General features: G+C 36.5%; 1 protein-coding gene across 1 annotated transcript; it reads right to left on the bottom strand.

Annotated features, from left to right (window-relative positions):
• Positions 1–29,567: 29,567 nt before the first annotated feature.
• On the bottom strand, positions 29,568–127,166 carry Vegfc (vascular endothelial growth factor C). The gene is made up of 7 exons (XM_070016448.1): positions 126,619–127,166; positions 64,479–64,692; positions 62,908–63,098; positions 50,961–51,112; positions 34,652–34,758; positions 33,874–34,207; positions 29,568–30,078 (listed from the first exon to the last, which is right to left on the bottom strand). Exons 1-7 carry the CDS (start codon positions 126,763–126,765, stop codon positions 29,964–29,966), a joined length of 1,260 nt encoding a protein of 419 aa, XP_069872549.1. The 5' UTR covers positions 126,766–127,166; the 3' UTR covers positions 29,568–29,963.
• Between the last annotated feature and the right edge of the window lie 17,013 nt (positions 127,167–144,179).

Raw genomic sequence — 144,179 nt, 5'->3', positions numbered from 1 at the left:
TGAGACAAGAAATAGAGAGGCATATGCTGCTTTCCATTTACAGCAGAAGTGGTAGAATCTAAGAAGAGACAAAAGCAAAAGGCTTACTACTTTACATACATTGCTGAAGATATTTAGAACTATTTAGAAAGAAAATTCATCATTAAAATGTCTCTGCTGAAGAATTTCATATCTTTTCTATTATTAACATCTTGCCTATAATAATATGAAATGATATGTAGTGATAAATCTATTTCAGCATAAAATGATTAAGTCTTCCAATATTCAATTTCAGGATAAATAGGCACACTTCACTCCTAATGAACATTTTCCTTTTATTTCAATATTCTTATTGTTTTTAACTGCTCATTTATCAGTTCAAAAATCATAATTCTAATCTCTTATCACAGTTTTTCTTCTGAGTGTATCCAAATTCTACATGACATCTATTAGCTAGGCAAAATTTATTCCTATGGATTTTCAATTGGTTTTGAAAAAAATGTCAAACTCTCATTCCATTCCTGCTATGTGGGTTTGGAATGATAGTCTCAGGTTGAAGAATTGGGAACAGAAATGGAGAAGGTAATAGGCAAGAGCATCTTAAATTCTAACAAAATAATGAAGGTATAAATATGTTTGTTTTTTACATAGTTTACATAGCAATTTTAAAGATCTCAAATAGCCTATTCTCACTGGATGTAAACTGAAGCATGCTCTTGTTCTATGACTACCCTGATCAGAAATGACCTAAAAGTCCTTTCACTAAGGACTCATGTAAATGCAATGCTCTGATGCATTCATACAGTGGTTTACAAGTTCAAATCATTGACTCACTGAGAGCAAATATACACATATAAATCTTTTCAAAAAGTGATTAGGCATGATGATAACATGTCTGTAATCCCAGTATTTGAGAATCAGAGGTAAGAGGTTAAAGAGTTTAAAGCACTCTACACTACACTGACAGACTCTATCTCAAAGCAGAAAGTGACATATCTTATTTGTGTTATGGTTTTTACTATCTTCTTTGAAGGTACTGCCAATAGGATAAAATTAATAAGTAAAAAATATAGCTGGTTTGCTGGGGATGAAATATTGCCACATTAAAGTGTTTGTAATGTTGTTTATAGGAAAAGCAAAGTGATATGATATATTAATATTTTTACATAAGTTTTTTATTGTGAAAATACTGTACAGAGGGGTTACAGTTACATGAGCAAAGCAATGAGTACATTTCTTATCCAGCCTTGTTGCCTCCTTCTTTGTTTTTCCCCTACCATCTCGTCCCTCCCATCCTCCCACCTCCTTAACTCCCCGCCTAAATTGTAAAGTTTGTTTTTCGACATAGCATATTGTACATCTCATTGTGGCAATGGGTCAATCTGTATCCTTATTTAAACATTTTGTTTTTTCCCTTCCCCTCCCCAAATTATAACAACATCAAATACAGTGAAAACAGGGGTTATACCATGGGGGAGGGACATACAAAGCAACAACAACAAAAAATCACATGGTACTTTATAAATATGTTAGAAACAAAAGGAAGAAAAAAACCACTTGTGTCCCTATCTTGGGGTTCATTTTGCTTATCATCATCTTATCTGAGCTTTTCTGCTTGTCTCAGACATATATTAGTTACTGCAAATAAGGAAAACCATGGGACCTATGTTTCTTTGGGCCCGGCTGACTTTTTAAAAGCTAAATTATGACTGAAAATTTTAATTGACAGAAGACTAAATCTATTCAAAAGAATTCCAAATAAAGCTAAAAAGTCTATAGCAGTTTCTTTGTATTATAGCTAATTCTGAAATTTTTAAAAATAAAATTGATTGTATAGAATAGATTTTTCTCTGGAGCTACTTAGAATTATTGATACCTTTTCTTCTGAGATAAGGCCTGGACTCAAGATCCATGTGCCTTTGTTTCCCGACAGCTGGGATTACTGGCATATACCACCATGAGAAAAATTTTGAAACCCATCCTCCAGATTCAGTATTAATATGGCATTAATTATACAGCCACAATGGGAATAATACTAGTTTTGCCACAAACGAAACTACCCTTTTTAAATTGCTAGTAATCATAATGTAGAAATATAAAATATAAAAGTGTGTACTGAAATCTATGAAAAGTCGTAATTATTATGACATCTTTAACAGATTGACATTCTCCACTTCTACCCTCCATGACTGTGTGATTGAAATAGGAGGGAAGATTGTTACAGGTGGGATAGGGGTTCAGGGAACTGGTAAATACATAAAGATTAAGGAAGCTAAGACAATTGATGTTCCTTGGGTGGGAAAGGTGGCTCAGTGGTAGAGCACTTGCCTTGCATGCATGAGGCCCTGGGTTCAATTCCTCAGCACCACATAAGCAGAAAAAGCCAGAAGTTTCACTGTGGCTCAAGTGGTAGAGCACTAGCCTTGAGTGGAAGAACAGAGTGACAGTGTCCAGGCCCAGAGTTCGGGCCCCACGACCGGCAAAATAAATAAATGAATAAACTAATTAATTAATGTTCCTTATCCATGGTGAATTCAATTGTTTCTGTATCTGAGTACACAAACGTCTCCCATTTCAGTTTCACTAATCCAGACATCATTCTTGCAAACAGTTACCTATAATGTCACTTATCTGTTATCCTGGCAATAAAAACAAACAATTTTTATTCCCAAATTGAGGCAGAGATCACACAGCTCAGTCTTCCAAAAAGGTCTTTAAGTATATTAATCTTGTATGTGACAAATTCTTCTCCCAAGGCACTTGACAAGAACATATAGAATGCTTTGGAATAATTCCTTCTTTGCACATCCTAATTTAAACACCACAGTCAGTTTCTTGAATTGAGTCAGGAATTGTACATACACCATTGAAGCTTCATGTCCAAAAGATTCCCAAGCCCTTCTTCAACGTGGGTCCGTCCATTACTCAAATTTCAGACATGCTGTGGATGTGCTTGCAGAGATTTTCCCATGTAGAGAAAGTCATATCTTTGATGTTTGGCATATCTCCTCCACTCCTTTTGTCATATGGATCATTTTAAAGATATATTAAATTTTTTTAGAGAAGCACTTCTTTCTCTGAGATTATTTCTTTTTCTGATTCTGATTCAATTTATGCTAACAAATCTTTGTTCTAGAGTCTTTTCTGATTTAAATGTTTAAATATATGATTTGGTTATTTACATGGCAAGTTTAGTCCTCTAGTTTTCTTTCCTTCATTTCTTCCTTCATTCCTTCCTTTGTTCCTTTGTTCCTTCCTTTGTTCTTTCTTTCTTTCTTTCTTTCTTTCTTTCTTTCTTTCTTTCTTTCTTTCTTTCTTTCTTCTTTCTCTTCTTTCTCTCTTCCTTTCTTTCTACCTTTCTTCCTTTCTTTCCTTATTTTTGATGGCTTGAACTCAGTACCTGGATGCTGTCTCTGAGCTTCTTTGTGTTCAAGGCTAGCGCTTTACAAGTTGATGGCTTGAACTCAGGGTCTGGGTGCTGTCTCTGAGCCTCTTTGTACTCAAGGCTAGCACTTTACAAGTTGAGCCACAGCCAGTCTTCCAGCTTTTTTCTGAGTAATATATTGGAGACAAGCATCTCACAGACTTTCCTGCACTGGCTGGCTTCCATTGATTAAAGTGAATTTAAAACTTTATTACTATATTTACTTATTTCTTGATTGTTATAAGGAGGCTATATTTGCTTTACTATCTAGCTTGAAGCAGAAACAATTAGAAAATTTGGCATAAAATATCAGAATTGAGAAAGAATGGACTGGTTGCTGTAAAACAAAAATGACATTGCGAAAGCACAGTGCTGGGGAAAGAGAAGGGATATGCAAGGGAAATTGAGAGTCCAGTCCCCACTCACCAAACCCAGAGAGCAGTGGGAAAAATCCTGTGGGGATTTCTATAGTTAAAGGGAAAATTCTTTTTTTTTTTTTGCCAGTCGTGGGGCCTGAACTCATCCTGGGCGCTATCCCTCAGCTCTTCAGCTCAAGGTTAGCACTCTACCATTTGAGCCACAGCGCCACTTCCAGCTTTTTCTGCTTATGTGGTGCTGTGGAATCGAACCCAGGGCCTCATGCATGCAAGGCAAGCGCTCTACCACTGAGCCACCTTCCCAGCCCCTTAAAGGGAAAATTCTGCTGTGAATTAGAAAGTAACATTGTGATAGAGAAAATAATGCCATAGCATTTCAGATGTTCAGTTTAAAATACACTGAAAAGTGAAGGAGAAAAGAGTAGATGAAACCAGACAAGGTTGCTTGCTTCATTCTCTCTCGACTAAGGGATATTTGATATGCACGAACCCACCAGTGAGTTAGAGCAGCTTTTATAGACTGTAGAAGACGAATCATTTTTTAAAGTAAGTCTATGGTCCTTGAACCAAAGAACCCCGTTTCTTTGTTAGACTCTACTTGCCAAGGAGTTTCTACAGATCTTCCTTACTCCTTCCTTACTAACTTTGAGAACTATCAAAACACTTAAGAATGATCAAAGAGGTAGCACTGATCAAGATTCACTGCACACGTGAATTGACAGGTTGAATAGAAACTCCTGTGTACAAGTACTTAAAGACTATTAGCAGAAGAAAACACTCATATTTAACTTTTTTTTTGATGAGTCCTGGGGCTTAAACTCTGAGCCTGGCACTGTCCCTCATCTCATCAGCTCAAGGCAAGCACTCTACCATTTGATCCACAGCACTATTTCCAGTTTTCTGGTGGTTTATTGGTGATGAGAGTCTCAAGGACTTTCCTGTCTGGCCTGGCTTTGAACCATGATCCTCAGATCTCATCCTCCTGAGTAGCTAGGATTACAGGTGTGAGCCACCAGTACCAGGCTCATCTCTTTAACTTTAATTATGAAAGTATTTTTGTGCCTGGCACTTTATATTACTAGAGATTTGACATTGGAAATATAGCTCTCAGCCCACAGAAGTGGTAGACAGCATAAGAGTTTTTACTGGAAATACACAAAGCAATGAGTGAAGACTTAAAGAGAATCTGGAGAAAATAACCAAAGGTAAAAGCATAATTTTGTATTGCTTTAGTTTTAATTATGTCTCTACTACTATATCTTAATGTGTCTCTTCAGTCTATCAAATGAACATTACTAATTTAAATTCTTTCATAGTTGAACTCACTTGTATTTCTAAAAGAATATATCCAAGATTAAAAGAAATTTCAACTGGGGAATAAAACTTTAGAGTTCTTCTCTATAATGTATTTCCAAAACCTTTCCTTTTACTTTTTGAAACTTCAATGACAAAGGCTAGTTCTATAATCCTGAATTTTTTGGATTAAGTACAGAAGAGTCTATATAAATACCAAGTTGGTGACTTTTGATACTTGCTGGTACATTTGAAGCCATTTATAGGAGAAATTTGTCCTTTCTTCCTTTGTTTTTATGAGGAAAATGTGCTCAAGCAAAGTAAGTTTTTCTTAGGATTGTTTTTCAGTATCAAAGAAAAAAATCCATCCAAACTCAGTGACATCAGTTTTCCTTCAATTCTTTCCATGTCATTTTCTCAACTATTGTTAACAACGAATTGCAAAGTGCATTTTCTAGGTTGTTATCTGAAGATGAACAAGAATAAATGTGCTTGGTGATATGATGTTTCTAAACTTATCAGATATGTGCTTTGGATTGGCAAGCATTTTCAGCTCTTAACAAACATAACAGGTTGACTTGGCTGTTTGAGTCTGGCTTGTATTTACTTATATCAACAAGTTGTCTCCAAACAGATGCTGGTAGGAATGTTTGAACAAGGAAGAGATGATCCTAAAGGCAGCATTAGGACTCTATTCAGCCAGGGGAAGCAGTATCCTAAAATCTCCATGGTCTTTTAAAAATCACTTTCTACTATAAAAGCTATTTAAATCCATTTCAAATTTCATCTGCAAGATAATTTTAAGTAGATGTGTCTAACTTATTAGAATTATCTGTACTTTGACAAAAATAATTTACATGATAAATTAATAGTGCCAAAAGAATCTTAGAAGACAACCAGTAAAGAGACATTGATTAAAAAGTGTAGAAAATTTAAGGTAGTAAGTGTTAAATGAAACATTGTCTTACAACAGCAAGAAATCAAGTCTACCAATAAAGTGAATGAGTTTAGAAGATTTACACTGAAAACTTACAACAGTCCAGTACAGCCTACATCATGAAGAGATTTGTAACAGGAAGTAGAGAAATCAGCTTTCTGAAACCCCAGTGTTTCCAAGCCACTTTAGAGTGTTGTTTTAGGTTGTTCAATTTCTGTGTCATTTATTATACTATAACAGACGAGTAAAATGTTGTATTAAGGTAAAAAACCCTGAACCCATAGGTTAGTATTTTGATTACTTGGATAATTAGATGTTTGTGATTGTTATTTGTTAGGAGATTTCTTTGACTGTAAGTCTTGTTTTTCTTTCTTCAAGCAAGATTTCCTTAAATTGACTCTGTCAGTTTTTAGACATTAGAATTTTGCCTAATTTCTTTAGTGTAAAGAAAATTTCCCGTATATGCAAATCCTAGACCATATTTTTAAGTAAGCGATGCAAAGTCTTAGTGGAAGTAAAGTGTTGTCTACAAAATGTGTGTGTTTGTGAAATAAATAACTTATCAAAAAACTGTTTTGTGCACTGTCAAGAATTAAAAATGCTTTGAGTCCTCTGGCCACTATCTGGCAACTGTTTCTATAAAGTCTTGTTTTCATTAAAATGGCTTGGGCTGAACCTTTTCTTGATAATTTAAAATTCCTTTCCATTCTCCCCACTCTTTCCTGCCTTCAACTCCCATGCCTAAAACATTGCTGGTATTTTGGCAAATCAGACAAACTTAAAAACAAACTACTTGCTTGTATTTGCTCAAGAATCTGCTTAACAATCACACAAAAACCACCTGATAGGCATGTTTTCTTTGTGCTCCTTTTGTGTGTGTATTGGATTCTGCCCTCAAGAGCTGTTTATAACACAGAGAGCATTCACGGTCTCATTATCCCTTTCCAGGAGTTTTCTATCCCATAAAAAGTCTAATTATGGAACTGTTCTGGGCAAATAAAAAATAAAATTTGGAATATAGGTGGTTGTTTACTTGTCTAATTTTATGTTTCAGTCACTTCCTCAGTCAGTTTTGTACTCTTTCATCTCGCCTTGTTCTGTCTGGTTAGTAGGGCTAAATAACAAGTCATTCTAAACTCACCATTGTAAAACTGCAACCAGCAGTGTGCTACACTCATTGAATCTGTGGGTCAGGAATTTGGGTAAGACATAGCAAGGATGACTTATGTCTGTCCCATAATGTCTGGCTTCTCAATTTAGGGCGCTTTGAATATCTGAGGGTTGAAATCATCTTCAGGGTACCTCCCTCCAATTTCCTGTGTCTGAGTTGGCATGACTTAAATAAGGGCCAGATTTAGCTGAGGATGTTCACTGGAGCACCTACTCATAGCTTGTCTTCATGGCTTACCATACTCTGAGCACAGTGTGTAGGACCCGTAAGAGAAGTCACCAAGAGGAAATGTCGAAAGTGTGAAACCATAAAAACCAGTCTGGTATTTATGACCTAATTATTTCAAAATCATATGGCAGCACTGTACTTTGTGTAATTAGTTGAAACAACAGTTTTCAGATTTAAGGGAAGATGACTTTGATTAACCTTCAAGATGGGAGAAGAGCACATTTTTTAAAATATTTAATTTATCCCTTTTTTATCCACCCTCCTACCAACTTACCCACAATCCATCCATATATCACTTAACCAGCTAGCCACCTCTTCCTCAGAACCCATTCATTCATATATCCACTCACCCACTCACTTATCCATCCATTATTTACCCTCCAACCAGGCAGTTGGCCACCAATCCATTTATCAATCTATCCATCCATTTACCTATCCACCTCTTCATCTATCCATTAATTACACACTCATCCATGTGAAAAGCACATTTTTTTTAGGTGGCATATTCTTAGTGACCATCTTTAGAACATACAGAATATTACAATATTTCCTTTGGCCACCACAATTTCTATAAATAAAGCAGGCAAATAAAGCCTATCCTCCCACTACCCCTAAAATCTCATTCAATTTGTACCTCTAGTTAACACTCAAGATCCAGAATCTTGTCATTTAACTTGGTGAAGTATAAAATAAATACCTTGAATGTAGTTCCTTAAGTATGGTTTCTCTCAACCTGACTTTAGAATGTGATATTCCCTAAACATCAAACATACCATAGTCAAATAGATATAGATGGTCATTCCCCCTTCAAATATAGCAATGCTGTCTTTTTTTAGCAATTCTGAAATCTGATTATTTTAATTATATAATATTACCCATTGCATAATTAAAGTGTAAATAAACAACCCAAGACATTCTTTGTGTCTCCTGCAGTTATTCTGACTTCTTTGCTTCACTTTCTATGCAGTCTTCATTATTTTATTAGCCTATGTCTACAACTGAGATGGCTTACCTCGGTTTGTTTATTTTTATCTGTATCCAGCCTATAGAAAGAAGATCAAATCATCTTTTCATTGGGTAGCAAATCTATCCATTCCAGTCATAATTGATGTAAGTGACCTCTCTTTCTCAAAATAGAAGTTATCACTTGCATCAACTGTGTGTGTTACTTGTATGTAAATTTAGAAATTTAATAATTTGAACAAATCTCTTAAAGATCATTCTAGTTCTACTTTGGGCCCCGATAGAAGTTCTGTGGAATAATTGTCAGAAATTCTGTTTTACCTGGAAGGCAATTTTCTTTTTTGTTCTACTCCACATATCTACTGGGCACATGCATAAATCTTTCAGAGATGTTCATAATGGTGTTGGATTCACACTTCAAGTTTTATGTTAATGTTCTCTGCTAGCAATCTGAACTTCTTATTTGAACCCAGGGCCCTTTCTTGTTTAGGGAGGTTTTTGGTATGCCAATACATGTCTAAATACTCTGTAGTTGTTTTTTGGAAATGAATAACTTGTTTAGTTAATCTCTGCTCTTATTTTCTAGAATTAGACATACACACTTCAGTTCCCCTTTCAGAATCATCCTTAACTTTACTATTGACCTGATTAGTACATTCCTTACTTTCCACATTTCTGTGGGGATCTGTGGTATCATGCTTTCCTACCATTATATGTGCTAATTTCATTTCCTCTACATTCCAACAGTGGCCTCCACCTCTCTCAAACCTTCCAGCCTTTTTGAGGATGTGCGATTTTTCTATGGCTGCTAAAACATATGGCAATGAATTGGGAAGTTTAACATAACAGAAATCATGTGCTCATAGTTTTCCAGAACTATGCCTCTTATCTCTGTGTTCATCAAATTTTCCTCTGCCATAATCTTGTACAGATGTTTGTGATGACATTAAAGTTCCATTTGGATAATTCAGGATAATCTCTCCATCACAAAATACCTAAATAAATCATATCTGCAAAATCCATTAGCTTTGTGGACACGTTTCCAGGGATTATATCTTTTGAAGGGCAAGTACCCACAAGATCTTTTGGATACCTACTCAACATAATTTCCAAAACAACTTCCAGTTCATTTTTGTTTATATATATATAGTGTCTAGGTGTGCAATTCTAGCTAACTTGCCATTTCACTCATGGATTCTGTGATTCATAAATGTGGGTAGATGTAAAAAATAAAGCTAGATCCTTACATATCACCCTCCACCAGAATCAACTCCAAATGGATCGAAGATCTCAAAGTAAAAGCAGACAGCATGCAAATATTACAGGAAGGAATAGGAGAAACTTTAAAGCTACTCCTTCACACAGGCTGAAATTTTCTTAATAAAATCCCAGAAACACAACAAAGGAAGATTGGGCAAATGGGACTGCATGAAATTGCAGAACTTCTGGATGGCAAAGGACATAGCTAGCAAGATCAATAGAAAGACCACAGATTGGGAGACGATTTTCACTAGCCATACAATGGACAAGGGGCTCATATCTAAAATATACTTAGAACTCAAAAAAACTAAATCCCCTCAAAACAAATCCTCAAAGAAACAACCATCCCACTAATAAATAAGTGTGCTAAAACATAAAGACTTAAAAACTTAAAGAGAAACTTCTGTGAAGAGGAAATAAGAATGGCCAATAGACACATGAAGAAATGCTCAACTTCTCTAGCCATAAAAGAAATGCAGGGAGAGTTCTGGGAATATGGCGGAGGAGAAGCTGGAATCTGAACAAGCTCTCGCATAGAAAACAATTTTAGAATTCTAGTGAACAGTCCTAAGCCAGAGAATCACACCAAGTGTGCCATCACAGGACAGAGAGTTAGACAAGAGAGGGGAAGCCAAGGAAACATATCAGGTGCCGCTACGGCGGCAGGGTCGCGGCGGCGACCACCGCCACGGGGTCATACCTGAGACACAGAGAGTCCGGGACGAAGGAGCCAGACGCAGCAGACGAGCGGATTCTACTCAACACCAACAAGAACCGACAAGGAGCGAAAATCTTCATCCTGCTGTTTGCAGACCAGAGACGACCCAGGATCCAAGACTTGGCGTGAGTACAAGCCCGACATCCTCACTCCTTCCCAGGAAGCAGAGGAGGGAAGGCCACCCCTCCCCCCCCAGCACCGGTGATCTCCATCTTGGATACCAACAAAGCTCGGAGGAGCTGCTAGCTCCAGCTCAGGCCTTGGAATACAACGAGTCATTTAGCAAGTCACAAGAACTTAACGGCGAAGTGACCCGCCAGACTCAGCACCATCCAGGGAAAAGTCACGCAGCTCAGGCGTCAGCCATTGGAGTGCCTTGCCTCACTGGGTAACCAGAGCCAGAGGCTGCCCCTCCCTCTAGCAGCCACCACAATCAATTGAAAAACAGAAACCCTGAGAATGGCTCCAGGCTGGGCGCTGTGAGCTTTATCACAAAATAGCCCCAGGGAAAAGCTACTGTTTGTTGAAAGGCCTCAACTCTACCCAGAACCTAGCCCCATCACCACATCCCCCTCTTTCGTGACTCTCAAAGCAGATCACCCTCCCAGAAAACTAACCTGGGAGGGGGATCTCAAAATCTTGGGTAAAGCAGAGCATTTTTCTGCCTCTTCCAACCAACCGACTTAAGAAACCAATCAAGCCACAGGACCTCAAGCTGACCAGAGACTCCAACAAGAGACTGGTTAGAGACAAAAGGGAGATACAGGATTCTTCCCACTCCTCCCCCCCCCAAAAAAAAATCAAAAGACTTTTTTTTTTCTTTTTTCTTTTTTTTTCTTCTTCTTTTCTTTTTTTGCTTGTTTTTTGTTTTTTGCTACCTTATATATATATTTTTTCCCTTCTAAAACTTTTATTAATCTTTAATTTTTGCCTCTTCTGAAAAAATAATTGTTTTCCAGTAACTTTTTTTTTTTTCCTCATCTTATAATTTTTATTTTAGGAATATGTGAATGAGTGTTTTCCTTTCTTTTCTTGTCTTCTTTCTCTTTTTCTTTCTTTCTTAATTATCTTTTTGTTTTTTGTCTAGCTCTACTGAACTTCTGATCTTTTGTTCTCCCTTTCCCATCCTTGAAGCTTTTCACATCTCCTCTATGTCCCTCCCCTTCTTGGAACATATTCACATTCCTCTCTAAATAGACGGTCTTTTAACTTCTATAATAACATTAATTTTTACGTTTCTATTTTTTTTTCTGGTCTCTCTCTCTCTCTCTACTTGCATCCTACCCAACCCATTTCCTGCATTGTGATTAGGACATAGTTAACTCTCCCTGTGCCTCCCCACACCAATCTATTCCTATTTTTTACCCACATCTCTCCCTAATCCTAATAATTTCTGGTTTTCCAAATTCTTTTCTGCAGTTCGAAGTCCTTTAACATATAGTTGTTTGATGTTGAATAGAGGTATCTGTTGAACTAGATTGTATCTGTAGACTATTGACTGTACAAACGCAAACTTTGGTTGATGGTTGCCTTAAGATACTTTTCTAGCATAAAACTGGTGCAATCTTCATCTCAAATGGGCCGAGTAAGCCGGAAAAACACAAGAAAAATGGCAAATTCGGGTATCTCAATTCCCAATCTTGATAATCAGGGATTAGATCAGATAAAGAATAATCCAGAGGAGAGTTCCCAAATAGCTCTACAAACACTAATAGCAAACATGATAAATGAGAAGTTTGACAATGTACAAAGGACTCTGTATGAGCGTGATAGGGAGAGAGAGGAGGCATCCCAGAAGTTTATACAGGAATATCATAAGCGTGAGGAAGCTACTCAAAAACTGATACAGGATTTGCGTGAACAACTTGAGAATGCTCAAAGAGAAAGGGAGGAATGGCGTGAGCAGGCAGAGAACACTCAAAGAGAACTGCAGGATTCCCACGAACGGGAAGAAAGAGAACTGCAAGAATCCCACAGACGGGAAGAAGCTAATCAAAGAGTAATTCAGGAATTGAGAGACCAGGTAGAGAATACACAAAGATCACTAAAGGCATTCATGGAATCCATTAACAAAGAGCTGAAGGAAGTCAGGGAGACCACAAAGGGAATGCTGAATGGAACCCAACAGAAGGAATGGGAGTCCAAAGAAACCATAACCAATCAACTAAGTGATTTGAGAACAAACACTGAACACCAAATTAAGGAAGTAAAGAAGTTCATACAAGACCTAAAACAGAGCTTCAACAAAGAACTTGAAGCCATCAAAGCTGACCAATTAGAAGGAAAAGAGATAAAAAACAAAGTAGAGAGTCTTGACAGCAGGTTAGACCATGCAGAAGATCGAATCTCAGGGATTGAAGACAGCCTAGATATTATAGAGAAAGAACATACAACCATCCAAGACAAGTCCAAGAAATATGATAGGTCTATCCAACACCTGGAAGACACCATCAGAAGGCCCAATCTAAGGATAATGGGCGTAGAGGAGCACCTAGAAACAGAAGTTAATGGTCTAGGAAATTTGTTTAACAGGATCCTAGCAGAGAACTTCCCAAACATACAAAAAGATAGGCCTATTCAGATACAAGAAGCTTTTAGAACCCCAAATAGACCAGACCAGAATAGGACATCCCACTGTCACATTATAATCCACACAGGATCAACCCAGACCAAGGAAAAGATCCTTAAAGCTGTCAGGGAGAAAAGGGTAATCACCTACAAAGGGAAACCAATTAGAATTACCTCAGATTTCTCAGCAGAGACAATCAAAGCAAGAAGAGCCTGGAATGACGTATGCCATGCCCTAAAAACAAATAATTATCAACCAAGAATACTGTACCCAGCTAAACTCTCCTTCATAACTGAAGGCCAAATAAAAACCTTCCATAGCAAAGAAAAATTGAAACAATACATCTCCACCAAACCAGCCCTACAAAAGATTCTTAAAGATGTCCTACACATAGAAAACCAACAAGACCGCAACAAAGGCCAAGAAACTGCACCCAAACTGAGAATCCAAGAACCTTAGGAAGAACCCAGTTTCCGCAGCCCCCAAGAAGGTGGATAACATGGCAGGAACTCCCAAATACCTCTCAGTCCTATCTCTTAACGTTAACGGACTGAACTCTCCAATTAAGCGACATAGACTGTCTAGTTGGATTAAAAAACAAGACCCTTCTATCTGCTGCCTGCAGGAGTCACATCTTGCCCGTAAAAACAAACATATTTTCAAAGTTAAAGGCTGGAACAAAATCTACCAAGCAAACGGCCCTCATAAACAGGCGGGAGTTGCAATCCTAATATCAGATAAAATAGACTTCAAACTAAAATTCGTGAGAAGAGATAAAGAAGGTCGCTACATACTAATTAAAGGATCTCTCCTTCAGGAGGATATTACAATTCTAAATATCTATTCGCCAAACAATGGAGCACCCAAATTTATCAAAGAAACACTACTTTCCCTCAAATCCCATATAGATCCAAAGACATCAATTGTTGGGGATTTTAACACACCACTCTCCCCACTAGATAGATCAACTCGGCAAAAACTCAACAGAGAAACCGCAGTTCTAAACAGCTGCATAGATCAACTACACTTAACAGACATTTACCGAACATTTCACCCAGCAGCATCAGAATACACGTTCTTCTCAGCAGCACATGGAACGTTTTCTAAAATAGACCACATTTTAGGCCACAAAGCAAACTTGTCTAAATTCAGAAACATTGAAGTTATACCTTGCATTCTCTCTGACCACAAGGGAATAAAATTAGAACTCAACACCAAAAGCCACCAAAGAAAGTCCAGTATCACATGGAGGCTGAACAACACACTGCTGAATCATGAGTGGGTCATGGAAGAGATTAGAAAGGAAATTCAAATGTTCATGCTATTCAACAAAAATGAACACACAAATTACCAGCTCCTCTGGGACACAGCAAAGGCAGTACTCAGAGGCAAGTTTATAGCTCTGAGCTCCTACATCAACAAATTGGAGAGATCAGAAACTAACAATTTAATGACACATCTAAACCTCCTTGAAAAAGAGCAGCAAGATAAACCCCAATCCAGTAGACGGAAAGAAATAATCAAAATTAAATCAGAATTAAATGAATTAGAATCCAAAAAAACTATAGAAAGAATCAACAAAACAAAGAGTTGGTTCTTCGAAAAACTTAACAAAATTGACAGACCCTTAGCAAATCTAATCAGAAAAAGGAGAGAACACACCCAAATTAATAAACTCAGAGATGAGAATGGAAACATCACCACAGAAACAACCAAGATTCAGAACATTATAAGGGAATACTTCTCAAAACTTTATGCTAATAAGTTTGAGAACTTGACAGAAATGGACCTTTTCCTAGCAAATATTGACATGCCAAAACTAAACCAAGATGAGTTAAACCAGCTTAACAGGCCCATATCAAGCACTGAAATAGAAACAGCAATAAGAGACCTCCCAGCTAAGAAAAGTCCAGGACCAGATGGTTTTACAGCGGAATTTTACAAGGCCTTCAAAGCAGAGCTCACACCAATACTCCTCCAACTCTTCAATGAAATTGAAAGAGAAAGCTCACTACCGAACACATTCTATGAAGCCATCATAACCTTCATCCCAAAACCAGGCAAGGACTCATCAAAGAAAGAGAACTATAGACCCATTTCTTTGATGAACATTGATGCAAAACTTCTCAACAAAATTTTGGCCAATCGACTTCAACAATTCATCCAAAAAATCATACACCATGATCAAACAGGATTCATTTCAGGGATGCAAAGCTGGTTCAATATATGCAAATCAATTAATATTATTCATCACATCAACAGGAGCAAGAATAAGAACCACATGGTTATCTCAATAGATGCAGAAAAAGCATTTGACAAGATCCAACACCCCTTTATGATGAAGGTTCTGGAAAAATTAGGAATCCATGGAACATTCCTCTATACAATAAAGGCTGTATATGACAAACCTACAGCCAGCATTATACTCAATGGTGAAAAACTAAAGCCATTTCCTCTTAACTCAGGAACGAGACAAGGATGCCCTCTCTCTCCACTTCTCTTCAATCTAGTATTAGAATGCCTAGCTACAGCAATAAGACAAGATGCAGACATAAAGGGGATCCAAATAGGGAAAGAAGAAATAAAACTCTCCCTCTTTGCAGATGACATGATCTTGTATTTAAAGAATCCCATGGACTCCACTCCCAAATTACTCAAGCTGATTCAAAACTTTGGCAAAGTAGCAGGTTATAAAATTAACCCCCAAAAATCAATGGCTTTTCTATATGCCAACAATGAGAAAAGTGTGGCTGAAATTCGGAAAGCAACTCCATTTGTAAAAGCCCCACAAAAAATAAAATACCTAGGAATTAACTTAACCAAAGAAGTGAAGGACCTCTATGATGAAAACTTTAAAATCTTGAAAAAGGAAATCAACACACAACTTAAAAAAATGGCAAAACCTCCCATGCTCCTGGACTGGCAAGATTAACATCGTGAAAATGGCAATACTTCCCAAGGCTATCTACAAATTCAACGCGATACCTATCAAAATTCCACCCTCATTCTTCAAGGAAATATAGGAGGCAATCCAAAAATTCATATGGAACAATAAAAGACCCCGAATAGCAAAAACGCTCCTCAACGGAAAGAACACTGCTGGAGGAATATCAATACCAAATTTCAAACTCTACTATAAAGCCATAGTAATCAAAACAGCTTGGTATTGGCATAAGAACAGACCTCAGGACCAATGGAATAGAATTGAAAACCCAGAAATGAACCTACAGACCTATAGCCATCTAATCTTCGATAAGGAAGCTAAAACAATAGAATGGAAGAAAGACAGCCTCTTCAGTAAATGGTGCTGGCAAAATTGGTTAACTACATGTAGAAAACTAAAGCTAGATCCTTATATATCACCCTGCACCAGAATCAACTCCAAATGGATCAAAGACCTTGAACTCAAAGCAGACACTCTGAAAACATTACAGGATGGAATAGGAGAAACCTTAGGTCTCCTTGGCTCAGGCTGAAATTTTCTGAATAGAGACCCGGAAGCACAACAAATCAAAGAAAGGTTGGACAAATGGGATTGCATAAGGTTGCAGAGCTTCTGCAGGGCAAATGACATAGCTAGCAAGATCAATAGAAAGCCCACCGATTGGGAGAAGATCTTTACTAGCCATACAACGGACAAGGGTCTCATATCTAAAATATACTTGGAACTCAAAAAATTAAACCACCCAACAACAAATCCTCAAAGAAACAACTGCCCAATAAATAAGTGGGTGAAAGACTTAAAGAGAAGCTTCTCTGAAGAAGAAAGAAGGATGGCCAATAGACACATGAAGAAATGTTCAACATCCCTAGCCATAAAAGAAATGCAAATCAAAACAACATTGAGATATCACCTCACTCCAGTTAGAACAGCAAAATTCAAGAACTCTAACAACAACAGATGCTGGAGGGGATGTGGACAGAAAGGAACCTTACTTCATTGTTGGTGGGAATGTAAACTTGTTCAACCACTTGGAAAGCAGTATGGAGGTTCCTCAAAAGACTTCACATAGATCTCCCCTATGATCCAGCAATCCCACTTTTGGGCATTTACCCAAATGTTTACAAACAAGACCACACTAAAGCTACCAGCACAACTATGTTTATTGCAGCATTATTTACCATAGCTAAGATATGGAACCAACCCAGATGCCCCTCAGTAGATGAATGGATCAAGAAAATGTGGTATATATACACAATGGAATTCTATGCCTCCATCAGAAAGAATGACATTTCCCCATTTGTTAGGAAATGGAAAGGCTTGGAAAAAATTATATTAAGTGAAGTAAGCCAGGCCCAAAGAAGCATAGGTCCCATGGTTTCCCTTATTTGCAATATCTAGTATAGGTATGAGTCAAGCAGAAAAGGTCAGATAATGTGATGTTAGGAAAATGAACCCTTAAATATGTATTTTAATGTTTTCGTTTCTTTCATGCATATGTTTCTAACGCATTTATAAGATTATTTCTTTGTTGCTTTGTATGTCCCTCCCCCACAGTGTAACCCCCGCTTTCACTATATTTGATGTCAGTATAACATGTGGAGGAGATGGGGGCAAACAAGTCGTTTAAGGATTCAGGTGGACCTGTTGCAACAATGAGAAGTACAAAATGTCATGTCAAAACCAGCTTTACAATGTCGGTGGGGGGGGAGGGGGGTATAATTGGGTGGGGGGAAGGGGGAGGCTGGGAAGGGAGGTGAAGGGTAAACAAAGGAGGAGGCTGCAATGCTTGGTAAGAAATGTATGCATTATCCTGCCCATGTAATTGTAGCCCCTCTGTACAGTATGTTCTCAAATAATATAAAATAATATTAAAAAAAAAAAGAAATGCAAATCACAAAACAACACCACCTGGTCCCAGTTAGAATGGCTATAGTAAAGAAATTCAATAACAACAGATGCTGGAGGGGATGTGGCCAAAAGGAACCCTACTGCATTGTTGGTGGGAGTGTAAACTTGTTCAACCACTTTGGAAAGCAGTATGGAGGTTCCTCAAAAGACTCCACATAGAGCTCCCCTATGACCCAGCAATCCCACTTTGGGGCATGTACCCAAATGATCACAAACAAAGCCATACTAAAGCTACCAGCACAACTATGTTTATCAAAGCATTATTCACCATAGCTAAGATATGGAACCAACCCAGATGCCCCTCAGTAGAAGAATGGATCAAGCCAGACCCAAAGAAACATCGGTCTCATGGTTTTCCTTATTTGCAATAACTAGTGTAAGTCTAGGATAATCTTACCACAAAGCAGAAAAGATAAAAAGTTATGTACATATGACCATGTAAGATGATGCTAAGCGAAATGAACCCCAAGGTAGGGACTCAAGAGGTTTTATCTACAATAAAATAAAATAAAAAAAAATGAGGCCTTATCTTTGTTGCTGTTGTTTTTAATGTTCTTTTAATGTACTATGTGATTTTTGGGGATTTCTTTTGTATGTTCTTCCCCCATGGTATAACCCCTGTTTCAGTGTATTTGGTTCCATCTTTTATATACATTTTCTAATTTGGGGAAGAGAAGGGAAGTAACAAAATGCTGAAAAAAGGATACAGGTTGACCCATTGTAACAATGAGATGTACAAGACACTATGTTAAAAATGAAATTTACACCTTCGGTGGGGGGGAGGGTTGGGGAGGTGGGAAGGGGAGGGGAAAAACAAAGGAGGAGGTAAAAATGCTTGATAGGAAATGTACTCATTACCTTACTCATGTAACTGTACAGTATCCTTACTATGAAAAAATATATTAAAAAATTAAAAAAGAAATTTGTGTAGAAACCAGCAAGGTGTCAGGTCACTTTTTCAAGAGTTTGCTGAGATTGATTTGAACTATAGTTATTTGAGGTCACATGGAGGTTTCTTCCTGAGTATGTCTGGTACCTGGGCTGTGGTGACTTCAAGCCTGTGCTGCATAGGAAATCCCAACGAGAGCATTCACATATAGCTTCTCTCTGTAGCCTGTGATACTCCCAGCATGCAGTGGGAGAATCCCGAGCTAGTGATTGGAGAGTTTATCCACTCTGTATTTCTTTTTTTTGGTTGGAATTTTCAAAGCCCTCCCAGGTGCAAAAGGATGAGATTTCACATGGAATGAGTGCAAAGAGCATACTCATACTTCAAAGTGTCATGAGTAATAGTACTTTACACACACACACACACACACACAGCTTTTATATTTTCAGGTTTTTATCCTAATATATATTATCTGTCTTTAAGGTAACTGTTGTCAAAGCATCAAGCACTACTGGCTCACACCTGTAATCCTACCTACTTAAGCGGCTAAGCTCAGAGGATTCTGGACTGGGACTTGAATTTGGGGCCTCATACTCTTTTTTTTTTTGTCGGTTATGAGGCTTGAACTCTGGGCCTGAGCCCTGTCCTTCAGCTCTTCAGCTCAAGCCTAACACTCTACCACTTGAGCCACAGCACTACTTCCGGTTTTTCTGGTAGTTTATTGGAGAAAAGAGTTTCACAGATTTTCCTGCCCGGGCTGGCGGCTTTGAACCATGATCTGAGCTCAGATTTCAGCCTCTTGAGTAGCTAGGATTACAGGCCTGATCCACCGGCGCCCAGCTAGGACCTCATACTCTTTATTTTTTATTTTTTATTTTTTGTGAACATACTGTACAGAGGGGTTACAATTACATGGGCAAGATAATGAGTACATTTCTTATCAAGCATTGTAGCCTCCTCCTTTGTTTACCCTTCACTTCCCTTCCCAGCAGCCTCATACTCTTGATTAGCTCTTTCCTTTATAACTGGTACTTTACAATACTTGCACCATATCTCTAACCTTCACTTCTTGCTTTTTGCTGGTTAACTGGATAAAAATGTCTCATGGATTTGTCTTCTTGAGTAGACCTTGAGAAGCGATTCTCAGATCTCAGACTCCTGAGTAGACAGGTTGATAAGCAAGAACCACCAGTTCAGGCTAATTCATTTATAAAATGGAGATAGTATTTATTATAGTATTATAGCATTTGTTTTAGAATTATATTAAGATTAATATGAAAAGAATAGAAAGCAAATACAAAAGAAATACAAAAAGTCAAAAAGTAGCATATATTATCAATCTATTTTTCAATCTACCTCTCTACTAAATGGATAATTTTACACACACACACAGACACACACAGACACACACACACACACACACACACACACACACACATCTTTCTCAATTCATATATCTGAAACTATGAATCAATGCCTTAAAAAAAAACTGAGAAAAATCCTGATGCTGTCTGAAATGTTGGAGGAATGAAAATTTTTAAAAGCATTATTTACACAAAATTTAAATATAACTAAGGGAAAAGAAACATTGTTATAATACCCAGGCCACACTTTTTCTTTTTCTAATTACTAATTCTGTGGCAGTCTTGTGTTTTGGGAGCTATGAACAACTTCTCAAGGTACTTGGGAAAATTTTTCACTATACCATTCCTTCCTCTGAATCAGATATTTTTTCATATTGAATAATAGAAGTACCTCAGCTACATCTTTTGAATGATGATATTTAACGGGGATTTGAGTAGTGTACTAGCTAGCATTTCCCATTTGCCTGTGGAAAATATGTTGACATTTTTCCAGGAGAGAGAGGAGTACATTCTACTATTAATAGATGGCAATTAGAGTTACTTGGCTTATCTATTCCTTATTAAAGAAAAGAACAAGGTAGGAAACACCAGAAATGGTAAATCACAGAATTTCCAAACAGAAGAACTGACTCCCCAGATAGATTAAATTTTCCCTTTGTAGAAATTATTCTCAACTCTTTTTTTTTAAATATTGATTTGGAAGTGGAAAGTCTGGGCTAAGTAATTAAAGGGTCTACCATCACTTCTCACCACAGAAGTCTAGTTTAATGAGACCCCAGCACCTTTAACAAGAAACACCAATATCCTTGATCTTCTTTAAAGGACAGATTGCCCCTTCCATCACATCACCTCTCCCCTGCTACTGATGTTAATATGTCTTTCAGTTTTCCCATGGAGACCATTGGCTCATCCTGTCACCTGGTAAAGGTATGCTTGCAACTCTCCAACTGAAACAGTTGAGATTGTGGCCAACAGTAACTTGAAAACTGATTATTATTATCTCCTCATGTTGGATGACAGGAATCCTGAAGCTGTGAGGGGTCTGTGCACCCCTGTTTCAGTTGCAATGGCTTCACAAAGGGCTGCTTTCTAGGCAGTCATCTGTGTGTGTTCGTTTGCAGGATACTCTCCGCAGACATCTTGGTTTTATCTTCCTTTGTTGACAGGTCTGAGCATTGGTAGAGCCATACTTTTATTTGGTGGTATAGGACCCTTAAAATATTCTTCATGTTCTTTACAGTCACAACTGTGTGGGGCTGAAACTGAATATTGTTTTCTGCAACTTATAACAACATGGGAGAGAGATTAGTTAGATCTCTCTCATATTTATTCAGGATTTGGTAGATTCTTGAGCCAGATTTTAAGTGATTAGAAGGGGGAAAAGAAAGTTCCTTTTGAACAAAATACTGCTTCATTATCTTGATTTTATAGTACTTTTGCACTCAGGGCAGCTAAAAAATGTGAAAATAAGGATGTAGTCACCACTTTTGAAGTATTAAAAAAAAAATCTCTCATATCCAAAGAGAATTTCACTTGCTGCCTGACACAAACCCTAACTCTAATCCTAACTCTTAGGCCTTCCTATTAAACCTATGATGATTTTTCTGTTTCTAAATTTACAGTATTTTTTTCAGAATGGCTATAAAAGAATTTGTTCATGCCACAAATATTCTCCTTATCATTCCAGGAAACTTTGATTTCTTGGTCTCTCTACTTTGATTTTTTTTTTAACCCAAATCCAAGAGTTAGGCATGAATGGTATCTCCATCTTACTGAAAAAACCTGAGAAAGGTGAAGCAACCAACATTCCTCAAATCTCTAAGCGGAAATGACTATTATAAAAATTGTTAGCCTTGGCCAGCACTGATGGCTCACACCTTTAATCCTACCTACTCAGGAGGTTGAGATGAGGATTGTGTTTCGAAACTAGCCTGGGCAAGAAAGTCTGTGAGACACTTATCGCCAATAAAGTACTCACAAAAAGCCGGAAGTGGTACTGAGATTCAAGTGGCAGCATGCTAGCCTTGAGCCAAAGAAGCCCAGGAACAGCAAATAAAGAAAGAAAAAAATAAAATTTTAGTATTAAAGTAAACTGATGAAAAGCACTTGATCATGTATACTATCAAGATCACCTGATTAAGAAAATAATAATAGCATCTAGAAACAACTCAATTGAGGTGAAATAAAAACTTCCTTGAATCAGTATGGTTATATTTCATGTAAAATAGACCTTGGGTTCTTGATCTTCAGTTTTACAAAGTAAATTTCTTTCTTAAAATCTAGAATTTGTGGCTTTCTTTCTTCCTTTCTGCTTCCCCTCTCTAGCATGCACTGAGTGATTCTAAAATAAAATACCATTTGGCACATTAAATAAACCTTTCTGCAAATAAGGAAACAAATATAAAGATAAAGAAATAGGTTATCTCCTTATATTTAATTCCAAAATATGAATTGAATATTTCATGAATATATATTGAACATCACTTACATGTAAATAAGTTGTGGTTGTTACGTTATATTCACTGTTACATAGAATCTTTACATCAGTAGTGATCTCAATAGAGATTAAAGAGCTGGTATTTAGAGAAGGTCAGTGGTTTCATAGCTAAGGAAGAGGGTCAGGATTTACAATGGGCTCTTTTAAACAAGTTAAATAGACTTCTGCTAGAATGGCTGATTTGGGTTGGTTCATTCTTTTTCATTCTATGTTGACAATATGATAAATGTCTAAGTGGGAATTAAACATATATAAAGTACTGATAATGCCACAGGCAGATATGTTTCCAAAATGTCACAGTTGCTTACAGGTGTATATACGCAGTGATCTTCAAGCTTTGAAATATGACCTGCAAGGTGATTTTATGTGTGTGTGTGTGTGTGTGTGTGTGTGTGAGAGAGAGAGAGAGAGAGAGAGAGAGAGAGAGAGAGAGAGAGAGAGAGAGAGAGAGAGAGAGATTTCCTAATTAAAAGACCAGTTCATTTCCCTAATGTATTTAGAATGACTAATTACAGAAGAGTGTTACATGCTTATAAAAACACAAATCTGCAACTAAAAAGAAATCTTATGATAGTATTTAATGTTTCTTGGGATTCATAAGACATGGAAGATGTATTTATTAAAGACTTGTTTTGTTTATGATTTTGTCTGTTAGTGTTTTCAAATTACTCTCTGGTTTGGAGACTTTTTTGGGGGGGGGGTCCGGTCATGGGGCCTGAATTCTGGGCCTGGGCGCTGTCCCTCAGCTCTTCAGCTCAAGGCTAGCGCTCTACCACTTGAGCCACAGCACCACTTCCGGCTTTTTTCTTTTTGCTTATGTGGTGCTGAGGAATTGAACCCAAGGCCTCATGCATGCAAGGTAAGTGCTCTATCACTGAGCCAACTTCCCAGCCCCCTGGTTTGGAGACTTTTACAATACAGTTATATTACTTTTTTTTCTTTTTAAAAACATTTTATTGTGAGGGTATACAGAGCGGTTACAGTTACATCAGTCAGGTAATGACTACATTTCTTTTTTTCTTTTTTTTCATTTTTTTTAAATTTTATTTTATTTTATTTGTGAACATACTGTACAGAGGGGTTACAATTACATGGGCAGGATAATGCATACATTTCTTACCAAGCATTGCAGTCTCCTCCTTTGTTTACCCTTCACATCCCTTCCCAGCCTCCCCCCTCCCCCCCTAATCCTTCCCCCCCCCCCCCCCCCCCGCACCGACGTTGTAAAGCTCGTTTTGGACATGACAACTTGTACTTCTCATTGTTGCAACAGGTCCACCTGTATCCTTAAACGACTTGTTTTCCCCCGTCTCCTTCCCAAGTTATACTGACATCAAACATAGTGAAAGCAGGGGTTATACTGTGGGGGAGGGACATACAAAGCAACAAAGAAATAATCTTATAAATGCGTTAGAAACACATGCATGAAAGAAAAAAATTAAAATACATATCTAAGGGTTCATTTTCCTAACATCACATTATCTGACCTTTTCCACTTGACTCATACATATACTAGATATTGCAAATATGGGAAACCATGGGACCTATGTTTCTTTGGGCCTGGTTTACTTCACTTAATATAATTTTTTCCAAGTTTTTCCATTTCCTAACAAATGGGGCAATGTCATTCTTTCTGATGGAGGCATAGAATTCCATTGTGTATATATACCACATTTTCTTGATCCATTCACCTACGGAGGGGCATCTGGGTTGGTTCCATATCTTAGCTATGGTAAATAATGCTGCAATAAACATAGTTGTGCTGGTAGCTTTAGTGTGCTCTTGTTTGTAAACATTTGGGTAAATGCCCAAAAGTGGGATTGCTGGGTCATAGGGGAGCTCTATGTGGAGTCTTCTGAGGAACCTGCAACTACTTTCCAAAGTGGTTGAACAAGTTTACACTCCCACGAACAATATAGTAAAGTTCCCTTCTTTCCACATCCCCTCCAGCATCTGTTGTTAGAGTTCTTGATTATAGCCATTCTAACTGGAGCAAAGTGGTATCTCAATGTTGTTTTGATTTGCATTTCTTTTATGCCTAGGGAGGTTGAGCATTTCTTCATATGTCTATTGGCCATCCTTCTTTCCTCTTCAGAGACGTTTCTCTTTAAGTCTTTAGCCCACTTATCTATTGGGCAGTTGAAACTCTACTACAAAGCCATAGTAATCAAAACAGGTTGGTACTGGCATAAGAACAGACCTCAGGACCAATGGAATAGAATTGAAAACCCAGAGATGAACCTAAAGACCTATAACCATCCAATCTTCGATGATGGAGCTAAAAAAATAGAATGGAAGAAAGACAGCCTCTTCAATAAATGGTTAACTACTTGTAGAAAACTAAAGCTAGATCCTTATATATCACCCTGCACCAGAATCAACTCCAAATGGATCAAAGACCTCGGAGTCAAAGCAGACACGCTGAAAACATTACAGGATGGAATAGGAGGAACCCTAGGTTTCCTTGGCTCAGGCCAAAATTTTCTTAATAGAGACCCAGAAATACAACAAATCAAAGAAAGGTTGGACAAATGGGATTGCATGAAGTTGCAGAGCTTCTGCATGGCAAAGGCCATAGCTCGTAAGATCAATAAAAAGCCCATGGATTGGGAGAAGATAGATCTTCACTAGCCATACAACGGACAAGGGTTTCATATCTAAAGTATACCGGGAACTCAGAAAATTACAGTTATATTTCTAAAATAAATACTTCTCCTCCCCCAATGTCTCACAGTTCTACATTTTAATCCGTAACCCCTGATAATCAGCTGTGCTTTGAATTGCATTGATTGAGCCTTCTGTTCTTTATATTAAAAAAAAAAAAGCTATGCTGGATTTCAGGGGACATCTGTAAATTTGTTTTTCTTAAAGAAAGAATAAAAATTAAGTTCAAGTATGCTATAAATGGATGAGAATTACCAGCATAGCCATTCTGAGCTATCATATCTTTTTAAACAGTAGTGTGGTGTAATAATTACAGCTAACTTTATTAGCAAGCTATATGTTATGAAATTAGTGGTGCTTATTCTAAGTTCAGTGTGAAGCTTAGGAACTTTAAGGGACATTTTCCATGCCAGTTCCCTCACTGCCAATATTTTAAACACTCAGATTTAAACTGAATAAGGTATTGATAAATTTTATCTTAGCAACTAGAAGTATTTCTGTTTAAGATATAATTATTCTCTTTCATGTGGAGTCACTCATTATTTAAAAGGCCTTAAAGATTTTAATGGTGACTCAGAGTTTTATTTTTTTAATCAGAAGAGGCATCCCTGTCTGTTGACAGCCATGTCTCAAGCCCAGTGGTTCAGCCTGTAGCAGCAGCATTGGAACATTCTTAAGTTTCCTGGTGATGCAGGCCCAGTCCTAAAAATATTCTCCCCAAAAGAATCAATTTCTGCTTCATAGTCTTTTTCTGGATTGAATGCCAGTGTACATGCATCTGATTGAGGTTTAGAAGTAATTAACAAGAAATAAGACATATATATGTAATATATATAATATATATAATTTTATGAAATTTGTATGGGTTTGTTTTTTTCCCCAAGTTTTTACAAAGAAAATTTTCAGCCTTCATGTATTACCTTTGATCTGAAGGAATCAAGAAAAATGACATCTTGAGCTTTATCTGTATTTTTTAGAATTAAAGTAAAAATTAGAATAACACTAGAATGAAGAAATTTTTTATTGCTGTTGTTGTTTATAGTTTCTTACATGGAAAAAATTTTTAAGTAAATAGTTCCTTAAGAGGGTCACCAGTCTTAATTTCCATAAAGTCCTTAAAGATATTTTGGTTTTGATTTCCCTCCAGATAGTTTAGTATAAACTTGGTAACATCAGAAACAAAACTGTATCCATAATCTTAATCCAGCTCTTTCCCTTCACAAATAAATATGCTGAGACTCTAGTGGCTGGGTGACTTGCTCAGGATACCATTAGCGGAGAAGTCAACATTAAAAACTTGCTTTATGATTTCAAATCTCAATTGGAGTGGAATTTTCTATTGTAATATACATATATTATATAATACACATATATGCATATATTTCTTTAAGCAATGAGTTGAACAATATAGAATGAAAAGATGTGACAAAGTTTAGTTTATAGTTGAGTAAGTTAACAGCTAGTTACTCCCAGTTAAAAAAAAATTCCAAGGTAGCAAAAATTCAAACACATTGACAGATAAGTTTGCTAATTATAATGTAATTTTACAGCAATTTTATAATTTGTCAGATGTCTTATGAATTTTCAGATTATATAGTTACCTGAGAATAGTACTTTAAGTAATACTACTTAAAAGTACAAGTACTTAGTACTTAAGTACTTTTAAAGTACTAAGTACTACTAAGTACTAAATACTACTACTTAAAAGTAATACTACTTTTAGAATGTACACCTAAGTAAAAATAGTACTTTTTTTCAGAACCTTCTGGAATTCAACTATCTTACAGTTGACTACCTTTGAAATATCTCCCAATGAAAACTCAAACCTTGGGGAGAGTATAGAAGTATGAGCCAAGAGAACATTGTTTGTTGTTACCTTGTAGTTTCTATACAGACAAAATAAAAAAGGGAACTTAAACAACTAAGGAGTTTAATTGGAAGGTTTGACATAATGTCCTAACAACAGCAGTAGGAACCAGCTCAGCTCATGTCTCTTCTTCTGTCCAATGAGTGAAATGTCTTCAAGAACATGCTACAGATAAACTCTAACATACATGCCTATAACTTCCTGACCCTTTGTGTCTCCCTGAAAGTTCTCTCTGGATGAATATGCATGTCCTTCAAACTGTTCAGTAGTGTACACATGGAGGATGAAGGTCATTTTTAGAAATTCTAATAGTAGAAGCAGTTTCCACTCAAGCTCTTAGTAAAAGTCAAAAGTCTCATACACACACACACACACACACACACACACACACACACACACACACACACACACATAAAGCTAAATTTTATAGAATTGTTTACCAAAACATTTTAGACCTCAGCCTTTTAAGTTGCAAGTTGCACACTATTAAGTTTCTGGACATAGAATTTTGTTTGTACAATTTCCAAGTTTTTGGGTCTGGGAAGGTGGCTCAGTGGTAGAGTGCATGCCTTGCATGCATGAGGCCTGGGTTCGATTCCTAGGACCTATATAAGCAGAAAAGACTGGAAGTGGCGCTGTGGCTCAAGTGGTAGAGTGGTAGTGTTGCGCTGAAGAGCTGAGGGACAGCGCCCAGACCCAGAGTTCAGGCCCCACGACTGACCAAAAAAATAAAAATAAAAATAAATTCAAGTTTTGGATCTATTAATTGCTGCTGGAATCTCCCAGTGTTTTCTTCACTTTATCCTTTGGCTGACTATTGGTATCTTGGGAGACTTTTGCAAAGTTTATCTACATTCTTATGGACTTGTTTAGCTTTTTGGTGGTTCACATTTGCTTATATTCAAAACTTAGCTTTCTTTCTATTCAATTTTAATTGGTGATTCAATGTCACACTCATTACAATGAATTGAAGTGGGATTTTGTGGCCAATGTAAGACTGTTTGCAACTAACTCCTGTAATGTATTATCATTGTCTGTGCTACTCTTGATTTCTGGCATGCTATGGCTTTATTTATTTTTGTCTGGCACTCCCTCTAACTTTCTCTGTCTTTCTCACATTCTGTCTGTTGGTATCTATTTTGTTGGCAAACTGATGAGAATTAGTATTTAATGTATCAGTATTTAGTTGCTAATTTAGTTTTTAATATCTTTTACATGGACTGGTGTGGCTTATCGAAATTTAGCTTTTTGTCTGAATTAGCTGAAGAATTAATAGAGCTCCAGCGTATGGAGCCCAAAAATGACTTGCCAGAATGATACTAACAGATAGCATAATATCTGTTTGCTTTCAATTTTGGATTGTATGAAAAGATTTTACTGAATTTAAAAAATCAGTGCTCATTTTATGAAATAGAACTATACCTCCCCAACGGATGGAAGAGGTTTTTTTTTTCTTCCAATTTCATTCTGTAATCACCACTGAATTTGTTCTTTTTGCAGAAATTAAAAAATAATTTGTCAAATTTACTATGTTTTCTTCTTTTCTTCCCTTCCATTTCTTCCCTCAAGACAGTATCCAATATATTGGATTTATACTGCATATGCTGCTCTACATATGTTAGAGGCTTTAGAGTAATTTTTCTTTAAAAATTAGAAAATATTATTTAAACATATACTGAGAAAAATCTTGAAAGACCACTTTCTTTTTATTTTCTTAGACATGAAAAGGTATGACATCATGAATTGGATGCTAATACCGTGTAGATGGAACACATAGTTGGAAATAGAAGATGTTATTCTTAAAAGCTGTTTTTGAGGGAAAAGGGATAGAAAAGAGTAGCAGTGGTGCTCACTGGACACTGATGAAAGGGAACTATACAAAGAGTGAATGGGGAAGGGAGGGAAGGATTGGAAGAGTGGGGTTGATAGAGATACTCTATAGAAGGAAATGTACTCATTACGTGATTTATGTAATTGTAATCCCCCTGTACATCACCTTTATAATAATAATAAAGTTAAAAAGTCATGAGACTCAGTATAGTGGCTCATCTCAAAATTCTAATTCCTTGGGAGGCTAAGGAGCATCACAATTCAATGCCAGCCTGAGCAAAAAGGTCTTTCACAAAAATGAAACCAACAAAACTGGTGTCATATGGCCTGTTATGTCCATTACATGGGAATTCTAAATAAGTAGACGGGTCCAGAAAGCTTGGGCAAAAACATAAAACATATTTTCTTCAAAGAAAATATGTCCAGTGATGAAGTGTTTTAGTTACAAAATTGAAAGTATCCTGTGCACAAATGTTTGTAATTGTGAAATGTTGAGATGAAATTAAGCAAAATGTTGTGACTTATGACTCTCCTCCATAAAGCTTCCATTTACATGTTTTCAGAGCAATAAAAACACTGGTTTGGAACTGGTTGGAAAACCAGGAGGAAATCATGTTTTCATGGTGTATGTATGTTTCTGTGTTGGCTTACACTATAGGAATGGTAAGGGACCAAACTGACAAGCTTATAATACAATTTTCATTTTATTTTGAACATATTTTGCATGTTATAAAAATATTGATCACAGTGAGCTTTACCAATTGTTATTGCTATAAAAATGAATGCAGGAACAATATTTTTAGTGGAAATAAATTATATAGTCATTATTTTTTCTTTTCTTTTTCCTTTTAAATCACAAGAGAAACGCCTTAGATGTTTGGTCACTGGCAGAAAACCAGTCTTTGAAGGAGGCCTTTTGCAGACAAGCTCCGGTCCATTTCTGTAAAGTTATCCACACGGATTGGAAACAGACTGTTAGTCTTTGTGATCACAGCCCCGCAGGCTCTCTCTGTTCATAGACAGTTCTCCATGGCAACAGTTTTTCATGATGGAAAAATGAAGAATAGAAAACAGTACAATCTTAGTTCATATGTGGTCTTTTCCAATATGAGGGGACACAGCGACAGACTTCTTCACTAAATGAAAGTCCCGGCTCACAATGCTTCATTCGATTTGTACATGGTCGCCTGTAACAACTAGGGAAACAGAAGCACATATGTTAAAGACCAAGACACTGACTTCATTAGGCTACTTTGCTACATCTAGCATATTTTCCTGAATTTATATTAGAACAAAAATGACTAATTTTATCACAAAAGTGTTGCAGGATCATAAATAGGTTTAAGTTTGCGAACAGAGTTACAAAATTTCGGAGTAATGGAAAAGCCTTTCAGAACATGTCTTGCTTGCTCATAGAACAAATGGAAGGATGGGCTATTGTTAAGCATTCGTTCTTTTGAAGTGCTTTTGTGTTTCATGGATGAAAGTGAACATAAAACAGAAATTTTGAAAAAAATAAATATTTAAGGTCTGCTGAGTTACTGTGATCACATAAGCATGGCAGGATTCACAAAAGTCTGGAATTTGTATGGGACCCAGACTTTCAGGCAATTAAACACAGCCATCTTGGCAGCATCTCAGTGGTCCTTGTTGAGCAGCCCTGCCTACAACTCTTGTGTTTCTACTTAGCAGCTTGTTGTATGATGGTGGCTAAGTCTCCTTTCTCCACCTGGGTTCCATGTGAAATGCATTCATCTGTAGCAAAGGAAGACAGAAGACAACACTCATCACTGGGACTTCCTGTCCCTCAATACTAGACTCTCAATTTCTAGTGTTGTTGAAAGGGCAAATTACCAGCTAATCTGTTGGCAGCTTAAAAGTTCCAGTGAATTGTCTTTCTTCTAAGAACTTTTCCGAGTATGAATATGCCCAACATGTAGAATGAGGGTACAGGAAAAAAAATGCAGGATGGCTAAGGTGGAAGTTTAGAAGTGTGCTACAATGAAAACTCTACATCTTAGTTTTGAATTTTATCTTTTACTCTAGAAAAGAAAGCATATCTACTCAGTGTTTTAAAGCAATTCTTAAATACAAATCTATTGTCATATTATGAATGTAATTCCTCTACTTAAAAAGGATACAGCTCTCAATGGTCAATAAAAGTTGCTGATTAACATGGCATTCACACTTTTGGAATGAATATTACAAGAGGATGAGATGTAATAAAAAACAAGTAAATACATAATACTAAAATTCTCTTTTGCTCCATTTGCCATCACAAACCTGGGAATTACACACTTAGAAAAACTGAACATGAAAAAAGTTGCAGTAAATTGAAAGTCTTGGTACAGGGGATGAAGCTCAGAGTTTACTGATTTAACACTAGATTAGAATACATGCAATTGTGGATTCAATCCTCAGTATGGCAAATGAAACAAAACACAATAGTGTGTTTCTGGATGTAATAATGTAGTTTGTGTTGAGTGTTGATGGCTCATGCCTGTAATCCTAGCTACTCAGAAGGCTGAGATTTGATGACTGCAGTTGGAAGCCAGCCCACAAGATAATCTGTGAGGATTATCTCTAGTTAACAACCAGAAAACTGCAAATGGTGCTTTGGCTAAGAGTGTTAGAAGAGCACTTTCCTTGAGAGCAAAAGCTCAGGGACAGCAACCAGGTATAGAGTTCAAGCCCCAGGACCAACAACAACAATAAAAATAATGCAGTTTGTAACGCCATATTGGTCATCAAAGTAGAAATATGTAAATAATTTAAAATGTAATTATTGCTTGAAGTATTTTAAAAAGGAAAATTGAGGTATTAAGATTCTCTAGGACATAAGGAGAGGAAAAAAAATATAAGCAGTAAGATCCATAGGTTCACCGAAGTCTGTGTGGTACCTAAAGTGACAGGTCGTAGAAATAAAAATTGTATGGAATCAGTTCAAATGTCTCACAATGAATGAATGGAGCATGAAAATGTGGTATAAATATACAACAAAATTTTACTCCTCCATTACAAAGAATAATATTTCATCATTTGCAAAGAAATGAATCTGCAAAGCCTTAGAAAGAAGTGTTAAGCCTAGAGAGACAAAGGATTCATGCTTTTTTTCCCTCAGAAGTTAGAAATAGTTTATAAATATATAAGTAAATACTTTGGTATGCAAATGAATGCAAATTAACGGAAACATGGCAATCAGAACAGGACTCAGTGTAATTCCTTAAAAAGGCTGAATTATAGTACAATAAAATAAACATCAGGAAATAGGTACTTGAAAAGGTACTTGAAAGTCAATGCATATCCTATACAATTTAAAAAAGAGGGAAAAGTTGGGTTGGCAGGGATGAATGAGAACTTTAAAAGGAGTGATACTGACCAAGAAGCATTATATTCATAAACTGTTGGCAACTTCTTTGTAAAACTACTTAAAAGAAAATAGAAAATACAATAGAATAAATAAAAACAAAATGAAAGTACAAAACTCCTGAAAATAAAAAGACAGGCTTTACTCCTATGGAAGAAAAAGTAATAGTGAACATTAACACAAACTAAAGCACATATACATGATATTTCAGTTTTATCCGTTGAAATGTCATCTTCTATTCATACTTTAGAGAGTTGATGGGAGGAGAGAATCCAGTGAAAGTCACTTACAGTAAATGATCTGAAAATCTAATGGACAGCTAGGAAACTACCTCATATCAGACTAAAAAGAACTGATCTTAAAGGAAGGGCATCAGAAATGACAAAGTAGATCAATACAAAATTCTCCACTAGCTCTGGTGCCTTGGAAGCTAGCCATAGCTGAATTAGGACTTTTACACAGAGGCCATAAACCAAACTATAGGCTACGGGGTAAATGGGAGATGAAGAAGAGGTAAAGCTCAAAAACACCTGCTTAGAGCCCGGCACCGGTGGCTCACATCTGTAATCCTAGCTACTCAGGAGGCTCAGATCTGAAGATCGTGGTTCAAAGCCAGCCTGGTCAGAAAAGTCTCTGAGAGACTCTTATCTCCAATTAACAACTCAAAAACCAGAAGTAGGGCTGTGGCTTAAAGTGGTAGAGCACTAGCCTTGAGCAAAAGAGCTCAGAGACAGTACCTAAACCTTGAGTTGAAGTTCCACAACTGACAAACAAAAACACTGGCTTACTTTCTGAGAAGGTCTGAAGAAGACAGAATAGGATTGCTCAGTATCAGAGTAAAATAATACTATTAGACAGGAATAATAATAATAATAATAATATAGAGAGGAATGTCTATAAATTAAGGGAAAAGGAATATAGAACTAGAGACATTAAAATTTCTCATGTGAGAAGGTATGAGTGCTAGAAAACCGTTGAAGGATTATGGGAGAAGATGTGAAAACACAGGTCTAGTTAAATAGCAGTTTACCTTACTCTGAGTTTATAAAGGTATAACTTCATAGATTAATATTGAAGGTCAGTGGATCCAATAACATCATATTTTTCCATGATGAAAAATGGGGAAAAAGCCAAGACTTAAGTAATGAGGTTTGAGTAAATTTAAACAATGTATTAATATATCTCACTAAGTCCATTAAATTCTTTAACATAAATGTTTTCATTTCTAGATAACATTCTACAGTGAGAATTGCCATTTACACAAATTATTTGTAATTTTTACATTAAAATTTATTTAGAACAGTTTGTCCTACATTACATCTGAATGTATTGGTTTTTTTTTTTCTGTGAGTATAAGTGTAGATTGCTTGGCTATATTGTGAATATAACTAACAATCTCTGTGATTCATACCACACACCACTTGCATGATTCTCTGAGACAAGAATTCATGTCAACATTCATGTCTAGCTCTTTATTTTTTTGGGGGAGGAGTGAATTCAATGTCATGAAAGCTCAGCATTCATTCATGGAAGTTCTAATGAGCTTGGTTAAGAAAACTGTTTTTGGTTGAGAATGTTTGATTTTCAGCAAGAGGAACTGATGCTATTCATGGAGATAGCTTACCTGCAAGTTTGATGTTGGAACTTCTTCCCTTTTAGGAAGCATTTCTGTGGATTTTCTGTGCATTCACATGTACATTTTCCAGGATTTAGGGGTTGATTTCTTGGGCAGGTTCTTTTACATACACACTGGCACGTATTTTCATCAAATTCTCTGTTGGCCCCACATGAGTTGGGGAAGAGTTTGTTTTTACAGACACACTGGCATGAGTCTCTGTCTAGTTCTTTGTGAGGTCCACAGCTGGAAGCACGAAGTCCCCCTTTGCAGACACACTGGCACGTCTCTTCATCCAACTCTTTGTTGGGGCCACAGATATCATGGAATCCATTTGTCGTGTCTAGACAAAACACACACACACACACACACACACACACACACACACACACACACACACACACACACACACACACACACACACACACACACACACACACACACACACACACACACACACACACACACACACCAAAACAAAACAGAAAAAAAAAACAAAAACCCAGTACATTTTTCATTGTACCTTACTGGAGTCTAAGTATGCAAAAACAATTCAGTGTATTTAAACACATTTTCCTTGTGTTTTTCCTTAAAACAGACTGTACCAAGATGGGCAAGTTCCTTTACAAAGAAGTTAAAAATAATTACACTATGATGTAGGAAATGTCCTGTTTTGTGGTAACTTATTTCAAAGAATGACTATCGGATTTTACAAGAAGGTTAAGTAGGAAAGTGTATCTTAATTGAAATATAGCCTAGATATGGAACAAAATATAATTCCACTTACCATCTTCAGTATTTGAAGAAAACATGAAATCTTGCTGAGCTAGGCATCTGCAGAGGTGATTATTCCAAATGTAATTCATGGGGCAAGTCTTGTTGGTTGCCTGACACCTTAGGAAGAGACAGGTAGGGTTAAACAATAGTATAGTTGGAAGACAGGATACATCAATTATTTCTGTGTGTATTATAAGTCAATGCAAGATAGGATAAATAAATTCTGTGTATTACAGGTCAATACATACTGATAAAAGTTTTAACATAATAAGAATATATGGATGAAACATGACACCCAAACATCTACCTAATGTTAAATTCTAATTCCAGAATTAGTTGTATGGTCTTACATGTATGATTAATCATATATGTATGAGTAATCGTATACATGTATGAGTAATCATATAGATTTAATTTATAAGATGTGATAAAGCCTTGTATAGCACTATAAAACCCCTCTTATATATCTTAGGCATCTTCATATGCTATTTAATGAAGTTAGTGATTGGGATGATATTCTCCAAAGGATTTACCATTATGTATTAATCTATCAAGAAAACATTATGTATTTCATTTATTTGGCTTTCTCAAATAATTCTAGGTAACATCCAAATACATACCTCATTACTAATTTCTTTCTTTCTTTTTTCTTTTTTTGGTCCGCTCGTAGGGCCTGAACTCTGGGCCTGGGGCGCTGTCCCTCAGCTCTTCAACTCAAGGCTAGCACTCTACCACTTGAGCCACAGTGCCACTTCCGGCTTTTTTTTCCTGCTTATGTAGTGCTGAGGAATTGAACCCAGGGCCTCGTGCATGCAAGGCAAGCGCTCTACCACTGAGCCAACTTCCTAGCCCTACTAATTTATTTCTGAAGTATAGTTTTCCAAAGTTGCAAAGTCTCTGCAATGGGAAAGTTCTGCTCTACTTTCTACCAATAAGAGATCAAAGTGTATGTTTTCAATTTGCTTTGTTCTGGCCAACTTCTTTCTTCTCCCTTTCTTCTTCACACTTCCTCCTTTACTTCTTTATGTCTTTTCATCTTCATTACTGGTATTAGTAAACTTTATGAATTTCAATCAAGCTTACGTTTTCAAGTACTCCTTTGGTGCTCTAATTGCCGGCTAAGAAGAACCTCTTTCATGGTGTATGTATGCCAAGAACCTTTTACTTAGCCAGGTTGTCTGCCCTCTGCAAGAACAAATGTTGGCAGCTAATCTTGCCTATCATTCCTTTGAGAGGCCATTTGATTTTGGAAAATGACATTTAGAAGTAGCTATCATTTTGTACCAAGTGTGTCTAACACCATTAGATTACAGGAATAATTTAATGTTGTTTTTATAGACACATTAGCACAAGCTTCTCTCTAGCTCTTTGTGGAGACAGAGCTAGAAAAGGCAGCTATTGTCATAGACTGTTTCTTTAGCTAATGTTTATTCAGAAGAGACATGTGGCTTTTCATCTCCTAACTTACAAAGAATATATAAACCTCTCACTATGTGATTTATCAGCAAATGTTTGTGTAGACATCAAATGGAAATATTTATTTATAGCTCCTGCATCTTCCATCTCAATACAAAATTGTAAACAGCAGTATGTGGTAAAAGAAGGTTGAGTTGCAGCCTAAATTGGTGGAATATAAGAATCATATGTAGATATCTAAAAAAGTACACCAAGTATAAACAAACAGGCATGTGCTTTGACTGTTTTGAAGAAATATTTTAGAGATTTGATCAATATGATGATATGCTTCTTTAAAAATACCCTGAAATGTCTTATAACACCACAGAAAGGCATTTTTGAAAGAAGCAAATCCTTCCTTCCTTTTTTCCTTCTTCTTACTTTTCTTTTCTTTCTTTCCTTCCTTCCTTTCTTTCTTTTTCCTTCCTTCCTTCCTTCCTTCCTTTCTTTTCTTTCTTTCCCACTCTCCCTCCTTCCTTTCCTTGCTCCCTTTCTCCCTCCCTTTCCTTTTCTTTCTTTCCTGAATAGCCTTGAACTCTTGATGCTCCTTGTCATGGATACTTAGGTACTGGGAATACAGGCATGCATCACCATACTCGCAAATTTGTGTTATGTAATCATTTCTGCCCTCAGTTTGAATAATACCTCTAGGATTTATAAAGGTTTTCCTTTCTATTTGTCTCAGTACAGGTTGAACAGAAAAATCTCTATTCCTTCCTCTCAGTATAACAGTTTGCCTAAAATTACCAGTTCATTCTTAATTCACACTTCATCTTCAGCAAAGAGTATGATTGCTATAATCCTTATCCATTCTTCCCTTGTTGACTTCTTTAGAAGTCATTTCTCCTTTAGCTTGGAGAAAGGTTTATTATTGAATATTGCCTTAAATTTATTTTAATTTTGACTTTCTGCTATGTGATTTTTACTATGCTCTATCATAGCCTACAACTTCTTGTACTGGCTACTAATGTCCGTGTAAAGAAAGCAACTGTGTTTTTAACAATATTGATGGATGATAGTCTATAATGTATTTTTCCTATGTAAAATAATAAACATATATGCAAAGTATGTTTTTGAGAGAGATTATTGCAATAAGCAATTTTTGTACATCCTTTTAGGCAAAAAAGTCCAGCTGTTATTTCAAAATGCAATTTAATATTATTTAGATTTTAACTGTACACTTTAACTTCATGCTAACAAATTCTTCTAAAATCTTGGCTCTTAATAATCTTTACATAAATAGTTGTTTGCTTTTACCCTGAACATATGTGCTTTTTGTAGTTTTTAATTTCAGTCTTGGAAATACAAAATATATATGTGATTAGCAGACTTAAAATACTCAAAGAAGTTTACTCTGGTCTAAAACAACACTATGTTGTTTCTTCCTTAGTGTTTTAGCTTATGTCTTCAGAATTTTCTTTTCTTTGCAAATAGAGGTACAGAGGTGTGTGTGTGTGTGTGTGTGTGTGTGTGTGTGTGTGTGTGTGTGTGTGTGTGTGTGTGTTCTGTCAATTGTTTTCAGCAAAAATAATATTTTAAACTTTACTTAATATTACTTAATATTTCCGTAGCATATTAGACCTTTGTAACAATTTCAGATAACCTTAAGGGAAAGTCTCTAGTAATTATATGATTTTTGTCATTATTTTCAGAGTAAATCATGAATTTTGGATCAATTTCCATAGTACTTATCAAATTTCTATACCAACTGATTTATTATTTGTATCCTATCTAAACTTTAACATTCCTCCATCAAATGATAATAGTAGCTTCATTACCCTCATCACCATTGAAGTTCAATTATGCTTTTACAAATATTAAAATTTGTGGCCCTGTTGCTTTAGTGTGTACCTGTACATGGATTAAATGGCACATTGTCACATTTGCTGTAGGTAGGCAAAGTAATGTTGCAGAAATCAGAGAAAGATGTTTTTCTTCTTGCTAGTATGTAATTTATGTTATTATTGCCTCTGCCAATGCTATTCTGGCTGTTAGATGCAGCCCATAATGAATCAGGAAATCAATTATATGAGACAGAAAAAAATTCTAATGGAACATAATGGCCTATAATAAAATACAGACTACTAGAATGTGTGCTAGATATTTTTTGCTGCAATTTTAATGGTGTTACACATAAGTGTGTCATATAAACACACACAGATATGTGTATGAAATGCCTTATACTACATACTTGGAATCAGACATATATACAATGCATGAGCTCCACCACTTAAGACACATTCCCAACCCTTTTGTTTGTATTTTGTTATTGAGATAGGGTCTCACTAAAATTTCTATGCTGTCCTTGAACTTCTATTGTTTTGTCTCAACTTCCCAAGCAACAGAGATTACATATGTATACCAAGTCTGCTTCATGGTCTTTTATCTTTTCATTATTATCTTTAAGTGGTTATACAAAGGAGTTGCCATGTAAAAAACGCAATTTATGAAGCCAGGTACTGGTGGCTCATGCCTATAATCCTAGCTACTCAGGAAGCCAAGATCTGAGGATCATGGTTCAAAGCCAGCCTGGGAAGGAAACTCCGTGAGACTGTTATCTCCAATTAACCACAGAAAACCAGAAGTGGTGCTGTGGCTCAAGTTGTAGAGAGCTCTCCTTGAGCTGAAGAGCTCAGGGACAGCGTTGTGGCCCAGAGTTCAAGCCACATGATCGACAAAAGATATAAAAGGCAATTTATGAATTCATAATCTTGAAATCTAAAGTAAATTTCTTTGAAATATGTGACACCAGAACTGTATCTCATTAGTATGAATGCATTTTAATGTTGAAATTTAAAATCCTGCGAGATATTCCTGTATTATTTTTAAAAAACCCTTTATTTGGAGTAATGCACACACATATTTCCTAAATGAAGTTATCTGCTCAAAAGTGAGTAGTAAGTTCTTAGCACTTAAAATATGTTAAAAATTAAAGGGTGGAGTGAACAAAATTTCTAGAATATTGTTATTTAAGAATGAGAGGAAATGTTGTCATGGCAAGTCAAATGGATAGTACAATGTGCTTATCACCTTCCTGTTTTAATCTGTGAAGCATTTTTGTACTATTGGAATTATTGTTCAAGAGAAATATTAATGGGTGTGTGCCTCCTACAGTTTAATAAGTTGTTTCATATATGGCTTTTGTAAAGACTATTGCATCAAATGCATATTTCTGTACAAAGTGGAGGGTTGCACAATGATTTCAAACTACTTCTATGTTGAGAATCAGGTAAGCATGAGTTTTCCTCCACCCAAACAACTTTAACTATGATACAGGATAAAGGTACTTTTATGATTTGAAACCTCAGCTGACTGGCTTGGTAGCTATTTTAATTTGCTTGTATAAATTCCATGATTTTGGATTTGATTTCATGTACCAATATGATCATGCAATATTTGTATTTCTGTATCTAGTTATTTCACATAGCATACTACCTTTCCGGTAAATGCAGATTGTTAAAAATGTCAGGACCTTTATAAAACATTTCTGATTGAAAAAAAATTAACAATACTTTGTTAAACCACTTATTTATCAATTTCACTAAGTCTCCCTTTAACCTATTTCCCAGATCATTCAAAATCAGTAAGAACTTTATAAAATTCAAGCTGTAGCACTTTCAAGAAACAACTTGTTCCTATGGCTAAAAACTATCAGATTAATCAACTACACTTATGGCAGCAGTTTTAATGTAGTAGTTTCACAACAACCCAACAGATTAAAATTATATTGATCAGATGTTATCTATAATCTAGTTATGTTACTCTAGAAGCTATCCTACATGCTGACTCTTTTTTAAATAAGTTTTTTATTGTGTAAATACCATATAGAGGGGTTACAATTACATGAGCAAGGTAATGAGTGCATTTCTTATCAAGCATTGTTGCCTCAGGAGAAGCCAACCCTGACTCTTGTGGGATCTAGTCTATGATCCAATCTATTGGTAAAACTCTTATCTGAGAGCAGGCACTTAGAGCTAGCTCTCATCTCCTCCTTTACAGGGTCTCCATAGCAACTCAAAGGGATATCTTACATGATACCCTCTATTCCACCAAGAAAACAAGTAGGAAAATTTTGACTCTATCAACAATTCTGATAAGTACCCAAATCGGATTTCCTAAATGCCAACAGTTTGCATTTATGTGGACATCAAACTTGTTATTACATCATTTTAGATTGTGGACTTAGACCCTTCTTGCTCAAGATTGCTATCTGATAGTAGCAAGAAGAGTGGCTACATTCTTTCATTGCTTTGACAATTTTGTTCATTTTGATTTATTAAGCATGGTCCTTGAATACCTGTGTCTATATACATATATATACTGATATTTGTAACAGTGTTAACAGAGGATGTAAAGAGGGTGAGTAAAGATGAGGTTTAGGCTATCATATTTAAGTGGTTGAATGTGCTTTACCTGTGTTAGGCTCTGGGTTGAATCCCCATCATATTCTCGCTCCTCTCCCTGTCTGTCTGTCTCTCTCTCTCACACACACACACATACATACACTATAACTTAAATATCATTAAATAACTGCTTCAGATATAAGTAAATAAATAAGAAATCATTCACTTTAAGATACTATTATATAAATGGCAAATAGAAAGGCATATGCTTAGTATGCCTAAATAAAATGCATATAATTATACTTCCTTCTATCAAATTTAAGGAGTATCTCATGGTTAGTGCCTGTGCTTTTTTATGCTACTGTTTGCCTATAGTTTATTAGTCTGTTGACAAGAAGAATGCTGAAGAGTTGGAGTCTGTTAGGATCTAAATGCCAGAGATGTTAATTAATGATTTTTAACAATGTTGTCAACCTCTGTATTTGCAAGACTAATGATATAGTTGCATTAGTTTAAGAATGGGTGGACATAATATGTCTGTTTAGAAAGTTCATTCCGACACTATGATGAAAATGAATTTTACATCTTGGGGGGGGAGGGAGAAGTTGGGGAAGTAGGGAGGAAGGGATAGTAGGGGAAAAACAAAGGAGGGGGGTGACAATACTCCATAAGAAATGTTCTCCACCAGGCACCAGTGGCTCACGCCTGTAATCCTAGCTACTCAGGAGGCTGAGATCTGAGGATCATGGTTCAAAAGCCAGCCCGGGCAGGAAACTCCATGAAACTCATCTCCAATAAACCATCAGAAAACCGGAAGTGGTGCTGTAGCTCAAGTGGTAAAGCGCTTGCCTTGAGCTGAAGACCTGGGGGACAGCGCCCAAAGCCCAGGGTTCAAGCCCCACAACTGACCAAAAAAAAAGAAAGAAAGAAAGAAAGAAAGGTACTCATTACCTTATTCATGTAACTGTACAGTATCCCACGTTTGGGCAAACGGCCACAAAGAAGGCCACACCAAAACTACCAGAACAACTATGTTTATCACAGCATTATTTACCATAGCTAAGATATGAAACCAACCCAGATGCCCCTCAGTAAATGAATGGATCAAGAAAATGTGGTATGTATGCACAATTCTATGCCTCCATCAGAAAGAATGACATTGTCCCATTTGTTAGGAAATGGAAAGACTTGGAAAAAATTACATTAAGTGAAGTAAGCCAGGCCCAAAGAAACATAGGTCTCATGGTTTCCTTTATTTGCAATAACTAGTACATGTGTAGGACAAGCAGAAAAGCTCAAAATCTATGTATATATGACCATATAAGATGATGTTAAGCGAAATGAACCCCAAGATAGGGACATAAATATTTTTTCTTGCTTGCTATTGTTTCTAATGTATTAATAATGTACCATGTGATTTTTTTGTTTCTTTGTATGTTCCTCTCCCATGGTATAACCCCTGTTTTCACTGTATTTGATGTCAGTCTCCTGCATCTTGTATATACACTTCTCTAATTCGGGGAGGGGAAGGGAATAAAACAAAATGCTTAAATAAGGATACAGGTTGACCCATTGTAACAATGAGATGTACAAAACACTATGCTGAAAACGAACTTTACAACTTCGGCAGGGTGGGGGGGTAGTTGTAGAGGTGGGAGGGAAGGGATGGTAGGGGGAAAACAAAGGAGGAGGCACCAATGCTCAATAGGAAATGTACGCATTACCTTGCTCATGTAACTGTAACCCCTCTGTACAGCATTTTTACAATAAAAATGTGTATACATATAAAGATATATAAATAGCTTACTTTTAATAAATATTTATTGATTTATGATATAAGTAAAAATAAGAAAATATAGGTTAGTTTTGAAATATAAAAAGTTCATTCACTATCTGAGATGTGGATATAAAATATGAGTCATGCTACATGGTCACTCATTGGTTTTCTAAATATTGGGCTGCTTGATTTTTTTTAATTGAATGGCCACTCAACCTGGGCCATGGGAGAACTAGTCCTGTAGGAAAAGTACCAATTTTTTTTAAATCTGTTTAGACATACTAAGGGTATGGGAGAAGGAAAAATGAACAGGTGGAACATGAAATTTTTAGTACAGCAAAGTTCTACTTACGGGCACTATAATGCTAAGTATTTGTTCGATACTTGTGGTTATATATTAGTCAAAAGCTATGGCATGCATAGCAGAGAGGTGAATTGTAATATAAACTACAGGCTTTAGTTAATTATGTCAATAAAGGCTGATATGTACCATACTCATACATAAGATGTTACTTAGTAATTAATTTTCCTGCTCAAAAACTAAAGTTTCTTAACATTTGTTAGAAAATGATGGGTAGAACTGGTCTAACAAAATATTATTACATGTACATAATATTTTTTGGGGGGGTCTGGTCATGGGGCCTGAACTCTGGGCCTGGGCACTGTCCCTCAGCTCTTCAGCTCAAGGCTAGCGCTCTACCACTTGAGCCACAGCGCCACTTCCAGCTTTTTTCTTTTTGCTTATGTGGTGCTGAGGAATTGAACCCAGGGCCTCATGCATGCAAGGCAAGCTCTCTACCATTGAGCCACCTTCCCAGCCCCATAATGGATATTTTTACCAGGATCTTTGCTCTATGAGTCTCTACCTCTGTGAAACATCACAAACACAGTATCGATGACTAAGTGGGAACTCTTCAGCCAAATATATTTTTTCTGGTATTTTTCATCAAACAGTAAGCCACAGGACTCTATGCTTTGAGTACTTGTTTGGAGGGGACTAACAATATTTATATAATGAGCTTTGTAGAAAAGACTTAATAGATACATAAATTAAGATAAAAATAATTGCACATGATTATAAGGATATTAAACTTGAAAAGAGTATTTTTTAGAGTAGAAAAAATATTTTACAGAATTTCTTCATCAATTGGTATAAGGTTACGTGCTGACTTAGTGTACATCTATGATATGTCTATATTTATGTTTTGATATGTTATTGAGTTAACTTTATCATGTTTTTCTGTTTATATTTTAAGAAAAGCAACACTGTATGATATTCAAATTAAAAAGGAAAGAATAGAGCATTAAAATGGTAAGGGAAAAAAAAACTCAGACATTTAAGCTCTTAAGCATTTTGACTGAGAATCTGTTACACATCAAGAGTCCAAAGATAGTCAATCAAGTTCCAAAGAAAAGATTGTCAGGAATATAAATCTACTGTCTTCTTTGAAACAGTGATGAGTCTTTAGAAAAATGGTATTTCCCTTAAGTGTCAGTAAGTGTAACTCTTTTAAATATAGTGTCAAAATTTTTATTAAATATGAAAATAATAAGCCATAAAAATCAGCCCTAGAGCTACATTGATTTATTTTTCTCATCTTGCTAAACTCCTTCTTTCTCTTCTCACCAATTTGACTCAAAGACTGGCATGGCCTTTTGTCAGGTTGAAATAATCTATTTTTATATTTTAAATCAATTCAAGGTACTTTGACTATGATGCACTTTTTCTTCACATTCATTTACCCACAAAACTTCCTATAGTACCCTAATTTCTGTTACAGAAAAACAAAAAAGCAAAACCCCAGGCTGGAAGCATGCACAGCCTTAGTCTTTTCCATTTATACCCTATTCATTCCACATAGTAAACCTCAAATATAACTCACTATTTTCTGATCTAGCAATCATATGCAGAGTGATCTATTTTCTTACATCTATATGGTCATTGTTCATATTAACCAATTAAACCAACAACTTTACCACTATTAACTTCAATTTATCTCTACCTGATCTTCCCTCCCTTTAATCGTTTAATTGTGCCCTTTCTTTTGATAGTTTATATACCTTACAGTTTGCTTTCATAGGAAAATATAAAAAGATATTATTGGCCAAATGGAATTTGACATATACAAATGATGTCTACATATAGCAGTATGATTACAGCTCTAAAACACAAAACAAAAGTAGAGTAAATGTAAACATTTAAAGACCTAGATCATAATCTCATTTCTCTTCTATATGGCTAATATAGCGATGTATACCACCAAGGCAGAAATGCAAGAATGAATATAATACAGTTTCATAGTGGTCACTTTGAGAATGGAGGATGCAGACTGATGACTGAGCTGAAGGTAATAACTTAAGTAATTAAACTTAAATAATGTGAAAATGTTTTCGAATTCAAATTGATATGATACATCCACTTTATTACAGGTTGATCATTTAAAAATTAAAATTGCTTCAGTGATTATACCTATAGAAGAGTAGATTATATTTAAATAATTTTAGTTGCCATTTCTGCTTTGCTGCTTTTTGAGTTGGTCAATATTGGGGTAATTTACTTCCTTAGATTCAGCTCCTCATAGGCAAAGGGCAATCAGTCTTTTTATTCTCTTGGTTTCTTTCCCTCTTTCTTTTTTTGTTTTCTTTTTTATTGCCAAGGTGATGTACAGAGGGGTTACAGTTACATAAATAAGGTAATAAGTACATTTCTTGTCATACTTGCTGTCCCTTAATGTTTTCCATATCTGTGTCTGGTGTATGGTCAGGTATTAGTAAACATTCTGTCCAATTCAGGCCCTTTAGCTAAGGGAATTAGGTCTAGTCACCATTGAACTCTTCTAATATTTTACCACCTCAATATTTCCTCCTCCTTCTTTGCAGTCCAGCTACCTTCTCTCAATTAGCTTTTTCATTTTCTTTTTAAATAAAATACCTTTGTCCTTTACCCAGTATCCAGAAACAGTTTTTGTGTGAGAAAAACTATTTTGAAGAAACCCAATGGTTTAATTATTGAATTTTACTTCATACATAATGTAAAACAAATGGTCTGTTATTTATTTAATCATAATAAAGCTAATCAGGTCTCATCTATTAGAAAAGCATGTTTTAGTGTCTTGTCTTCCTTCTGACAATGATGGAATAGTGTAGAGATTGAGCAGAAGTAGGGCTGACACATCTGAATGAAAGGTCAAACTCTTTAAAATGGCGTTCCGGAAATCTCCCAACCACAGTAATCTCAAGAATCTTAAATGATTGGCAGCAATAAATCTTTTATAGATAATTATAAATATGTATAAATATATTCTAAATGTAGGCTACTTTCAAAATTATAATAAAAGAGACCTTTATTTCCTGGTGTTTTAGACACCAAGAAATTTTTGTGTTGGACAGTCATTTGTACAGAATAAAATGGCTCTGGTTTGGTCTCCTCAAAATTTAACCATGTAACCATTGTCACTATCAAAATATAGAACATCTTAATAAGCCAAAGACATTGCTTGGCCCTCCTAATCAAGTCTTAATATTCTCTTCCTTACACAACTACTGAATTGCTTTCTCTCAAAAGTACTTATGTTTGTCTTTTCTAGGGTTTTCTGTACTTTTTTTACAGCATCATTGGGGTAGCTTTTTAATAAATTGGAGGTAACAATTAAAAATCGAATAAAGAGAAACAGTTCCAAAAAAAGAGAAAAAGCATACAATATTTTTTGAGTCCATCACTTGTAATAAACCTGAAATTGCAATGCAAGTCATATGCATACAGGGTGAATAGGGTAGAATTCTTGATATTATAATGGATTTTGCTCTTCCAAAACCCAAGAGAAATTTATATTCTTCCCAATTAATTTCTTTTGGGTTTTGTTAGTTTTTATATGTATTGCATTGACATAGTAAATTTGAATACCAAATGCATGCAAAATAAAACCTGCAAATGTTTGGTTAACAGTAATAAATGGTATTATTTGGTAAATAATAATAAATGGCTATGCTTTAGAAGCATTTTTCTTGCCTGACTGTGCAACTTCAGCCATATCACGAAACGTGGCAAATCAGACATGGCTCCTACTCATGATCATTCATCTATCTGTTAATGATTCTTGGATTCCACATGCTATTCTAAGTATTACATAAATATTCATTCTTTTATTCCATGTTTTTTTATGCCTCTGTAGTTTCTATTTATATAGAAACAAAATGAGGTCCAGACATGAAATACCTCCCTCATCATAAAAAGTCAGATAGCGGCAGACCTAAATTCAGATTCATACCTAGCTTACTCTCAATTTCAGACTTGTTTGTTGAAACTTCTTGACCTCATACAGGGCATAGCATAGTAGTTAAGAAAACAAATTGTGATGAAAACATGGATAAAACATCCTAAATACTTGAAATGTAGCAGACAAGTAAGTTGTTATACTCAACAAGCAATTGTTCATCAGTGCAGAGCATTACTAAGCTCCCACCCCCCTTTGGAGTGCTCTGCCTACCTTATCTGTAAAATAACATTAATATCTCTGACCTCACATTTGATTTAGAAGCATTATACTCAAATAGGAATATTTTCATTAGCTCAATTACTTTTGAGTGTTATTAACTGAATATTATAGAGGATATAAGCCCATAACCTGAAATATTCTCACAATCTAGCTTCACAAGCAACCATTATGGACCCTGTATAGCCATGCAAGGACTCAGAGAATGTAGTAATTGCTCTGAGCATTCAGGAAGCAAAGGTGGCTGCGATATTTTGATGAGACAAATGCAGGAGAAAGACCTTTACCTGAACTCTGAGAAATGGAGAGCACTCGCAGAGGCAGAAAACAAAGAGAACTTATTTCAAGGCAGGGCCAGAAGAGAAACAAGATACAGAGCAGGAAATGAGCTGGCTGTTCAGGGAATCAGACTTTGTGCAAGACACTTGGTGAATAATGGGAGACAAAATGAGAAAGTAAATGTAAGGCTATTAGAAGACAAAGATGGTGAAATATTTGTGCTTAATGTTTTCAGCGGTAAACAGTCACTATTTCTGGCCAGAGGAATGAAATGAAGCCCTTAAAAGCTTATCTATAGAAAACAAGGGAAAGAGTAACATTGTTCAAAAATAAATGTACTCATTACCTTACTTAGGTAGTTGTAACCCTTCTGTATGTCACCTTCACAAGAAAAAAATGCTTTCTATGACATTATACAGGAGTAACACTGACAACTAGACAACTGGTTTGCTAGAAATGACTCGTATCAGGAATACAATGTGGAATGAAGTGGATACAGGAAGGAAGGATGAAAATGAAATATAAGGTGGAAAAGATAGCTCACCCTCCCCTAAATAATAAAAAGTATTTTGATAGCCTAAGACAAGAACTAGTGTGATGTCAAAGCCCTCAAAAACAGTCATGAATAATGATAAAAATGAAAAAAATACATCTTGGCTTTCTGTTCCTATATCTGAGGTGATTACATGGAAATGTAAGTTTATATAAAACAGAAGAATACATTTGAAGTCAGGAGGGCCAAGGAGGAGGGTGAATGAGGATGAATATGGTCAAAATGTGCTTCATGTGCATACATGAAAATGAAACCTGACTAGCCATACAACAGACAAGGGTCTCATATCTAAATATATATATATATATATATATATATATATATATATATATATATATATATAACTAAATAAAATATACCTGGAACTCAAAAAATTAAATCCCCCAACAACAAATCCTCAAAGAAACAACTGCCCAATAAATAAGTGGACTGAAGACTTAAAGGGAAACTTCTCTGAAGAGGAAAGAAGGATGGCCAATAGACACATGAAGAAATGCTCAACCTCCCTAGCCATAAAAGAAATGCAAATCAAAACAACATTGAGATACCACCTCGCCCCAGTTAGAATGGCTATAATCAAGAACTCAACAACAGATGCTGAAGGGGATATGGACAGAAGGGAACCTTACTGTATTGTTGGTGGGAGTGGAAACTTGTTCAACCACTTTGGAAAGTAGTATGGAAGTCCCTCAAAAGACTCCACATAGAGCTCCCCTATGACCCAGCAATCCCACTTTTGGACATTTACACAAACAAGACCATACTAAAGCTACCAGCACAACAACTCAGATGCTCCTCAGTAAATGAATGGATCAAGAAAATGTGGTATATATACAATGGAATTCTATGCCTCCAGCAGAAAGAATGACATTGCCCCATTTATTAGGAAATGGAAAGACTTTAAAAAAATTATATTAAGTGAAGTAAACCAGGCCCAAAGAAACATAGGTCCCATGCTTTCCTTTATTTGCAATAACTAGTATATGTCTGAGACAAGCAGAAATGGTCAGATAAGTTGATGTTAGGCGAAATGAACCCCAAGATAAGGATTCAAATGTTTTTTTCTTTCTTGTGATTGTTTCTAGCATATTTATAAGATGATTTCTTTGTTGCTTTGTATGGCCCTCCCCCATGGTATAACCTATTTTCACTGTATTTGATGTTTTGTGGAGGGGAAGGGGAAAAAATCAAATTGTTTAAATAGGGATACAACAATGATGTACAAGACATTATGTCAAAAATGAACTTTACAACTTTGTGGGTGGGGTGGAAGGTGGGCAGGGGGGCAGATGGGAAGGGATGGGAGGGGGAAACAAAGGAAGAGGCAACAATGCTTGATAAGAAATGTACTCACTACCTTGCCCATGTAATTGTAACCCCTCTGTCTGGTATTTTCACAATTAAAAAAAGAGATAAATAAAGTTAAATTAAAAAAAGAAAATGAACCCTGTTGATATTATTTTTTTTTAGTTGGTTGTGGGGCTTTAACTCTGGGTCTGGGCACTGTCCCTGAGCTTTTCAGCTCAAGGCTATTGCTCTACCACTTGAGACACAGCTCTACTTCCAGTTTTCTGGTGGTTGATCAGAGATAGGAGTCTCATGGATGTTCCTGCCAGGGCTGGCTTTGAACCGCAAACCTCAGATCTCAGCCTCCTGAGTAGCTAGGATGACAAGCATGAACTCCAGGCGCCCAGCCCAGTTAATATTTTTTTAAGAAGGGGGAAAGGATGAGCAATGGAAAGAGAAGGGATGAGTGAAGAGTTCATAGGATGTATATCTAGAAATGTCACAATGAAATTGCCTTTGTTCAATTAATGCTTGCTTATAAAAATCTTTTTTATACATAAGAATATGGTTAGGACCTTCGAATGTAATTTTGGAAGCCACGAGAATGGAGACATGGCTCAAGCTCTCAGAAGAGTGAGCTGGCAAAGTGAAGAGAACTCTTCGGACTAAATGAAATGGTTCAAACTACTACCTTCTCTTTATTTTAGGTGGTCATTGTCTTCTTGTGTCAGTATGAAGCGATTCACTGGTGTCTGAAAGACCTCTTCTTCATGTCAGGGAGGACAGATCTCTGTCAATTAAGTTAAGCTATCCTCGAGTATCCCTTAAGGTATTCCTGAGTGCAGCTCCTTACCTCCTAAACTAAGAACGATGATGATATCAAGAGATTCAATAGGGGAAAAATTAGGCTATGATGTTTATTGTCAAGTCTCCTAAAGGGCAAAGCTGCCTTAACATTTTTTCTTTGTAATATAGATGCCTTTCCATCAATTAGTTACACTTGCACTAGAAATATTTATGAATGCTTCATTCATATATACACTCTATATACTAGGAATGCTAAAGAACAAAGGCTTGAGTTGTATCTCTAAGCTTAGACTAAAATGGTAATGTATAATAAATCAGTCCAAGTTCTTCCCAGGGTCAGGATGTGATGTTTTATGGAGTTCATTCTCTCTGAGCAAATACTGGTATTTTACAAATTCAAAAATGAAATGGGGAGCAACTTGAATAATACATGATAATCTGTTAATTTGAAGTATTATGATGAGAAAGTTCTTTCAAGTAATTAAGCACTATTTCAATAGCACAATTTGTGCTGAAAGAAGAAACAAGGATGTCTATTTCAATTGTATTATAATTATAGATAATTATACATGTAAGTAAGGTAACCGAATGTTAATCAGTGTCAAGTTATTTATATTACTTTTTGCTCTAGGCTTAAATCTTATTGAGGCTTAATTATTTCTTAATTTATTATTGCTTCATTGGCAGTACAGGGGTTATGCAAGCATTGTACCATCACTGTACCACACCCCCAGTAAGACTTTTAAAATTTAACATTGTTATATGAGTTGGTAACTCCTACTTTCATGAATATTTATCCATGTGGTCAATCTACTTAATAGTGTGAGCAGCGATAAGATATGTTATTCCTTAGGATACTTCTTTTATATTGTGATATATCTGGCTTATATAATGGATTTCTAATTCCCTGTTTCTGTTTATTTATTTATTTTATGATGGTACAGGGATTTAAACACTGGGTCTGGGAGCTATTCCTGTGTGTTTTGCTGAAAGCAAACACTCTAGCACTTAACCCACAGCTCCATTTGGGGCTTTTGGAAGTTAATTTGAGATAAAGAGTCTTACAGACTTTACTGCCCAGGATGGTTTCCAACTACAATCCTCAGATCTCAGCCTCCTGAGTAGCTAGGCTGTGAGCCAACTAGTACCTGGCTTCAGTTTAGTTTTTGTAGCATAGTATGCATTTTCCTGTCATTCTTTTATATATATATTCGATGCAAAGCACAGCAAATTTTACAGAACTTCTTTTAATAAACTTGGGTTTACTTGAACATAATTTTATATTAGTAGAGGATACAGAAAAAAAACATTTAATTCATACTCACTGTGGTAATGTTGCTGGCAGGGAGCGTCTAATAATTGAGTGAACTTGTCTGTAAACATCCAGTTTAGACATGCATCGGCAGGAAGTATGATTGGCAAAACTGACTGTTACTGGTTTGGGGCCTTGAGAAAGAGGCACTGTAATTTCAAACAACTACAAAGAAGGGACAAAAAGAAGAAAGAAATTATATAGATCCTGTAAAGCACTTCTTATGGTAAATTTCGGAGGCCAAAAAAGTGAGACTAGGTAGTGCTGGGAAACACTGGCAGACGTGACTTGTATACATAGTTATAAAGTAAACCTGCTTTACTCTCAAAACACTATCTTTTATCAGAATAATGAATAGTTTATGTGCTTATCTCATGTCACTATTTCTGAGGCCTATTAGAATGATGACAACCAACAATTCCAGAACAGCAATGTGACACACCAATGTGTTTGAGAAAAGAGAATTGTGTCCGAGTTCTCAATTACTTAACATGGAAGTGTAAAATATTCCTGCAATTTTTAAAGAGGCACGAATCATCTGTAGTAAACATCTTTGTGATTCATGAGCAAAGCTCTTGGCTGTACATCCTAGAAATGCTTGGTGAAGTCCTATTTATGTACACTGAACACACAGACATAAATTACACACATATAAAATTAATTTTCATTCCAAATTAAATTTCTCCATGAGCGCAGTTTTACATGTCTCAGATCTCTTGTGAATTTATTGTGTATAAAAGAAAAGCAGGCACATTTGTTATTTCATAGATAAAGCGGTGTTTTTATAATTTTGGCAGAGGCCTTATAAAAATAAAGCAGGGCATTTTATATGATTCTAGTCTTAAGGTATTGTTTAACTAAGGTCTCAGTCTGAATGACATATTTATGGAGAACTTTAGTCTTCCTCCAATATATAATGTTTTGAATCAACTGTACAAAATTATTGCTTCAGTAAAGGTAAGTGGATTTAAATTTCTAAGGATAACACCAAATTATTGCCAGCGGGAAAAAACTGGTAAATGTGAACCCCTTGTGAATTAGGTGCTTGATAAAATCAATTTGAAGAAACCAAACACTAGATGAGCCACATGCTATTCGGTATCTTTAGGCAAGCTGAGCAGTGTTGCAAAGGGTGACTTATTTTAGAGTCTTGAAAATTGACCCCTGTCTATAATTTTGTGCCACCACATGAAGATCATTGAAATTACCCAAGGGAGACTTTCAAAATGAGTTTTAAACAATAAAATGCTGTTACTGGCAGTAACCTGAATGGATTGTGTGAAACGAAGTAGAGCAGACAAAGAATGACATGTACTACATGACCTCACATAAAAGGACAATGTTAAAGAATTGCTTTGATTAAAATGAAAAGTAGAATGGCAGCTACCAGAAGCTGGGGAGAGGGAAGGAGGAAGAGGTTGGTCATTAGGGGGACTGAGTGGTAGATAGGTAAAGCAAGAAGTTCTATGTACTTTTGCACAGGTGGGCAAGTTACAGGTATTGACTGTGTACTCTTTATCACAAAGAGTTGGGAATATTGTGAGCATTTCTGCCGTATAGAAATAACATATATTTGAGAAGAGGTATGTTTAACCTTTTTGTACTATGTGTATTTATTAAAACATTTAATGTACACAATTGACATGTAGAGTTTTTAATATATCCATTAACATAAATGTAATTAGTGACAAACCAGCACATATCCAATTTATAATATGCATATCTTCCTGGAAATATATTCATTAAAGATTCAACTAATTTCTTAGCATAAGGACATGTTTCAGGAGATAGAGGCACAGAATATAAATGTACCCAGACAGGATGCTTTTCTTGGCCCTCACATTTACAAAGTAACTTAATTCTCAAAGCTGTATTTCCTTTAATAATTAGTAAACTGATAACAACTGATTCATTACTTCATGAGATATTATAAAGTTGATATAACCTAATGAATGTAAAATGCATATGATTTGCTATCCATTTGAGTTATTTGAAAAATTCTTACAATTTTAGTTATTTCCCAGAATGTTGTCTATTCTACATACATGACTTCAGTGTATGATCTCAATCTATGCCAGAATTATGATTCTGTAGATTATCAATATACTTTTTTTTAATGTTTCATGGATAAAAACCTGTTAAGTTCCCACATTTTAAGGAGATCTATGAGCCTAACATTAAGAGCTATCACTATGGAAGATATACAAGATGTTTTATAAAATAAGAAATTTCTAATACATTTGTAAATTATTTAATTTTATGGTAACATGACTTGAACTCAGACTTGCACATATTAGGCAAATGTTCAACCATGGTGCTACATCCTTAACCCCTTCAAGTTTGTGCAATTTATTATTTGTATTACTTATACTTTGAAATAGTGTGAATAATGGAATGATGTACAAAGCAGAAAAATCTTAAGAACAGATATCTAATAGCAGCTAGATATATGTGCCTACAGCTACAGGAAACACATACAAGTTTTTAATACGTAATTTATAATTGAAGTGTTAAGCATTAATGAGATTACTTGAGATTAATTTGTATTAATCTTTTTGAAGAAATACAAATTATGGTAACACAAATTAAATAACAGAAACACTTAAGAGGTAAAAGGAGAAAATAACCTACTGATATATCTGGGAAAATATAACATGACAATGGAAAGCCAGAAAGAAATATTACGAAGACAGGAAACCCCAAATATATATGATGAGCTACTAAATATATGATATATATAAATATATAAATATATAAGATATACAAATATATAAGATGAGCTACTAAACCACATGTGTCCAATGTTTTTGTGAAACGAAATAGAGTAGGAATTGAGTGGATACAAGAAGTAACAGCAGTATCTCTAAGGACTGTGGGGAGGCAAGGACTGTAAAGGAGGATGAGAAACAGGAACCAAGGAACACGTGACTGGGGGAAAGGGTCCAGATAGCTAGGAGCACCAGAAAGTTTTACTTAACGATTTGGCATTGTCTCATAGGACGGAGGCAGCACAACAGCCTGACAAAGAAGAAAGAGCTCTTGTAGGTAACAGCTACCCACAAGAATTGATGTGTTCCCTCCCTCAATTCATGGCACCCATGCCTGCCATTCCAAGGTCCATGCTGGTCTGTTTTCCAGGGGAGAAAGAAGCCACAATAACAATATTTTTGATTGTGAAGAAACACCAACCAGGCATGGATAATACAATACATACAATCACAATTTGCTTGTGAGTACTATGTATATATTTAGAAAAGGGGTCTTTGAAGAATGCTGTGGTAAGTGGAGAATGACTACTGACACAACATGATGCATCTTCATGGTAAAACAAGGAAACACTTTCACAGGTGGGTAGCGACTGATATTGGTAAGTACCCCAAGTAACAGCATACTGAGAAAGTGGCATTAAAATAAATCACCACTTACAGTGAAGGGGTTTTCAGCAGCACTAGCAAGGTGCAAGAGAAAAATGTATTATTTTTCCCTAGTCAGATAATAAGTGTGTAGAACATATGAACTATTTTTAATTAATAAATAAACTAAAAGTACATTTTTTCCAGATTCTTCAAGGTGATTAAGTGATTACATTATTCCCCAAATTTCACAGTATTGTGGGATAGTGATGCTTAGTTAAAGTCACAAACACATTCTAACTTTCAAATTGTCTATCATGGTCTATAACATTTATGAGTTCTATGAGCTTTGCAATAGTTATTTCTTCCATATTGGGTGGTATGTACATTTCTTTTGTTTTGCATAGTGTCAGCTGTTCCCTCCCTCCCATCGCTGCCATTGAGTTGCTTAGTTCATTTTGATCAATGGCCAGTGCAGTTGATGGGTCCCACAGTTGTATGTTTTTCCCTGATTCCCTCTAGTTCTGTGTCGTCCTCCTGGTTTCCCTCCGGTGTGCACATATATACCATACATGTGATCAGTAGCATGCGGTTATTTAGTAGTGATTTGGCCAGATGAGTGGAAGTCCTTTGTTTCTTAAGCCTTGTTAATTTTGTCGTTTCACCTTATGTTTTGGATTTAACAACCTCTTATCAGGAAGATTATGTGCCGTTTGTCTCTTTGCTCTTGGCTTACCTCGCTCAACATGATTTCTTCTAGCTCTATCTAAAAGTACATTTTAACATTACAAATATCTTTTTCCTGGGAATTTTTTGTTTGTATTTGTTGTTGTTGTTGTTGTTGATGATGATCGTGAGGCCTGAGCTCTGGCCTGGGTGCTGTCCCTCAGCTTTTCAGCTCAATGTTAGTGCCCTACCATTTGACCCACAGTGCCACTTCCGCAAATATCTTTTTCAAAATAACACAGGCTTTCAAATAACTGGCAACTTCTCTTCTTGGTTATTCCCTACTAAGTGTAAGAATAACCTAGAGCTGTTTTAAGAAACAGACATTTTGCAAATATCCTGGACCTACAATTTACTCTTCTATAACTTTAAGAACTCATTTAACTCCTCTAAGCCTCCAACTCCTTATCTATACTATAGAGACAATGATTATGGTGGTTTCATTGTGTGGACTGGGTTCCTCCTTTTCCTCCTCCTCTTTACTCTAACACCATAATCAGCCAAGATTTAGATGAATTTTTGCTCATGCAATTTGTGTCATAAAATTTACATTTAACACCTAACTTTGTTTAGTCTTTCAATAATATATATTTATGCATACATATGTATGTATTTAAGTGTATGTATATGATATGTATCGATGAATCTTGGGTTCTCAGGATAATATTCATTAATAGTGATTCCTACTCATGTGCAGCACAAAGTTAACAGTACTGATGAAGTGAATGACAGTGAATGAGAACACACAAACATACACACACGTTTTCACACACTCAAATACATGAGATTATGTAAGAATTGCTAAAATACCACTTAGTTTGCCACAAATGCTATTAGCAAGCAAAAACCTGTAGTTTAAATTCTACTGAAATCTGTCCTTGCATATATGAATCTATAAAAATGAAATCCCCTTCTATATAACTAATGAAATACAGTTAAAAAATTTAATCCATATTCTAGAAAATTAAGAAAATTCAGCAAGGGCTGGGAAGGTGGCTCAGTGGTAGAGCGCTTGCCTTGCATGCATGAGGCCTTGGGTTTGATTCCTCAGCACCACATAAGCAGAAAAAAAAAGCTGGAAGTGGCGCTGTGGCTCAAGTGGTAGAGCGCTAGCCTTGAGCTGAAGAGCTGAGGGACAGCGCCCAGACCCAGAGTTCAGGCCTATGACCGGACCCCCCCCAAAAAAAACAAAAACAAAAGAAAATTCAGCGAAAGGGTGGGCTTGGGAGGGCTGGGGGAGAATGCTGGAAGGGGTGGCATGGATCATGACTCATTCTATTCATATATTACTTTGTGGAGTGGCAATGTCAGATAGAATAAAATAAAAAATAAAAGAGGAAAAAAAAATCTGTTCTTGACATTATATAAAAATCTGAAATATACTGTTCTTTAAAATGATAGGTAAATCCTTTTGTATTTTGATAAAATATAACTATTCGTCAAACTATGTTGTGTATTAATATGTGAATAAACATTTCCTCTTCTACAACTAAGCTTTCAGGGTGAAAATATATGTAATACATTTAGCACTTACTGGTAATTCCATGCATATAATCTTCAGTAAATAGTGAAAAATACCATATTTTATTTGGTAACATAAATAAGTATATTTTAATACTTTGAAAATGATAGTCCTAAAATGATTTAATGCTATAAATAATTCCCAAACAATAGATACTGACTAGTGTATAATGTTATATTAAAGTAGTAATAATTCAATATGACTATTGATGTTACATATATTTATGTACTGAGAGTTTATTCCTGTTAAAAACAAAATGCCTAAATAGGGATACAGGTTGACGCATTGTAACATTGAGATGCACAAGATACTATGTCGAAAAGCAAACTTTACAACTTCAGCAAGATGGGGGGGGGGTGTAGTTGTGGAGGCGGGAAGGGAAGAGATGGCAGGGGAAAAACAAAGGAGGAGGTAAAATGTACTCATTACCTTGCTCATGTAACTGTAACCCCTCTGTACAGTATTTTTGCAATAAAAAAGTATAAAAACACAACAAAATAAAATAATTTGGGCATTAGAACAGATTTTTAAAACCTGAGAACAAAAGGAACTTAAAAAAGGCTGGAAATTGACAAAAAAAATTACTATATTATGAATTCTTGAAAACTGAAATAAGAGGAAATGGCAGGAATTTCTAATCTTATGTCTGTGGTGGTGACTACCAGTTTTCTTTACAAGGAATATTAAATGGCCAATTCTTGCCCACAAGAATGGACTTCAAATAAAATACATTTTGAAACAATAGTTTGTTTACCCAGCCTAGCAACAGTTGTAAAGCAACATTTCAGTTCCAACTTGTCTTATAAGCTATTGAAGAGAAAAGGTGTTGAACTTCCTTACCTAGTATCCTGTAATACTGTTTCCTACTAAATTCAAAATGTGTGCATGAATATAGATGTGATCCTCCAGTTCTCTCTTTTAAAACATCTGTATAACTAAAGCACAACCATCTTAGTTTCTTTTCCTATCATATTTCATTTAGATTAAATATTCCAAAGTTGAGTCCATTAAATTACAAAAGACAAAACAAAACAAACATTATGTCTGTCTATAAAATCAGATGCAAACTACACAATATTAAAGAATATTAAAAATGTGAATGGAGAGTTTCAGTTGACATTTCAACCAATCATTCCAACTATATGGATAGCAATCAGGAGCTTTTCAAACTTTGATCAGGTCTGGAAAGAATAGCAGACAGCACATCGCCCTACAGATTTACAAGTAACACCAAATTAATTTTAGCATATTGTTAAAATTCATAGATGGTGCTATAATTCAAGTTAAAACTCCAAATCTAGAGTTTTAGAAAAACTAGATAAAATTTGTGAACAGTATCAATATTTTATTTGGACAAATGTAGTATTTTTCACAGATGCCTTCATTGTTTTCTTAGGGCAAAGGTTACTCTTAAAGAAACTTCTGAACATTCTTATTTGTGTTGTTTCTTTTCCACATCAGGATAAAACTTAGTTTTCAACTACTATGTCTGTCAAATATTAATTTGCTAAAGATACAATATGAATCACATTCTACTTGGTGAATACATGTGATTGGAATAAATTATGACTTCAGACTGCTATAGCATTACATTTAATTACTGGAAGAAACATCTCTAACTACACTGCAATATAACAGCACCTAATTTCATTATATCGTTCACTTAGTTTTGAGTGTACTTTGCTGTATAACTTTTTTTAAGTCAAATATAGTCTGGGATGCATTTGCAGTACATATGCTTATGCTAGTTTTTTTTCCAAAACAGTGGAAAAGTAGATATGTTTCTTTGGAGACAGAAATATTGAATTATATATTTATTTCAGTCTGTCAGAATTAGCTCACATACATGATAGGTATGTTTAGTTCAACACTAATGGATGCACAAGACCCCCATGGAATTAGAAAATTTTCTTCAGTTCTATCTTCAGTAAAGTACATGAGGCAAACAGGAGGATTCCAATAACTTTTAACCCCAAAACTGTCACTTGGAGGCTGATGACTTCCTTCTGCTTCTATTTTCCTCACAAAATATCATACCTTCTACAGAATTCTACTGCTATTTCTTTGTTAGTTTTGTCTCTTAACAATACAACTTCTTGTAAGAAAATACAACATCTGCTTATGGAAGAGGTCAAAAAGTCAGCCAATGGAGGAAGTTTTCAAAGCCACTTAGATACTTGTAGTGGGAGACTTTGAAGTTGTTATTGATCAGTTCACTTTGGAATGCTCCATGCATATGGTTTTACTTTTCAACAAATGGCTGGCTTCTTTGCACACATTCTGATAACCCACCCTTCACAGAGCCCCATACAAACATTTCTGTGAAGCTTCTATAAAACAAAAGCCACTTGAGTTCAACATAAAGTACATGATCCTTAGAACATAAAAAAAATTCCAAATGGTGACTAAAATTACTAAGGTACCTGGAACTCTAGCAAACAAAAAAATCAAGTATTTTTCTTTTCCTTCAGAAAATGTCACATTAAAAAGACTTCTTTTTATATTGAAATAAGTTCTCACACTCCATATATATTACCTTAATAATATATTTTGAATAAACTTAGGATAAAGAATAGAATATTTTGAATAAACAAGATAAAGAAATTTCTTAAGTATATTACAAATCACAATACTAATTGAAATGGCCTCAGGAGTTTCCCGCTACAGCTTCCTCTGCTTTGTAAACTTCCTTGGATATATTTCCAAAAATCTTTGTACATCTCTGTCTGCATAGGTTCCCTTATTTTGAATTTGGTGAATACTTAGTTGTTTGGAAATATCGTACACTTCACTGGGAAAAAATATCTATAGGCCACTACTGTATTCTAGTTGTAAAACACGGTATAAAACATCACTTACTTAAGTGAATTTCAGTTAAAATTATTCTCTTGGTGTAAATAAAATTTTTGCATGGAATATTTTAAGAGAAAATTATGATACTAAAAATCCAAGAAATACATGAGTTAATGAATGATAATTCTTGGCTTTTCGTTTGACAATAAATTTTGTTCTTTGTTTCTGCTAAATGAATTCTCTATTAATGTATGTACTAGGGCTTCAAATAATGTTTATCAATAAGTTTCTTCCTAATAAATTTGTATTGAAAAACACAATCATTTCATGAGAATAATACATCCAACACTTCTGGTATTTGTACCAAAATGACATTCAGACTCAAAATTAACATATGCGAAAATGTGCTTTTGATTTTGAACTTATTTCTATTTATTTCCAAGTTTACCATGTACCAACTATTCCTCTATATTCCGGATTAATAACCGAATTCAATTTATGCTTTAATGGAATTTAGGTACTAGGATTTAAAATGATCTAACAGATAAATGAGATCACATTAGCAAACTATGAGCCAAAAGGGTATCATGGAAATTGAACTTATATTTTGGCCTCAGGATAAATAGAAAGTAACTACATATGTGGGAATATGAAGATCTTGTGTGAGGTGTTGTTTCAAACATTACACACATTATAATGTACATGCTAATGAGAGATACTGACAAAATCTAAGAGCTAAAAGAACCTGTGTGCTGGTGGAAAGTCGTTTTTGAGGGACGAACAGTGACAAATGAGGGTGGAGAATCAGGAAGCAGACATGAAAGACAGAAAATCAGGTAACTGGAAATGCTTTGTCTTAAAGAAGGATGCCTTTTCAAATGTTTAACAATTTAATTCATTTGTACTAATCACAACAGACAGGCAATCAGTCACTAATACTGCTGGCTCAGCGTCAAGCATGAAATGCGACTGAAAAGTTTTCAGAAAAACTAGTAAAATGAAGCAAACAGATTGGAGGGAAATAAGAATTGCAATATGAGACAACGCATTGATCTGGTCCAAGTGAGAAATAAATGTGGCTACACCAGAATGAGATCAGTAGAATGAGGACCCTAAGTGTGTCTTAGAGATCTTTGGAAGAGATATCTACAAACTGGAGTCACTGACTGGGCTTTTAATTAGACTAATGATGCTTGAGAGAACAAAAAGTAAAAAGAAAAAGTAAAACAAAGTAAAAAGAAAAAGGGGTGACACTGGTCAAGATGCATTGTATTCATGAATTGCTTTTTGTTTTTTTAACTGCTTTGTTAAATGGCAACTCTCTTGTACAAGTACTTAAAGATAATTTTTTTTTAAAAATCACAAAAGAAAAAAAAAGAATATTTACTTGCTTGTCGAATTTGGGAGGATGGGACAGAACATGACATCAACGTGAAACAACTGACTTCAATCTATCTAAGAGAAAGCCAAATATGCAGGAAGTATGGGAATCAGGAGCAACGTTGGGTAAACTGGTGATCAAAGGTTTGGGAGTCATCACTAGAAAGAGCAGAGAGTAGATAAAAAGTGCAGAGCTGGATGAGAAGTATTTTGGGGAAATGATCAGTGTTGCACCAAGTATCTGGAATCTCTGTGTCTACCATTGTTTGTATCACTCCAAGATATTTTTGATGGCCCTGCTGCTATGTTCTCCCTTCATTCAAGTCTATCTCCTACCTACCTGCTTGTCAGGATGATAGGGTAACACACACAAATCTGATATCAGTCACCTGCCTAAACGTCTTTCAATGATTTCTGCACCATCACTGAACACTAACCCTACTTTGATGCTGCTAGTATTTTATGCCTCCTTTACTCGAGTCACAATGTTTCCCCAACTCCTGGTGCCTGAAGTGAATCTCAAAGACCAAATTTCAACAATGTGGGGACATGCCGTTGGCAGAATTAAAACAGTCATCTTAATTTCCACATCTATTTATATTAAAATCTAGCAGGTTCAACTGGCTCTGTAGTTCAGCTACCATGTTTATGTAATTAACATGTTAATTTACTATCCTTTCCCATTCTACAAATTAAATCTAAGAATATAATATTTTTCGAAAACGTTTTCTTTATTACAATGCTAAAAGGACAGGTTTTATTGTTTGTTTGCTTTCTTTCCTTTATTGTTTTGTGTGCCAGTCCTGGAGCTTGAATTCAGGGCCTGGGTACTGTCCCTAAGATTCTTTTTCTCAAGGCTACTATGCTCTAACACTTAAGGTCCAGTGCCACTTCTGTTTTTTTCTGGGTAGTTTAATGGAGATAAGAGTTTCACAAACTCTGCCTTGGCTGGCTTTGAACTGTGATCCTCAGATCTCTTCTGAGTAGCTAGGATTACAGGTGTGAGCTACCAGTCCCTGGCTCAAAGGATAGTTTTGAATAAATATTTCAAATTCTGGTCCTACTCTCAACTTGCAAAAGGCTTTAGACCGGCAGCTTGAGATTTTGTCTTTCATGGAGAAGTTTGCTTCAGGCCAATCCACAACACAGAATCTCTCAAACGTATGAGGAACTTTGGACACAACAATATTCCACTGTTAACTTCAGTCCATAAACTGTTCTCGAATAGCCAGCTTCCTCATATACAATCTGCAATGTGATCTGTGCATCTGCTCTAAAAACCCTTGTCCAAGCTTAACCTTAAGAGATTTGTTGGTTATTTATGATAAGCTTACATCTAATATGAAGAACTTTTTTTTTTGTTGTCAGTTGTATGGTTTGAACTCAGGAACTGAGAGCTGTCCCTGAGCACTCTTGCCCAAGGCTAGCACTCTACCACTTTGAGCCACAGCACCATTTCCAGTTTTCTCATGGTTAATTGGAGTTAAGAGTCTCACCGTGACTTTTCTGCCCAGGCTGGCTTTGAACTGCAATCAGATCTCAGCCTCTTGAGTAGCTAGGATTACAGGCGTGAGCCACAAGTGCCTGGCTAATGTGATGAACTTTGGAAGTTACTAAAAATATTTAAGATTTATAAGCAGAATTATCTTTACTGCAGAATTATCTTTACTTCATGTGAAGAGTTATTTCAATATCACATCATTTTGCATAAAATGGACAAATTATAAATGTATGCAATTACATATTTTATTATGCAATTTTGCTGTATCTCTACAACCATGTGAGGCATTTTAGTGCCAAACGAAGGTACTTATTCGTATAGTGATACATACATACTTATATATGTTATACAAATACATTTATACACATATATGTATGTGTATAAATATAGATACATATAGATACATGTACATATAGATACATATATATGAATAGGTATAGATTCATTATTTTCTTCTGCAGGGTTTGAATTGCTACTGTATGTAAAGATTTCATAAAGCATTACTTTCTTCCTAATCTTCTATTATCAAAGCCAAAAAAATGGATACATTTACTTCATTTCCCAGAGATGATGTTAGCAACTTTGACCTGAAATAAACTACTTTAGTGGGACCACAAGTTTCCACCCCTTGTTCTCCAAGTCACGGAGAATGCTCTCAGGTGAAGCTGAGATGCAGCGTACCTACCGTCTTGCTGAGGTAACCTGTGCTGGTGTTCATGCACTGTAGACCCTCGCTGTTGCAGCAGCCCCCACATCTGTAGACGGACACACATGGAGGTTTAAAGAAGGTGTTTGTGGCTGCTCCAAACTCCTTCCCCACATCTATACACACCTCCCGGGGCATGCATTGAGTCTTTCTCCACTCATTATCAATACCTGTCGAGTCACAGGGAAGTTCCATAAGTTACACAGAATCCACCAGGCAGGGAGAGCCCACAGCAGTTGGAAGTCACATTTGCTTTCAGATCTCAATTTTGTACTGTGCATACGTTTAGGGAATTAAAAATAAACAAACTGAAAAGATGATAGCTGGCCTAGTGAATAGTATATATACGATATAATCTTTAACAGAATAGCTAAAGGTATCTCCTTTAAAAACTCCTTAGTACAGCCATCTAACAAGCTAAATTAAAGTTATGCTTTCTAAAAATTACAGCACTTGTGTTTGGTTTTCCTTGCTTATGAAGGTGGAAATTTAATATGTGGGTGTTTATAAGAGGTGCAAAAATAGAGTCATGCTCATTTGCTCCAGCATGAACTACTTGCATGGTCCTGATAAGTATGAACAGTATGTTTTCGTTTTAAACTGAGATGTAAATGAGAATTGGACTATAATTTTGGACTCAAAAATTATTCTCAGGTAAACTAATTGGCAAATTTAAGTAATGTCAGGCCAGTAGCGTAGCACAAAACAAGGCTAGATTACAACAATCAGGTCTTGTAGCCTAAACTGGCATTTTTATTTTCAGAAAAAAATCTTATTTCCTGTTCCCTTTTTTATTTTCTCTTGGAATTTGTTTCTCTGTGTGGGATCTGTGGCTTACCTATAACTCTAGTTTTTTTTTTTTTGGTATGACCCCAAATATAATGTTTTGGAAAAAAAAGAGGGAACGTATATACCGTTGGATATTCAACCACAAAGCAATTTTTTTTCTTGTTTTGCTCTGAAAATGTTTTGCAATGTCACTATTTGTAGTGAGTGATATATAACATTTAATGATAATTCTTGTTTTTATTATCATTGTTTTTAAATTAACCAACCAGTTTTGAGTATGCCATATGTGACAATGCACACTAGATAACTCATCAGCTTTATAAAAACCAAGCTCAGATCCAGTTATCTTTGAGGCACCAAAGCAAAAGTATCATTTCTAAAGGTGATTTGGGTTTGTTTTGTGAGAAATTAAGGCATTTCTAAGTCCAAAACAATATTGTATAAAACTATTGCAATGATATGGAAAGTTTGCATGATTAACTGGATATATCTAAAACTTTCTGACAGGTTACTACCTCAATTTTAAAAGCCAGTGTGTATTGACACACATGTTTTCTCTCTGTCTTTCAAAAATCCCTTTAACACTCAAAGTGAAATCACAGTATGTTCTATTTCTAAGTAATCCTTTTATTTCCATTTTGTCTACCTCTTTAGGCAATAAAGCATACTCAAGAGTACAAAGGCTGAAATGATAGGACAATCTAGACAACTTTCAACAGTTTGATATGAGCTTCTTACAGATTTCTCTCTCCCCTACTTACTTTTCAAGATCTCTGCATTATAATGTGCTGCAGCAAATGTTACAGTGTCTTCTGTCCTTGTGTTGTGATTGGCCTGGTCTTTGTTGTGTTGCCAGCCTCCTTTCCTCAACTGGCACTTATACATTTTCCAGTATTCTGGGTAGAGGACAGTCATGAGTTCATCGACACTTGACACGGACCGCAGTTGTCCCTCCAAATCTTTGCTAGCATAAGCCTGTCCAAAAAAAAAAAAAAAAAAAATCCAAGATCAGTCTCTCATCAAGCTAAGGGTTAGAAACAGGTGTTTTCATAAACCTTTAGGTTTATTGTTATAGATAATACATTTAATCATAAAATACTAGTACTAATTCCTCCAGAATTACGTGAGTCTCTACTTGGTCAAGTTACATTAATATTTTAATTTTCTTAAATCAGTATAAATATATTTTGTCATAAAAGAGAGGATCACTGGTAAATTATTCATTTAATAACATAAGAAATGTACTAAACTGGTTTTTTTTTTTCTGTCGGTTATGGGGCTTGAACTCTGGGCCTGAGCGCTGTCCCTCAGCTCTTCAGCTCAAGGCGAGTGCTCTACCACTTGGGCTAAAGCACCACTTCCAGTTTTCTGAGTGTTTATTGGAGATAAGAGTTTCACGGACTTTCCTGCCAGGGCTGGCTTTGAACCACAAAATCCTCAGATCTCCACACCTCCTGAGTAGCTAGGATTACAGAGCCACCAGTGCCCAACTAACTAAACTTTTTTAAATGGAAAAAGTTTTATAGTTGTCACATATGTCGTCTCTTGTCCTGAGAAACCAAATTATTAATAGGTACCGTCTATCTGGGATGATAAACCACAATCCTCCTAAACTCTACTTGCCAAGTAGCTGAGATTATAGAAACGAGCTATTATGCGCTTTAAAGCCACCACGTACTTCAAATTTTTAATTAATGTAATTATTCATTAGAAATGTGAGCAAGTTACACTTTAATAGAGTTATACACATTGATTCATCGCTGTTATCATTCCAAAGGGAAGACAGACAGTTCTCTTTAGTCTTTTTATCATTTATATCTCTACCAAATACAATTAACATTGTTCTCATTGCTTCTACCCTAACTAGTTTTTACACATTTTTCTTTGAATTTAGCTAGATAGAATCCTACAGTATATAATTTATAGCGATCAGTCGCTTTCCCTTAACCTACGTGTGAAAAATTGATCCTTATGTGAAGCGATTTGTTTCATTGTTCTCTGGTTTTCCACTTTACCAACTACCACAATTTATCTAATCCTTGGTCTAAGGTCTTTCAGTCAATGTCATATATTGAGTTTATTACTCAAAGTAAATATACATTTTTCTTTGTAGATATGGCCAAATCATTTTCCAAACTACTTGTACCAACTTACACCTGAGAATGTATATGCATACCCTTGCTCCATATCTTTGTCAGCTAGTAATCCAGTTGTTTTCAGTCATCCAAATTGATATGTGATAATATCTCATTGTGCTCAATGAAAGGTTTTGGTTGACTGATGATAATGAGCACTCATCTGGATGTGGAATTTGCTCTTGTAGAAGTGACAAGTAGAAGCTTTTTATTCCTTTTTGTTGGCTGACTTATTTGTTACTGATTCGTAAGAGCTCCTTGAGTATTCTGGGTATTAATCTTTATTAAATATTCTTATGTGTATTGCAAGTATCTCCTGTTGTATAATTTGTTTTACTCACTCATAAATGACTTTTGGAGAAACGCTTTTGTCTGAAAATTTTCTCCACGGTTAATATTTTTTGTATATTCTTTTAAACTTCCTTACCTACCCAAATCATGAAAGTATTACCCTGTATTTCTGTCTAGACTCCTTTAAATTTTACTTTCATATTTGAGCTACTTTGAACTTAAACTTGATTTTTGAGCATAATGTGAAGTAGGAGTCAATATTCTATTCTTTCCTCATATATAACTGATCCTGAAGTTATAAGCTGAAATTTCTTTTTAGCTATTGCACCAAACTGGTCTTCTGTGCTATGAATTATGTTTAGTTTTTCTGAACCTTTGATTTTGCTTAACTTTTCTGTATATAATTATGCTATGACCACACTACAAGAAAGCTTTATAATTAAACTGGAAATTAAAATTATTATGTGGTTGATACATGGGAGGTCTCAAATTTTCATATTAGTGATGTACAAAACTGTTTGCAATTCCATTTCCTTTCTCTTTTATGACTCAGTGTAGATCTGCTTATTCCAAAACTTTGAAGGGCTTCATAGCACTCATAGCAATGGTAACATATGAAAAGCCACGTCCTTTGTATATATTGTGTGCTCAAGGATGATTATACATCCATCCATAATAGTAGTAGAGGTAATAACAGTAAACAAGGGAAATGATTATATTAATAGATACTCATTCAATAGTATAGCATGGTCAGTTCTCAAAACATATTAGCTGTTAATCATAATCTGTTTTTCTTGTATAATTTCCATTTTCCCAATCCTATATACCTGTTACTAAAATAACACTTTTGCATACCCAAAGATGTCTAACACGATGCCATAGTCAACTTTGAGTTTTCTAAGAAAACTTGTTTTAGAAGAGCACACATGTATAGTATAATAAAATCTTTCGTGTGTGTTTTGGGCATATATATATATATATATACACACATATGTATGTATAAAATTGTATTTGAATCTTAGCTTCTCCACTTATCACGCATGACCTTGGACACTACACAAGAATGCTATAAAAATTAAATAAACCACCATTAATCTAAATAACCCAGTGCTTACTCAAGGTAAAATCCTTTTGTATGTTTTCTAGGATAATTTATATTTCATTTTTGTTAAATTTGAGTTGAATTTATTAAGCTAATATATGTATATGTTGTTCCCCTTTGCAAAGAAATATTTGTGTTTGACTTTTTTGTTTATATTGCTTTGAATAGAACAGCTAGGATATCTATTTCTACCTGCTGCAAAGATTCATAGAGATGGCAAGTAATAATATGTGCAATATGTTAAACACAAGGTAAATCAAGGAGAAGTCAGTCAGAGCCTTATTAATTTTTGTGGAACTTGAGGGCCTTTTTTTTGTGGGAGAAGGATGCTTGGGTATTTAGGGCCCAATAAGCCTATAAGGATGAAGGAGTGAAAGAGAGTAGGAAGAGGAAAAAATAGTATGGGGGGTAGGAGATGTACTAGAAAAGCACACCCTGACTTCTCAAAATAACTAAGGGACAACACGAAAAGTTTCAGAAAATGGAATCCAAACTCCTGATATTTCAGTGATTTCTGCATTGGCAATTGCATGCCTCCTCTTATGCAAGGTGTTGGGACAATACAATAATTCAACAGCTTCCATCGTTCCCTCATCTATCTCAGTGTGGCCAGATAACAGTTGGATCCAAAAGTTATAATCCATAGGACTTAATACAACGAGTATGTCTTCTTAAAACAGTAGCAGTATTTTTGTCATGAACATATGCAATGCACTTCAGCCACAAAGAAAGCATCCATGTCAGGAGTTTGTAAGGGTTTATTGACAATAATAAAGTTTCTTCAAGGTTAAAGAGAAGCCAAAAGAATTAAAGTAAATGATAATGGTGAAGCCCATCCTTGGTTTTCTCCCTTAGCACTGCTGTAAATTCTCTTGCTTTAATAACCATATAGGAAATTGAAGATGACACCTATTGTTTTCTGTTTCTGTTTTCCCTTCTGATGTTATTTAATTCCTCAAAGGTTTTTCATAATATTCCACTAACAACACATATAGCCAACATACATTCTGAAAATCCTACTGGTTTATAAGTATAGATAATGATGGTAATTTTACTCTAAGCTTATGTTGCTCCATTAATAAAACATAGATAAGGAAACATACTTTACAAAACTGCTGTTAAAGTTTACAATGAATTTTGTAAAGCACACAGTAAGAAGGAGGTACACAAGGCAGTCACTTACTTTAATAAAATATTCGAAATAAATAGGAATAAAAATTATGATTGTTTTATAACTTTTGTTAAATGACTATTATGTGCCAAAGAATGTTCTAGGCATGTTACTTGGAAACTTACTCATTTACAGAGTTTATAAGATAGAAACCATTTATGTTTATTTTGGGAGCTAAGAATACTGCTCTTGAGCTACTTGAATTTGTTCTTTCCAAGGGATTTGCAAGTTTTAGGGCATACCTGTTTTGTAGATTGCAATTAATTCCAGATGCATTTCTTACTGCTTATGTGCTTCTGTGTCTAAAAGGGATTCCAGATTAGTTACAAAAGTGGTAGGGAAAGGAATTTGTTGCTATGAAACAATGTTGAGTAAAACAAAGTTGAATTATTTAACCAGAAGTCCTGTGCCTAAAAGAACAAAAATTTCATTTTTCACTTTTACAAACTCTTGATCCTAATTTCTCTCCATAACTAAGAACTTACTTTAAGGTAACAAAAGTACAATTTCTGTATAAATTACCCAACTACTCATACATTTCTATGATGCTGATTTTATAGTTAGTTCATGCTGTTTCTGGGAGGGAAGAGTATGTGGTTGTTTGATGTGCACTCATGAGTGACTGGAATGTGCTGAAGATATTTTAGTAAATAAGCAAGCTGGAAAAATGACTAAAGATTATCTAATTCATCATTAATGAATTGGAAATTTGACTGAGGTCAGTATCACTCAGTCAACACTAGAAAAGGCACTTTCTAAAACCACAAAACACAGTCTTATCAACCCAAGTTCCCCCGTGTCCCTAACTGATTACTAATAGCATCACTCTACCTATTGTTCAGAATCAAAAATCTGGAGGAAAATCATGGCATAGTACCTTGCTAAATTTTATGATATTTATGAATTATTATGATTTCCTCTATTGAAATGTTGAGTTGTCTAAGTTAACAATTATGAGGTTTACTACTATTTCCATCAGGTATATTAATAAAAATGAAATACTGAGTGGAGAAGAAAGACAGATCTACACTGAGTGAAGGTAAAAATTTTTAAATATATGATGAACAAATATTACTTCAAGTGTCCTTCCTGGCCCTCAAAAATTACAATTTTGACAAATGAGTACTGTGTTGAAGAATTGTTTCACTTTTAACAACGATGTGTCTATCTTCTTTCCCTGAGAAGTATGTGGGAGGATACGATCCCAATAAATAAGGGAAGAAGTTATCTGATTAATAAAACTGTCTTCATTACCTGATGCTTAGATTTCAATGTAAGAAAAAATACAATTCCAGGCCAAATTTTGGTCCATGTTTAAAATCTTATCTCTGAAGGACAGATCTAGATTTAAATATTTACATTTTACAATCCGTATTAATGAGTGAAATTCTTGTTTTAGGCTTCACATGAGGAAACTGTCCATGTCAGTGAAAATATTTGAGATACTTAACCCTCTTGTACAATGTTCTGAAATTACCTTCCTGACCCCAACATATGACTGGAGCACTAGACAGTTGTGGATTCAATTCAGAGGGCAAAATTCATTATTAAATATTTTTCAATATATTCCAGGTACATTTCTGTATGGCAAATTTACAAAACTGGATTTTTTTTTTTTGGCCAGTCGTGGGGCCTGAATTCTGGCCCTGGGTGCTGTCCCTCAGCTCTTCAGCTCAAGGCTAGCATTCTATCTCTTGAGCCACAGCGCCCTTCCAGCTTTTTCTGCTGATGTGGTGCTGAGGAATCGAACCCAGGGCCTCATGCATACAAAGCAAGCACTCTACCACTGAGCCACCTTCCCAGCCCACAAAACTAGATTTTAAGATAAGTGAAATTAGTCTTTACTTATTCCCCTCCTTCCAAAAATTATCTATTCCCAAGAGGTCAAGGAATTTAGTTGTCTTCAGAAAAAGAGACAGATATCCACACATATATACAGAGAGCACAAATGAGGTGCCCAATGGAAAAACAATTTAATCATACTTATGAATATAATTGAGGCTTATTTATTGGATATTTAGATAGCAAAAACTGTGCCAAGTACTGTAGAAGAAACAAACATTTTCTTAAGAAGAACATCTGTATAAGTAAAGATCTATATAAAATATAAGAAGATAGATAGATAGATAGATAGATAGATAGATAGATAGATAGATAGATAGATAGATAGATAGATAGATAGATAGATAGATGGATGGATAGATAGATAACCACAAACGAAGAATAGGAATGTTCTTTAGGAATTCTGAGGAAGGGCAGTATTTCTAGTTGTAGTATTCAGGGAAGGCTCTTGAGGAAGCTCAATCTGGAGCTCTCACTTTGTCCAATACAACATGGGAAAAGTGAGAAATTACAGGCAGCAAACAAAGCTTTTTCTCATATAAACCAAGGCCATTACTCTCAAATAATTTTCATCCTTCTGAAAATACATACGTCTTTTTCGTTTTTTTGCCACATGTATATACATAAAATGATTTAGACTTCTATGCATTTTAACGAGTTTCATGCTAGCAGTAATTCTTTGAAACAACAACAACAAACTGTAGGCATGCCCTGGAGTCTCCCTCCACACAAGGCCTCATTTCACCTTTGGGCTTCCAAGTTCATCTTTGAAGTGTTGCCAGATGTTGAATGCCCCCTAATAGACTATGTGTTGAAGTCTTGGTCATCCTACCACTGTGGTGCTCCTGGAAGGTGGTAGAACCTTTAACAGGTGGGGTTTAGTGAGAAGTAGTTAGGTCATTGGATACAAGTTTTTTTTTCTTTTTTTAAAAATTTTTTTATTGTGAAAATACTGTACAGAGGGGTTACAATTACATGGACAAGATAATGAGTACATTTCTTATCAAGCATTGTTGCCTCCTCCTTTGTTTCCCCTTCCCATCCCTTCCCATCCTCCCCGTCCCCCCCCCCCACCAAAGTTGTAAAGTTCGTTTTCGACATAACGACTTGTACATCTCATTGTTGCAATGGGTCCACTTGTATCCCTATTTAAACGACATGTTTTTCCCCTTCCCTTCCACAAATTATACCGACATCAAATACAGTGAAAGCAGGGGTTATACTGTGGGGGAGGGACATTCAAAGCAACAAAGAAATTATCTTATAAATGCGTTAGAAACAATCGCATGAAAGAAAAAAAACATTTGAATACATATCTTAGGGTTCATTTCTCTAACATCACTTTCTCTGACCTTTTCTGCTTGACTCAGACATATACTAGATATTGCAAATAAGGGAAACCATGGGACTTATGTTTCTTTGGGCCTGGCTTACTTCACTTAATATAATTTTTTCCAAGCCTTTCCATTTCCTAACAAATGGGGCAATGTCATTCTTTCTGATGGATACAAGTTCTTGAAGCAACTTTGGGGTCCCCGCTTTCCCTCACTTTTGATTGCTCCCTGGCTCGTGATGGAGTGGATTTGCTCTACTAAGTACTGGCCCCCTCCTCCCAGGTGCTCTGTCTCACCAGTCCTAAAAGCAGTGAAACCACAGGACCACGACCGGAACCTTCCAAAACTGTGATCCAAAAATCCATGATTTTGTTTTTGTACATTAACTATGTTCGGTATTTTGAGACAGGGAGTAACACACCATGTTCTGTGAGAATTCTGACAACTCAATTCAGAGAGTACTCCCTAAGCTAGGTATTGTACCACCCTGTATCTCTCATTAAATCTCATGCCTTCCAGCATTTCTTGATGATCTCTGATCACCCTGACCTGCCTTTAATAAGAATATTAAAGGAGTTAACAAGAATTCCTAAATCTCAATGTCACTTCTTACTAATATTTATCATCTGACTCCATACCAGCCTGCTCTGTGGCCACAAAACCATGACCTGTTTTTGTCAAATTTTGTGGTGAGCCTGATATCTTTTCTCAATGCGATATTCTTGACATAGCACCTGTTACAACAATTCAGAATAAAGACTTCCTTACAATTTTGATGTATTCCATGACTATTTATGCCCATACTAATCTGATGCCATTTCCACTTCTTAGATCTCACATGCCTTCTTTCAGTTGGCAAACTTATCTCACATTCCATAAAAAAAAAAAAGACTTTACACTGTAAATTAGTTAACATCCATCTCTCAATCTTTGTTCCTCATTTCGGAAGATGCAATTTCTTGTTTCTCTTCATCCTCTCTACAGGGGATTGATCGGTAACTTTCTACACCGGCTACAGAAACACTTGACTACTTTTGTTAACTACCTTTGTTTGGTATCCTTTCTCCCCCACCTCCTTTTTCTCCCCAAATATAGTGTTTCTATTAGCATGATAACTTCTTGCTCCCACAAGTTTTAAAAATAAACACAAAGTTACTGACAAAATAATACAAGCAAGCCCAAGGAAAAGTCTTTACATTTACATCTTCATTGAACTACGGCCATATTTCTGCTCCCCTTCGGAGCTTAATTTTTTTTATCCTTTTAATTTCTTACAGAGTTTGAATTTCTAAATATAAGTGATCATTATTCTCTACTTCTTTGTCTCTTCTGAGCATTCTAATCTGGTTCTGTACTCCAATGGAACTGGTTCCAAGTGGGTCCCAGAGTTCTGCTACGTGCCATCATGTAGCAGTGCTAATAATTTTATTATTCAATGAAAATAAATGCCCATCTCCCAGAAACTATTTTGCATTCTCCTTTAATGTCCATTGTGATCAGTATCCTCTGCTGTAGATAGTCTCAACTTGGAGTTCTAATGATCTAGAATTCGTTTTCTTGCTTTCTTATACCCCTATCTGCAGAGTCTCATTTATTTCTGATCCTCCCAAAATAATGTGTGTTTGAGGACTGAAATCTGTGCTTCCAGAACAAAACTTCTCTGCAAAGCCATTAGATTTCTTACCATCTCATTCCTAAAATACATAGAAAGCAGAATTCACTAGTCATCTCCAATTCCATTTCTCCACAGTTTTCCTCATCTTTTTGAAACTTATTAAGCAATTTCTCATTCAAGAGTTTCAGAATTTGATGTAATAGTTCTCTGTCTCTTAAACATAATCTATTAGCAAGTCTTAATCCTTCTACTTCTAAAACATAGAAGTAGTTTTCAGGTCCATTGTGAGCTTCCTAGTCTAACTGCCATCATCTCCATTCTGTTTCACTGTATTGCACTCATAATTGGTATTATACTCACAACTGTTCTTCTGAATTGTTCTTTTGAGTTGATCCTGACAATTGAATCTCCACACAAAATTCAGAAGAACACCGATCAATACTCACTGAATGATGCCATTCACCTTTGTAGTCTGTGTCAATGTATTACCACTATACTTCAAATAAAAATTCCCCTATACACACATTAAGTCCCTAAATTATTTGACTTCTGCTAACTCTCCAGTTCTATCCAGTTTTATCCCACATCACTCCACTCATAGAACTTGCATGTATCATAAACTCACCGTTTCTTTCAAACATAACCATAGCAAATTCAGTTTGCTTTGGTGGAATTACATTCCTCTGGCACTGTTGATCGTTAGTGTCTGTCCTCTCTTCTTCAGACTTCACCTGACAAGTCAAATAATTTCTATAGCTTTCTATGATTACAACTAAATGTCTTAATTCATCCAATCTATTTCATCACCATATTTCATTCTTTCATGCCATTTTCCACTGTAAACACTGGCTTATTGGTAACCTGACATACCTCATTTTCTCTCCGTGTACTTTCTTCCTCATAGTGTGCTACAAAGCATATGATTTTCCCAGAAGGAATAAACTAAAGATCAAGGTAGCTATAAGACTGACCATCTCCTTTTTCATGTCCCCTAATAACATTGTAGATAATACTTTCCTAAAATCTGAGAAAAGTATCTAAAAGTAATATAACACAAGTCTAATTAAAATTGTCCAAAACAACTTCTAGTAATGATATATTTACTTCCTTAAGGTAGCTTGAATTTCATTTCAGAAGTTGTTAATTGTTTAATCAGAACCAAGAAATAGGAAAATAAACACAGTTTTCTTTTTTTGTGTGTGATGGTTCTGGAGTTTGAACTTGGGGTGTGGGCAGTGTCTCTGAGGAGTTTTTCTTAGTTGTTGTTTGTTTGTTGCTCAAGGCTATCACTAGCATACTACTAGTTGAGCTAGAGCTCCATTTCTGACTTTTGACTGGTTAATTGGAGATAAGATTCTCATGAATTTTCCTGCTTCTCACGTCTCCGCCTCTGGAACATCTAGAATTACACATATGAGCCACCATTGACCAGGCGTAATTTATTTTCTTTCCTTCCTTCCTTCCTTCCTTCCTTCCTTCCTTCCTTCCTTCCTTCCTCCCTCCCTCCCTCCCTCCCTCCCTCCCTCTCTCTCTCTCTCTCTCTCTCTCTCTCTCTCTCTCTCTCTCTCTCTCTCTCTCTCTCTCTCTCTCTCTCTCTCTCTCTCTCTGTCAGTCATGGGGCTTGAACTCTGGGCCTGAGCACTGTCCCTCAGTTCTTCAGCTAATGGCTAGTGGTTTATTAGCGATAAACAGTTTCATAGCCTTTCTTGCCCAGGCTGACTTTTAACCATGATCTTCAGATCTCAGCCTCCTGAGTAGCTAGGATTATAGGCGTGAGCCACCAGTGCCCGGCCAATTTTCTCTTTAAACTGAACATTGACATAATAGTAAGAGCTCTTGCGTTTTAATATTTTTCATAAAGTTAACATTTCAAATCTTCAATGAGGTTAACTCAAAAGTAGGAGATAAAACATAGGAAATTTACCTTCTTTCAACCTGAATAATTTACAAATACAACTGAAATTAAATCAAACAGCTCAGTATTGCATGAGCTTAAAATCACTATTAAACAGAATATAAGAAATGAAGAAAGGTAGGTGGAAAAACATGATCTCTGATTCAAAGATTTCAAGGGAAGATTTCTCAAACACTAAATTGCATTTTCCTTCTTCCCAATTCACCTTAGTGGAAGGTGAATTAAATGAAAAGATAATCTCAGAGATACATTCTGAATTTGGGCCACAAAGGAAAAAATATTATATATTACTATTACATTGCCACATAATATATTATTATAACTTATTGTTATATTGCAAATGAATTATTATACCTTTGGCTTATTTTTAACATACATTCTATATAAGGTGATACAAAGTTCTATGGGAATACTACTTATTTAATATCTTCATTGATCTAATACATACTTTATTTAACTTACATTGATTTTCATTTAGCACTTTTATCTTTTATAATCTTTCCTTTCTTCCTTTTAAATTTTCAAAAGAGTGAGTTCTGGAATTTCACTATTCTTTTTCTCTCTTGGTTTTTTTTATTGGAGTTCTTTTCTGTATCACTAACTGCAAACTTCTCTAAATACAGCTTTTAACTCCCCAAGTTCTGCTATAATATCTCCAAATCAAACTTTCAAGTATCAATGAAAAACTATCTTTAATTATGTAACTTCCAGTATTTTTAAACATCAATTTTCTTTTCTTCAGTAAACACATGTAAAATTAATAAAGAAATATGACAGCCAGGCACTGGTGGCTCACACCTGTAATCCTAGCTACTCGGGAGGCTGAGATCTGAGGATCGCAGTTCAAAGCCAGTCAGAGCTGGAAAGTCCATGAGGCTCTAATCCCCAGTAAACCACCAGAAAACTAGAAGAGGCACTGTGGCTCAAGTAGCTCAAGTAGTCTTGAGCTGAAAAGCGCAGGGACAGTGCCCAGGCCCAGAGTTCAAGCTCCATGAACAAAAAAAAAAAGAAAAGAAAAAAAGAAAAGAAAAATGAGAGTACTATTATTCAGAATAGTAAAAATTAGTTCTAATTTTCAGAAGTAAAATGATAGCATTCTGTTATTTCTTTTAATCAGTCCTGTGTGTGTGTGTGTATGTGTGTGTGTATGTGTTTGTGTGTGTATAAAAACAGGAAGGAAAAGAAAAATAAATTGTGACTAAGATATATGCCACTAGTACATTTGTTTTCAGCACTGGATAGTTTGGACAGAGTTTCTTAGAAGACATCTGCACAGAAATTTAATTTTTACTTTTGCCTATTTGGGCTAATAGAAATTAATGAGTAAGGGATAGTAAAAAAAAAAACTTAACAAATTCATGGTTCTGAATAGAAACATTTGAAATCAGATATTGGCAGGTTAAAAGAGAGATCCAGGAAAACCAATGACCTGAAACATGAAGGGACATTGGATCAAGCCACTTATCATTAGAGATTTCTAAATGTTGGCATGTTCTTGAAGCCATTAGGAAGCTCTATTAGTTCTCTTGAAAGTTCCCCAGTTGCCAATTTCTTGCCTGAACAAATTGTTGTCAGTGCGTCTAAGCCTTCTGTTAAACATTAAACATACACAAAAAACACATCCCTTGTGGTTTACAGATATAAAGTCAGGCCTATCTCTAGTTAATCTTATTAATTCCTTGGTCATATAACAAGCAAATACACCAAGTAGCATGAGAACCCCTTACTATCTGTATTCCCTACACTGTGTATTCTGTGAGAATCTGCTAGTATCTGTCTGGTCATTGCATATCAATAGAAATGTCAGATCTAGTTTGAGAAATGATAATGTTAGCCTCTGCCCCAAATAATGTGCAAATATTATGGCCTACCAAGAATTCATCCTCCTAATGTTGTAGCCTGCTCAGGTTTGTTCTGGGAAGTGCGTGAATATAGGACTACTTTCAGTAGTGATGCCACATTTTTTTTTGGGGGGGGGTCCAGTCGTGGGCCTGAACTGTGGGCCTGGGCGCTGTCCCTTATCTCGTCAGCTCAAGGCTAGCGCTCTACCACTTGAGCCACAACACCACTTCCGGCTTTTTTTCTGCTTATGTGGTGCTGAGGAATCGAACCCAGGACCTCATGCATGCAAGGCAAGTGCTCTACCACTGAGCCACCTTCCCAGCCCCTGATGTCACATTTTGAGACAAAGGGCAATGTTGCAGTTGAGGGAAATAGCAAGGATACTGCAAGTTCTGCCATACATAGTGCCTTTAATACACACACACACACACACACACACACACACACACACACACACACACACACACACACACACACACACGCATGCACACACACACACGATGCTGCACAAAAAATAGAAACCTAAAGGGAGATAGGACAACTCTATGTAGACAGTTACTATGTTGCCATGGAAGACATAGTTCAATTACTGCGCAGAGCCAGCGTACTAAGGCAAAAAAACTGGCTTCATGTTAGAAATAGTTTCCTTTTCTTTTTTTCTTTTTCACACTAGGAACTGAGCCCAGAACTTCAAACATTAAGCCCAGAGCCTTGATCATGCTAGGCTAGTGCACTACTTGTAAGAAATAGTTTTGACATAAGGCTTTCCAATAACATAATATAAAGGAGTGAGATCAGCATCAAACAGAAGCCAAATAGGAGCTAGTAAGGAAGAAATCTGCTGAGAATGGTGTACAAAATTCCAATACCAGAAAATTTTACCATAAGGCATTAACCATAATTATTTTCTTCATTTTTATGAATGAGATAAGCAGAGTATATCTTTGACTCACAGAAATACCTTGTTCTGATTCCATGAAAGCATTTGTTACCTTCCTGCTTTCTATTTTGATGGGTCCAGAAATACAGAATATTTTAAAATATATTTTTATTGTAAAGATATTGTACAGAGGGGTTACAGTTACATGAGCAAGGTAGTGAGTCCATTTCCTATCGAACACTGTTACCCCCTCCTTAGAATAAAGAATATTAACACATGGTAGGACAAGTATGTCTAATCTGTGGTGTTTCAAAGAGGAAAACACAGAGGTGAGCAATCTTTGGAACTGAGAGTCCTGAACCAATATATGACATGTCAGAGAAACAGTAGAGATGGAGAGAGAGACAAGACAGACAGACAGAGATACAGAGAGAGACACACAGAGAGACACAGAGATAGAGGCAGGAAGCAGTTCCTGACTGCACCAGGAATAGTCAGGAACATTCCAGAACAACTGCAATGCAGTTAATAACTTACCTCTCTGCAACATGGCGGTAGAGAGAAAAAATACTTTATGAGACATATTTGAAAACTTTTTCCAATTCCTTCTTATATTGACTTCTTTTCTCTTTTGGTGATTACGTTGTGGCCAATTTTTGAAAATTTCAAGTATATACTATAAAGTTAAAAGCTACATAGCCTTTGGTTGGTGGATAATGTTATGATTTCCAGTATGTTGAATGCAATAGTAAACATTTATAATACCACACAAACAATATTAACCACTACTGAAATTCTAAGCTATCAAAAGCCATTGAAGGCCATCACGTATCAGGTATTCATATAAGCCTAAAGTAAAGCAGATGCCAGATTTTGGTAAGCTCTTGTTTGCTGAATTTATTAACTGGATGTAGAAATTTACTTCCTGTGCGAGTGCTTTGATACTTCAGAGACACATACTTTAAGAACGTGCAGAGAGGGAGAGAAACAGCATCTGTGGGTGTGGATGCACTGTGAAGCAATACACTCACTTTATTCACAGCTTTGACATCGTGCATAAGTTATCAGGGGAATGAGATGAGGTTTGAAAATTGAAGCATAAGGAAAGAGGATGTACTGTAGAGCTAACCTATCATATAAACCGAGGGTCTAATCCAAAAATGTTTGCCTTTTGTAGGGCTATGTAATGATCTGAATTAATGTATATAGAGATGATGAGGACAATGTTGTTTAGATTAAGATAAAGGCAGAAATAAATTAGACAAAACCATTGAAGCCTCAATTTTCTTGAAGAAATATCACAATCAACCTTTCTCCAAAGTTAAGGAATGTGACTGCAAGTTCTGAGTCAGAATGGAAGACTGCTTTCCTTAAATGAATTATGTTCTTAATGATCAAGTTCTATTTCCTTAAGTAGCTTACTAAGAGGAAGAACAGAATAAGGGTAGGAGGGAGAAAGAAGCTAGACTAAGCTATAATTAGTTGGATTAAATGAACATTCAGACTAGGCCAATAAAAATAGAAATATCGATATTGGTATAATATATATGTTAAATAGGTAGATATTAAACTAATTCAGTTGGGATTGATAAATCCATTTTGAATCTGAAAGAAGCAATTAGAAAACTTTTCTTTCTTTCTTTTTCCTTTTAGGTTGGTCCTGGGGCTTCAACTCAGGATCAGAGTGCTATCCCTCAGCTTTTTTGCTCAAGTTTAGTTTAGTGCTTTACTACCTGAGCCACAGCTCCACATTCAATTTTTTTTAATGGTAAACTAGACATAAAGAGTCTCACAGACATTTCTTCCTAGGCTGGCTTTAAATCTTGGTCCTAAGATCTCAGCCTCCTGAGTAGCTTAAATTATAGACACAAGTCACTGACACTTGGCTCATAGATAGGAAGGAGGGAAATGGAGAAAAAATGATTGCTTGGTTTGGCACTAATGCACATTTAAGTGTCCGAAACTGCACTCATTTAAAATTAAATCTGCCAGTAAAATAACTCTCCAGAGCAGTCACAAATCTCGAGTAGACAGAAACACTCTGAGAGCACCCTTATGTGAATCATAAACATTACTAAAAACATTTACCAAATGTGATATGATATAAATCTCCAAATAAAGGCTTTCTTGAGATATAACATTCTTGCCTTTTGTAGGGCATTTGAAGATTTAAGAAGTGAATGAGTTTAAAATGTTTAAATCTATCTGAGTCCCTGGTGCTTCACGCTTATAATACTAGTTCCCTGGAAACTGAGATCAGGCCAATCTGGGCAAAGAAGTTTTTGAGATTCCATGTCACTGGAAGAATCTGAGTACTGCAGTTTGTACTCAGGGATTTTGATTTGATAGACTACATTGATTGGCTTGCTTGCCCAGCTGGTGTTGTACCTCTTGAGCTATAATCTCTAGCTGCTAGGCTTTTGGCTTCTTTTTATGCAGCTAGAATCTTTCCATTTTTTTTCTTTCTGGGCTGATCTCAAATGACAGTTCTCTAGATCTCAGCCTCCTGTGTAGGTAGGACTACAGGAACGAGTCATAGTTACAGTCATAGCAGATTCAGATATTTTCGCTGCTGAAATTAAAATTTCAGTTTTGATAAATGAAAAGAAAAATATTGCATATGGCATAAAAAGGTTTCCAGATGCCTGAGGATTTAGGTTCAAATCCAAGCCAAGGAGAAAATCTGTGAGACTATTTGCAAAATAATCAGTCCAAAAAACTGAACTACAGACATGCTTAAGTGGTACAGCAACCTTCATGAGCAAAAATGCTGAACAAGACTGCAAGACCTTGAGTTTAGGCCCCAGAACCAGCACAAAAATAAATATAAAAATAAATTTACAGGTAGTCATCATGATAACACCAGGAACCTATTTTAGCCTCGCCTCTTAAACTAAGGTTTAGGAGATTGCTCAAAAAATAAACGAGGGCCACAGCCATTGTTATGTTCCAACACAACAGTAATTACAATAACACAGACTTACCATACACTCAAGATATATTTATTTGTTTCACATCCTCAGTGGCTCCTCTCTATATACTAGCTAGCCAGAAGGCTGAGATCTGAGGATCTTGGTTTGAAGCTAGCATGAAGCCCTGAGTTCAAAATCCAGTACAGTAAAAAAAAAAAAAAACAACAACATATATGTCTAGAAAATTACTTCATGGAATAAATAGGGAATCTACTTAGGAGCAAAGGGAGGGAAGAGAAAAAAAGAAAAAGAAAACCAGAAATTTACAATGCTGGTGCCCTCTTCAATGAAGTGGAAAGATATTGGGACATAAAAGTATAAAATGCATTTATTAAAATCCATATAAATCAATATAATGAATTCCAAGTTAGTTTTAACTCAAAAAATTAGAAATCAACAGCAATGAACTCTGAGAGGAATAATATAATCAGAACAGAATAAAGTGAAATGAAAACAAAAATAGCAATAAAAAGTGTTTCTTGCATATGCCAAGTATACAGTCATCTAACCAGTATAAATGAGAAAAAAAATCACAAAGAAAGAATTTTATTTTTCTTTTTTTTTTTGTTTTTTTACAAAGAAAGAATTTTAATATGGAAATAGAAGTAACTATAAATGCACAACAAAAATCATAAAACTGAGTATAATTTAAAATTAAATCTAAAAACCGATAAAACTGGTGAATAAATTAGAAGGTATTTCAACCAAATAGTTGATAAAGGATGAGCATACAGAATGATTCAAAAAGCCCTACACACACACACACACACACACACACACACACACACACACACAAATTTAACTTCTTATAGAAATAGGATATCCAATGAAGTATTAATGTCAATAGCAAAATCTTCAAATCAAACTAGATATAAATCTACCTGAGAAAAATTAATAATTGATCTTACCATAGATTTCTACTTATGTACTAAATTCACATACATCAACATAATCAGTTCCTAAAATAAGACATTACCCACCACTGGTAGACCGAGGCAGGAGGATTTGGATTGTGAGGCCAGCCTGGACAACACAGTAAAACCTTGTCTCAAAAAGCAAAACCTAGTGAGGCGCTGGTGACTCCTGCCTATAATCCTAGCTTCTCAGGAGGCTGAGACCTGAGGATCGTGGTTCAAAGCCAGCCTGGGCAGGAAAGTCCAAGAAACCCTTATCTCCAATAAACCGGAAATGACACTGTGGCTCAAGCAGTGGAGTGCTCTCCTTGAGCTGAAGAGCTCAGGGACAGTGCCCAGGCCCAGAGTTCAAGCCTCTAGATTGACCAAAAAAAAAAAAAAAAAAAAAAACCTAGCCAGATACGATAGCACATACTTTTCATTTCAGCTATCATGAGGAAGAGATCAAGAGAATCACAGTTCAAGGCTAGCCTGAGTATCTCAACCATTAAGTTAGGTAATCTTTTTTTTTTTAAATTTAATTTAATTTTATTTGTGAACATACTGTACAGAGGAGTTACAATTACGTGGGCAGGATAATGAGTACATTTCTTACCAAGCATTGCAGCCTCCTCCTTTGTTTACCCTTCACATCCCTTCCCAGCCTCCCCCCTTCCCCCTTTATCTATATGGGAGGTGCAAGAAGGAGGTTTACAGTCTGAGGTCAGTCTCAGATAAAATGTGAAAGCATTATCTGAAAAATAAAAGGCTAAGAACACGGCTCAAGTGGTAGAGTACTTACCTAGCACAGGAGTTCATATTCAAATACTACCCCCAATAAGCAAATTAACAAAAAATATTAACCAAAAAGTAAATAATGTTTAAGAATGTATACTTATAAAACATAATTTATAAAAAGTTGTATATAGAAAGAACAAGGAACTGTACATGTATATGTGTGCTAATAGTACAAAAACGTATAGAAACAGAAGCATTGGATCTGAACATCAACTACGTGATGAAATGTAAGGAAGGAATGAGTTTAATCTCAGCTGAGGAATAGTGCAGGTCTCTAAGATTTAGAATATTTAAAAAAATACAAAAACTGATCAATCAGATGGATAAACATCACATTTCATGTTGTCTCCCTGGGATTTATTATTTTACTTTTTTTTCCCTCTCTGTTTTCTTTCCTTTTGTCCCTGTTTCTGACTTCTGTACCTTTTGGTTTTTTTTTTTTTTTTTTTTTTTTTTTTTTGTCGGTCGTGGGGCTTGAACTCTGGGCCTGGGCGCTGTCCCTCAGCTCTTCAGCTCAAGGCTAGTGCTCTACCACTTGAGCTACAGCGCCACTTCCACTTCTGTACCTTTTGTTTTGCGTGTAAGTTTATCTGATTTGGGAAGGGGAAGGGGAAGCACAGGTGTACTATTTCAGCAGTGATATGCACTAGACACAATGTTGGAAATGAACTCTACAATCTGGGAGGGGAGGGGAAAATGTGGAAGATAACAATAAAATTAAATGTTTAAAAAAAACAGACAAACACAATAAGCCTAATTTATCTTATATTTTGTAAAATTCAATGTAAAACTATTACCAAAACAAAGGGATGTAATTAATAAAATTTTATTAAATTCTACAATATTTTTCTACCAATATCTTTCCGAGGGTGATTTCTTCAGTATTCTCAATACTGAAAGCCTCTGCGTATTGATTGGAAAATAGGCTTGGCTAATGAGAGGGAATGAATAGAAAATGAGCTTAGATTTCAAGTCTACCAGAGAGATCACTTGCTAGCAAGAATTTGTGTCTATGAGAAGCCCCCATTCTATAACCATGTCTGATGTTATACAGAGAAACTAAGGCATTGTCCCCGGAATATAGTATGTTCAATAAATGACTACTTATAACTTGTTGATGGAGGGCAAAAAAGTAAGTGTATGAAGAGGTCCAAACATCTTGCTGGCATGGCCTGCAGCAGTTATCACTCATCCTGGCTTTATCTGTCCTCTCTCTTCTCCCTCCAGCCTAATGCCCACTGAAATAGTAAGGCTGTAGCTGTGAATGCTAAGGGGCTGTTAGATGGTGGTGCTGTCTAAACATTCAGCACAAAAATGTTTATATTGTTTGAGGCTTCTTTTGGGAGGGGCAGGAAGTGGCCAAGGGTGTCGAAGAATGATGTAGTCTAAGGATAAAACACTTGAGAACCAATGCCTTACGCCTAAGGCTCAAGAACAGAGAAGCCACCTTATGGAATTCATTAGCTGTGTAGATTCCTCACTCATGAGTCCGTGGCCGCCTGGAGCCCTGCTACAGACTTGTCAGCAGGCAACTCTTTTGGTCACTGGCAGCCAGAGTGACCCTTTGATCAGATAGGGTTTGTTCTTTTCTGTGCCCCCAAAGGGTCTGCTCATTTTAAGACAGATGTGAGGGAGAAGAGAAAGCACAGAATACTAATTTACCATTTTTTTTTAAAGAGAGCTGGAACTAGAACACAGTCTTGTATTCCTCCAAAGTAGATGAAATAGAGAAGTTTAGTATTTATGAGGCCACAGACGTGATGTTAGTCTCACATAAAGAGACTACTTAATACAGTGTTATGACTTGTTCATGGGAAACATGCAGTAGCTATTTAGATTTAGAAATGCTCCAGAATCTATAAATTTTTATGTAGAATTATGTGCCTTTATCTATTGAATATTTGAGTTTTGAGATTATCATGTATTACTTTGTAGCTAACTGTATTTCCTCCCTTCCTCCTTCCCTCCTATTCTTTTCCCCTCCTTGTCTTCCTCTCCTTTTCATGACAAGTACTTATTATGTAGACCTCATCCCCTATCCCAGCCTTAAAAGAGCTGGGATTACATGACTGGGCACAATGCCTTGTTATAGAAGGAATTTTCACATGATTTTTCAAATTAATATTTATAACCAACTCCCAGAGAAGGAAAAATACTACTTTCATCATATCCCTAATGATGAACTTATAAGTAAATAAAAGTTATCTGTGATCAAATAGAGACTCATTAGGAAAACTTCCAACACACTTTCATTTACTTAGGTTTCAAATTATTTCTCATGTAAGAAAATTTATTACTCAGTATATATATATATATGGATACATACATCTACATCTATATACATACATACACAAATAATACAAATAATACATACAAATAATTGGGATATTGCTATGAGTTTTAAAGTACAGGACTCTTTATTATCTTTGAGTAGGTGTACCAAGGAATTTTGGTTCAACAAGTCAGATTATGTGTAGACTACAACTTGATCAATGTCAACCATTCCATCATTATCCCTGACCTCTCCCATCCCCACCCACTGTTTCAAGTTACTGGATTCCACTTTTTGCACATATACATTCATATGATGACTGTGTAAGTATTTTTATTTGAGGTAAGCTTTCATCTGCTTCCTATAGGTAGATTTGAATTGTGGGGTGAGAGTGAATAAACATAAGGAAATACAGAAAGGTTTCTTAGTTATCTATTAATAAATCCTGAATAAGTGTTCTGTGTTCTATAAATGTAATTTTTTCCAAATATATCTATAGTTTAAAAAATTCATCAGACTATCTGATTATAAACCACAATATACAAGTTATATAGAATCCAAGTATGGTCTCTTTTACTTCGATTAGTATATCTAAGTAACTCCTGTGTTTCATAGTTTTGTTTTAGCCACTACTCATCTCTTGTTCCCAATTTGCACAGTTGTGGACATTTACAAATGCACATAAGTAACCATGCATATCATGGATAATTTAGATGACACAATCCAAAGCTGATGTGTCTACATCCTCCCAATTTCAGTCTATTTTCCATCTGTCAGCATTTCCATCTGTCTACGTTTTGTTGCCTTGGTTTTGGCTCTTGCTGCAATAATGCCCACTTATAACACGATGGACATGCTGGAAATTAAAGTCCAAAAAACAATCCTTGGCCCAAGATCAACAAGAGTGTGCAAAAAGGTGTACATGTTCCCATTTCCTTGGCCTTGGTTTGCATGCTCTACACTATTTCCAAGAGATCCAAAGTAGAAGTTAACTGCAAATAAGAGCATCTTTCTTGATGTTCCTTGGCCTTGGTTTGCATGCTCTACACTATCTCCAAGAGATCCATAACTGCAGATAAGAGCATCTTTCTTGATGCTGAGCTACTATTCTCTCATCTCCTGCCTAATTTTAACCTTTTCCTGGAATCCCCTCCCAAATAAACTTCTTGGTCACAGAATCTCTTTCTCCACATCTACCTCTAGGAAACTATGCTTCTAAGGCCTCATGGAGGAGGAATATTATAAATGTTTATAGGTGTCTGCTGTCACCTATTGACATGCTATGAAAATATTAAAACTAAACTAAATTCATGACTCCATTCATACACAAATATTCATATTGTTTTATTCTATTTTGTGCTGTAGCAAAACTCCAAAGTTCAATAACATATATATATATATAATATATATATATATTTAAAAGGATTCATTAAATTCATAGCTTGCCAGGAGTGGTTGGCTACTACTACTCCTAGCTACTCAGGAGGCTGAGATCTGAGGATCGCAGTCCAAAGCCAGCCAGTCCCTGAAACTCTTATCTATAATTAACCACCAGAAAACCTGAAGTGACACTGTGGCTCAAGTGGTTGAGCACACACCTTGAGCTGAAGATCTCAAGGACAGCGTCCAGGTCCAGAGTTCAAGCCCCATGACTGAAAAACAAACAACACACACATACACACACACAAACTCATAGCTTTGAAAGGTAGAAATCCATGGTCAGGCAGCACTACTGGGCCTTTGAGTGGGAGAGATGGGAGAAAATGATGGAAGGGGAGACATTGATAAAGATGAATTTTAGTTATAAACTGACATTCTGAAAAAAAACCCTTGTGAACAACTTAAAAAAATAAAAAATAAAATTTGAATAAAGTGAAATGTTTTTTAAAGGCATGCAAATTCAAGGCAGATACAAAGAAAAGGGCTTATGTCTTTTTCTTTTTTCTTTGTCTCTACCACTGAGTCACATTCCCAGCCCTGGCCTTATGTCTTTTTAAACAATGGGTAGGGGGCTGGGAAGGTGGCTCAGTGGTAGAGTGCTTGCCTTGAATGCATGAGCCCTCGGGGTTCAATTCCTCAGCACCACATAAGCAGAAAAAACCAGAAGTGGCGCTGTGCCTCAAGTGGTAGAGCAGTAGCCTTGAGCTGAAGAGCTGAGGGACAGTGCCCAGGCCCAGAGTTCAAACCGCACAACCGACCCCCCCCCCCAAAAAAAAAAGAGTGGGTAGGAAACTGTGGTGGAGATGAAGTAAGAAGAAAGTTCTCTGAGGTCAAATCAGGATAGTTCTCATCAGCCATGGTAACATAAATGAGGGATTTCTTGAATTACTTTTATGTTATTGTGCAAAGGTGTTTCAGTTCAACGTGGCAAGTTGTGAGTATGCTGCGTCTCAATCAGTATCACCTCTTCCCATCCTGCATATTTTAGTTTTAGTATCAATGGAAAGGGAGGAAGCCATTGGAAGGATGGAAGTAAGGAATAGCATTATTTCACAATTAGAAATGCATTCTGGCTTCCACCAGTAGATTATATTTGAAGCATATAAAGAGAAACAATAGGACAATTAGGTCCTGTTGGAATCACGAGAAAAGGGATGATGTCAGCTTAGCCAAGAAGGAGTAACAACATGCAATTAAACACAAGGATCTGCGATGTGTTTTAGAAGAAAGGAAGCTTTGGCTTGCAGATGAATTCCTGGAGGGTTTAGACAATGAGGTTAAATGAAAAATCCAGGATGTTTTGTTGATTCATGTGAATTACACATAAAGCACTGAGCTCTATGCCTGGCACATATTAAGCACTCAGCCAGCAAATGGCAGCCAGATGTGAACAGACAAGAGAATGTAAATGCATTCTGGTAAATTGAGGGAGAAAACAGAATGATAGGTAGTGTAAATAAATATTTGCTTAGAATAATTATTCCTTAGTAAAACCACATTTTAAGTGCTATTCATAATCCAGCCCTCTGTAACTAGGTGTAAATGTTAAAAGGGCAAAACATACAACAAACAGGATGCTCGTTTCTACATGCTGATTTGAATGGAAGAAGCAATAATTGCTCCACATGTTAGAAGTCAGAAGAATCCCCAGCTTTGTGAGAGGCTTACACTGTCATTATGAGAGTAACATTGCCCTCCTTTTCTCTTCTTAGTCATGCTATACCAACCACAGAAAATTCAATGACAGTAGACAGCTGATCAATTAAAAATAAAAGGCAATATCATACTGCTAACCCAATAGCATTACCAAAACCACAGATCATTAAATTCTAATGTAAATTCTAAACTATGTTAGCAGAACCAAAGAATTACAACTACCAAAATTTTACAAAATATAAAATATATGCTCTATAACATTTCTGATGATTACTCAACATAAATTCAATTTTCAAGTTGTCTCTTCTAGTTGACTAAACACTTTGCTGCTTTCTTCATTGTCTTCTTTAGACTCTAATTTTTCTTTCACACTTCATTACCATATAATTTTTTCTCATGCTTAATGAGTAATAGTCCCCTTTAAGTTAGGCAAAATTATAATTTTGTAATGATTTGGTAGTATTCAGGAAAGTTAATATTCAGAAAATTTTAGGCTAAATATCATTCAGGCAACCCTCTATTGTCATTTCATCTACTTCCATAAAGCTGAGTGCATAATTTCACTGGCAATTTTCTGTACTTTATAATCTGAAATTATTGATTCTATTTCCCATCACTTTTTTTCTGTAAACACTCATTCAATAATATACACTAAATTATTACCTGAGTTATGTGCAATAACTCTGCTTAGTAACAGTAATAACTCTGCTTCCTCTTTGGAGGGAAGCAAATAATTTAGATATGCTCTCATTAAAGTTAGAAATAAAAAAATATTTGTAAATAAATTATTAGCAGAAGGAAGGGATGAATGATAAACAAGAGGAAATAATATATCAGCATATAGCTGAGGGCTCATTTGGAGAGCAAATAAGGTTAATTGTTGGCGTTTCTTTTAATAAAGTTTATTTTTAATCGTTCTGAAGTCTGTCATACGTTAATTACCTTGCTGAACTAACAAATGAAAATCCAGAAACTTAATTTATTTTCCAGTAGTAAATTAATATTTAAATGAACAAGTAGCAAGCATTAATCACACCAGGCAGTTCCTAGAACTAAAGTATACACATTCTTTTAGTCTTGGCAGCTGGTGCTACCTAACTCTTAGAGTTAGCTATGGTTATGAATCTTTTTGCTAATTATATATTTTATTATCTTTAAGTAGTTATACAAAGGAGTTACCATGAAACACATCAGTTAATATACACAATACATCTTGATTGATTTCTTTCATCATTCTTTCTCATTCCTTCCAACCCAACCCTCCCCCTCAATTTTCTCAGTTTCATACATCAAATATTATGACTGCATTTTCCCCTTCTTTTCCTCATGAATCTGATCTATAACAAGATCTACATCCTGTACTGTAACAAGATACATTACTAAGGAGTTTCCCATATTGACAACATTCTGGACCTGCTGCTTTTCTTGGTCTAAAAAAATGTACTCCCAAAAATATAAAATTCTTTTCTAGTTCTAGTTACCAGGGATTGCAATTTATATATTATGTGCATAGTCTGAAACTTTTCCCGACGCCCAGTTCAATTTATATCCATGCTACCCTTAGATACCCTGGTTCTACCTTGTTTCTGCACTGAACAACACATGGTCATTCCTAGAACAGAACTGGTTTCTTCATTGAATTTAGCTTTAGATAGTTGTTTCCTCTGTTTTAGTCTAGAATTTGTGAAAACATCCTATCCCATCCAAGCCCATGATAATGGAGCCAAGACTATTCAAAAGACTGAATCATTATTTTAATCTTTCTAAGAAGACTTCCTATTGAAAGAATTAGACTTTCTTAAAAACCAAGAAACCTCTAAAACTGAACTGTTATAAAAATTTTCTTAGAAAAGAACTATGGTTAAAAAAATCACAAATGAATTTAAATTTTTTAAAATAGAACACAAAGCTAAGATAATCTACTCAAAATAAAAATTCAAAAAATGGAAATTAGCATTGTCAATACAAATTTTGCTTAACTTGTATTTAGAAATCAAATTCAATAGCCTTCCTTTTGGAAAGACTTCTTGGAATTGGTATTTTTAGTGTTGAACTAATGTATCTGGAAGACAGAGTGAAAGGTATTTGTGGAAAAGTTGATGATATTTGGACTGTTAGTTGAATATAAGTGAGACATACTAAAATGGTTTGTGTGTGCTAGTCTCTGATGATGTTTTCCATTTTATTTTTTTCTTTGTAATCTTACACAAATATAAAATGGTGGTTTGAGTGCATTTTTTAATCACTACTCCAAGATTCTCTTTGTGTAAGACATAGGAAGAAGAGAGTTAAAACTGCATCAAAAAAGAGAAGAAACAGGAAGGAATTCAAAATTACTTTATTTTGGACCAAAAACATTATAACACAAACTCATGTATTAAATCTAATACCACCAACCTCAACTTCTTCTTTGGGTAATTTCCACTCATTTTTAAATATGTGGATCAGAGAAAAATTATTGGTGGTGAAAGAAAAAAATCTAACAGTTCCTCATGAAAATTTGAATACACAGTTCTTAACACAACTATTGAAAAATGCAGACTGCCTGAAAATTTCATACTGCATCTGCCATGAGAGAACTGAAAGTTCAAAAAGGTCCATAAATGAGAAAAGGTGAGATGATTGGAATAAACAAATAGGAGTAGAGTAGTTAAGACAAAATTGCCAAAAAGACACTCCGTAGCAAATTATACTGTGAAAGTATCAGCAAAAGATGACCCTAGAAAAATTTCTGTACAACTTACAAGCAATATAAAACTAATCTGAAAGAAGAGAAATATCTCTAATAATCCTACTATAATGAGAAAACTCATCCCAAGTAAAAGGACCTACAGAGTAAATATGATTTAAAGAACTAATAGCAGTGATAATACAATATAAGGATAACACTTCAAAGGTCATTAAAGCAGTCTATCAGCTAACTTCCATAATATCTGATTAATATATACGCATATCATAATGATATATTTAAACTTCAGGAATAAAAGTTTTTCCCAATATATGAGCAAACAAAAGTTTTAAGAAATTATCCAAATGGATCCTGAAATAAGATCATTAAATAGAAAAATAAATGTCTTCAGATGTTAATTTCCATAACATAAGTACCGTAGAGTCATTTTAAAAGGAGTAGGGATTTGCAATGGTGTAGCAAGGACAGTATGTTAACTATGTATGTACTTATGTTTCTCTGTCTCTTTCAGCCAGATTCCTGTAATATATACATACCTATGTATCTATAGAAAAATATACATTACTTGGGATTTATGTTAATTATGCCTTATGGGATATAAAAGTGAAAGACAAATAATGGCTTCATGGAAGATGGAGGTTACTGTTACAGAAGAGAAGAATGTATTGGAGAGTGAAATACCAGAGGGTATTGGGGTTCAGTTAGGGCTGGAAGAACCTTCAGTCTGAGAAGAAAAGCTGGTCAGACACAAAAGGTAAAAAAGTAGAGAGTACTCTCAGCTGTCTTTCTATAGTTATTATTATTATTGCTATTATCCCTATTATTATTATTATAGTTTTTAAGTTAACTAACTTATTTGTTTTTGATGCTTCCAGGGATTAATAAACTCAGTGTCTCAGACTCTCACTCAGCTTTCTAGTTTATTACTGATCCTCTACCACTTAAAAGCCATGTCACTAACCCAGCCTTTTTGCTGGTTAGTTGGAGATGAAGTTTCATGGACTCTTCTGCCTGGGCTAGCTTCAAATCACCATCTTCCAGGTGTCAGCCTTTTAAGTAGCTAGGATTGCAGGTGTAAGCCACTGATGCCTATCCTTATTCCAGTTTTATATAGACTTCATTATTTTTCCATGATCAAGTCATCAGCCATGACTCTAAATGAGCTAATGTCAAGAGGAAGTGAAAAATCTTTTAGACACTAGGTTTATGATTGCAGTTCATGTTTATAATTGTGAGCTGGTGGCCATGCATTTGATAAAAGAGGTAAAGAGAAAACAAAACGGGAGCCAGTGGCTCACGCCTGTAATCCTAGCTACTCAGGAGGCTGAGATCTGAGGATCATGGTTCAAAGCCAGCCCAGGTAGGAAAGTCTGTAAGAATTATCTCCAATAAACTACAAAAAAAATTAATTAATTAAAAAAAAAACCTAAGGGAAGTACTTGGGACCTGAGTTCAAGCTGAAGACTGGCACTAAAATACAGAAAAAAATATGTACATATGTACAGAAAGAGAGAGAGGAAAGAGAGAGAGTGAGAGAGAGACGTTAATCCCTAATGTCACCAGGCATTTAACCAATTTCAAAACTCATTATATTAAATACATTCATTACTTTTTGCCTTGTTTTAAATGTCTTTTATTTCCAGATCCAAACTACAGTGTCGCTTTCTCAAACTAGGAAATAACAAAGAAAGTCAAACAGCAACAAAACCCATTCTCACAAGAGGCAGCAGGGATATTGCCTCAATATTTGTTCTGGGTGAAACATGGGATGAGGTCTTCTGTGACCTGCTCAGACAAAAGCTCTGATCCCAGCCTACAATCTGAAACACAACCTGTGGTTTGTATGACATCATGATCTGCATTATAGTGTGCAGAATAATCAAATACAAATCTGCTCTACAGAAATTGTTTTGCAACCCTGTCTGAAATAGAAAAAGTTCTAGAATTGGAAAATCAGAAATTGTATAATTTCTGTTCTTAGGAAATGTATATTTGAAGGATATTTCTAAAATGTAATCTTTCAAAAGCAAATGTAAAATAAAATAAAGGAATTACAACTACAAATATCATAGAAATGTTACATGAACAAACCTAGAAAGGAAATGTAATATTCCAAACAAGAGGTCTAAAGGCAGGCAAAATTCAACAAAACATGAAAAATATATCTATATATTAGATATAACATATAATATGCATTTAATATTATATAATATTATATAGAGAAATAAGGAACTGACGTACTTGCTTTTGGTTTGTTGTCATAAATCTTAAATATGTATATGTATAATAAATATTATTTTACTCAGAATTAATATTTAATAGATGTAGCTTTAAGGGAGTCTAGTGAAAATCCACTGGAAAAAAGATAAATATTATTTCTACTTTCAAAAATACCTAATTTAACACTAAATTTCTGATAAAGTTTTTGTATCCTTTGAGGCACATCTACTATGTGATAATGACTAATAAATTATGTGTATACTTTCTAATTACTTGTAAGGATCTTATAATACAGGTTTTCTGATTACAGATGATAAAATAGAAGTTTAAATAAAAAACTAAAATATAATAAAAGAAATTCGAGCCAATGGGCTATTCAAAATTGTGTTCCTTTAGTGACATCCTAATCATTTAGATAGTTTATTGATTGATTTCCACTTCTGACAATAATGGTACTGTATCTGATAAAACAATGCTTCCTACTGAGAGCACTTAAAGAAACAAAAACCCATTTGAAGATATAACCATAGAAGGCAGCCAAGGTTTCAGTTGCCAATATCTTGGGCAGAAACAAACAAACAAAAATCCAGGGAGGTTAGCTTCTTTTCCCCAAGTAATATGATAGTCCTTAGATGATTAAGAGGTTGAAAGAACAGACAGAGACTAATAAAGAAGTTTAAAATAATAATAATAATAATAATTATTATTTTATTATTGTAACTACCCTAGTGGTAGCATGTCCACTGGGATGAGAAGAAAAAGCATTGAAGCTTGGGTTATCTCAGACAGCCCTGGGAGCAGTTCAGATCATGAAGATTAGCACTGAAGATTAAACTCGGATATAAAAATTCCAAACAGTATAGGACAAGATGCAAAGAAGCCAAGATATGAAAAGCAGTCTCATTGTGGTGAAATAGAATATTCAGACTGGAGTTCAGAAATTATGAAAGAGGACTCTTAAACCCACTGGGTGTAATGCATAACTCTGCTGGGTGAAAACTCGTAGGTACTGTGTATGAACCAGACCCACGGACCTATACAAAGACTGCAGTTCTGATGGAACTTGAATGGGGATATGTTCCCATTTTAGCTGACAACAGAGACACATTAAATCTCTCTAGGAGAAAATGGTATAATTCAGACAGCTAATATTTTTTCATGTATTCCAGCAAGAATTCAATTAAGAAATTCAGTAAATCCAATGAAGCCCAAGACAACTATAAAAAATAGACAGTAAACACGATCCAAATATTGAAAATAGGCATTGGAAAGGGCATTATGACCAGTATAAGAAAAGTGAAGTCAGGATGAAAATTTAATTACAGCAATAACATTAATATTAAAAAAAGATGGGAAAACTGCTAGATGCTACAACTGAAAATAGATCTGAATAGACCCTAATAATATCATTGAAGTCAAAGTGAGGATTAGTGAACTAGACCGTGGGTCAGAGGCAATACGGAAAAAAAAAAAGCATAGTGGACTTAGATAATATAAAAGTGACCAAAAGATACAAAGGAGACAATGAAAATGATTCACATAAGTTGTACAAAGGATAAGTATTACAGAGTGGATGGATAATTGAAGAAATAATAGTCTAAGGTTTTTCTATATAGTAAAAAGTCTCAAACTCTAGATCAATAATTGATATGAATCTCAAGTAATTATATACAAAAGAAAGCTATACCTAAAAGTCTATACTATAACAACACATCTACTGAACCCCAAAGGCATTTAAAAATGGTTACAGTGAAAATCATCTTTTCTTCAAAGAAGTAGTTACAGGATGGAAAATGAAAGTCAGAAGATAATGGAGGGGAAAAGCAGATTATGGGAAGAAAGTTGATGTCAAGCTGGAATGTTACATCCAGAAAATAAATTTAAAAAATGAAAAAAGTAACAGCTATAATAGCTCCCAAATGACAAGTAAATAAGAAAGATATGTAGGGAATGTACACACAAAAATCTAGTGTTAATTTAACAGAAGATGTTTTAAAAAGCCCAAAGGTGAAGCTACTCATTGCTAACATGTCAGTATTCCTTAAGTCATTTTTTTAGGTTCTAAGCAATCCCCACATACAAAATTAAAGCAATATCAACAAAAACCTTAGGACAGCATATTGCATCAAGGTGTACTATGTACAATAACAAAGCAGAATCCAGGAGGATTCCCTGTAGAGTCATCATTTACAACCAGGGTATTTTTGAAAGAAGAAGATGTTGAGTTAACCAAAACTCCAAATTCCACCCTATATACTCATCAGTAATGGGATGCTACAAATATAAATTTGAAACTGAAAAGCAAAAACAAATAAAGCAATTTTCACATTGTAAGTTAGGCAAAGATTTCTTAAATTAGATATGGAAAAGCATAAAGAAAAAATATTACATTAAAACCTGTGGCTGCTAACTGTGCAATTACTCTGTAGAAACTTTGGTTTTTACTTTTAAGTAGGAGCTATTCTACAGTCTTGTGAAAAATGGGAAAGGGTTGCATTATGGTTTACATTCTAAAGGAATTATTATCTCTGCTTTTGGGAATACCCTATTTAGACAGCTATCATCTTTTCTTTTCTTTTCTTTTCTTTTTCTGGTCGTGGGCCTGAACTCTGGGCCTGGGTGCTGTGCCTCAGCTCTTCAGCTCAAGGCTAGCGCTCTACCACTTGAGCCACAGTGCCACTTCCTGCTTTTTCTGCTTATGTGGTGCTGAGGAATCAAACCCAGGGCCTCATGCATGCAAGGCAAGCACTCTACCATGAGCTACAACACAAGTCAGAGAAGTAAACCAGGAAGAGAGAAGTGGTTAGAATCTAGATAATTTTTGAGAACACAGACAAGAAGATTGACTACCCACAGATATGGAAGAATTTGAATGTGGAGTTGGTAAGAAATAAGTTAAAGGAAACTCTATGAACTGTCACTTAAACATAAAATAATTTGTTGCCCTTGACTGATTCAGGGAAGTCTATGGATACAGTAAATTTTATCAGGAATAGGGAAGAGAAGTTTGGCTTCAGCTGTGTAAAACTTCAAAATGGGAATATCAAATGGAAAGTTAGTAATGTTCTAAAGTTAGTCAGGAAGTTCTGGAACAAATACATAGATTTGTGGAATATTTAGATATCACTAACAGTGCGTAGAGCCTAAATAAGTGAACTGGCCAGGGTGAATTTCAAAATGAAAAAGACTAAGAAAAAAAATAGCCAAAATGTAATCAATGAAGTAAAACACTAGAGACAGAGTTGAACAAGAAAGATTACGTATTACAAATGTTGCTAAGTCAAGTACAAGTGTGGAAGAAAGATTATTTAAATATTTCCTATTTAGAATCACACAGCTTCTACCTGGCTTGATATCCCAGTGGACAATATTCCTCTACCTTACTTTCCCAGTGCCACTAGAATCCACTGACTCTACAGTTTAATTGCTGCTGAAGTTAGTCAAACTAATCAATCCTGAATGGTTTTCCCTTGCTTTCCCATGGAAATGCCAATAAATATTGTGGTCTAAACCTCCCCACAGTGCTTTCTACCACCTGAACAAAACTTGGCACCTCCTCTGAACTATGCAGGGATAAATCTGCACTTCTAAAATTTAAACCCTGAAACCAAATACCTGATGCATGCTGATAAAGGCATGGGTCTTTAGTGGGTGGCTAAGTAATGGAAACAGAACCCTAATGAATGGGATTAGTGCCTTTACCAAAGGATTAAGGGAAATTGTTACAGCATCAGCTCATGTCAGGCAATGAAAGAAGGCTTTTTTAAAACAATATATTTTTCGTGATGGTTCTGGGCCTTAAACTCTGGGCCTGAGCTTTATCCCTAGGCTCTTTTTGCTCAAGACTAGCAATCTATCACTTTGGCTATAGCACCACTTTCAGCTTTTTCTGTGATTATTTGCAGATTGGTTTTGGACCTTGATCCTCAGATCTCAGCCTCCTGAGATTGCAGGCAAGGAGCTATCTTTAATAAGTGAATGTTTTAATCTTGGGACTTCTAGCCTTGACAGAACTATAAATAATGCCTTTCTACTGTTCATATGTCACATGCTAAGATATTTTTTCTAGTGGCCTAAGCTAGGTAAGACTCCATTTGACTCCATGTGACAATCTGTATGAGTGTAATGAACTTGATTCTTTTCTGCCTTTCTTATATTTCCTCTGGTTGCTTCAGGGGATAGCGCATCATGTAAATTAATGTAGAACAGAATTTTAAGACTTGTATTGGCTTTAAGACTTTAAGGCTTTTAAGACTTGTATATGGAGGACATTGGTTAACTTGAATGGAGTCATTTGTTATTTGTATTTAATAAATTAATACGTGGGAAAAAGTAGTACATTAATAACATAGGTATTTGGATAAGGCTTAATTCTTTTTTGGGTGGGGGGGGAGGGTTTGGTCATGGGGCCTGAACTCTGGGCCTGGGTGCTGTCCCTCAGCTCTTCAGCTCAAGGCTAGCACTCTACCAGTTGAGCCACAGCGTCACTTCCAGCTTTTTTTTTCTTTTTGCTTATGTGGTGCTGAGGAATCGAACCCAGGGCCTCAGGCATGCAAGGCAAGCGCTTTACCACTGAGCCACCTTCCCAGCCCAAGGCTTAATTCTTTTGTGAGCCTTCAGTCACAAAACCATATTTAAGATCACTGAGGACAAAAAATTGGTTTTCACTGATGGTGTAAACAATTTTGACAGGATTTGAAGGGGGCCTTGCCTTTCTTGGTAGACAAGATAGCGTTTTAAGTAAGTTCTTTCAATTGTAAGATATATACTAGTTCTCATGTTTACCGTCAAGAAAATCAGACCCAAAGGGCTGAAAGCGCAAGTAGTTCCTAAGATGCCAAGTTAAAACCAAGTTGTGACGTCAAAATTGAAGCTTGTGCAACTGTCCTACAATCTCTAGTAGTAGAATAAAACAGAACAATGAAAGAAGAAATTCCAACAACATAAAATTCTGATTGTAGTTCGTTACCATCATCTTCCACATTGAACTCAAAATATTTAGAGGAGTTACTGCAGCAAAAACCAGGGCAACTTCTTTTTGCAGGTATGGGATGGTATCAGTCATTGCTAGTGCTCAAAACTGAGTCTATTTTTATTGTCAGTACCAGGGCTTACTCACATTTGCCCTCTACCACTTGAGCCACATCTACAGCTTAACTTTTTGATGATTAATTAGAGATGAAGCTTCATGGATTTTTGTGCAGATGTTGGCTTCAAATTTTAATCCTTTGGAATCAGCCTCCTGAGTATTATAGGAATAAGTCACTGGCAGCCAGCTATGATATATAGTTTGTTTGTTTTAAAAATAAACTCTATATTATTAGAAGCCTTTTCAAAACTCATTTACCAAGTATATCCTCTTATCCATAAAGTCTCTTTTCAAAGTTGTCAAGTCCTTCCCAATGCAAAAGGTATAAGTCTCAAGATTACCAAAATTGTTACTCTGCAAGCAGCTTACAATATAAACCACATGAATGATTTTCTAAATATATTCAGCAGCTTTGTGTGGCTACATATGAAATCTACTTTACAATCTGACATGGTACTACCAATGATCTAACTAGGGCATATCCTGAGACTGGAGAACGAAACTTTAATGCAGACTTTCCAGACAGATAACAAAAATAGCATCAGATATATTTTCAACTTAGGAATTACCTACTTTGTTAGTACCTTCTGGATGACTGCCCCTGAAAAATAACTGAGGTAATTTTTTTAGCAACTGACACACTCCTGAGGTAGTTTAAGGAGATTAGAATTTAGAGTTCAATAACTATGTAGGCCAAGCACCGATGGCTCACACCTGTAATCCTAACTACTCAGGAGGGTGACAGCTGAGGATCACAGTTCGAAAGCCAACCCGGGGCAGGAAAGTCCATGAGACTCTTATCTCCAATAAACCACCAGAAAACTGGAAGTAGCTCAAATGGTAGAGTAGAGTACTAACCTTGAGCTGAAGAGCTCAGGGACAGCACCCAGGCCCAAAGTTCAGGCCCCATGACCAATAAATAAATAAATAATATACATATATATGTACATATAACCAGTACCTTAACTGGTGAGTGTCAAACTCTTTACACCTGTCTTCTTCTCTATGTATGAACCGTTCCTCAATAATCCGTCTACTAATTACAGGGCAATAACAAATTAACTTCAGAGAGGTAGCTGTGAGAATAATCCAATCTACTCTCATCCTTTATTCAAATACCAGTTCAAATAAGTGATAAACAGGCAACATTTCTTTCTCCCAAGACATTTAATTTTGTTAAAAAATAATCAATATTTGAAATAAATTCTAATCTGGACTCCACTACAAATATCAGCTTATGTGATCAAAACATATGAGGCACATCAGAATAATTCAAAACATTCATGTCAGATAATCCCATTCTAGGTAAAAGTTTTAAACAATATAAGCTAGTCAAACCCTAGTGTGCCATGGAAATTAAAAAAGAGAAAATAATCAAAGCCCTAAATACCTCCGACCATGTTTTCTTTTGTCTGTGTATGTCAAATTCCTACTAAATTCTGCACATTGGCTTAATGAAAAAATGTGCTTCACATATAGATGATTATATATTTGGTAATAAATTTGAGAGTAAAATATCCAGGGTACTAAGGAAACAATAGAGAAGTGTGTTCAAGGTTTCCATTAACATCAGGAACACGCTAAATATGTTTGTCTCAGCTTATATGTCATACATATATTACTTTGGACATGATTAAAGTTCAGAGACATGGGAAGAGGTAAAGACAGGACCCTGCACTATTCAAATGGAGACTTTTATCTGTGGCATCAATGCAAGAGACAATCCGTCTGAGTCAAAGAACCACTGATTTTCCTCTATGGAGATGATGCAGTCTGTTCTCTGTGTATCATAGGGAGAATGGAGTCTTAATCATTAGTAGCTCTTTTATACTTAGAGTGTGTCTATGAATGGGCACAATCAAGTCAGGCTTATGGCATTCTTCATTAATAGAGTGGTCTATAATCTGACAATAGCTGCCTCTACTATTTGTGGAGACACCTGTGAAAAGGTCAGTATGTTGGCTAAAGAAAGCCTGGTTACAGTTTACACATTAACCAATGGGAGGAAATCTTTGCAAAGAAGTCAAGTAAAACCTGAAGATTTTCTATTTCAAATCTCAGTCTCGAATATATAGACAAGGGAAAAGAAATACTATTATTTTAAAGAAGAAAAGCGGCATGGTTCCATTTACCTAATCTGGTGTTTATCTTAGCGAAACATCTTCAGCACCAATGCCCAAGTTCTTCTTTTCTTTATCACACACTGAACTTTTTAAAAAATATTATTATTTTTATTTTTATTGTGAAAATACCGTACAGAGGGGTTACAATTACATGGACAAGGTAATGAGTGCATTTCTTATCAAGCATTGTTGCCTCCTCCTTTGTTTCCCCTTCTCATCCCTTCCCATCTCCCCCCACCTCCCACCCCCCCACCTCACTCTCCCTTTCCCACCTCCAACCCCCCCACCCCTATCCTCCCTCCCCCTGCCCCTTTCCCACCTCCAACCCCCCTACCCCTCCTCCCCGCCGACCCCTCCCTCCCTCCTGCCCCTTTCCCACCTCCAACTCCCCCACCCTGGCCAAAATTGTAAAGTTCGTTTTTCGACATAATGTCTGGTACATCTCATTATTGCAATGGGTCCACCTGTATCCCTATTTAAACAATTTGTTTTTTCCCTTCCCCTCCACAAATTATACCAACATCAAATACAGTGAAAACAGGGGTTATACTAAGGAGGAGGGACATACAAAGCAACAAAGAAATCATAAATATGTTAGAAACAATAGCAAGAAAGAAAAAACATTTGAATTCTTATCTTGGGTTCATTTCACCTAACATCAACTTATCTGACCATTTCTGCTTGTCTCAGACATATACTAGTTATTGCAGATAAGGGAAACCATGGGACCTATGTTTCTTTGGGCCTGGCTTACTTCACTTAACTTTTAACAAAGTGAAAATAGAAGTCTAAGTTCTTACCTCCATATATTCTTTTTTATGCTGGAACCCTCTCTCCAACTGGAAATTTAACTTTTTTGTATATTCCAAAGGTCATGTGTGCCAATATTTATCTCAGCTGAGAATCAGTATTTCCAGAACATAATGTGTTCAGGTTAGTCCATAAATGAAGCAGCTGTGGGGGGCTATCTAGAAATCACAGGGACGGATGGTGACAAACGGTCCTAGAGGTCTATCTAACATCCATTCTCCTTTCTGTACAAAGAAAATTTGAATATTGTTTGAAACTGCATGTAATTTATTTCTCAGCTTCTCTGGCAACTAAAAATAGCCCTAAACAATTTTATTCAGTAAAGGCTTTCTGAGGAAGTTTTTGCCTACCTATGAAAGCAGCAGCATTCCTTCTTCATAACTGTCCTCTCTTGAAAATAAACACCTTGCTGTGGAGGAGTCAGCTTTGCCTCCAACCACGGAAGACTGCCATGAGGGAGAAAGCCATACTCTAAAGTTGACCAAATGATCCGAGCACAGAAATCGAGGATTTGGGGGGGAGAGGTAGGGGGCGGGGGTTGGTTGTGCGGTTTGAACTCTGGGCCTGGGCACTATCCTGAGCTCTTCAGCACAAGGTGAGTGCTCTACCACTTGAGCCACAGCACCACTTCTGGTTTTCTGGTAGTTAACTGGAGATAAGAGTCTCATGGACTTTCCTGCCCAGGCTGGCTTTGAACTGTGATCCTCATATCTCAGCTTCCTGAGTAGCTAGGATTACAGGCGTGAGCCACCAACACCTGGTGAAATATAGGATACTGATGACATGATAGAGCGCATGCACCAACCGTGAGCTGCTCACTAAGTTTTTATGGTTTAATCATAACTATGAAGAAAAGGCTAGAAGATACAAGATCCAATAATAAACCCACACAACTATGCCATCTGGCTTTTGACAGAGTCAAAAATGTGTGTTGGTAAAAAGATAACTTGTTCAACAAATGGTGCTGCAAAAAACAACAACAAAATAACCATATGCAGAAGACCAAAACTGGATCCCTGTCTCTTATCCTGTACTATACCAATTGAACACTCAAGTCAGAGATTCCAATGAAAACCTGAAAACTGAGCACTACAGCCACAGAAAGGGTAGCAAAAACACTAGAACCCAATGGCATAGTTAGATAGGAACTTCCTGAATAGAATTATAGGGACTCAGAAAGTAGGAGAGAAAATTGACACATGAGACTGCATCAAGCTAAAAAGCTTCTGTACAGCTAAGGATATTGTCACTAAGCTAAAATGGAAGCCTACAGAATGAAAGATCTTTGCCAGCTATATGTCTGACAAGTTTCTAATAACTAGAAGATAAAAGAAGCTCAAGAAACTTAGCTTCCAAATAATCAACAACATAATTGATGAATGGATGAAGGATTTAAAAGGGTAACTTCTCAGATGTGCTAAGTACATTCATGAAGAAATACTTAATATACATCCTTGGCCATAAAGAAAATGCAAATCAAAATAGCATTGAGATTCCATCTCCCTCCAGTTACAATGACCATCATTGAGAATGCAAACAGCAACAAATACTAGTGAGATTGAGGGGGAAAAGAAACCATGATATACTGTTATTGTAAACATAAATTAGGGCAACCACTATGGAAGAGAGTATGAAGAGTTCTAAAAAATGAATTAAACTACTCTATGATCCAACAACAGTACTTTTGGGCATTTATTAGAAAGAATGTAAGTCAGGATACAATAAAAGCACTTGCATGCTCATGTTCATTTCAGCACTATTCACCATAGTCAAGTTATGAAAACAGCCTAAATACCCCATAAATGGATTATGACAACTTCAAATAGACTATCTATGATATACATATACACCACACACACACACACACACACATACACACACACACATACATACACACTGGACTTCTATTCATGCGCTGGAATAGTATTATACCACTTGCCAGGAAATGTTTGGAATTGAAAATAATAGTATTGAGTGAAGTAAGCTAGGCTCAGAGACAAACAGTACATGTTTATTTTTTCTCCTATGCAGAAGTTAGACCCAAATATGAACATATGTAAAACACACACAGTACCATATGCATATATACTCAATCAAACTGACCCAAGTATGGTATACACATGGTGGGGGGAGGTTCTATGGTATAATCCCTTTGAATGATTAGCAGATAGTTTAATAAATAGAATACTAAGAAGTTGAAAGATATCTTAACTAAAGGGAGTGGAGTGTAAAGGGAGAAGATAGATGAATGGAAAGAGAAATGTTACACAAAACACAGGCCTAATGCTCAATGTACATATGTGAAAAGGGAAAATGGAGGAAACATGTTGGAATGGGATAGATGGGATTGAGGAAGAGACTGACGGAAGGGGTACATTGATCAAAATGCACTGTACGTATGCATTGACATGTTAAATTGAAACCCCTTAATACAACTCTTTGTTCTTAGCATTCTCTGCATGTGAAGTTTACTTGTTCCTAGGGAAATTCTAGAAAAAAAAAATCAAGAATACACATTGTGCAGTGGATTTTTTTTTTTTTTTTTTTTGCTGTTCATGAGGCCAGAACTCTGGGCCTAGGCGCTGTCCCTCAGCTCTTCAGCTCAAGGCTAGCACTCTACTACTTCAGCCACACTTCCGGCTTTTCCTGCTTATATGGTGCTGCTGAGAAATCGAACCCAGCACCTCATACATGAAAGGCAAGTACTCTACCACTGAGCCACCTTCCCAGCCCTATTTGCAATTCTTAAGTAATGTATGTTCTATATTTAATTCCATGTATGATGTCAATGCAGTGAAACTAAAGTTTCTGACTGAAATTTTGAGTAATTAAACTCAACAATTATGAAAATTGAGTTTTAGACTGGGGATAAAATGGAAAGTGACATGTAATATAGTGAGTAACTACAGAAGCTTATGTGATGAATGAGGGAAATATGTCTGCTTGTTATTCAGCAACTGTGTTTAGTTATGTCAATAAGTCTATGCTGTGTGGTGTTTATTAAATGTGGTAAACAATTGTCTTTGCATATAAATTAAGTGAGACAACTTGTAAAATTGAAGATATGAAATTAATCATTTAAATTTAAAAGTATCAAGAAGTAAAATATGATTTATCTTAGAAATTTAAATGGTTGATACCCCCATGTAAAGACCTTAAGTAAAAATATGATTCATGGGGCTGGGAAGGTGGCTCAGTGATATAGCGCTTGCCTTGCATGCATGAGGCCCTGAGTTTGATTCCTCAGCACCACATAAGCAAAAAGAAAAAAGCCAGAAGTGGTGCTGTGGCTCAAGTGGTAGAGTGCTAGCCTTGAGCTGAAGAGCTGAGGGACAGCGGCCAGGCCCAGAGGTCAGGCCCCACGACCAGACCCCCCCCCCCAAAAAATATATATATATGATTCATGATCTAGATTGTCTTGAGGGAATGTAACAAAACACTTGTTCTACTTAATGTTGTTCTCTCTGTTTGTCTTATTTGTATCCAAGTAAGGTGTCCTAGAAATCAACTGAGCCATCCTCAGACTGGGGCAAGTTTCATTGCAGCTGGCATATTTAAATAACTGATATGGTCAAAGTGCTTTGAACATAGGGAGTTTGCTGAACAAATTCTGCTGGCTTAGAGCTATTCTAGCAATCAATTAAATGGAAAGTAATGTGGCAGGAGTGATTGTAGACATGTGTACTGGAGTGAGGGAAAGTTAATCCACAGGATAAGAGAATTAAATAAAACCTACAGAGAAAAGGCTCATCAAGTACAAAATATTTAATCATTTCAGATACACTAGAGCTCAGCCCTGTAGACTCCAGTGCCAAAGTTTCCTTGCTAAGGAGAAAAAGGTTAAATAAGAGAGAAACATCTTGAGATTACTAGGAAAAGTAATTTAATTAACAATATATGTTACTTATTGTTTGATATTAATTTTTTTCTCCAAAATGTTAACTTAAAACACTTAATCTGTGTTTGGATTATTTAAAATTATGTGGGACATTTCATTTATTCCCAATGATACTCTGTATGTCAGCCAATCACATTTTTTGAGTCACTGCTAAACATTCCATTGAGTTTTACAATCGCAGTTAAAACAGTTCATTGTGCCATCTGCAAGCAGTTGTTGACAGATGCAGAGATAAGCTTATAAGCCATATATTGTATTTCCAGCTGTTTTACGTTTAAATTAACATTCCTTCCTAATTTCTAGTCTTGGTGACTGTGATGACAAATTCAGGCCTGCAAACTCACAAGAATCAGTTTTAAAAAAAAATAGGTGTCTAATTATTCAATGATCTGAATGAGCCAGATGAAAATTTCTTCTTTTTGCATTTTTTTCTGTGACTTCTGAGACTTCTCATCTAACCTTTTCTCCCTTTCAATCTTATGGGAGCTGCTCTCCATCTCTTCTCTAGTTACTATTTTCCAAACAATTAGCAATGGTCAGGGGTCATTCTCAGGCTATTAACACTTTTAAGAGCTAGAATTGACAAAGGTATAGTGTTACCAATAGAAGAGTTATTTATTTAAAATTTGACTTTTATGCATGTGTTCTCAAAGTGTATATAAAATTTAAACCAATATGGCCCAACAAAATCAGCACCAGGAAATGAGTTCATCCAAGAGGAGGGGTGGGGCCGAGGGGTGGGTGAATGAAGGGGAAGAGGAGAAAATGGAGTCCATAATTCATTTTGTGTGTATGTATATACACACATATATATATATATATGTGTGTTTATATATATAAATATTTATTTATTTATTTATTTATATATACATACACAAAGTGAAATGAGAATGAAGAGGATGACACTGATGAAAATGCACACTGTATTCATAAAGTGTTTATCGCATCACATCTCCTTGTACAACTGCTTAAGGATAGTAGCGATTTTTTAAGTATTGGTCACATAATGTAAGAATGTTGGATTACAGAGATACAAATTCTTTTGACCTTGAAGGTCATCCATGAAGATTGTGCCAATACAAATTTAAAAAGTTATTCCATAGTCAAGGGCTTGTATAAATAAAATATAATTTTTTTGCCCACATAAGTCTCCAAGTGTTATTTTTGATAAAGAAAGTAAACTTAAACTTATAAAAGATTTCTGCTTCGTTATGAAAGAAAGTCAGGGAACAATAAGAAAGACTGAGCCTTGGCAGAAAAGTGGAAGTCTTCCCATAAATCTCTACTGAATTTACTCTTAAAATTGTATTGGCAAGAACTAGCCTATGGCAGCAATACAAGCTGCAAAGGGAGCTGGGAATGAGCTTTTTCAACTGGGTACCATGTACCCAAATACAGGTTGAGTCCAGCTGCATATTAAAAATTATAATTAAGGGGCTGGGAACACGGCTCAGTGGTAGAGTGCTTGCCTTGCATGCATGAGGCCCTGAGTTCGATTCCTCAGAGTACCACATAAGCAGAAAAAAATGAAAGTGGCGCTGTGGCTCAAGTGGTAGAGTGCTAGCCTCGAGCTGAAGAGCTGAGGGACAGCGCCCAGGCCCAGAGTTCAGGCCCCATGACCAACAAAGAAAAAAAATAATACTTTAAATTACACTGATAATTTAACTGGAGCCAACAGACCCATGGTACAAGACACAATATAAAATCAAGTCTGTGAGGACAGAAAGCAGAACATCTACCTGGCGATAGTTCACAGATTTTGCCAAAACCTCCAACAGACTAACATTCCAAAAGAGCCAAAGAAATGGGGATGGAAAAACATAGGAAGACAGAGAGGAATCATCTCTTACTGACCCTGACCCCCTGCAAGTTTGGCCCAAGCACAAAGGCTATTTTCTATGACACAAAGATGACACTCCAGACAAGAACTACAGCAAAAATAGAAAGTTTTTACTATCTGCACAATTTTAGGTTGGCTTTTTCCCCCTGTATATATCAAAATAAATACTTTAGATGTATTAAATGTAAAGTTTTACCTATGGATTGATATTTGTATTTGTTCAAGTATTTATCCCTAATTGATATCTTCAATGATAGATAACCCAGTTAGTATTGTTTACATATTTAATACTTTAATACTTATTATTTAGCATACCTGGACATATGGGTTTTAATTGTATTGAATTTTCAAAACAACTTCATACCTTTTGTAATTAACCACATACACAGACGTTATTTTTTGCTTAAGTTCAATGCTGTATGTATTTATGTACCCTGGGTAGTACAGATTTTGGTTATTTTGGAGAAAGAGTCTCATGAGCTTTTCTGACAGAGTTGGTCTTGAACCAAGATCTTCCAGATCTCAGCATCCTGACTAGCTAGGATTACAGATGTGGGTCACTGGCATCAGGTGATTATTTCAACTCTAAAATTAAAAATATTATATTTATCTACTTATACTAGGTTTATATTATATATACTAGGTTTGTATTAGTCTACTCAACCTTAGAAAGAAAATATTCCAATGTTCTGAGGGTTAGGAATATTAACTCAAGTTTGACATGAATATATATACCTTCTTCCTCACTACTACAATGCAGATATTTTAAAATGATATAATACAATCAAGATCAATGATGCTTTTAATAATAGGCAACAAGGCATCAAACCGAATTACAGATGTTGTCTTCTAGGAGGTGTACACTGAGAAATGAGTCTCTCATACAAATATGAAACTTTTGAAGATAGGGAATACTTTATATAACTGGCATCTTGCAGGCTGTTTTACTTAGTATCTTTTCAACACCTAGACACCTGAACTTAGGAAGTAGTAACTATTTACTGGACACATTAATAGCTATTCTTTGCATGTGTATTAATTCTATAGTAAGCATGTGCCCATAAACCCAGTTCTTTTGCTTATTTCACTTGAAGTTCCAATCAAACTTGAAAGTAGTTCTGAAACTCTAAAACATGGTTTTAATTTTGTTCATAGTTATAATAACCAGGGCATTGACATTTAGTCAGAGTAAAAGATAAACAGAAAAACTCCTGAAGAACAGAGGATGGTGTGGTTCACATGCTGCTGGTCTAGTTGAGTCAAACAACTTTCTTCTGGTCGACTCAATCACTGACAAGGTTTCATGACTAAACTATGCTAGGGATTACACAAGCTTTCTGTTGCCAAACACTCAAGAATTGTAATTGGAAGCAAGAAAGACAAGGCCAAAAGCAAAGACAAAATGAATTTAGGTAAAGGGCAACTAAGTAGATAGGCTGCTCTTCTATTGGAGAGAAAATCATTCTTTTTTTTTTTTAGATGCCTATGTAATTTTATTTTTTTTTTATTTAATTTTATTTTATTTGAGAACATACTGTACAGAGGTGTTACAATTACATGGGCAGGATAATGCATACATTTCTTACCAAGCATTGCAGCCTCCTCCTTTGTTTACCCTTCACCTCCCTTCCCAGCCTCTCCCCTCCCCCCACCCAATCATACCCCCCTCCCCCCCCCACCGACATTGTAAAGCTGGTTTTGACATGACATTTTGTACTTCTCATTGTTGCAACAGGTCCACCTGAATCCTTAAACGACTTGTTTGCCCCCATCTCCTCCACATGTTATACTGACATCAAATATAGTGAAAGCGGGGGTTACACTGTGGGGGAGGGACATACAAAGCAACAAAGAAATAATCTTATAAATGCGTTAGAAGACATGCATGAAAGAAACGAAAACATTAAAATACATATTTAAGGGTTCATTTTCCTAACATCACATTATCTGACCTTTTCCGCTTGACTCATACCTATACTAGATATTGCAAATAAGGGAAACCATGGGACCTATGTTTCTTTGGGCCTGGCTTACTTCACTTAATATAATTTTTTCCAAACCTTTCCATTTCCTAACAAATGGGGAAATGTCATTCTTTCTGATGGAGGCATAGAATTCCATTGTGTATATATACCACATTTTCTTGATCCATTCACCTACGGAGGGGCATCTGGGTTGGTTCCATATCTTAGCTATGGTAAATAATGCTGCAATAAACATAGTTGTGCTGGAAGCTTTAGTGTGGTCTTGTTTGTAAACATTTGGGTAAATGCCCAAAAGTGGGATGGCTGGATCATAGGGGAGATCTATGTGAAGCCTTTTGAGGAACCTCCATACTGCTTTCCAAAGTGGTTGAATAAGTTTATATTCCCACCAACAATGAAGTAAGGTTCCTTTCTGTCCACATCCCCTCCAGCATCTGTTGTTGTTAGAGTTCTTGATTTTTGCTGTTCTTGATTTTTGGAGTAAGGTGATATCTCAATGTTGTTTTGATTTGCATTTCTTTTATGGCTAGGGATTTTGAACATTTCTTCATGTGTCTATTGGCCATCCTTCTTTCTTCTTCAGAGAAGCTTCTCTTTAAGTCTTTCGCCCACTTATTTATTGGGCAGTTGTTTCTTTGAGGATTTGTTGTTGGGTGGTTTAATTTTTTGAGTTCCAAGTATATTTTAGATATGAGACCCTTGTCCGTTGTATGGCTAGTAAAGATCTTCTCCCAATCGGTGGGCTTTCTATTGATCTTGTTAGCTATGTCATTTGCCCTGCAGAAGCTCTGCAACCTTATGCAATCCCATTTGTCCAACCTTTCTTTGATTTGTTGTGCTTCCGGGTCTCTATTCAGAAAATTTCGGCCTGAGCCAAGGAGACCTAGGGTTTCTCCTATTCCATCCTGTAATGTTTTCAGAGTGTCTGCTTTGAGTTCAAGGTCTTTGATCCATTTGGAGTTGATTCTGGTGCAGGGTGATATATAAGGATCTGGCTTTAGTTTTCTACATGTAGTTAACCAATTTTGCCAGCACCATTTACTGAAGAGGCTGTCTTTCTTCCATTCTATTGTTTTAGCTTCCTTATCGAAGATTAGATGGCTATAGGTCTATAGGTTCATTTCTGGGTTTTCAATTCTATTCCATTGGTCCTGAGGTCTGTTCTTATGCCAATACCAAGCTGTTTTGATTACTATGGCTTTATAGTAGAGTTTGAAATTTGGTATTGATATTCCTCCAGCAGTGTTCTTTCCGTTGAGGAGCATTTTTGCTATTCGGGGTCTTTTATTGTTCCATATGAATTTTTGGATTGCCTCCTCTATTTCCTTGAAGAATGAGGGTGGAATTTTGATAGGTATCGCGTTGAATTTGTAGATAGCCTTGGGAAGTATTGCCATTTTCACGATGTTAATCTTGCCAATCCAGGAGCATGGGAGGTTTTGCCATTTTTTGAGTTCTGTGTTGATTTCCTTTTTCAAGATTTTAAAGTTTTCATCATAGAGGTCCTTCACTTCTTTAGTTAAGTTAATTCCTAGGTATTTTATTTTTTGTGGGGCTATTACAAATGGAGTTGCTTTCCTAATTTCAGGCACACTTGAGAAAATCATTCTTTAATATGTCTTAAATCAAAGGGAAAAAGTCCTTTAGAATCCCAAGTATTTAGTACCAACACATGTATTATAATCTAATGGTGAGTGAGTATTTTCTATTTAAATTTTTTGGATAAAACAACTGAGACTTATAAAGATGACTATCTCTTAGTTACCAGTTCATCAGAATGCAAGTCAAAATGTGCTAACTAAACAGGACCCAGATACATTTTAAAAGACTTCAAATACCCTGTTGCAAAGCCTTTGGCCTGACCTTCAACACATAGGCAATAAGCCTTCTCAACTTCCTGAGAATTTCAACTTCTGTCTTTCTTAACTCCCGATATCCCTAAAAACTACTAGTATCAAACTGTAGTAGTGAAATGACTCAGTCAGAAAAATTTTAGCTGGGCACCCATGGCTCACCCGTGTAATCCTAGCTACTCAGGAGGCTGAGATCTGAGGATTGCGGTTCAGAGCTAGCCCAGGCAGGAAAGTCCATGAAATTCTTATCTCCAATAAACCACCAGAAAACTGGAAGTGGTGCTGTAGCTCAAGTAGTATTGTGCTGGCCTTGAGCTGAAGAGCTAAGGGACAACGCTCAGGCCCAGGCCCAGAGGTTCAAGCCCACAACCAACAACAACAACAAAAAATACTTTTGTGAATTTATAGTTATCGAAGGCTGACTACTTGCACTCCACCAAAATAATAATAATAACAATAATAATAATGCATAAGAAGTAGAGAAGTTCTTTTTTGTACTTCATGCATATGCCACATACAGTGGTGATAATATCACCACTGAATATTTTGGAGTATAGCAACTATTGTAAAGTTTTAACATCACAAAACTACACAATAATATATTAAAATCAAATCTCTCATATTTCAAAAATATTTCATGAGTTAAAACAGTGGACAGATACATTAGAGATGAAGACAAACTGTCTGCAAAGTCTGATTCCAAAAGAAATCTCAAGTTTAAATTTTAACAGAAATCTAGTCTGAACTTGAATTGTAATGTGCTTCTGTAAAATGACACGTGTGTACTGTATGCGACATTGTAAACAAATATTTCTGCTACAATGGGGTTATTTTGTAATTAATTAGGTTGAGCGCCCACTTAAAAATATTTAACTGCCAGATGGGCACAGGTGGCTCATGCCCGTGCTACTCATGAGTTTGAGATCTGAAGATCACAGTTTAAAGCTAGCAGAGGCAGGGAAAATTCTGAGACCCATAACTCCAATTAGGCACAAAAAGCCAGGAGTGGAGCTGAGTCTCAAGTGGTGGAGCATTAGCTATGAGCACAAAAGCTCAGGGACAGCACCCACACCCTGGGTTCATATTGCAGGAACCATCTCCTACCCACACACACAAATTAACTACAGAACGGTGTGCTACAGTACAGTGGTATATAAAAAGAGATTAGAATGTGCACTTTCTAAGTAAGATTGTACAAACTATATCTGATATTTTGGTATTAAAAAGAATGCTATCATATCTATAAATATTATTAGAAGTTCATCACCAAATGAGAAACTTTCCTCAAGGGTGAAACAATGCACTTTAAGTTAGGAATGCCTTTAACCTGCAAGATCCATAATAATCCTGGAATTACTATTCATTTTTCCTATTATACATAGAGACAGGTAGTATTATTGGCAGTCAGCTTAAAAAAAGCAATCCTTGTGGATTTGATTAAATGAAATGATGATTTCTTACACTTAGAAAGTTAGAAACTGTCTTAGAAAAAAACTGAACATAAATATGAACAGAAAACAGCATTTCAGTACCTTGCCAATGAAATTATGTAGCTTAAGAGATACATATGCCATTCATTAACTTAGAATGAGAAACATGTTAAATTCCATGTTTAAGATGTTTTGGTGATATTTTATTAAAAAATGAAAAACTTTAAATATAAATATCACCACATGGAATTCAATAAAGTTCATAGCAACTGACTATGAGCATTTTACAGAGCTATCTGTTAAAACTCACATGCATCCTATGTACTAAATTTAGTTCTAACATGCATTGCATAGGGCACATGGCAAAATGCATAGTCTGTCTCAATATCGCAGATTTAATTTGGACACATGAATAATTTATATATCACTTCCATTCTTCAGTTCATTTTATATAAGGAAAACATTAGGGTCATGAGGATCTGAACTCAAGACCTTTCACCCCCTTAGCTTGCTTGGGCATCCTACTATTTGTGACACACCTTCCGCCCTGATTTAGCTTATTTTGGAGATAGAGTCTCATGAGCTTTTATGACAGAGTTGATCCTGAACCAAGCTCTTCAGATCTCAGAATTCTGACTAGCTAGGATTACAGATGTGGGTCACTAGCATCAGGTGATCATTTCAATTCTAGAGTTAAAAAACAAATTATATTTATATTTTATATTAGGTTTATATCAGTATACTCAACCTAAGAAAGAAGATATTCCAATGCTCTGACGGTTAGGGATATTAACTTGACAGGAATATATACACCTTCCTTCTCACTACGACATTGCAGGTATTTTACAAGGATATATAATACAATCAACATAAATGGTGCCTTTAATAATAGCCAACAAGGCATCAAACTGAATTACAGATGTTGTCTGTTAGCCTGAGACTGAGGGTTCTCTAAGCTTGTCTTTGTGTGATTGAACTTTCCATGACTGCCACAAAATCCCTGAGGTAATCTTGACTTAGAAAAAAAAAAAAGAAAGACTAATTTGCCATCATGGATTCAGAGGTTCAGTCCCTGGACGACAAGCTCTTCTATTTTGAGCCTGTAATGAAGCGGGATTACATGGTGAATCAAAGGTAATCGCCTCCCGGAGGTCAGAAAAAAGACTGAGAAGAGAGAGGACCATGATCCCAATACCTCCTTCAGAGGCAAACTCCAATCAAACTACAAACCTTCTACAAGTCCCCAGATCTGAAAGGGCCTATCACTTTAGTGCATAAGTTCATTATGCCATGGGTTACTGTGTGTTATATACAGTAATGTAATAAGGATGCTGTGCTCACATGGAAATAGCAGGAAGATACGTGGTTGTTTTTTCTACAGCAAAATAGGAACTGACACAAACAGAGCAGGCCTACCCTCTACCAATAGTGAAGGGGGGAAAAATCTTGCATCCAAACCTATGCTATGACATCATTATTTGCTCTAATCTGTATATCTAAAGTTTCAAATTACCCAAATTTTAACTGTGATAGTCATGATTCATGAACAATTTTGGCCTAAAATTCTAATTTGGCATGGACAAATACCAACATGAAAAGAAAGTTGGAAGAACTCAAAGAGAACAATGAATCACTATCATCTCTGAAACTAAAATCTGGCTTGGAGGCAAAAGGATTAGTTTGTTTTTCATGGATGTCATTAATGTCATGACCCATAAGCAAACATGAATCTATGTCCTATTTTTCAAAACATAAAGTTGGAAAAAGACTTTAACAAAGGATCAAGTAACTAAATCCACACAACAGACACAAACAAAGGGAAAGAATTGAAAATATTCCATGCAGGCGATGATACTGTAGTAAAGTAAACCATAGCGGTTTTAAACAGGCCAACATCTGGTATTTGATATGAACTGGCTACTTCCAAAGAACTCTTACTGAGAGGAAAGAGCTTTGCCTTCCAAAGATGATAGAAACTCAGGCACAGGATGCAAGGCAGCTGTGTAGTCACTCCAGCTAAATGACATTTTCTTTAAGATGTCAGACTGATTGGATGTGTCAAATTTATTCCCTCTATCTAAGTGGAGAAAGCAACTGGGAGGGGTCTGACCTGATTTATGGATAAAGAAAGCAAAGAAAATGGGAACTATTTTCTTGGCAAAAGTTTAGAGGCTTGCTACTACGACATCTTTTTAAGTAAGCTAAATGGGTTTGCCATTCCAGCAAAGACATTAAACTTGCTTGAGGAGGAAGATAAACAGTCAGCTTCCTACATTTCCAGCAAGTTCCAAGGAGAAAGTGCTTCTTGTTTTTGAATGGCACACATTCACACATGCTATTGTTTTAATTTTTCATCCCTTTTAGCATTTTAGTAAGTTAGAACCAAAAGTTTTATCAAGTTCATGAAGTTCTCTACACAGGAAAGAATATTAAATAAGTCATGCTACTTTAATCACATTTCTAACCAAATACTTTAAAAAACCTCTAAAAGGATAGCGCTTTTATCAGAAAAGGAAATTAGTATGAGAATGGAAAATTTCTGTGAAGAAAACTATTTTCCATAAGTACATAAATTTTTAACTTGGAAAATAAAATAGCATGGACAGGTAGAAATGTACACTAATATAATTACATACAGTTCTGATCCTGAAATAGATGACAATGGCACTTAATGAAGCTGACCCCAATATTTTCATGGAGATAGGTATGTATAAAGATAGTACTAAGTGTGTGTTCATTCATATATTACACGAGTATCTATTACATCTGGCCTGTTAATATTTGTGTACAAAGATGAAATCTTGCCAGGCCTGTTTATCCACACCTGTCAACCCAGTTACTAGAGAAATGGAAAGTGGAAGGATGGCAAATTGAAGAAAAAGAAAAGAAAAGTTAGTGAGACTCTCATCTCCACAAATAAGCTGGACATAATGCTTCATGCCCATCATAATAGCTCTGTGAGAGTATAAATAGAAAAATATGTCCCAGGTAAAAATGCAAAACCCTGTCCAAAAAAAAAAACAACAACAACCAAAAACAAAACAAGGAAAAAATGACCTGAGGGCATGGCTCAACTAATAGAATGCCTGCCTAGTAAGAGTGAGGTCTTGAGTTCAAATGTCCATATAGGGAGAGAAAAAAAAAAGAATGTGCCAGAAAAATCCTAAATATTCCCACTAGGTTTTTTAAAATTATTTTTATAGTTACATAAGTAAGATAATAAGTACATTTCTGGTCAAACTTGTTACCCTCCCTCATTTTTCTCCTACTTTCCTTTCCCCCAACCCCCCCCCAAGTTGTATGGATCATTTCTAACATATTGTCTGGTGTATATCTCTGTTGCGATGGTTTCCCCTTGTCCTTTCTTTCACCATTCTGTTGTTCCCCTTCCCTTCCTAATTCAGATAAACATATATACAATACTAGGGTACCAAAATCAAATACTGTGACAATAGGGGATAAATCCATAGAGGGAACAAAACCCACAAAAGAAACAAGAAATCATATAGTACTAAAAACAACAAAAACAACACAGAAAAACCTCTGTGTCCAGGTCTTGGAGTTCATTTTGCTTTTTAAGTGAGATATGCCAGACCCCCAAAAAACATAGGTCCCGAGGGTTCCCTTATTTTCAAAGGGGGTATATATCTAGGATAGATAATCTTCCCAAATGAGCAGAATAGCTCACTAGCTATGTGCATATGACTATAGGATGATGCTAAGCAAAATGAACTCCCACTAGTTCTTATGAAGTGAATACTTTCAAGAGGATTCTTAATAACAGTTACTCTGTGGACTCTTCAAGAGCTACTAACGGTATACATCTGTCCCGTTTTATGAATTCTCTCATTTCACCTGCCTCAGTGTTCCATTCAGCACACAAAGACCAGGCAGTTCATAGCAGTACCTGACTGGTAAAATCACAAATAGAACTACTAAACAAAGCCCACTGCATTGTTTGGAGCAAATTAGAATATCCAAGCAGACCAGACTTACCCATAAAGAAGGAAAAAGTCAGCCAGGCACCAGTGGCTCATGCCTGTAATCCTAGCTACTTAGGAGGCTGAGATCTGAGTATCTCAGTTCAAAGCCAGCCCAGGCAGGAAAGTCGGTGAAACTCTTATCTCCAATAAACCACCAGAAAACCGGAAGTGGTGTTGTAGCTCAAGTGGTAGAGTGCTCGCCTTGAGCAGAAGAGCTGAGGGACAGTGCTCAGGCCCAGAGTTCAAGCCCCACAACCGACAAAAAAAAAAAAAGAAGAAGGAAAAAGTCTGCACCATGATTCATGGCAATAACAGCACAGAAAGGCACACACTCAGCAACCAAGGAGGAAGCAGCGGGCTTCTAACAAATTCACACGACCATAAGTGTTGCCTATTACACTGTACCATTGCATTTTTCCTTCTTCTTTCTTCAGACAAGGCACATTTTCCATGTTGTAGATACTCTGCAAAGATTTCACATCAGATTCAGACTGCATATCTTCTTTTAATGAAGATCTGAGATGGTTACAGACTGAAGTGGCAACATTAGCCTGTTTCCTGGATAAACATTGTAAGTTTCAATGTGTTTAAAGTTTCCAGTGTATTTAGGATGAGCTCATGTGAAATGATGTGGTATCAGAAGGTCCTGGGTGTACTCAAGTGTGTTTACTCAAGTGACCTCAGTGGGAAGCTGTACATCATCCTAGACTTCTGAGGTTATTATTCGATGGACAGGATGAGGCATGAACATAAACCCAAATACCCAGGAGAAGTGGGAAAGTGCTCCAAGCAGAACTACAATAAAACCTACCCTCTGCCCACTGAAGGTTAAACACTGGTTTCCCATCTCAAAACGAACCATCAATATTATTAAATACTCTCATCATTTATAATCTTTAAAGGATGGATAATTTTGAGGTGTTTCAGAACCAGCTACATTCACGTGCCTAGGGTATAACTCATACCATTTATTCTCATCATAAAGCCTATCTGTTGTACAAAAGTTTATAGAAATCTAACTGTGCTATGACAGTCCTAAGGTACTTATATTCTCTCTCACCTTCTCTCTTCTCTGTCTCTATCTTATCTTCCTTTCTCTCTTTCTCTTTCTACAATATATCCTTATGAAATAGTCAGTAATTAGCATCTTCATTTTATATGTCAAGGAGCACAAAAAAGCTAAGTAATAAGTATCAGGTCACACAGGTACTTATTCAATGGCACTGGTAGGTGTGGCAGGCCAGTGACTATAGGAAGTGCTCTAGAGCCTGCCTTTTTCTCAACTATGCAGAATATCTATATAAACAGTTACACAAGTTGCATTTATGTGACTCCTTGACAGTTCTATGTCTGAAATCAGAGCACAAACATTGACAAGTTCTTTTTTTTTTCCGGTCGTGGGGCCTGAACTCTGTGCATGAGCGCTGTTCCTCAGCTCTTCAGCTCAAGGCTAGTGCTCTACCACTTGAGCCCCAGTGCCACTTCTGGCTTTTTTCCTTTTGCTTATGTGGTGCTGAGGAATCGAACCCAGGGCCTCATGCATGCATGGCAAGCGCTCTACCACTGAGCCAACTTCTCAGCCCTGACAAGTTCTTTTGATCCTACTATAGAAAGATAATCAAACTGCAGAAGCTGTGCCTAAATAAACAAACAAACAAACAAACAAACCCACTCTAGCTTTGATCCCAGACTCTCCACTTAGGACTGCAAGCTTTTATGCCACATAAAAGGAAAATGGTCACTTGAGGATAAAGTTTTAATGTAAAATAAACTACAAAATAAATGCCTAAAGAACTGTTATAAGTGTAGATGTCACATAAACCATGTCTTTCTGATCACTTCAAATACTCCCCACCTGTTCAAACAATATCAACTTGTAGAAGATCAACTTGCAGAAAATTCTGACCCTTCCGTGCTTTGCTGTTGCTATTTAAACAAAGTTGCAAATCTAAATGTTCCTCTTACAGGATAGTTTGTACACTTTATAATTAGGTAGCTTCTGAGCTAGAGTGATTTTTTTCCCCCACCTTTAAATATTTTAATTGGGCACCAGTATTTCATACATGTAATGTTGGTTACTTAAAGAGACTGAGATCTAAAGGATTGTGGTTTGAAACCAGCACTGAGGTTAGATAGGAGAAAAGTCCAAGAGACATTGTCCAAGAAACACTGTGTGGTAGAGTGCCAGTTGTGAGAAAAAAAAAAGCCTACAGATAGCAACAGGCTCTGGGTTCAAGCCCCAGTACCAGCACATTCCATAAAAGTATAATTTATTTAGCTCCTCTTCCCTCAAATTACCTTCTAATCTTAAAATTAGCAGGGATATTTTCAAGCAGATTTTTTTGTTTTTGTTTTTGTTTTGTTTTGTCAGTCATGGGGCTTGAACTCTGGGCCTGGGCGCTGTCCCTCAGCTCTTCAGCTCAAGGCTAGCATCTACCACTTGAGCTACAGCACCATTTCCAGTTTTCTGGTGGTTTATTGGAGATAAGAGTTTCATGGACTTTCTGGCCCAGGCTGGCTTTGAACTGAGATCCTCCTGAGTAGCTAGGATTACAGGGGTGAGCCACCAGCACCTGGCATGAGCAGGTTTTTAAAAGAAGGAATTCCCAAGATATTTTTAGGATTGCCTCTTTCTCTTTTGTGAGTTGATAGCTGACCTACAGCTCTTTGTGGATAATCCAGTCTTGTATGCAGCTAACTTTTCTTTACGGTTCCACTTCAATGTATTGTGTAAACTATTTAGCCCAGCAAGGAAGCTCATACTATTAAGAGGAGTGTGTGTGTGTGTGTGTGTGTGTGTGTGTGTGTGTGTGTGTGTGTGTGTGTGTGTGTGTGTGTGTGTGTGTGTGTGTGTGTGTATGCTAGCATGACCACTGTTTACACTGCTTACTCTGTTTGGAATGCAAACCATAATAACAAAATGGTCTGTTATTAATATATTTTATAAATGTATTCAGATTGCAGAGTGAATGGGTGATTGCATAAGTCAAAAGTGATCAGCACTGTTATCATCAGAAATCAGCAGAAATCTACACATGGGTGGTCACAGAATGAGAAAGGCAATTGGAATGGGTCTAAGGAGATTTTGACCAATTTCCAGTGTCTTTAGACACTTTGGCGCAGATCAAACTTCCTAAAACCTCACTTACAGCATACCATTCAGGGCTCTTAGCGGCTCCTGTTACTTTTATCCCAAATGCAGACTGGCTTTTTGGCTTCTCATACTTTCCACAATGTTCCTGTTTCCCTTCAAGCTCCTGTCTCTCTTGTTAAAGGGCTCTGTCCCGATTTCCCAAACATCCTTGGCCATTCCTACCTTCATATTTCCCTGCTACTCTTCAATATTCAAAATATGACTTGGTCTCCCGTGTCTGCAACTAACATCTACACATTTTCACATTTCGTCTATGAGTCCTACTTCTTCCAGGCCTGCCATACAACCTCAGAAGCCTATCCCAACAAGTGGTCACAGAACTCTCACAAAAAATCTCTTAAACTGCCTACATTCATAGTTTCACTCATTTCTGGTATGCAGTGTCTCTCAAAAGCAATTATAGGCACTTACCATAAACAAGAACACTCTATATCCTCTGCATCCCTCATTCTGTGGTCGTTTCCTGCGTTCCGTTGCAGCTGACACTAATGAGAAATAATTAAAATGCTCCTGGATTGAGTATGAGAATTTGGACCAGGACACACAGAAATAATGAGTAGAGTATGAAGAGCACTTCTTCCCAATTTAACTTGGTATCCTCAATTTCCTTCCCCTGCCTCTGCCAGGCAGTCCCATAGACTTATATGACAGTTGAAGGTCTTTGGACAAGAAAGATTCTAGAATATAATCACTTATCTCAAATCCTTGGAAGAGTATGAGTCTCAGATTCCAGAAACTGTCAGGAAACCAAATGTACATACACGTCAATATCTACTAGCTCACTATCTATGGTGACATCTCATAAAAAATGCATTTCGGTTCAGAGATATTGAAACTTAGAGAATAGTGACTACAAACTATGTCAGTTCATATTAGGGTGATACCATCAAATAACTTATGAAAACGAGCTTTTGGATTTTAGAATTACCATGAAAGGATCATGGGTGATGTTGAAAGCCAACAGGGCCAGGCACCCATGGCTTACACCTGTAATCCTAGCTACTCAGGAGGCTGAGATCTGAGGATCACAGTTCAAAGCCTGCCAGGGCAGGCCAGGCTGTGAGACTCTTATCTCCAATTAACCACCAGAAAATTGGAAGTGGTGCTGTGGCTCAAGTGGTAGAACACTCACTTTGACCTGAACAGTGCAGGGACAGCACCCAAGCCCAGAGTTCAAGGCCCACGACTGAAAAAAAAAAAAAGCCAACAGGGTACAAAAAAACAATAAGGATCTCTCAGCCAAACATACTTTAATGTATGTTTGGGCATATGCTATAGATGCCCAACAAAGTAAATTAAACCAATAAATCTCTACTTTCTTAGTCAAATAACCTGAATAATATATGTGTGTATGTATATAAATAATTTTCAGAATAAACAATTACACATGCAAACCTAAAGTATTTTGAGTAAATGTATAAGGTTACTTTAAACTACCTTATAAACTCTAAACTTTAACTTATAAACTTTAGCAAATTTCTGTGCTCTCTTTGTAGTTTCTCATTTGCAAAAGTCAATGATAACTTAATTGACAATTTATAGATGTGTCGCAACCTAAGCCCATATAAGGTGAGCCATATATTCTGCCAAGAATAGTGTAACTGGGAAAAAGAAACACACAGACATGGAAGTTCTTGTTAGGCCACCAAGTAGCCAGTTTTCCTTCCAATAGTTCTGTAGATTAGGACATTTATAAGCTATCTTTTACTCAAGGGGACTTTACTACGCTTTATCTTTAGTGCTTGCAAGAAAAGTTCATGTTCATTTCAGTCCATCCCATTATGGGGAATTAGGACCTCAATAAATGTAAAAAGTTGGCCTAACTATAAAATAATATACTTCTCTGTGCTTTCTTGAACACTGCTCCATTGTGCAAGAGGAGAATGGAAGATTCTGGAAGAAGGGATTGTGCAGGCTTTCATCAACTCCAAAGAATCAAACCCATTCCTACGTTTTTCCTAGAACATGTTTCAAAAGTCAAAAAAAACCCACAATTTTTGTTCCTATTTAATTCATTTAAATCCCAAGTACCTCAGCTTTAATGTAACATCTTAAAATGCAGTATCCATCTTATACAGCTGCATTGAAAGCCAAAATAAAATAAAGTCCCAACGCTCTGGCAGAGTGCAGGACACCCACAGGTACTTAGGATGACACAGATTATCGTGAAACCATATGCAGAGGGAAAAATGGAAGAAGAGCTGAACCTTCATGGCATCTGGAGTTGACAGTGGCAAAAGCAGAGCTGTAGCTACAGAAAGACCTCATCCCAAGCACCTAGCTCCTGTTCCCGCCCCCCCAAATGATAATGAGCTGAGAAAAGCTTCCCAGTCAATCTCACATTGAAAACTGGGAAACCAAGACCTTTCTCTCAAGTGTCCTGAACTGGAAATCCAGAAGGAGATTTCCCTAAATTACCACCTTAACTCAACTCAAATCAACTTAAAAGGACAAGAACAGAGGCCCATGGGTCATTTTTAAAAATTGCCTCTGAGTTCAGTCAGTAATTGTCTGCCTCATAAAGCAGTTTGATGCTGTCTCATGAACAAATGGCTACACATCAAGAAATCAAGTTCTAAGTGGTTTATGCCTGTAATCCTAGCTACTTGGGAGATGAAGATAGCTACACCATTGTTTAAGTTCAGACCACAAAAACTTTTGTTAATTAAGACCTATCTCAAAGAACATGTCAAGTATGGTAGATTAAGCTCCCAGGTAGACAGGAAAAAGAGGTAGGGGGCTCCAGGCTAGCCAAGACAAAAGTGTTAGAATTATTGTTAAATAAACAAAGCATGAAGGGCTAGACGGATGACCGAAGTGATAGAGCACTTGCCTACCAAACTTGAAACCAGGACTTCACACCCAGACCTACATCCTCCCTTGAAAAAAAAAATCAATAACTTTAAAAAAGAAGTGGCAAGCAAACTGGAAGGTAAATTGAACATTTTATGTCCAAATCCATAAATAGCCAATATCACTCAGAGTAATGTCAGGAATTAAGGAAAGAAGTTGACAAGGACAAAAACAAAAGTTGAGAAAAATAATTACATGCTCTTAAAAAAAATAAGTAGGAGAATCAGATAACTCAGGAAAGGGGGACAAGGATGTACGTCTGCGGTTATGCAAACTCTTGCTCTCCTCAGAAAGGGGATTTGTGGAAGTCAAACTATGAGCCTCTAACATAAATTGATGCAGGTTAAAGTGAAGGGATTTAAAAGCTTCCTTTCCTAATCTTGAACATCATAGCCAAGACTGAGAGGGTGAGTTTGGAATGGGGGCAGGGCGAGTCATACCAAGAAATATAAGAACCCCAATATAAAACGCAGAGAAAGCTATAAATAAATGATTAAACATTACAGTTACATCTGTGGTGCCTATTTTATCTGAATAAAATGTATTTGGACACTTTTAATTGTTTCATGTGGATTGTAGTAACACCTGTCAAATATTCAAATACATAAAGTATTTTATACAGTTTATGTCCTCATCTTTTAATAGGATGGAAATTTGTAAAGCTTAATTTTGCTTCTCAAATAATGTCCTATGTCTAGCCAAAAGTTAAGTGATCCATGGAATGAGTATTATGATGAGCCATTAACACCCATTATTGTCTCTGAAATACCGTAATCTTTCAAATAACTACAACCAACATCTTTCTCTAGGTAAACCAGGGTAACTCTCTCCCACTCCATTAACTCAGGTTAATCTTCATCCATGGATTCCTACTTGTAACAGCTCCAGCTCCTTCATCTGTTCCACTGACAGCACTCTCAGGGCTATTCATCATTTCCCATCTACACTGTTCCTGTTGCTGCTGCCTCTTCCTCCTCTTCCTCTTCTCCCTCCTCCCCTTCCTCCTCTTCTTTTTGCCAGTCTTGAGGCTTGAACTCGGGACCTGAACACTTTCCCTGAGCTTCTTTTCACTCAAGGCTAGCACTCTACCACTTGAGCCACAGCGCCACTTCCAGCCTTTTCTGTTTATGTGATACTGAGGAATGAAACCGGGGACTTCATACATGGTAGGCAAGTACTCTACCACTAAGCCACATCTTTGTTGCTTCTTAATTAGACTCCAGCCCAATAAAAGTCCTTCTGACTTCTAACCAATCCCATTCATGATCTCAATACTCTCTTTATTACCTATGTGATTCAACAGCTTAGATTATGAATCACCCTCCATGACCCTCCATGACAAAATGACATTTAGCCTTCTTAAACTTTCTCAGTCTATGAGCAACAGCAATTTAATGATCTCTCTAAACTTAAGGTAGTAATTCGCTGTTATTCCACATAACTCTTCCCAATGTCTACTTTTCTGCTTGTCTTGTCACTTTATCTGGGAGAACAATCAGACCTCTGGTTTTGATGAATTCATCTCATGTGGAACTCACATCCAATACAACAACTCTGCTCCCACAACAAGGTTTCCAGCTCAAAGAAAAAAAAATATCCACATGCAGACCTTTCTTACTCAAATTCCAGAAATCAGCACATCAATACCAATTCCAAACCAACAGAGTAATTAAGTCTCAGAGTATTCCTATTCATAAATCATTAGTTTTTCACCCAAGATGTGATCTTGAAGAGAGGAAAATCAGTACAGTTTCAAGATGCTCCATGCATACTAGGTTACTTCGCAAATTAAACAATTATGTCAAATGATAAAAACAAAAACATTAGCTTTTAGATCACTGTATCGAATATTTTTATTACATAGGAGAACTTAGGATGCTAATTTAAATGTCTACTAAATGTATGTTTAATCTTGAAACCTTAGATCCAAGGCCAAATATCTGCATGGTCTCAGAGTAGGGGGAAAAAAATTAAAGCCATCTAGACAACTCGTATATACTTGGCACATGTAGTTTTTTTGAGAAATTCTGCTAGTGGTTAAATTGAAACAGTAAATAAAACATGTAGAATAGTACATAGAATTATTAATTATAAAGAAAATCCAATGTAGTGAAATCTGATATATAAAAGTATGGATCTTGGTATTAATACTCTCAGTCTAGCTACTTATAAGAATAAAAAGTTTGATATTTATACTTCATTTGAAGTAATTCTTTCATTTAATTTTTTGGTCACAATCAGGTTTTCACTGAAAATCAAACTCTTCAACTCCAACTTTCCAGAGGGGTCTCTACCAAAATTCATTTTGCAAATTACTGGATCACTCTATGATTTCTGCTCCAATTTTATCTGAATAGCTCTAAGGCCACAAGAAGCAGTGGATGGCTAATCGTGCTTTATAGCATATGAGCTATTTCACAATTTTTAAGGAGTAAAAATATGACCCTTAAAAAAGATTAGCCATTGGTTCCTCCCAATTTTCCATTACTACATTTAAATGAAGTGCTGGTATAGACCACTAGGGAGAGACAAAGTGATTTTATTGAGGACTATTAAAGTTCTACTCACTGGAGAAGTTTACTCTGACAATAGTACACTCTTTTGTAGTCTATGGAACTCGGAAATGTAAGTAATGTTTCAAGATATGAAGGGGGGGACTAGTATCTTCTACAGAGCATCAATACATACTCAATATATAGCATATAGTAGACAGTTAAATTTCGAAAACAACATTTGCAAAATTGGCATGGCAAAGATAAAACTTGATTACATCAGTAATGAAGACAATTGTGAAACTTTTTTTGGTCCAATCTCATAGATACCCCCCCCCAAACACACACACTTCAGAGGTACATCCCTTCAGGAATGACCTAGGAGTGGATCCATGATAGACTTATCAGGAAATTCTTTTGACTTAATATCCACATTGATTATTATTGTTGATTTTATTTTATTACTTTATTGAATTTTATTATTGATTTTATTTTATTATTTTATTTACTGGTTGATTATTATTGACTTACTTAATATCCACAATGATTATTGGTAAGTGCCAACTAAGTTACCACCAGGCAATGGCGCAGTGTTGCCTTACTAAGTCATACTCAGGTCATACTAGCTTGATTGCAGAAACAAAAAGTGAATGGGTATAGCATAAGGACTCAAATTACAGCAAGTATTATTGAGCCCAACACTATACTGCTATGCTATTTAAGGACCTAAGGAGATCCTCATCACTACAGTTATACCCACATATTTGTCTTTAAAAAGCTACAATTCTCCGGGCTAGGAAGGTGGCTCAGTGGTAGAGCCCTTGCCTTGTGTGCATGAGGCCCTGGGTTTGATTCCTCAGCACCACATAAGCAAAAAGAAAAAAGTCAGAAGTGGCGCTGTGGCTCAAGTCATAGAGCGCTAGCCTTGCGCTGAAGAGCTGAGGGAGAGCGCCCAGGCCCAGAGTTCAGGCCCCACGACTGGACCACCCTCCCCCCCCCCCAAAAAAAAGTTACAATTCTCATAACGCACTGAATTTTGCAATTTGTTGTTTTTACTCAAAAGGCTTTTTTTCTTCCCTCTCAACTCCCTATATTGAGCTACACATCCCTATATTTTAAATTTTCTCTAAATTTAAGTTAAAGGTTTAAAGTGCATCCCCCAAATGAAACTAGGAGGGCCATTGACTTCTACACATTCAATATATGTTCATCAGTAAAGTCAACAGAAAGCCAAGTGTCACACACACACACACACACACACACACACACACACACACACACACACACACAGTTTGGCACTTTGCCACTTTTTCCACGACTTAAATAAACCCCTGCAGTCTGGTTCCAGCCAGGGGTACTGCAAGTATCTAAACTCAGAGACTTCACAGTGTGTTAATATAAAACTTCAGGAGTTTGGAAATCAACTATGCATTGCTATGTCAGATAGGAACTTTGGAAGTAAATACATAGTCTCTGCTGAGAAGCAACAAAGATAGGACAGAGAACTCCTTTTGAAAATCCAAAAGTCTTCAAAAGCATCTTAACACCATGTTTTTATGCAAAATAATTACACACCTCAAATTTGAAAACCAAAAGCAATCCAAATTGGGAAAAGTATGCCTGAGGTCTTTTTTGCTTTCATTGTTACTATTCTTTTTACCAGAGTTTACAAATGCTGAGTTCACAACGTTGAAAAATAAAAGCCCCGGGTTGATGGTGAGCTAAATGACTGTAATTCTCCAGTTAGAGCTTATGCGTGACCAACCAGAAAGCCCTCAAACCCAATGACGAGATTCCCTAAGCGTTGGATCAAACAGCGCCCAGCTCCAGGTGCTCACACAGCCTAAACACCCCAGGAAAGAGGCTCTGTTGACTCAACCAACATCCCTGTGGTCCCAGAAACTATTTGGGACCCCAGAAACCAGCCAAAAAGAAAAGAAAAAAAGAAAGAAAGAAAGAAACGCGAGCATTTGTTTTCTGGATCAGCATGGAGAGGTCTCCAGAGCCCTTGACACCCCCCCCCCCGGCCACTCTGAAAGCCATCGCGGGATCTCAACCACCAGACACAGTGTCACTCGCTTCGCTCCCGTGTCACTTCTCATCCGTGTAACTGGCCATCTAGTCACAACTTCCCACTAACAGAAAAGAAGAAACCGCTTTTCTGCCCTGTCTCTGAGTCCAGGGCGCACGGGGAATCCAAACCCTCCCCTCGCTCCGCGCCGGTGCCCAGGCCCCCCGCACACCACAGTCGCTCGCGCGGCGTGGCCCTGGCCGGGGAGGGGGGGTCCCCTCCGACCCGATCCGCAGGGGGTGCCACCACCTACCTTGACCTCGCCTGCGTCGGGCTCCGCGTCGGAATAGCCAAGTCCCGACTCCCAGGCGGCGGCGGCGGCGGGCGCCTGGCGCGGACCGGGCAGCAGCGCAGCAGCGAGCAGCGAACACGCCAGGGACAAGAAGCCCAGCAAGTGCATGGTGGACGCCGGGCCCGGGGAATGAGTGGGGCGGCCGGTGGGCTGGCGGGGGCAGGGCGGGGGGGCGTGGCCGACCCGGCGAGGTTGGAGGTTCCCTTCCCCACCCCCCCGGGGGTCTCCTCCCGGGGGCGCCCCCTCGCCCCCCTGGGCGAGCCGGAGGCGGCGGGAGCGCGGAGACGGCTTCCCGACTTTGGCAAAGCTCCGTCTTCGTGGCCGTCGAGACCCGGGAGGGGAGGCGCGAGCGGGCGTCAGGTAGCGAGCCTCGCGGGAAGCCGGCCGGCCCCGCTCCCCGACGAGTCCCCGCAGCCCGAGTCCCCCTCCGCCCTCCCCTTCCGCGAAGTGAAAGGAGCCGGGCCAGCGGGAGCGGTGGCGGCGTGGCCGGGGACGGGAGGAGGGCGGCGGGGCGCGGGGCGCCGGCGGGGCCCGGAGCTCCCGCGCGGGGCTGGAGCCTCCGGAGCGCGCGGGGCGGCGCGGCGGCGGCGGCGGCGGGGCCCGGGAGCTGGGCGCGGGGCGGCGCGGCGGCGGCGGCGGCGGGCGCCGGGGCAGGGCATGACTGACGCGCCCTCTGCCTGCGCTTATGTGAGAGAAAGCGGCCGAGGGAGGGCGCGTGCCGAGCCCCGGCCGCCCTCCCCGCGCACTTTCCCTCGGAAGCTCTCCCTGCAGCGCCCACTTCCCTCGCCGCCTCCCCTGCAGCCCCTCCCTCCCTCCCTCCCTTCCCCCCACCTCCGAGGAATGCTGGTGGGGGCGGCCGGGGCGGGGAGGGAGGGGGTGGGTAGAAGGGAAGGGTGAGGAGTTGGGGGCGGGTAGCCGGAGGGGTGCAAGTTCACTTTCAGGGCTGGCGATCCATCAGTTACCAGGCTTGGCCAAGTTGGAGAAGGGGAAAGAGTTGGTATGGTTGGGTTAAGGAGAAAGAGAGAGGGAGATGGAGAGGGGGGAGAGAGACAAGGGGGGAGAGGGAGGGAGGGAGAGAGAGAGAGCGCTCTCTTTTGTCTTTGGCCACCCCGGGCTCTCTAGGCATGCCACGCCTTCTGCGCCCTGAACATTTTAGAAACTGCCTTGAGCTCTAAAAGTTTCAAAAGAAAGTCATCAAGTCATAGAATAAGTCTGTCTGTCTGTCTCCCCCCCCACCCCCCTCCCGCTCATCCCCTCCCCCATCTCTTCTCTTCCTCCCTCTGGGTAACTTGGAGTTGCTGGATGAAGCCAGAGCTACAAGCCTTGTGGGAATAAAATGCTGCCTGTTGGGACAGATGCGAATGACCCTTTTGGAATCTTCAGCTTCCTGCAGATGAAGAGCAGCGCTAGAATCCTCCTGGAGAGAAAAGAAAACAGAGGGTCAAGTTTCTGCAAGAAGTTGAGTTTACAAGAGAAAGAAGATCATAAACAGGGACAATGACATGTGTTAAGCATATTCCAGGAAGGAGATGACTTTGGCAGAAAAATAGCTGTGTTTCCCAGCTGGAAAAATTGTGCTGTGGCACTGGTGGCATCCTTGGGGTAAAGAGAACAGGGAAAGTCTCACTTTTACCCCCAAACCACTTTACATACACTGACATAAGGGGCTTATGAAATTAGAACATGGAAAGTCCCATACGTTTACAAAACTTTAGGTTGAGAAGAGATTTTTTATCCGACTCAGATCTTTACAAAATTCGGAACTCTTCTTACCTGTATTTGCTTTTGAAGACTAATACGCAGCTCAAAGGCTGTCCAGTCTATTGACTGTCAGCTTGGCTGAAAAGTATTTCCTTCCACCTATCCCACTGCTTCTGACTTCTACAGTTTGTAGGCTTCATCTAATCTTACTTCCACATATAAGTTCCTCAAATGCCCTGAAAACTCTGTCACGTTTTCGCTGTGTTAGCTTTCCTCCCCCCAAAATATCTGTTTTTCTCTCCACATGACAACACACCAGTTTCCCCTCATCAGTCAGAGCGTATGTTTATATTCATAAAGTACACTGCGAAGACCAGGGCTCAGTACTTAAAGTGCTCCACCGAAGCATGCAGGGAATGATCATCCTTGTACAGACAGCACACAATTGTTGATGTAGTCTTGGATCAAGTTTATTTTCTGGCAGCCAAATCAATGTTGACTCAAACCAATTTTAGATCAACTAAATTCCACTAGATTTTTTTTTTTTTTTGGCCAGTCCTGGGGCTTGAACTCAGGGCCTGGGTGCTGTCCCTGAGTCTCTCTGTGCTCAAGCAAGGCTAGTGCGCTATTACTTGAGCCACAGCTCTACTTCTAGCTTATTCTGAGCAGTTTATTGAAGATAAGAGTCTCATGAACTTTCTTGTCCAGGCTGGCTTCAAACTGCGATCCTCAGATCTCAGCCTCCTGAGTAGCTAGGATTACAGAGATGATCAACAGGTGCCCAGCTCCACCATAATTTTTTTCATGTGTGCTGTTATTCAGTCACATTCAGTCACATTATTCTGCATTTGTGGAATTGGCTCACTGTGTCTAAGTTTGATATTTGAATTTGTCTTTTGGAAATCCTCTCCTCTCAGTCTGTCACAGCTTGTTGGGATTATTCTGTTTCTTCACATAGAAGAGTTCCTCTCTCTGTCTTCCTGTCATATGCAAATTTATCGATTTGCCACATTTATTGTCTTCACACCTTGGTAAAACTTTGGAAAGGCAACAGCCAATGGCAATGGGATAAGATTTATACAGAAGTTGGAGTTCCCTTGTAACTGCCACAAAACAGATTATCAGCTTTGAACACTCGAATGCACCATTAGAATTCTGGTCCTTCAAAGTGTGAACCAATGCAACAGCAATACTCACAATACACTGTTGGAAATGAACTTTACAACTTGTGGTGGGGTGGGGGTATTGTGAAAGTGAGAGAAAAACAAAGCGGGATAACAATGTTTGGCAAGAAATGTATTCATTACCTTCCATATGTGATTGTAACCCCTCTGTACATCAGGTGATGTAATGGAATTTTTTCTATGCTTCCATCAGAAAGAATGGCACTGCCCCATTTGTAAGGAAATGGAAAGACTTGGAAAAATCATATTAAGTGAAACATAGGTCCCATGGTTTCTCTTATTTGCAATAAATAGTCTATGTATAGGATAACCTTAGCAAATTAGCAGAATAGCTCAATAGCTACATACATTTGACGGTATAAGATGATGCTAAGCAAAATGGGCTCCAAGACATGGACACAGAGGTTTTTCTTTGTTGTTGTTTTTAATGTACTATGTGATTTCTTGTTTCTTTTGTATATTCTTCTCCCTATGGTATAGTCCCTGTTGTCACTGTATTTGATTTTGGTATGCTGGTAGTGTATATACGTTTATCTGAATTAGGAAGGGAAGGGGAACAACAGGATGGTGAGACAAAAGACAAGGGAGCCAATGTAACAGCGATATTCACAAGACAATATGTTGGAAATGATCTGTACAATTTGGGGGGAGAAAAACGAGGGAAAGGGTAACAAGTTTGACCAAAAATGTACTTATCACTTTACGTATGTAACTGTAACCCCTCTGTACATCACCTGGACAATTAATTTTTTGAAAATAATATTTAAAAGAATCTGGTCCTTTTGTTACTGGACACTGTTTGAGTCCGCTGCCTGCTGCCTCCAGAGCCAAATCAGAGTAAGTTGTAGAAAAGCAAGAACAGAATGTATTCAATATGGCCATTCTAGGGAGAAAGAGGAGAAACAGAATCCTAAGACCTGGATTCAGGGTACTGAGAAGCCTCAAGTATCATCAAGAAGTCTTAGTCAAATTGAGATCTGGTTGGTAATAGCTCAGGCTCTAGGAGGGGAGTTCTCATCCTGCAAGCTCCAGGAAACAGTAACAAGGAGCAATTCAATTCCCTCCAATCCTGCGGGAGGTGATTGCTTCCACTTTGGAGCTAGGATGGGCAAGGCTTCTGTTGCCATTTTGGAGGATGGCTCTCTCATGGGGACAGCCATGACAGTTTCCATCACAGGTTGATCTGCCTGTAAGACATACTGTTCCTGGAACCTTGAATCCATCGAGTTACTCTTAATATCTTCAGCCATGAAGAGGCTTTTGCAGATATTGAATTTTGCTGTTGTGTTAGTTATTTGTGATTCTATTATGCTTACGATGATGTAGATTTCAAAAATATAATGAGGCTTTCTTTGTGGTCATATACATGGCTGAACATTTGGACTAATTGTGTGTGTGTGGTTTTTGCTAGGTATTAATTTTGGATATATACTGTGTAATATTTTAATATTGTGTATGACTTCAAGTGTCTGTGATTATATTTTCCCCTTGATGCTGTGTCATTTTGATTTGATTTTCTTTTTATTACTTTTTACTTTCCAGTTTTAAAAATATGGGTTTCTTTCTGATGTCAAAATTTTAGGCTTGCAGAGGAGAGATGGTTGGTGAATGTGACTTAAATAAAACTAGAAACCATACCACCATGATTTAAAGTTTTATTCTGGCTAAAATACAACTCAAATCAGTAATGAAATTCTCCATTTGCTTCAAGAAATGCCAGCAAATCCAAGTATTGAAGAAAATAATATTCTCATCGCTTATTGACACCATTTTGTTTATTACAACCTTCCCTTGAGTCTGTCAATCAGCCCTAAAAAGACCATAGCATATACTCCTCCAACCTTAAAACTACTTAAGTCCAGACCCCAAGGCCATCGGTTAGTCTACTGCGGATGTGCCTGAGACAGTGGTGTGACTGTTAAAGTGGTATATCCTGTCACTGCTGTAACTTTTACTAAACTTGAATTTTGTTTATTGATAGGTTTTCTGCTGATACTTTGGAAATGCCCCACTTTGATCCTGTCAGTATTTGTCTTATTGCTCAAAGTCAGGACCACGAATTCAATAATTTGGAACTCTTTGACCTCAAGGATGGAATTTATCTTGCATTAAAATTAGCCCTGAATCCTTTTCATCAAGCTACCAAAAGATCAGTGTACCTTATTTTTTAAGATACCATTCAGGGATCTTTTGACTTATTTGATCAGATATGAAACATTACCAACAGCATTGCTTTTTGTCACTGCTCTGTTCACTTTTTCCTTTGGGAGTTGGTAACAGGAAGTTCAGAAGACAGAGACTAAAGTATAAACCCTGTTACATCAATTCCTTGAGCTCACCCTGAGGGCTAGATACTCACAGAGTGTCTCAGTCTGACATTCACTTTATCAAAAGCTTATAAAACTTTCTGAGCCTTGTTTAGTCTATGAAACAATGAGCTTAAAAGTGATCTCTAATACAAACTTTCCACCTTCCAAAACCTACAGATTTATCAGTATTGTCCACTGCAGATCACGTGACCACTGGGGGAAGGAGGGGGTGGAACACAAGGTGTACACAAACTCATCTCTGCTTCAGGCCAGGTCCTATCTCCGGTCGGTATTTGTAGTTTAACATTTGACTCTTTTTAAACTGTATCATTTTACCAATGGTATTTTAGAATTTTAGTGGACATGTCAGGACCTTTTATAAAGAAAAACAAACAAAAATTATTCATTTAAGAGATGGCTTAGGATAGAAAGTGAACAAATATTTGCCCTCTATTTTATGATTCATCTGAGCCAATTAACAAAAGAAATCCAGACTCCATAATTGCTTCAATGTCTCTTCCGTGGAAGATAGAAATGAAAGATGTGAAAGACATCTTCTGTCTTGAATCTTAGCATTCTTCTCCCATCATATAGGGCCATCTAGGTAGCAGCACATTTTCTGAGTACCTTCCTTCTCTTTCTATCAAGCAGAAACACTGAAAATCCAAATGTCTCTTTAAATCACCCAAGTTAGAATAAACTCCTTCTAGTTGATTGTAAGCCCTGGGTATAGTCTGAGCTAAGACTTTCCAATGCTGTGAAGCATAGGTAAAAATGCACAGAGCAGTTTCCATTGGTTCTAGGAACATATAATTCAAGGTCCCTTGCTCTATTTTGATTTATATGTGATTAGAACTTTCATATGTGATAAAATGGGAGGGAAAGAGCAATGCAATTACCTACAGTAGTTAAAAACAAAGACCTCAAAATCCATTGTAAAATCAGCGGAATGTAGGCAAACTTTGGAAGCTGTTCACTAAGACACAATGGCTACCTTGTAGACTTTAAGAAGAAGGCTCTTTGCATACCTTTAGAAAATATTCAGATATAGGCCTTGGAATAGTTGGTAGCCCAGCTCCTATTTGACTTTCTCCAAATAGCTTTAGGTCAGGGAAATTGACTTAATAAACAAGTAAAACTAGAATGGAAAATTGGCCTACTGCCAGACTCCAAACTCTCATTGAACAAAACGACACATAAACAAGGAAGCAGGCAATCAATGAAGTTAATTTAAGTGTGATTCAAACACTCAGGTTTTATTAACCCTTAAATTCCCACAGAGAATGTAACTATTGAAAGGTACTTTGTAAATGTTTGGTTGATAGTGTCTCTGTACTACAAAACAAAAGCCCTGCTGCTATTGGCATAGTACCTCCTTCTCAACTTCATCTGCTCATGTGGCAGCAATCAAACAATCCACAGGCTGACCTCCATTTTACCCTAGATTTGTCATATTTATTTTGTTCCTGGGGAATGTGTGTGTGTGTGTGTGTGTGTGTGTGTGTGTGTGTGTGTGTGTGTGTGTGTGTGTGTGTGTGTGTGTTTTACTCCACCTGTTTTCAGTATGAAAAGTATTATGTGAAAAATCACATAAAGATAATCTGGTTCACTTTCAAAATAGCTGTTTGCTGTTACCAGAGGTGCTGAGCTAAAATCTTGCACATAATTTTCATGAAATTATTCATCCATAGGAAATAAATGGTCACTGTATATTTATCCCCACGGTGGGAAAACTTTACCGCAGTTACAGGAGATGGTGTGGGGGCGTGTCTCATCTGTACCATCATCTTTTCTTATAAGTCTACAGAGGTGTGTCACAGTTGCATATTGGACACCGCTTACTCATTCCTTGACATGGATTTTGAATATCTCAAATTTCCAAAGCAGGGTGAAACTTTTGCCTGATAGAATAGTATCATTCTGACCATAATGAACACACCATTTTACTGGAATATCATAGTTCTGATTTTATGCTCTCAACCTGGAAGAATTTCATAGACACTAGAGACCTCAGAAAGCTATTGTTTAAAAAAAAAAAGTCAAATCAGGGCTTTCACCCAAAGAAAATGTGACATCTCCCTTTGAAGTTGAATGTTCTCCATTAATTTGGGATCTGTTTCAGTCTATTTATTGCTATAACTGAATAGCACAGAATGAGTAATCTATAAAGAAAATAGGCTTATTTGGCTCAAATGTGTGAAGACTTAAAGTTCAAGAGAGGCCAGTACCACCAGTGTCTGGTGAGATACTTCTTGGTGTGATCTTTCCTTGTGGAGGGCCTCACAGGACAGAGAGGGGGTCAACTTGCAAGGTGTGTCTTCCTCTTAGCATCAAATTAAGTCATAATGGGATTCTCACTCTCATGATCTCTTCCAAGTCTAATTTGAATTTCCCAAAGATCTCACCATCAAGTATTATTGACATCTGAATGGGAGGATGAAGTTCTCATGAACTTTTAGGGGACATTGCCAAGCCTTTGCAGTCTCTTCTTTACTGTAGGCAGACATGAAAAAGTACCACAAGAGATTCAAACAACAAACTCAGTCTATCACCAGCAGATAAGGGTTTGCAGGTTCATCATAGCTGCTGTTAGGAGAATCCAAGGATTTGTCATGAAAGACAGCAGAGAAAAATATTCCCAAGAGTACCGCTGGGGAGAAACAGAAGGAAAGTTTAACTGGAGCAGCAGTTAGACTTGAGGACATAGATGTTTGGTTTCATGTTTCCATTTAAGTGTATGTATGCCTTATTTCCAGAGAGCGCCTGAAGGACATGGGCTACCTTTGCCTATTCTACATAGAACACAGGGATGACACTGGACGACACATGGTTTTATTGTGTTTTTCCTTTGAGCTGTTTCCTTTCATCACTGTAGACTCAAGGATCTGGGTAGTTATCCAAGGATATTTTAGCTTCACTGGTCAACACTCAGACTTACCACTAACAATTGAATTCTGAATCTTTACCCATTCCTTGGTATAACTCAAATACTGGGGAAAATGCACACATCATCTAGCCAACACAAACAGTAAAGCTCTGTGTTTTTTTGGCAAATATTTTCCTGTGAGCACCACACAGTTAATATCACTCATTTATCTGAAAATGTTTGATTGCAATCATAATTGCAATCATGTACTAATTGACTTTTTATATGGAAAAGGACACAACAGGGCAAGTAATCAAAATTAACGCTCTAGAGGAAAAAAAGTAGTTTCTGCCTCCACTGAAAGCTCAAGCACTCCTGCTCAGAGATAACATTTATAAACAAACATTCAGGAAAGACTCGAAAGGAACAAGAAACAGATGGTTTATGTTTAGGACCTACCTTAAAAAGAAGGGCTTATGATATAGGTACCTGATGGGATATCAGGTCGCTCTTAGGTGACCTTTCATGAACCCTTCTTTGAGCGCATGGGGTTTCTGAGAACACTAAATTAATTAATATAGGGAAGAAGTTAAAATGATGCTTGACATTTAAGAGTCTCAGTAAATTCTGAATAGAGTATTAATAATAATTACTCATTAATATATAATTGTGTGTTATTAATATCTCATATATTATCTATATTTTCCCTTATGTATTTATTTCTTCTACTTTTTGCAATGCTTAACTGTTTAAATGGATATAAGAAAAGAGCATCAACTTTTTCTTGAACACATTGCAGATATTTTTAACTGTATTTTTTTTTGTCTTTTCTTTTTGGTACTGGGGATCGAACCCAGGACGTTGCACTTGCTAGGTAAGCGCTTTGCCACTGAGCTACATCCCAGCCCTGCAGATATTTTTAGACCATGTTCCTCCATCAAATAATTGCTAGTATGATATCTGAATATAATAATATTATCTCTGATCTCTATAGTTCCTATTGTTTGTCTGGTTATATTTTTGTCAGACTGATGTATTCTGTCATATTTAGTGCTTCTAAAATATTATACCTTGGAAATTATCATGGAGTATATTATATAATTGAAGTAACCAAACTATGGAGTAGGTAAATATCCTTTACAAAATCTTAGTAGCATCATTTTGACATATGCGCATTTGGTCACGATGTACCACGATCAGAGTCATCCCCTCCATTACTTTCTCTCTTTCCCCCTTTTTGTCCTTCTTAAAACAATTTTAACAGGTTTTAGCATTCTATTGTGATAAATGTATATGAAGTACTTCCACCCTATTTCACATCTCCTTTCATCCTCTCTCTTCTTACTAGTTTCACCCCATCCATTCAGGACCTGTTTTACATTCCCATCATTCTTTTTGCTTGAGGTATATTTTGATTCTTCTATTTTGATTGTTCAAAGAATTTTCACTGTGATATTGCCCACTTGAATCACAAACAAACACCATCTCTTTTTGCTTTAGTTATTTTTCAGGCAAACTCTCCTGCGTTTTTTGCCAGAAGACACCTGACCTTCCTAAGTACATCATCCCTCATAGCTGATTTCATGGATATGTATCAACATACCAACTTGCTCATTAAAACAGGGCTTCATTAACTTTTGCCTAGGCTGATCTCAACCATGATCTTCCTCATCTCAGCCTCCAATTGGACAGGAACATGAGCATGAATCACCACACTAGACTGATCTGTAATTTACTGCTGGGAAATTTCTGTGGAAATCATTGGTGATGTCTCCAAGCTCGTTTCTACAAACTATTTTTCATATTATAGTTTCCTAGAACATGTAAATATTGACGTCTTTATTTTAAAATGTGTTAACATTTTGTATATTTTTTCATCTTTTTATCCTTGCCAAAGGTCTTGCAGGATTTTTTTTGCCTGATTTGGAATTCCTATTGTTTATAAGAATAATTCCTTTTTCCATTTATGTTCAAGTGCAGTTTTTCTCCTACAATGCACACATGTTAGGCCACTCACTTTTGACATGATGCTATAATTATTTCAAGGATTATCAAAATTATACAACCTCATCACAGTGATTTTATAACCAACCCTCACACTTAAGAAAAATATTGATAATAAAAATTTTAAAAAAAGATATTGGAAAGATCCATAACTAGGTTTGATGTCCTTGTAGGCAAAATCTTCTCCAGCTTTCTAAAGTATATTACTTACAAAAATGAGTTATACTATCAATAACTGGCATTATTTTGAGCCATTGTATAAGTAATCCAACAATTTCTGCTGTTGTAAATGTCCTTGTATTTATAAAAATTGATTCCAAACCTTTTACTGTGGTACACAGAGGGAGTCTTTTAACAACAGGATCACAACCCACCTTTCCAGTATAATTTGTTATTACTTTTCTACACATATCCTTTTCCCCAACCATGGTTAGAAAATTAATTATTCTTCAACAATTGGGAACATTCTTACTTCTGGTAACTTTTCGTGCCATTTCCATTTCTACTCTTCCAATTCACTGAATGATATACTTCTTTTTAAGGTCAAGGTTATATACTCTTTACTAATAAACCAGACTGAATTCTTCCCTCCTGTGTGTTCACAGAGTATGTCAATGTATTTCATGTTCTATTTGTGTATTTATTTCATGGTTTACTTGAGAGTATTACTCAAGGATGAAACAAGTGCCATATGTATTGTTCTTAGAGACTTTGTCTCTTTTCCTGTTACCAAAACAGTACTGCAGGCTATTTTAGTGTAAAAGAGAAGAAAGTTGATTTGGACTATTCTGAAACATCAAGATTGAGAAATGCCATCTGGTGATGACCTTCAACAGAGTCCCAAGATAGTGCAGGACATGGCATGGCAAGACATAGAGCACATAGATTTATTTTGTGCATCTTCTGGTCTTTGCTTCTTTCTTTCCTTATGAAATTGCTAGGAGTCAAATGTGAGGGCTAGTGACCTTTCTAATCCTAACCACTTCTAAATATGCCAACTCTCAACAGTATAGATTATAATTTTCTATCCATCAAACCTCACGAGAGAGAATACATTGTAACTCATGCAGCCTCAGAATACACATTCAAACCATATCCAAACCATATTACTTAGTCAATCATTTAACAGTGAATACGTGTTTATTTTTTTCCTTTCCGTCTTTTTCCATCTCTTTCATTCATTGTTCTCTATCAGTCTCATAATGTAATTTCTGCCCCTATCTTAGCCTTCATCTTTAACTTTAAATAGCATTTATCATCATTTTCCTCACTGTGGCAAGCACTGCATTTTGTTAAATTTATTTAAAAGTGAGCAAGTCATTTGAAACATAAATTTACTTCCTCATTTATTATTTTAGCAGCCTTCTTTAGGTATAAAAATAATGTATAATGTAACTATATGACTTATGTAGCTATCCAAAAAGCCATCATCACAAACAATATCACCCCCTTTTGCTCCCTGCTGCCTCCATCTCTAGGTAACCATTGGTATGTTTTATGTGCTTTGGATAAGTTTGTATTCTTTAGAAATTTGCATAAATTAAAATGTACAGTATGAACACAGGAGTTTTGGTGCTGGATTTTGCTACTTGAAATGTATCAAATATTTTCTTGTAATGTATGAAATACAAGTTGTATATCTGTAAGTTTAGAAAAAAAGAGAAAATAAAATAGACACAGTGCTTTAGGAAGTATGAACTCAAATGGGAAGAGAGAGTTAGGGGTAACTAGAGTGGGAAATGAAATCAAATTCTGACATGTTCATCTTACATTAAGATATATATGTATGTCTCTTTCTCTCTTTCTAAGTGTATAAACATACATATAGATGTTCTGTTTTCACATAGATTATAATGACTGTATTTTGTATTTGCCCTTCTTTCTATCAGGTTATTTTTGAGGCATTAAATAAAGTTCTTTTTTAGAAATTTCATTAAATAAAGTTCTTTTTAGAAATTTCATTGCAACAAAATGGCACAAATGTAATTGTTTGAAAATTATAATGACCCCATCTATAGTTATTATGTTTTAGGATGCAGATAAGCAGTAAAAAAAAATAACAGGAAATGCCTTTTTTTCTGAAAGAACACCATAAAACACTATAGATAAAATCACTTGCTGTTTGTATTGAATAGGTCATTTACAGCTGACAGAATACATGAATAATTGCTGTTACCTTATTATTTTTCTACACTAATCTATTGTTGGGTAAAAATAACATTTATTTTTAGAGAAATTCACAAAACATTATAGTATTTTCGAATGATGGTCATACACAAAAAAGAAAAAAAAGGAAAAATATCTATGAATATCTATAAATCAGATTGGACAAAGGTTTGACTGATGTAAAAGTTCCTTTAAAATTGTTGGTTAACATTAAAATATGCTGTGAATTTTACAATTTTGAATTAATTTTGAGGGTGAGCATTCTCATTTTATTTTTCTTTTTAAAAATATTTTGTTGTTATAGAGATAATAAACAGAAGGATTACAGGTACATGAATCAGGTGATTAGTACAATACTTTTTGAATCATGTCTCTCCTTTCCTCCCTCCCTTCCAGCTTTTCCCTCTTGTCCCCACGCACAAGATGTACAGTTAATTTTCCACATAGTATCTAGTGAGTACCACTGTTATATTTGTTCACCTTTGTTATATTTGTTATACCTTTTTGTGCCCCCCTCTTACCCTCCCAAAGACAATCTAACAAACAGGACAATAGGAAACAAAAGCAAAAAGAGCAACAACAAAAGAGCAACTAAAAGAAATCTCTTGTTTCCTTTTCTTAGAATCCATTTCATAAAATATTATTTTAGGAGATCATATACAAATAGCTATTGAGCCTTTGTGATTGGCTCCTATGCTTAACATCCTCTGGCTTCAATGTATGTATGTCTAGAGACCTACATAATTCATCATGTCCCAGTGTATTTATGTGTGTGTGTGTATATACATATATATATATTTATAGATACATATATACACACATATGTATAATTAATATATATACTCTCATATATATGTATATATATGTGATTTCTTGTAGCTTTATAGGCACATTTTAGCTACCAAAATGAGGGAAATCATGCAACCAATGTTTCTTTGGTTCTGGCTTACTTTGCTTAATATAATTTTTCTAAGTCTTTCCATTTCCCTATCAATGATGGTACAATATAATTCCTTCTGATGGTTGGATAGAATTCATGTATAACTATATCTATATATAGATATATACACCACATTTTCTTGATCCATTAATCCACTTTGTTTTTCTATAATGCCTAAGCTCCTAAATCCAATTAGGAACAAAAAAATAAGACATAGGATGAAAACACAGAAAAGATGTTATGCAGGTACATAAATTTTTGGGGAAAATCTATATTAAATTTATTGAACATTAGATACATAGATACTTTGTCTCTAAAGCAATCCAGGTAAGCATTAATTAACCACCACTCTGAATAGAATTTTTCTTACATTCTTATAAAGCAGTCATAGCAGATTCAAAATAAATTTCACCTTGAAACTGCCCATTTTAGAGAATAAGAGCAACAAGTCTTACTAATAGTTTTCTAAGCTTCTATTAAGAGTTTAGACAGCTTCTGTTTTAATATCTTTTTCTTTCCTTCTTCCTCTCTTCCTCCCTCCCTCCCTCCCTCCCTTCCTCTCTCCCTCCCTCCCTTCCTACCTCCCTCCCTCCCTCCTTCCTTCCTTCCTTCCTTCCTTCCTTCCTTCCTTTCTTTCTTTTCTTTCTTTTCTTTTCTTTTCTTTCTTCTTAAGAGGGACAGAGGTGTGTGTGTGTGTGTGTGTGTGTGTGTGTGTGTGTGTGTGTGTGTGTGTGTGTGTGTGTGTGTGTGTGAATCCAGGAGAAAATTCCAATAGAAAGTAAGAGAGCCTTATGCCAACTCTCCTTGAAGTACTATGTTTCTGGAAATACTTTCCAACACAACTTATGACAGAGAACCCTCCTCCATCCACAGCAAATCCAGCAGCAGATTCAACAGTTCTGCAGGGTTAGCCCTGGTGGCATACCATTAAAGAGAGAGAAAGAGAGAGAGAGAGAGAGAGAGAGAGAGAGAGAGAGAGAGAGAGAGAGAGAGAGAGAGAGAGAGAGAGAGAGAGACCAGAGGCAAAGTTGCTAGAAACTTTATTAAGAGCACTTTCAGGGTTCACATAGAACAACCTGAACAGGGCATAGGGAGGGGTTTAAAGAAGCAGAGACGTGTTTCTCCCCTTAGATGAGCACTTAGACCCACGGAGATTCCTCTAGGAACTGGTTTAGGAAGGACCAGACAACTCTGAGGATAGAGCCACGTGACAGGCAATCTCTTCCTCAATAATTAGAAAAGCAGAGTTGTTTTCTTTCTCCTCCTTGTATCTTATTGTCCTCTGTTTTTTCACTGGTAGCTTACTCTACCTACTTCTTATATTCTGTGCCCCTTTGTAATCTCTAGTGTTGGGCCTCCTTTACATCTAAATTATATATATATATATATATATATGCAATTATATAGGTGTATGTAGATACATACATATGTACATACATACACGCATACATACACAGACACCAGAGTAAGAAGACATCTACTATTTTCCCATTCTACTCCCCTTTCCCCATCTTTCATATTTTATACTTTTTTCTCTCATTCAAGTGGAAATTAAACCCCTGAATTCTCTTAAACTACAGTGTCCTTTCTTTTTTTCATCCTGGACTGTCCCTGATCTTTGCTCTTTGGTCACAATGAGGGTACAATCCATCCAGCCCTCCTCTTTCTCCCTTTGATCCTCTCTTTTCTTCTGACTACATTAATTTATTGAGCATGGATGACACAAATTCACAGAACTAGGTCTGAAGATGGTCTAAGTACCTAAAGTCATGCAGAATTCAAATTGCCTCTTCTAATAGGATAGCCCTTTAGAAGAGATATTTGACAGAGTCCCATTTGCTTTCTCCAACCCAGCAGACCTATAATAGACCTATCTGATGCCATTACACTTCAAAGGTGTTCAGACCCATCTATGTGCTAGGAGTAGATCTGGTTAGTTTCAAAGTTCAACACTGCCAGTGGCAACCTTCTGCACACTAAGTGATTTTATTAGCTTCCCTGGTTTTAAATAGCATGCATACCCTCTGAGCTCCAGTACGAATTTGCAGTTCTGTTCACATATCCTTTCTCTTACTGTATTTCTCTAGATATTACTGTCTCCTGATATTCTTTCATATCTCTTTGTTTAATGTCAGTACTAACATATCTGGTGAATAGAAAATTAGGAGTATCCTCTTACATCTCTATTCTTTCATTCTACACACCTAATCAATCATCAAATTCTAGAAAAGTGACTTTAGAATATTTTTCTTGAATTTCTTTCTGTTTAGAGGTAATATTTCAGCTCAGTCTCAGAGCTTAGACTATTCCAAAACTATTTGGAACGATTTTCATTTTCATCTAGGTGGCAAACCATGTGTCATTCTGCTATTAACATACTCTGTAAATTATAAAGCCGATTGGCTTACTATCCATCTAAACATTTTATCAGCTCCTTGGCCTATATCAGAAGTTTTCACATTACTTATTATAGAGCCAAATAACTTTTTAAAATGAGAATAGTAGTGATTTTCCATATGCAAAAGAAACAAATGAAGCGAGGATACCTCTGGAGATTAAGTTTATGAAAAAAAAAAACCTTACTACATTTTTCAGAAAAATCATGTGTCAAAATAAGTTTGACCATTAAAAGCATTCCCCTGATACTTTGGACAGAGAGCAGACAAAAGGTTCCTAGAAATCAACAGAGAGGGATGCATTTAGAAAGTTGAATACAGGGTCTGTGGACCTATTTTTGTGATGTGATTATGTTAATTCCAGCTTATTCTTTTGAAACAGCATTATGCATAGCTGTTCTAATTTCTGTAGAAATGAAATGGAAGGGTAGTTCCAGTGACAGAGTGCCAGACTTGAGGAAAAATGAAAGTGAAAATGAAAGGCCTTCAGTTCAAGCCCTAGTACTGGCAAAAAACAATGCAAAAGAATCCTAATTTCTGTAGAAAAGTGAAATAATAAATTATCAAACATTTAGGAGAATACAGTAGGTTTATGTCTGCAGGCATAATCTTTCAAAATTTGTCCCAATGGAATGGTTTTGTTTTGGCTGAACAATTAAAATGACATCAATAATTGTGAAAGTAGGTTTTATTCAATGTAGTAATTAACCTTGCAAAATTATTCCCAAAACAATATTACAGACAGGGATTATTCCATAAAAATTGTTTTCAAATAAAAAAATAAGCTTGAGGTATGTATCCTCAGATTGATAAAACAAATAAATCACTTTGTAAAAGATTACCAGGTTTGAGGCCCAAATAAAGACATTCTCATATTTTAAACATTTACACTTAGATTGGAAATTCATAGTGATTTTTTTAGAGTTCATTACATTTTAATAGTTTTATGTTCAATACATTTAATGTAAGGAAAATGAAATGGCATGAATATAGAATTATTCAGAAAAAAAGCTTATATACTTCGGAAATGCTCTTGGAAAATTGATGAAGAAAAGAATAAGAATAGACTCTAACAAATATATTTGCTTCATATTTATATTTCATTAAAAATTAAATTAAATAACCTTAAACATTGTTATTCTTCTATGATACAGGAGTGGTTTTCAGAATAAAACATTTGCCAGAATGCTTGTGTAGTATGGTATGTGGTGGTGGTGGTGGTGGTATGTGTGTTTATGTGTGTGTGTGCATATGTGTGTGTATGTTCATGGTGGCAGTTTCACGATTTGATCTTAGGGTTTTAAACTTGCTGGGCAAGTCCTCTACTATTTGAGCCAAGCCTGTAGCTCACCCTTAAAAATTGTTACTTTCAATAATTGTAATCAGTTAGCCAATAGAACAAGTCTTAGGGATTAATTAAGGTTATTGACTACCTCACTCCCGTTTTCCTGCAATTCAAGATCCACTGGAGACTTGCTGGGAGAACTGGCAAAATGCAGACAACTTTCCGTGAAATTGATCAAGAAGATCCCATTTCCCGTTTCTTTTGAGGAAATACCAACATAGGATGTGAGCGCTGAAGGTTATGGTTTCTCATGGGCTGCTCATCCTGACAGTGAGGAGGTAGACTCTGGCAGCCAAGTATAATTCCAGGACCTAGATTGCCATGGGTGAGGTCCAGCTGTGGAATCAATATTCCTGCCATAAATCTGTGTCCTATCTCTAATCCAATTGTTCATGTTAAGAGCACAATCTATACTTAACAACCATTCACAGATATTTTATTTTTCTTTTTGTTCTTGGCATTGAATCCAGAGTCTTTTGTATGTTAGATAAGCTTGCTCTACTATTGAGAAACCCAGTTTTCCTGAAATTAAAAAAAAAACAAAAATAAAATAATGCAAAAGTAGGAGTCATGTAAACTAAAAGTGTTAAGTGATTACAATATAACTTTGG

Source organism: Dipodomys merriami, unplaced genomic scaffold, assembly GCF_024711535.1.
Source record: "Dipodomys merriami isolate MVZ:Mamm:240054 unplaced genomic scaffold, mDipMer1.0.p SCAF_12, whole genome shotgun sequence".
Classification (NCBI taxonomy): Eukaryota; Metazoa; Chordata; class Mammalia; order Rodentia; family Heteromyidae; genus Dipodomys; species Dipodomys merriami.
The sequence above is the reverse complement of the archived record's forward strand: the minus strand, read 5'-3'. Positions and strand labels throughout refer to the sequence as shown.

Coding starts and splice junctions, on each gene's coding strand:
- Vegfc (XM_070016448.1), bottom strand. CDS start 126,765: ATGCACTTGCTGGGCTTCTTGTCCCTGGCGTGTTCGCTGCTCGCTGCT. Junction 51,113..62,907: donor CAGGTTACCTCAGCAAGACG/GTAGGTACGCTG, acceptor CCTTCTTTGTAG/TTGTTTGAAATTACAGTGCC. Junction 30,079..33,873: donor TTCCAACATCAAACTTGCAG/GTAAGCTATCTC, acceptor CTGTTTCCCTAG/TTGTTACAGGCGACCATGTA.